This window comes from Staurois parvus, unplaced genomic scaffold (genome assembly GCF_062004578.1).
Source record: "Staurois parvus isolate SC_StPar_1 unplaced genomic scaffold, SC_StPar_1.0 ptg001274c, whole genome shotgun sequence".
Classification (NCBI taxonomy): domain Eukaryota; kingdom Metazoa; phylum Chordata; class Amphibia; order Anura; family Ranidae; genus Staurois; species Staurois parvus.
In genome coordinates this window covers 50,544-185,677 of record NW_028319070.1, presented here as the reverse complement: position 1 = coordinate 185,677, position 135,134 = coordinate 50,544, and the positions used below count along the sequence as shown (strand labels likewise).

Genomic DNA, 135,134 nt, shown 5'->3' with positions numbered 1-135,134 from the left:
CCCTACTCTTTCGAGCTTACAATCTAGGAGGGAGGGGGTAGAGGTACAGGAGGAAATGGCTGTGGGGGATGGAGTGGAAGGAGGAGGGAAGGGCAGCGGCTGTTAGGTGAGGGTGGGGTAGGCTTCCCTGAAGAGGTGGGTTTTCAGGGAGCGCCTGAAGGTGAGGAGGGAAGGTGACAGTCTGATGGGTTGGGGTAGTGAGTTCCAGAGGATGGGGGAGGACCTGGAGAAGTCTTGCAGTCGTGCGTGGGAGGAGGAGACCAGGGAGCAAGATAGAAGGAGGTCCTGTGAAGAGCGAAGGGTACGGGTAGGGTGGTATCTGGGAATCAGGTCGGTGAGGTAGTTAGGGGCAGTGTTGTGAATGGCTTTATAGGTCAGAGTGAGCAGTTTGAATTTAATGCGTTGGGCAATGGGGAGCCAGTGGAGGGAGAGGCAGAGGGGGGTGGCAGAGGTGGAGCGGCTGGTGAGGTGGATGAGTCTGGCAGCTGAGTTCAGGATGGTCTGAAGCGGGGTGAGTTTGCACTGGGGTAGGCCGGTGAGGAGGGAGTTGCAGTAGTCAAGGCGTGAGATAATCAGGGAGTGAACGAGTAGTTTAGTGGTGTCTGGGGTAAGGAAGGAGCGTATCTTGGAGATGTTCCGGAGGTGGAGCCTGCATGAGTTTGTGAGAGATTTGATATGAGGTTGAAAGGAAAGGTTTGAGTCCAGAATGACGCCAAGGACCTTGGCTTGCGGGGCGGGATTGATGGTGGTGTTGTTGGTAGTGATGGAAAGGATGGGGGGGGGGGCACGGGAAGGGGGAAAGACGAGAAGCTCGGTTTTGGAGAGGTTGAGTTTGAGGAAATGGAGCGACATCCAGTCAGAGATGTCGTTTAGGAGGTGAGTGATGCGGGCGGAGAATGTGGGGGTGAGGTGAGGGGTGGATAGGTAGATTTGAGTATCATCAGCATAGAGGTGGTAGTTGAAGCTGTGGGAGTGTATGAGTTTGCCAAGGGAGGAGGTGTAGATGGAGAAGAGAAGGGGTCCAAGGACAGAGCCCTGGGGGACCCCAACAGAGAGGGGGAGGGAAGAGGAGGTGGCGCCGTTGTAGCAAACGCTGAAGGAGCGTTGGGATAGGTAGGAGGAGAACCAGGAGAGAGCGGTGTCTCTGATGCCAAGGGAGAGTAGTTTATTAAGGAGGAGGGGGTGGTCGACTGTGTCAAAGGCCGCAGAGAGGTCTAGGAGAAGGAGGACAGAGTAGTCGCCTTTGGCTTTGGCGGTTAGTAGATCGTTGGTGATTTTGAGGAGGGCAGTTTCGGTGGAGTGTAGGGGACGGAAGCCGGACTGTAGTGGGTCAAGGAGGTTGTTGTCAGTTAGGTGGGCGCTTAGGCGATCGTAGACCAAGCGCTCAAGGAGCTTGGACGTGAGTGGCAGTAGGGAAATTGGTCTGAGGTTGTTGAGGTCAGTGGAGTCCAGGGAGGGCTTTTTGAGTATGGGGGTGATGTGCGCATGTTTTAGGGGGGAGGGGAAGACGCCAGTAGCGAGGGAGAGATTGAAGATGTGGGTAAGGGAGCGGATGAGGGAAGAGGGGGGTGACCGGAGGAGTTGAGAGGGGATAGGGTCCAGGGGGCAGGTAGTGAGGCGGGCTTCTGAGAAGACTCTGGTGACTTCCTCAGTGGTAGTAGGGCTGAAGGAGTGCAGTGATGGGGGGGTTACGGTAGGCAGGGCCTTGGGTGTGGTGGGGGGCAGTGCCGTTGCAAGGTCAGAGGAGGGGAGAGATGAGAGGGTGATGGAAGGGGGGAGGCTAGATGGGGAGGTAGACTGCAAGTTGACTATGTCCTTGCGGATTGCGTCAATCTTGCTATGGAGATGAGTGGCAATCTCGTGGGCGGTAAGTGAGGTACTGAGTGGAGGAGGGGGGGGAGAGAGCAGGGAGTTGAAGGTGGAGAAGAGTCGGCGAGGGCAGTTAGAGAGGGTGTTGATCAGGTCAACGAAGTAGGCCTGCTTGGCGGCGTGGAGGGAGGAGGTGTAGGTGAGAAAGGCAGATTTGTAGAGGGAGAATGCATGAGGGGACCTGGTTTTGCGCCATAGTCTCTCCAGCGCACGACTGCGACGTTTGAGGCATTTAGTGTGGTCGTTCTGCCATGGTTGGAGCGGTCTGGGTTTGATGTTGCGTGTGGTTAGGGGTGCCAGAGAGTCTAGGGTGGCTGATAGTGAGTCGTTGTACGCGGTGGTGGCTAGGTCAGGACATGACAGTGGAAGGATGCTGTCGTGCAAGCGGTCGGCAGCCGAGTGGAGGGGGGCCGGGTGCAGGTTGCGGAGGTTGCGGCTGGTGATGGTTTGGCGCACTGGGGGGGGGGAGTTAGGGGAAGGGGAGATGGAGAACGTGAGGAGGTGGTGGTCGGAGAGAGGGAAGGGGGTGTTAGTGAAGTGGTTAAGGGTACAGAGGTGGGAGAAGACGAGGTCCAGGGTGTTCCCATTGATGTGGGTGGAGGATTGAGTGTGTTGTGTGAGCGCGAAGGAGGTGGTTAAGTGGAGGAGTCGAGAGGTAGCTGGGGTGTTGTCGTTGATGGGGATGTTGAAGTCCCCGAGGATGATGGTCGGTAGCTCAGAGGAGAGGAAGAAGGGAAGCCAGGCGGCGAAGTCATCCAGGAAGCGGGCTATGGATCCGGGGGGCCTGTAGATCACTGCGATCCTTAAGGGGGTGGGTGAGAAGAGCCGGATGCAGTGAGCCTCGAAGGAGGAGAAGGTTAGGGAGGGGGGGTTAGGGAGGACCTGGAAGGTGCTCAGCGGTGATAGGAGCAGGCCGACACCACCACCTTTGTGACCGCTCAGTCTTGGTGAATGGGACCAGATGAGACCTCCATGAGAGAGTGCCGCAGGGGAGGTAGAGTCGGTGGCCTGTACCCAGGTTTCGGTGATGGCTAGGAGGTTGAGGGAGCGGGAGATAAAGAGGTCATGGATGGCAGTTAGTTTGTTGCAAACCGAGCGGGCGTTCAGAAGTGCAACCGAGAGAGGGGGGATGGATGTGGGGAGGAGGTGCACAGGTATGAGGTTGAGGGGGTTGCGGCGGCTGGCGGGAGCAGGGGGGTCCCTGGAGGGGGGGAGAGGTGGTGAGGGGCCAGGGTTCGGGGAGATGTCCCCAGCGGATAGGAGAAGGAGAAGGGTGAGGAGGGTGGCATGGGAATGGGAGGTGCAGGAGCGTGTGGGTCTGGTAGTGGTGGCACGTGGGTCGACCGAGGAGTGGAGTACCAGGAGGAGGTGGTGAGTGCCGTAGTGGGGAGAGGGCAGAAGTGAAGGGGCAATGTAGAGCCGTTTTGGGGGGGTGGGCGGGTAGAGGGAGGCGATTTTTGGGATGGAGGAGAGGAAAACGAGGAGGAGAAGTGCAGGTGGCATGCTGGGGTGAGTGCAGTGCTGTTCGGGTCAGGGGAGGTGAAGGGATACGGGTCAGGGCGAGGTGATGTGGAGAGTCTATATCACCGTGGAGGAGTCCACTAGAGTCCTTCTGTAGGGGGAGAGTGGGAGTAGAGTCCAGCAGCTGGCTGGCTGCAATCTGTGGGTGCAGTATGCTGGCGTCCGAGGGGGCATCAGTGGGTCTGGTGGATCGGCGAGTGGAGGGGACGTAGGGTGCGATGTTGGGGGGCGTTGGCAGGCAAGGCGTCTGGTGATGCTGGCGGCTCGGTGACTGGAGATTCGCTGGGTGGTCCGGGTCCGGGAGATTCGCTGGGCGACGTCTCGATTCGCTGGGCGACGTCTCGATTCGCTGGGCGACGTCTCGATTCGCTGGGTGGTCCGGGTGTTGGGTGACCAGAGGTGGTAGCTGGGTGCCCGGTAGCTGGGTGCTGGGTGTCCAGGGGTGGTAGCTGGGTACCCGGTAGCTGGGTGCTGGGTGTCCAGGGGTGTTAGCTGGGAGCTTAGACTTCGAGTTGCCAAGCAAAGGCCAAGAGATGGGAAGGACGGGAGAATCCTCATCAACAATGCATTGCAATATCTGGAACGGCATTAAAGACCCATGGTTTTTCGGAATCCCCTCGATGCAGGTAGCGGAGGTGCGGCGTTGTCCTGGAAAGGTTCCTGGTCTGGGGCTGGCTGGTGCAGGGTGGCCCGCAGGGTGCTGGGAGGCCTGAAGCAGTTCCCATGCAGGGTCGCCGGGTGCGAGCAGCTGGGTGCCCCGAGGTGGCGGCTGGGTGCCAGGTGGTCTGGGGTGGTCCCAGAGCTAGGGAGGGCTCCAGGGAGACCGTGAGGCCATGCCGGTTCCTGGTGGTCCAGGGTGATCAGCAAGGACCCAGGGCTGATGGGGAGGGCCCTGGGCAGGCAGGCAGGTCGGCGGGACCCGGTGGGCAGAGCGGTGACGGTCCGGGTAGATGTCCGGCAATCCGGTCCGATCGCGGCTCGGCCGCGGCCAAAATCGAGGCCGCGGCTTCGGGTGCGCGGGTAGGCCGCGATTTCCGGGGCTCCAGGAAAAGGTCCAGAAGTGGTCCCTGGTGGTCAGGCTGGGCCGGGAGTGTCTTAGGGCCCCCGCTGGGTTCCGCTGCGGCCCGGATGGCAGCGGATTGGGGCTAGGAGCGCAGGAGCTCCTAAAGCGTGTCTGCTCCCGCCGCCATCTTGTATAAATTTGGATTCTAGTTGCGAAACCGCTCGTTTCTTGTTAAATCCCCTGCAATGAGTTTTTATAATCCCAATGCCCATGAAGATGAGCGAGGTAGGGTCCCTATTATGACAAGTTCTGTAGTGTAAGGATAGGGAATGTTCTTTGAACCCTTTTTTAATATTGTTTACATGTTCCCTTAGTCTGTCCCTGAGTCTTCTCGTAGTTGGACCAACGTATTGCAACTTACAGGGACATTGCAGCAAGTAGACTACGTGTTTACTATTACACGTAATGAAATTGTTAATCTTATATGTGTTTACTTTAGTGGTGGAGTTGAAACAATCTGCTTTTTTGGTATGATTACTGCATCTACAAATAATACATTTACGGCAAGGGAAAAAGCCTTTCATTTCTGAAAAGAAGCTAGTATTGGAAGGGGGATTAATTATATTTGGGGCTATTCGGTTTCTCAAGGGCATGGCTTTTCTGAAACGAATCTCTGGCTTTTCAGGTAAAATGCGATTTAAAATAGGGTCTGATTTTAAGATTTTCCAATTGGTGTTAATAATTTTAATAATGGCTTTATATTGAATTTAAAAATCAGTGACGAACGGGCAAATTTTTTGTTGTCTTTGTCTCACCGTATCACTAACAATCTCTTCCCTGTTGGCGTTGCCAATTTCATCCAATATTTGATTTCATTTCCATTCATTATATCCTTTTTCAATGAACTTGTCCCTTATAATGGAGGCTTGGGCATAATAAACGTCAATATTGGTACAATTTCTCCTAATTTGTGTAAATTGCCCCTTGGGTATGTTTTGTAACCAAACAGGGTGATGACAACTATCCAGCGGTATGTAACTGTTACGATCAGTTTGTTTAAAAAAAGATTCAGTTATTATTCTACCGCTCTGATTAAATAAGGAAAGATCCAGAAAGTTAACGGTGTGTTTACTATAGTTGTAAGTGAGTTTAATATTTAATGAATTATTGTTCAAAGTGCCCAAAAAATTCAATAAAGATTGTTCGTCACCATCCCAAATGAGGAGGACATCATCTATGTATCTTTTGTAGAAAGAGAGTTCGGGCCATTCTCTTCCATAGATGATGTCCTCCTCCCACCTGGCCATGAAGAGATTGGCCAGGCTGGGGGCAAATTTAGCCCCCATTGCAACGCCCTTTGTTTGCAAATAAAACTTCTGGTCGAACCAGAAATAGTTCTTAGTCATTGCAAAGTCCAATAAAATTAATATAAAATCTTTTTGTGAACTGAGCATCCCATTAAAATCATTTAAATAAAATTTCACAGCCTCCATGTCGTCAGCATGATTAATGCTAGTGTACAGCGAGGTTACATCTGCTGTGACTAAAAAAGTATCAGTATTCAAAGTCACTTGTTTAATTTTTTGGAGCACTTGTTTTGTGTCTTTCAAGTAAGCGGGGGTCCTAGTTACCAGCGGTTGTAAAAAATGATCGATATATTGCCCTGCTCTTGAGCAGAGTGACCCAATGCCGCTAATAAATGGTCTCCCGGGGGGGATTCATGGGATCTTTATGTATTTTCGGTAGTATATACATTATTGGTAGTTTTGGGGCTGTGGGGCAAAGAAAGAGTTTCTCTTTTTTAGTGAAAATGTTATCATCATAGGCCTGTTGTATAATTACTTTCAGTTGTTTTTTGAATTGGCCCACAGGATTTCTTTGTAAGGGAAGATATGTGTTATTATCATTCAAGATATTGTAAACCTCTTTCATGTAGTTAGTTTTGCTCAGGATTACTACCCCTCCCCCCTTATCCGCTTGATGAACCACAAGGTCTTTCCTTTTCAACAGAGCATCAATAGCCTGTTGGGATGAGTCATGGTGTTTAATAGGTTTTATTTTTATAGTCTCGAGATCTTTAAAAACCATATCTCTAAAAGTATTAATGTAGGCGTTGACTGTGAGGGTGGGTTAAATAAAGAAGCGTTCCGGAGATTTGAATTGATATTTCCGTTTGCTTCTGCATTATGAATAATGGGATTGTTAGAAAAATATTTCTTGAGTGATAGTTGTCTGATGAATTTTCTAACGTCTATATAAGTCTGGAATTTGTTTAAAGACTTCTTAGGGGCAAAATTAAGTCCTTTGTTTAGCAAGTCTAGTTCTTGCGTGGATAATTCTACATCACTCAGATTGAATATTCCTGTCTTTTTCACATCTTTCTTTTTTTGGGTTTATTGACCCTTTTTCCTCCTCTCTTACCTCTTCCGTGGCACTTCTTTTGCGTGCCTGATTGGCTCCTAAAAAATGGACCGGAGTATAGTCCCTATTTGGTGGCCCATTCTGAGGATGGTTATGATTTCTTGGAAAGTTGGTAGCCCTATTGTCAGGCCTGTTCTGCTGGGGAATAGATCTCTGGTTTGAATTACCCCAATATTGTTGTGGAGCTCTACCTCTGTTTACTCTAGGTGAGGAATAGTTAGGTCTAGAGTTAATATTTTGTTTGTTAGTCCCAGGTCTGTATCCAGAATAATCTCTATTATATACCTTATTATTCTGTTGTCTGGGATGCCAGCTTAAACTGCATGAGCCAACATTTTCATCATAGTTTGGATGTAGCGGATCATATTTATTATTGACTGGTATGTTGTAATTATAACTCGTATTACCCCTTCTTGGTGACATGTATTGGCTATGGGATCTCAATCTATGTCTAGGTGGACCATTGCGAGGTGTTTTTAAAGATTTCGGGAGTAGATAAGGTATAAAAGAAAGATCTGATGTAGTGTTTTCTTCTTTTTTATCCTGCCACGTGAAGACTTGTTGCTCTTGGTAGTCTCTATGATCACGGGCATATTTTTTCCGTTTTTTATTCTTTTATTCCTTCTCCAGATTTTCCATATGTATTTTCAGTTTATTGGACTCTACCATGTATTCACTGTGGTCTTTATATGGGGTTAATTTATCTCTTACTTTATTAATTTCTACATCAAGAGAAGTAATATATCCTCAATATAAGGAATTTCAACAGGTCTACACCCGCTCTATTGAAGTATTGATACCATTCTATCGTCCCATTAATATCTTCAAGGGTTCTGTGGTACCTTTAAGTGTTCAAGCTGCTGTTATTTTATATTGCCCCAAAGAAGTCTTTAAACAAATTCCAGACTTACATAGACGTTAGAAAATTCATCAGACAACTATCACTCAAGAAATATTTTTCTAACAATCCTATTATTCGTAATGCAGAAGCAAATGGACATATCAATTCAAATCTCTGGAACGCTTCTTTATTTAACCCACCCCCACAGTCAAACGCCTACATTAATACCTTTAGAGATATGGTTTTTAAAGATCTCGAGACTATAAAAATAAAACCTATTAAACACCATGACTCATCCCAACAGGCTATTGATGCTCTGTTGAAAAGGAAAGACCTTGTGGTTCATCAAGCGGATAAGGGGGGAGGGGTAGTAATCCTGAGCAAAACTAACTACATGAAAGAGGTCTACAATATCTTGAATGATAATAACACATATCTTCCCTTACAAAGAAATCCTGTGGGCCAATTCAAAAAACAACTGAAAGTAATTATACAACAGGCCTATGATGATAACATTTTCACTAAAAAAGAGAAACTCTTTCTTTGCCCCACAGCCCCAAAACTACCAATAATGTATATACTACCGAAAATACATAAAGATCCCATGAATCCCCCCGGGAGACCATTTATTAGCGGCATTGGGTCACTCTGCTCAAGAGCAGGGCAATATATCGATCATTTTTTACAACCGCTGGTAACTAGGACCCCCGCTTACTTGAAAGACACAAAACAAGTGCTCCAAGAAATTAAACAAGTGACTTTGAATACTGATACTTTTTTAGTCACAGCAGATGTAACCTCGCTGTACACTAGCATTAATCATGCTGACGACATGGAGGCTGTGAAATTTTATTTAAATGATTTTAATGAGATGCTCAGTTCACAAAAAGATTTTATATTAATTTTATTGGACTTTGCAATGACTAGGAACTATTTCTGGTTCGACCAGAAGTTTTATTTGCAAACAAAGGGCGTTGCAATGGGGGCTAAATTTGCCCCCAGCCTGGCCAATCTCTTCATGGCCAGGTGGGAGGAGGACATCATCTATGGAAGAGAATGGCCCGAACTCTCTTTCTACAAAAGATACATAGATGATGTCCTCCTCATATGGGATGGTGACGAACAATCTTTATTGAATTTTTTGGGCACTTTGAACAATAATTCATTAAATATTAAACTCACTTACAACTATAGTAAACACAGCGTTAACTTTCTGGATCTTAACTTATTTAATCAGAGCGGTAGAATAATAACTGAATCTTTTTTCAGAGCCACCAAATTGCTTCCACCTGACAAGCCCTGCTGTCTGCCTACAGTTGGGCTAAATGTAGAGCAAAATTATTATTTTATTTATTAATTACAGCTACTTATATAGTGATGTCAATTTACGCAGCACTTTACACACATATATATATATATATATATATATATATATAGTACATTCACATCAGTCCCTAACTGTCAAGGGGTGTACAATCTAAGATCCCTAACTCACATTCATACATACACATACTAGGGACAATTTAGACAGGAGCCAATTAACCTACCAGCATGTCTTTGGAGTGTGGGAGGAAACCAGAGTAACTGGAGGAAACCCACGCAAGCACAGGGAGAACATGCAAACTCCAGGCAGGTGGTGCCGTGGTTAGGATTTGAACGAATGACTCTAGTACTGCCAGGCGGAAGTGCTAAGCATTTAACCACTGTGCTGCCAGGTGCCTGGAACTGCATGTCCGGGCGTCGGGCATCAGGAATTGTGCATCCCTGGGACCAATATGACCACAATTTCATTTTTTTGTAATGCCATTTTTTAAATTTAAATATTTATTTATTTTTCAGATAAACAAGTTATACAAACATGCTCATTAAAACCTTAGCATATTATCAAAACATTTATTGTTTCATCCCTTCCCTTCCCCTCCCCCCCCTACTTATATACCACCCATCCCCCCCATCCAATCCCTGACCCCTTCTGCTCTGCATTTTCCTGTTCATTTCTGGATCGTAAACCCTATAAAAGAAGAACAAAATATAATTCCATATTATTCTTTGTTAATCCCCCATAACCTCTAAGGCTACCCTTGACTTTTTGAATTCCTCCCATTTGTTCCATCTTGTATGGTGACTCTCCATCTTATCTTCATGCAAACGATAAAGTTCCTCCAATTTACATATTTGATCCACCCTATCCACCCAATCTTTTATTTTTGGCACCTCCTGTCTCCTCCAATACTTTGGTATAAGTCCCTTTGCTGCATTCAAATAGTACAATAAACCATATTCTTTGTATTTTTTAACTGAAAGCTTAGTACTATGAAAAAGGCAAATCTCTGGGTCTACTAGAATATCAACCTCTGTAATTTTCTGAATCAAGCTTACTATTTTCCCCCAATACTCTTGTATTTTAGAACACTCCCACCATACGTGATACATTGTGCCTCTACCTCCACATCCGCGCCAACATAAAGGTCAATTATCTCTACTCAATCTGTGTGCCACACTCGGTGTGATATACCATCTTCCCAAACACTTATAATTCATTTCTACCTCCTGCATATTTATATTTCAGTGGATTATTCTATACATTTTCCTCTGTTTTTCCGCACCTATTGTTACTCCTATTTCTCTTTCCCATTTTTCTATATATGGAGAACTTATATCTGCGTTTATTTCAGTGAGAATCTTATATATTTTAGAGGTTCCGTGTTTCCCATCTCCCCGTGTACCTAATAAGTGCGAAAAAGGATTCCAATCCTCTCTTATTCTTAACCACTTGCACTCCTGAGGATTTACCCCCATTAATGACCAGGCCTCTTTTTGCTACTCGGCGCTGCAGAATTTCAACTGATAATTGCGCGGTCATGCAATGCTGCACCCAAACGAAATTTACGTCCTTTTTTTCATACAAATATATAGTAAACTCAAAGTTAGTTATACATTTAGATTGTAATTTCAAATTAAAATCCAAAATATATAAAAAATTATAAAAATTAAAAACCAAAATGTCCAAAAATATATATATCCAATACCCCAATAAAATAAATAAGTACGTGTTGTCCAAAATTGATTCAAGTGTAAAAGCTCTCCGCTGCTTGCAAAAACTTGATTACCTCAAAAAAACAAAAATATACATAGTGCATTATCCTTTATAAATCAAAAAATGACATGTGAAATCACTCCAATAATGATCACCCAAGTGAAAAACAAGTGTGTATATCAAACCACATACACATGCAGTATACAGTGCCAAACCGTGTATGTGAAACACTCTACTGTGCTCAAAAACGCACAACACAGTGTACACTTCTATCAGGGTAAGGAGTGAATACCCTTACCAATATTCAAAATAATTTTTGCTTTGATCTCGATCCACAAAAATTGCACGATGAGATAAAACCTCCTGCAGGTGTCCTCAGGGTTTACTTTGATCCCATAGCACTGTATGGATCCTTCCACCCTAGCAACTCAGATATGTTTCCACCATATACGCCATTCAGATACCCATATATAAGGAACAAATCATAGTGTAATACTGCCACATAATCAGATCCAAATTTTTAATAGTACTGCTTACATTAAAACCATCTTTCAATCGCATAAAGCATATAGAAACCTTTTTGCCATCCAGGATCCAGGAGAGTCCTAATCGCAAGTCACAGCCGATTTTTGCCCTCTCCAAGATGGCCGACACTCCACTTCCGGTTTCCCGTATGCGTCTGACGTCACTTCCCTTTGACGCGTTTCGTCATTGGACATAATCATAAAGGACTCCTTACCCTGATAGAAGTGTACACTGTGTTGTGAGTTTTTGAGAACAGTAGAGTGTTTCACATACACGGTTTGGCACTGTATACTGCATGTGTATGTGGTTTGATATACACACTTGTTTTTCACTTGGGTGATCATTATTGGAGTGATTTCACATGTCATTTTTTGATTTATAAAGGATAATGCACTATGTATATTTTTGTTTTTTTGAGGTAATCAAGTTTTTGCAAACAGCGGAGAGCTTTTACACTTGAATCAATTTTGGACAACACGTACTTATTTATTTTATTGGGGTATTGGATATATATACTTTTGGACATTTTGGTTTTTAATTTTTATAATTTTTTATATATTTTGTATTTTAATTTGAAATTATTATCTAATGAAGGGTTTCTTTTATTAATTTCTCACTGAGCATATTTATGTTTATATTTGTACACCTCTAAGGGTAGAGGTGAAGTGTGCTTATAAAGAATTGGGGCGAATCAGTGATTTATATTTACTGAGTTATAAATTTAGGCCAAAACAAAATCCCAATAAGTGTTTATTGATTGCTTGTGTGAAAGTTATAGCGTCTACAAACTATGGTATAGATACTGCAAGTTACGCCTTTTTTTGCTATACAGTGCTGCGCTAGTTTAACAGACAATTGCGCGGTCATGCAGTAGGGTACATAAATGAAATTTATGTCCTTTTTTCACACAAATAGAGCTTGCTTTATGTGGTATTTGATCACCTGTGCACTTTTTATTTTTGGCGCTATAAACAAAAACATTTTTGAAGAAAAATGTTTTAAAAAAACATTTTCTCATTTCGGTCATAAAAAATATCCAAAAAAACTAAAATTTTGTCATAAATTTAGGCCAAAATGTATTCTGCTACATGTTTTAGGTTAAAAAAATCCCAGTAAGTGTATATTTATTGCTTTGTGTGAAAGTTACAGCGCCTACAAACTATGGTATAGATAATGGAATTTACACAGCTTTTACTTTCTGACTGCTTATTAGATTTCTTGAGGTGCTAAAATACCAGGATAGTACAAACACCCTCAAATGACCCCTTTTTGGAAAGTAGACACCCTAAGCTATCTGCTGAGATGCATATTGAGTCTATGTAAGATTTATTTTTTTTTCCACAAGTTTCTGGAAAATGACAAAATCATTTTTTTTTTTTTACACAAAGTTGTCATTTAAATGATTTATTTCTCGCACAAGCCATGCGTATATGTGGAATTACACCCCAAAATACATTTTGCTACTTCTACCGAGTATGGGGATACCACATGTGTGAGACTTTTTGGGAGCCTAGCCACATACAGGAGCCTGAAAGCCAATGACCACTTTGAAAGCCTGAAGGTGCGTAACTTCCTCATTTCACTTCCTCAATACCTATCACAGTTTCGAAAGCCCTGACATGCCAGGATAGCACCAACCCCCCTTCCCCCCAAATGACCCCTTTCTGGAAAGTAGACACCCCAAGAAATTTAAAAAGAGGCATGGTTAGTATTTTGCAGATCTAATTTTTTCTCACAAGGTTTTGAAATATAAAAAAAAGAATAGAAAAAATATGTTTTTGTTTTTTTTCTTCATTTTCCAAAAACTTGTGGCAACAAATGAGATCTGCAAAATACTTACCATGCTTCTTATCAAATTCCTTGGGGTGACTATTTTCCAAAAAGGGGTCATTTGGGGGGGGTTAGGTGCTATCCTGGCATTTCAGGGCCTCAAACTGTGATAAGTAGTCTGGAAGTGTAATGAGGAAATAAAGTCCTTTAAAAGCCTGAAGGTGCTTATTGGATTTTGGGGTCCTGGACTTGGCTAGACTGCCAAAACGTCTCTCACATGTGGTACCCCCATACTCGGGAGAAGTAGCAGAATGTATTTTGGGGAATAATTCCACATATAACCATGGCATGTGTGAGCAGTAAATCATTTAAGTGACAATTGTGTGTAAAAAAAAAAAAAATGTCATTTTCCAAAAATTTTTTTGGTAAAAAAATAAATTCTTCTATTTATTCAACATACCTCTCAGCAAATAATTTGGGGTGTCTACTTTCCAAAAAGGGGTCGTTTTGGGGGGTGGGGGGCGTTTTATTCTCAGCATTAGAAGTTTCTGCCACACATCATTCACTCTTCTAACCACCTGAAGATCAAGCCTTTTCTGACACTTTTTGTTCACATGAAAAAATCTTTAAACGCCCAAACATTATATATTTTTTTAAAGCAGACACCCTAGTAAATAAAATGGTGGGTACTACAATCTTTTATGGCACATAGTACTCACGCAGCGATTTTTCAAAAGCAATTTTGTATAAAAATACACTTTTTTTACTTTTAATGCACAAAAACACAATATATTGGCCAATTATTTGGTAAGATATACAAGATGATGGTATGCCGAGTAAATAGATATCAAACATGACATGCTTTAAAACTGTGCATGCCCCGTGCAATGGCGACAAACTGCATACATTTTTAATATCCATGGGCAACACTTTAAAAGCTACCATTTTAGATTTACAGAGGAGGTCTAGTGTTAGAATTGCTGTCCTTGATCTGACGTTCATGGTGATACCTCACATGTATGGTGCAACTGCTGTTTACATACGGGCACAGGGTCAACGCTTGTGCACACAGGTGTGCGTGCATGGGAGGGGCAAGTTTTTTTTTTTTTAAAGTTATTTTGATTTTTTTAAATTATTTTTACCCTGTACCTTTCATTTTTTTTTTGATCACTTTTAATGCTATTACAGGGAATGCAAATATCCCCTATAACTTCAATGGGCATTGTCATATATTCTTTTTTGAGAAATCTGGGGTCTATTAGGCTCTAGATATCTCCTCTACCCTTACATTATCTAATCAAAATCGGTGTGATCAGATGCTTTCCCAATTTACAAATGACGCTGTTTATATCCTGCAAAAGTGAAGTGATGAAATTCTCATAGTTTCCGAATTCTTAGACTATAGAGATGATTGACACCACTCTGGTCTCTAATCAGCTCTATGGTAAGCTGGCAGAAACACTGGCTGCATTCTCAGGTTCCCCCGATGGCACGGGACTGCCCGAGAAGGCCGTGGAAGGCAGCGCTGCTTGTAAAAGCAATCCTGCAGCTAATTAGCCACTAGGATTGCTTTTACATGAAAGCCGATCGCCAGCTGAAAAAAACGATACCAGGATGATGCCTGCAGCTGTAGGCATCATCCTGGTATAACCATTCAAAGTCCCGTGATGTACCAGTACGTCGCTGGTCCTTGTTGGGTGTATATGCTATGTTCTTTTTTTTTTGTATGCATCCTGTGGACTGAATGAAAAAAAGAGAAGAAATCTCTGCCAGAAAAAGTGTGTGGTATGCCCACCATTAGAATATACCGCCCTGCATCCACCCACTTTTAATGGTGGGCACACATTAGGTCACACTTTGCCACATGCACCAGTTCCAAGATTGTACACGTCTAAATAGTGGCACGCTTGAATAAAAATTATCCACGTATAAGTGGTACCCCATATGGAAAAAGGATGACACCAAGTCCCAAACTATCTTGCCACTGCTCCCCATGTAGTCTGGGCATCCGTGGGGTCCACGTGACTATCTATTCCCTCGTAAATCCAAAACATAAGTATAGCCTGTTGCCCTCTCACAGGTCTTCTACATCTTGACCCCATATCTGGCACGATTGCTGGGGAGAAATTGTTTGAATGCAAGGCGGCCAGAAAAAAGAATCAGGGACTCATCAACGCAGATGTTTTGCCGGGGAGTATAGACATCTGCAAATTTTTTGTTATAGTGATTTGCAAGGGGCTGAATTTTGTGGAGCCGGTCAAATTCAGGGTCTCCCCGAGGATGACAGAGTGTATCGTCGTTGAAATGCATAAAACACATTATACTCTCATATCTATATGCCTGGCCATGGCAGCAGAGAACACGGCATATGATGAATCGGGTCTGTGGACCAATGCAACCGCAATTCATTTCTTTTAGTAATGCCCATGGTGAGGGTTAGGCCCCAAAAAAATTTAAATTTGGAAACCGTAATGCGTTTCCATGCGACTGGTCTGGCAAGGTTTGAATTTGGGTTGGCAGCGATAAATTGTTGTGCATATAAATTGCTTTGATGCATAACGCATACAGATATTCCGTGAAAAACAGCTCCAAAAATCAAGGAGGTATGTGAAAGACCAAGGGTACTAGACCGCTGGTACTCGCCAGTTCACCAAAAGGTAGCGCGGCACTTGTTCTGGCACTCTGCCAGAGAGTCATCAAAATTTACGGGCAAGTGCTAACAGAGATCAGGCCTGATTCTGCGAACACTGCGGTTTTGTGTGCAATGTATCAAGTGACAGTGACCTACTGACACTGCACTTGCTGAAGGGGGATAAGCGTCGAAACTAAATGCAGGTGCTGGCAGGTGCCGGGGCTGATCCCGCTAACGCTGCATTTTTGGGGGCGCTATACTAATGTGAACGCTGGTATAGTTCTGATCTGATCAAAGATATTGACCCGTTCAGACACTATACTAGCAATGGAGGTTTATTGTGCATGAGCGTGCTCCCGGCAATCAAGGGGTTAAATGTTATGACTGGTGTACTGATGGGCAATCTGACTCTATCTGGGAGGGGCGTGAAAACCACAGGAGCACAAATCATGTGTGTGTATATATTTTTATATATGTGTGTGTGTGATTTTGCACACCCATGCCGCCCTGCAGCAGTATTTCTGCTATAGGGCGGTCAGGAAGCGGTTACAGAAGCGGTTTGTGTTACGTCGCTGCATTACTTTAACTGACAAATGCGCGGTCGTGCAACACTGCACCCAAATTAAATTTACATCCTTTTTTTTCCCCACGAATTGGGCTTTCATTCGGTGGTATTTGATCGCCTTTGCATTTTTTTTATGTTTTTGCGCTATAAAAAAAAGGCTGACAATTTAGAAAAAAAAAAACAATATTTTGGACTTTTTGCTATAAAACATGTCCAGTAAAAAAATTTTAAAATCAAATTTCATCATAAATTTCGCTCAAAATGTATTCTGCGACATGTCTTTGCTAAGAAAAAAATCCCAATACGTGTAAATTAATTTGTTTACGTGAAAGTTATAGCATCTACAAATGGAGGGAAAGATACTGGGATTTTTTTTTTATACTAATGGCGGCGATCAGCGATTTATGGTGGTGATCAGCAATTTATGACAGTGAAACAAACTGACACTGTACTAATGGCACTGGGGAGGAAGGGGTTAACTTTTTTTAGGCACTCAAAGGGTTAACTGTGTGAAGGGAGTGTTTTACTAGTGGGCGGGGGGTGTGTACTTCACAGGAACACACTGATCCCAAGAGCTAAACTCCTCTCTCAGGAACAGTGTGTTAGGAACTGACAGGGAGCAGAGCTGCTTTGTAAACAATGCAGCTGTGCTCTGTGTCACTGTTTGCAATTGCCGGGACCCGGCGGGTATTGACCGGCCGGGACCCGGTGATTAACACCAGCGGCTGCGATTGGCAGCACGGGTAGGGCGGTCGCGTGCCTTGGGCGCGCCCCCTACCTGTTTTGCAATATCACATTTTAAAACATGATATTGCGCAGCGGTGCCACCATGTGGCCATTTTTCTACAGTGGCTGGACAGCAAGCAGTTAAAGGCTTTGAATGTTTTCCTATAAAGTGTTTCAATTGAAAATAACGCCACTCATCCATTGTCGTAAAAACTTCTTTTTTTTTCCAATTCCTTAAGTGATCCTATTTCCTCTCCCACCATTATATCCCTTAATTGTGTATCTTCCTTCTTAATCCACTTCCCTGTTATACCTTCCTTACCTGGGGGGAAAAACTCTGTGGACCCTAAGGGCATTAACAGTGAATAATATTCCCATCCCATCTGTTTGTGTAAAATATCCCAAACTCCTAAAACATGCTAATCCTCTGCTAATCCTCTGTATTGTGGCGTTAACCATACAATTCCACTTAATTTAGTATTACTTAGTATATTTTCTATTTTAACCCAGCTTTTCCCTTCTGCATTATATGTTCAGTCAAAAATCTCCACCATTATTACTGAGTTATAATATCTTTTTATATCTGGGACTCCCATTCCTCCTCTCTTTATTTCTACATAAAATTTCCTGGCGTATTCTCTGTTTTTTATTCCTCTAAATAAATCTTAATATTTTTTTAATTGATCTAAAGTATACTTCTGGTAGTTTAATTGGTATCATTTGAAGTTTATATAATATTTTTGGAAGAATCACCATTTTTAATCAAATTTATACGACCTATCCATGATGGGGTTCCCCCTCCTAATTTCCTTAGTTCATCCCTGATCTCATTTAATAATGGGATATAATTCAATTTATACAAGTTCTTGGAGGATACAGTTAATTTTATTCCTAGATATTTCAATTCTTTTTCTCTCCAAACAAAGGGAAATTCCTCCTGTAAACTATTTTTCTCTCTATTTCGAAGATTTATGTTTAAAATTTCTGTTTTTGTTGGGTTAATTTTTAAATTTGACATCTCCCCATATTCTTTAAGTGATTTCATTAAATTTGGCAATGTTATCCTTGGGTTTCCCACATAGAACAGCATGTCATCTACATAAGCATAAGCTGCCACCTTGTGCTCCGTATCACCTATCCAAATTCCTTTTATATCTTTATTATTCCTTATTGTAGCCAAAAGAGATCCCAATGATAAAACATAGCAATGGAGACAAAAGGCGTCCCTGTCTAGTTCCGTTGTGCATCCCAAAATACTCTGACAATTCCCCATTAACCATGATTGCTGCAGAGGGTTGACTATATAAGTTCCTTATCCACTCTCTAATTCTAGGTCCCATCCCCAATACTTCCAATGAATTCAACATATATCCCCAATCTACTCTATCAAATGCCTTTTCAGCATCGATAGAGAGTACCACCGCAGGGATTTTCTCTTTCCTACTTTTTTGTATGAGAAACTGAGATCTCAGTCCGTTATCTCTACCCTCTCTCCCTGGGACAAAGCCTACTTGGTCTATGTGTATCCATTCCAACATTAGGTCTTTCAATCTGTTTGCCAGAACTTTTGCATATAGTTTGGTATCTGTGTTTAATAAGGAAATCGGTCTGTAACTTGAACAGTGAGTATCATCTTTACCTTCCTTATGTATGAGAACTACATGGGCTTGTAGGGATTCCCTCCTCATTTCCATCCCCCAATGCATTCATATATATCCTCATTTTAGGTACTAATAATTCTTTATATTTTTTATAATATCTCACTGTGTATCCATCAGGTCCTGGACCTTTCCCAGCTATAGTACTCTTTAATGCTAAGTGTATTTCCTCCTGCATTATTGCTAATGGTAAGGATTTTAATTGCTCCTCACTTAATTTTGGTAATCCTGGCTTTTTTAAGTATGTCTGTCTTTTTTCTATTTTTCCTACTTCACCTTTACTTATGGAGCTGTGGGGGATAATATTATATAGCGTATTATAATATTCTTTAATCACCTTAGCTATATCTTTAGTTGAATACATTAATTCTTCTTTGTGGTTTCTTATTTTCTCTATATAGTTCCTAGATTTTTTTTCTCTTGAGCCCTCATTAAATACTTTCCTGGCCTATCTCCCCATCTGTATCTCTCACATATCATTTTATTGAACACTCTTATCTTCTTCCAGAAATGTATTTAATTCTTTTCTTCTCTTTTATTTATTACCCTCTGCATAATCTCTTTTGTTACTTTATGTTTATGTATCTGCTCTAACTCACAGAGTTCACTAAGAAGCGTGTTTATTTTTTCTCTTCTTTCCCTCTTCTTTTTTGCTCCAATTGCTATCAGGATTCCTCTAATATAAGCCTTATGAGCCTCCCACACTGTTGCTACGGACACTTCCCCATAATCATTTTCCTCAAAAAAAAATTATTTTTTTTAATTCTTTGATCCACCTCTGAATCCTGGAGAAGTGTCTCATTTAACCTCCACAAGTTCCCCCCGATCTGCTCATTTCCCCATAATAATTGCATTGTGACCAGAGACTCGATAAGTCGATGGACCAGCAATATATAATCCAGTCTTGAATACATCTCAAGTGCAAGAGAATAAAACGTATAGTCTCTGCCATTCATGTGCTTAATTTTCCATATATCTACAAGTTGACATTAGTATATCATTTTTTTCAAGGATTTCAGAGACCTACTACCATCTCTCTGCACAGGGGACGTCATATCCATTTTGGGATCCATGCAGAGATTGAAACCACCTGCCACAATTAAATTGCCTTTTTTGAAATCCATTAACTTCCTCAGAGTAATTTTTAGGAATACCTCCGGTTTCTTATTCGGGCAATAAATATTTGCTAATGTACAGTCAATTTCCTGTAATTTTCCCTTAAACAGAAAACTCCCTTCTGGAACTACCAATCTGTCTTCCAGCTTAAACCTTATATTTTTTGCAAAACCTATTGCCACTCCCTTGGCACTTTTAATTGGGGAATCTGCATAAAACCACATTGGATAATATCTGGAATTTAATTTCACATTTGATTCTTGCACCAAACGTGTCTCCTGTAAACAAAACCACTGAAGAAAATCTATGTTGAATTTCTTTAATTTCTTTCTAATTTCCATCGCCCGTTTTTCTAATTTCTGTATAATTTGGGCATGTTTATCTAGTTTTTTTTTTCCGTCTCCTCCACCCTTGATAATATTTGCCCCAGGTCTTTATGTAATTTTGCCAGTTTCTGTTTTAGGGATCTTTCAAGTCCTTTAAACATTTCTGCTTTAGTAGGCATCTGTGAGCTCTCCTCTTGTTCTTCTACTTTATCCATATCCACTTCTTCTTCCATATGTTGACTACTGTTAGCTATTTCTAGGGATAGTCTGGAACATTTCCCCCCCCCCCCGTTTTCCCTTTCACCTCTGACACTTATTCCCTGTTGTCTCTCTGGAGTCTTTCTCCTGTGAGGGTATATATTTTTTAATTGACCCTGTTTGGTAAGCCTTAGGCTCTCCTCCCTTTGATACTTTGTTTTTCATGCTGTCCGGGGTCCGAGTGAGGGACGAGGCGGCTCCATGTACTCTTCTGGGGAACACTGCACTCGACATTTCCCTCACACAATGAGTGGATTGCAGGGGGGGGTTCACCCAGCCCGTTTTCACAGTGTCTCCAGCTGCCACAGTCCTGTGTGCAGGAGGAAGAGAGCCGGCGTCTCCCTTGCTCCAAGAAACGCTGGCCGGCTCCCCTGCTTCCCAGAACTCCCTTGCGGCAGATCACCTGATCGCCCGGTGTCCACTGAGCTGTGGGGAACACACAGTGCTGGGCCGAGAGCACAGGAAGACCCGCCGCGACGGCTGCCACTCCCAGAGGTCCTCGGTCCACGCACCCCACCAGGAAAGCCCCCCTCTCCCCGGCTAGTTTCTCCAGGGCTTCCCGCACATCTCTCCCCTTCTCGGCAGGACACTGGAGGTGCTTGGGAGCCGGGAGCTTTCACATTGAGCTCCCACTCCAAGACATGGTCAGGCTCCTTCCTCCAATCTTGGTGTTTTGAATGTTTTGTTTATAATGCCATTTTTAAGGGTCAGCCCCACAAAAGTTCTAAATGCGGAAACTATGACTGGTTTTCATTCAAATAGCCTGGCAAGGTGTTAATTTGGGTGGGGGCAATTTACATTAGATTAGTTTGGTCCACAATCAAATTGTAGCAATCTTCGGTGAAAATGGGCAAAACATAAATCAAGGGGCATTGTCAAGTTGGCCGTTTCCACCTGAACTCTGGCTTTGGCTGTGAATGGGGGATACCAGGTACTGCTGAATCTGGGGGCTGCCAACCAGGATTTGCAAGCACTTCTGGAAGGCTTCTATGGGCTTTACAGGCTTGTGCCTGAAATCTTGGTGGCTGTGGGACGCTACAAGTGCTACCCACCTCACCAGCTTGTACTGCACTTCTGGCACTCACCTTTTCGCCATGTGACACAGCAGTGCTGTATCAGCTACCTGGGGTCAGGTAAGCCTGATCTTAGCAGGGACCTCTTCCACTTTGTGTGAGCTCCCTGTCAGGTTTCCACTTCTTTCTACAGGTTTGTATCTAAGGGATAATCGCAAGTGCCTTCTTTGTGTTCCCGCATTGTCCTCTGGTCTGCCTCATCTTCTTTCACGTTGACCTCTGGTCTGCTTTCTTCACCTCTTGATGTTCATCACCTTAAAAGAGTATAAAACACAGCAGATTATATGTTCCTTCCAACTATGGCAATATACACAGCTCACTGCTCACAGTTATCAATCTGCCCATTCTGGCTGCAAAATCATTGTAGGGTGCCCACTACTGTCTTGTAATACTCTCAGGCAAATATTTATATCTCCAGTGGAAATAATAAATCTGTGTTTCTCACTATGCTGTCCTGGAAACACTGACCTGTTAACCATCTGATATGACTGGACTGAACTTAACATTCCCAGACACTTGCTTCCACCCATTAAGCAAAGTTGGCCTAACAATCCCATCAGTATCCTCTCTAGGAACCTGCTCCACCTGGAAAAAAATGAAATAAAAGTCAGCAGCTACAAAACTTGTAGCTGCTGACTTTTAAAATACAGACACCTACCTGGCCTTCGGTCCAGCGGGTGCCCACTGCGCATGCGTGAGAAGCGCTGCGCTTTGTGAATGGCCCTGTAGTCTTCTGGGACCTGTCACGTGTCCCACAACACTACGGGGTATTTGGAGCAGAGAGCAGGAGACAGGACAGCTCTAGACAGAGAGCTGGGGACACAGCAGCTTCGAATAGAGGGCGGGAGTGGGAGCTGCCGGAGTTAACTTTTCAGGTGTCCTAGCAGGTGATTGGTTGCTAAGACTGCTGTGTATCCTAGTAACCAATGTCCTACCTCTGCCCTCTTTGATAATGACAGCAGTGGTGGCGGCTGAGGTGAAGAACTGGCTCCTAAATGGCGGAAATATGGTGGTCTGGATGGGACAGTGACTCGGTCTGCATACGGCCCACAGTCCACCATTTAACGAAGGCTGCTCTATAGGCTATCTGTTCATGGATCCTCTACTGAACACAGCAGAGCTGCTATGTGTTAAAATGCCCTAAAATGTTGTAATATCCAGAAGTCCTTTCCAAGAGCTACTTGTTATTCTTCATCTGGCGTCTATTGGCTTTTACCATTGATCCAAAAATACCATTGAAACCAAAAATCCAATGAACAGCCTATACTCCTTAGGTGAAATAGCCTCGTCTACAAGGCTCTCCATTGTTTGCTGACAAAAGAAAAGCCCTTGAATCTCTGCTGATCCTTAGCTGTAATAGCCTCATCGTCGTCTGTGATTTCTTCCAGCTCTATTTCCTTTTTTTTCAATTTTGTAGTGGTCTGAAAAAGCAAAAGAGAGAGTAATTAGATCCACTAATAAAAGAAATGCCTCTATGACCTATGGGGGCCATTTCCACCTGTATGGGTCATCCAAATCCATTATTGCGAGATGTCAGATATCAGCCACCACTGTGCATAAGCATGGATATGGATTTTCACTATTAGATTTGTGCAGACTCAATTCTGAAAGGGTTTATATTTGTCCCCTTATTTCACTTTACTCACTTTTCCTGAGTCTTCAGTTTGAGAGTCAGACTGAGAGCTCACCTGAGGTGTACCAGTTGCTATCCTCTCAAGGTCACATTTTCACACACTGTCTCCCAGCTCCTGAGTGCATAACAGTAGCAAAGCGATCTGCAACTCCTTCCCCCAGACTCTCAATCTGATGAGTCAGACTCCAAGTAAAGCTAAGATATGAAGTAAAAATGCTGCACAATTATAATAAAGATGAAATTTTCAGATTTTTTCATTAATCTGGTCTTGATTGTTTCCCTTTAAGCACAATGATTCGCTGTCTTACTAACACCCTTTATTGTGTGTGTACAGTGCCAGGCTGGGTGGACTGCACACTTACTGCTGAAATTTCTACTTACCTTCTTTTTTTGTGTAGAAAATGGGGGACTTGTCCCGTTCACATCCAGCTCTTCCCAATTTACGCCATTGAAAAATGGGTGCTGGTTGATGTTGTCAACGTCCACTTTGCGACGACTCTGGTCTTTGCACAGGAGCTGTAGAGGAAAAAGAAAATAGAAAAACATAAGATGGTAGCAATGGCATAAAATGCTAAGAGATTTATTTATAAAGACCTGTAGCTTCTTCTCCCCACAGGTCGCAGGAAATACTCCACATGGCGTTGGCAATTTATATCCTATTAATGAAATGCACAGCGCAATGTGGAGTCTGCGGTGTGTTCTCTGCATCATGCTGCAAAGAATACCTTGAAATGTCATGTGACAAATTTCCTCCACCTCCTAGCTCACTTTTTTTTTACAATCATTAGGATGAATGGGGCTCCAGTTTGTTCAGATCCCTATAGCAAGCAAAGAGTAAACTGCATTTGCAGAGCACACTGACTCATTAGATGAGCCTAAACTTTTCTTATCCCACTGGGACTATGTCACTACTTACCTTTTTCAGTAAATCCAGGAGTTCGGGGTCAGCCTCTTCTGGATAACTTGGCTCCTCATGGCATATGGAATGTTTCACCTTCTTCGAGTCGTCGCCGTCGTAGAATGGGTGATATTTAAAGGCGGTCTCAAACAGAATTATTCCCAGTGAGAAATAATCTGCGATTTGGTTATATGCCTTTCCATCATGCACCTGTAAGAAAATCAGAGAGATTAGGATCAGAGTGACAAATCAGACTGGAAAGCAGAAGCATCTCTTAGAAGAAAGCTTCGCCCAGAAATGTTCAATTTGTAATATTGAATTAATGTAGAAGCAGCGGACACAAGCTAGATATTACACGCTGTCCAGTTTTACTGCCTGTGCACTCAGAAATGTAAGTGCAACCCTCTACCCCTGTTAGACACAACAACAAAGAAGAAAAACAAATTGGCAAAGCAATTTTATCCTAACACATTCACCTTAAAGAGGAGCTCCACCAAAAAGGGGAAGTTCCGCTTTAAGCCTTTGTTCCCCGCTCCCCATTAAGGATTGGCACCTTTGTGGAGCAGGGGGGGGGGGGGATTTGACAGGTACCCGCCCCCACTTCTGCTGCGATCGCCTAGGCGATGGGAAGCAGAAGTTGTCGTCCTACCCTCCTTCCCAGTAGTCTTCTGGGACACGTGATAGGTCCCAGAAATCTACGGGGCCATTCACAAAGCACAGCGCTTTTCGCGCATGCGCAGTGGGCACCTGGATGTGAAGCTGCAAACTGTGATAGCCGGGTGCCCACACTGAAGATGCCGGCACCAGGGAGAGAAGACGGCTGGTGAAACCAGCGGTTGAGTACACCGCTGGACCAAGGGACAGTTTTTGTAGCTGCTGACTTTTATTTTTTTTTCCAGGTGGAACTTTGCTTTAAGATGACTGATGTCCTAGATAAAGATTACTTGAGTTCCAAACATTCCTGATCAATGGGACCCCCAGAAGTGGGTGGCTCCTGAGCTAAACTTCCAATCTCACAAAATAACTGAATGTGAGATTTCCGAAGTCTGATCAGGGCAGATAACTGATTTCCTTACATGTCACCCAGTTAGGGGAACCTTAAAGAGAACCTGTCAGCATAGATTATTAAACTTGTCTCAGTTCCAACCTTCTTTCTGTTCTGAAGGCTGCCAGTGTTCAACACCTCCAGGGCACACCAGACCTCCTTAGGGTCACAAAGAGATTTGCCAGCCGTGGAACAAGCACTGCTTCGGGAAGTCATTGGCTGCCTCCAGTGTCAGATGGGACCCTCAGCTGAGACTGGAAAATGCCAGACTGAAAATTTCCCTTTAATCTAGTCAATAATTGACCTATGTGTACAGGTTCTCTTTAATTCACCTCTAATCTGGTTGATAATTGCTCCTTATATACAGGTTCTACTTAAGGCCTAATCTAGTTGATAATTGCCCTGTGTATGGGCACATTGAACCAGCAGATGACTGGTCTTTTACTTACTTCTGGTGCCATATAAGTGTCTGTTCCGGCTCTTTCCTTCACTTTCTTGTTTCTGAACATATTGGTCACGGCTAGACCAAAATCTGCAATTTTCACATGACCAACATCATCTAGAAGGATGTTTTCAGGCTTCAGGTCCCTATGGAGAAAAAGAGCGTTAGCTCTGCAGTTCAGACAATTATCTCCCATATGTCCCAGTGTTACTGATCAATAGAGGGATCAACATTCACAAATCTGCCTTTCCTAGCTGCCCGTAGACAGAATGATTTGATCCAGGAAACAATGGTGTCTTCCGGGACTGATTACACTGCTACTGTATGACCATTAAACAACCATTTTCATCTGAATTAATCAATCAGTCCTGGTGGAAAATTCAATCAAACCTGACCTAATGGGCCCTCTTCTTTACTTTGTAAGTGAAACATTAAAAGTGATCCAACTTGCGCTCAACCATTCTCTTATGTGAACTGCCAGCAGAAGGGCAGCCACAGACATTGGATGGAGAAGGATGAATGGGTAAGTGTGAGCTCGCCATCGATCTTTTCACAAATAGGATTTAGTAACAGTATAGGTGCTGAGGCAGCAGGAGGGGCAGATTGTAAAAATGATTAGTTTATTCAAGGTACTTACCTGTGCACTACACCTTTCAAATGTATGAATTGCAAACCGCAAAGCAGCTCCACTGCCAGACATCTGATGGTGGTGACGTCAAATGGTTGCTTGGTGGTGATCATCTTCTTCCGCAGGTCTCCTCCACCCAGGAATTCCATAGCAAAAAATAAGTAATTCTGGAGAAGCAAATACAGACAGGTCAGTGAATGAATTCAATAAAAAGGTCAAAATAAAAGCAGCAGAATATTTTCTACCAAAATACACTGCATGACATCTATGTCTGTCTATCGCTGCACAACCTTTGGTAACATGTTTCTGGTGTCTTTCCCTACATCTGACTTATCTCATCCAATTATATTTGAACTTCAGTCAGATATAAACCATCCCTTGATTCCAGTGATGTGTTAAGTAGGGATACCGAGTATTTTCATGAGTACTCGTGAAACTACTCCCGTTACCTTAACTGATACTTTGCGGCACGATTTGCGTTTAATGGATGCAAATTGCACCGCAAAGTTTAGCATGCGATTTGAACAGGAATGCGATTCCTGTCCAAATGGCATGCGGTTTCCCCACTGCTCCTGTGCAAACACACAGGAGCAGTGCAGGAAACCTTCCTACAGGCATTCCATGCTGAGTGTCAGTGGTAGGAGAGGAGAGAGCAGCTGACCAGTCAGATGCCGTCTAGCCCAAGCATTGCGGCAATGAGAGGAAATCCCTGCCACTTTCTCTCCTCTTCTACCACTGATACTCAGCACGGGATGCCTGCAGGGAGGTATACCTGCACCACTCTTATGTGAACTCGGGCTATGACAAGCCTGGGTTCACACAAGAGCAGTGGGGAAACCGTATGCGGTTTGGACGGGAATTGTATTCCTTCTAAAACTGCATGCTGTTCTGTGCGGTGCAATTTGCATCCATTAGCGCAAATTGCAGCGCAAAGAATCGGCACTCAGTATCGGCGAGTACTTGACCGAAAGTATCGGTACTCGTACTTGCTGATAAAAAAACCAGTATCGGTGCATCCCTTGTATTAAGTAAATCAGTAAAATTAGCCAAAGTCATTTTTATATTGGCTTCCCTTCCTCACAGCAGGATTCAAAATAGAAGAGGAACAGGTACCAGTGTGAGCCAGTCAGGCCAGATTGCATTACATAGTATTGCACAATGCAGTATGACGGTTGTCAGTGTAGGGGGCAGGGGAGACCACCAACCACGATTGTGTGAATACATACATGTGTCACATCTGCATATTTCCTGCCTGTCTGGAGTTCAGCTTCAAAAGCGGACAGACAGATGTCATAAAGGAATTTTTTTGTTACTGTATATATTTTCCTAAAATACTTACTTTTGTTTGAAATGCGCCATAGAGGTGAGTACAGAAAGGGCTGCTCTCAACCATTTCCAGTACTTGGCGCTCAATAAGGACGGAATCTGGGTCTTCATCAATTAGAAGCTTCTTGCTGACCAACTTCACGGCCACCAGGAGCTTACTGTCACGATGGGTGGCTGCCACGACCTGTAAGAAAGGGACAGTTAGTATATCATCTTTTCCACATACTCTAGCTGTAACATCATTACTAAACATTCCTCAATTTGTGTCTCTAATTACATTTCTTTTCCTCCTCTTTTTCTGTCATTTGTTGACATATTATCAACCTGCATTAGTGTCCTGTAGACATAACAAAGAGCCTCCATCGGTCTTTTTCATTACAGCAGGCTGATTCGTAGGTGTCATACCCCAAAACGACCAATCATAATTCACTCTGCAGAAATCAGACTTGTACATGGTTGATTCTGACTGCTTGCTGCACACCCTACCTAGTCCAAAACTAGGTAAACCCCAACTATTCCACAAATGCTCCCTCTCCCCTCCTCCTACTTATTCTGACTAACCACTGGTAAGGACAGAATTAGCTCTCAAGATTATCCTGTTCACACATATGTGGTTTAGAAACTGTTCCCATAGAAGTCATTAGCCTGTAATCCGCACCTGAACCAGACCACACTGCTCAGAAATCCTACATGACTCTTTTTCAAACCGCACTGAAGCCGTACCACCAGTGCCCCATAGGAAGAAATGTTATTTCACATGTCATGCAGATTGGATGTGGTTCAGACCGCATCCAATCCACATATATGTGAACTGGCACTAATACAGTGATCAATGCTAAACATATACACTATTACTGTATTACTGACACTGGCTGGGAAGGGGTTAAACATATAGGGTGATCAGAGTGTTAACTGTGTGCCTAACCTGTGTTTTTGTGTACAGTGTTGGGTGTTTTTACTAGGCAATCTGCTATATTTAATTCCCTGCTTAGCGGGTAAAGAAAATCTAGCAGAGTGCCTCAGGAAGAACAAAGCTCTGCCTTGTTACATAGGCAAAGCTGTGTTTTGTCAATCTCCTCGGCAATCAACGGGTGACAGCGCTTATCCATTGGTGGCACTTGTTGATCGGCTTCTGCTGTGTCCAATCACAGCAGAAGCGGTGATCTGGCTGTGTGCATGCCCCCTACGGTGGTAGTGCAAAATCATTTATATACGTGATTTTTGCATAGAACATCCGCCCTGTAGCAGTAAATCTGCTATAGGGCGGAGGCCAAGCGATTAAAGCTGAACTCTGGGGAAAAGCTTTACCCATCTGCACTGCAAGGGTTAAAGCTTAACTAAACCCACAAACATGATTTATTATATTGTAGCATACCAAGGAGCAACATAGTCACCCTTGGATAGTAGCATTCCTAATTGGTGGAGAGGGTTGTGCTAGATAGAGTAGTAGATTAAGATGGACTTTACATAAGTGACTAACAAATTAAAGCCAAACTCGGCCAACACTTATTAAGCAACTGCAGACACAGTTTTTATCTGTTTGGGATAGAGGTTTTACACAAATAAATAAAAACTGACCATTGTCAGCACCCCTGTCAGTATTAAATAGTTTGTTCCAACCTCCCAACTGTCACTTTTGCTGGACAGCTTGGTCTGTTAAAAGAAGCTGAAAAACCACAGACTTACTGCCAGGACCAGCAGGTAATACACTATGTTACAGGGGGACTCAGAAAAACAAACACTGCTGTGTTAACACTACTGACAGGCTGTATCATGTATGTCCATTTGAATTTCGGCCATAATTACATCACCCCCTAGGCAAAACAAGTATTTAACCTTTGCAGTGTAGAGGGAGACCCACAACAAGGAGAAGGGTTTCTTCTTCCCTGGAGTTCAGCTTTAAACTGTAAATTGTATACAGAGTATACAGCCCCCTTGCTCAGTATTTCAGTGCCCCCCCCACTCCCATAGTCTGAGCTCAGCATACATGTTTATCTGTATTTGTCAAACCGTCATCCTTGAGAATGTCATGTTGTGCCCTAGCTGTGTCTATAGGTCCTCAGGACTAGCCTTTGATTACTTACCTTCCCATAGTTTCCTTGTCCAAGTTTAGTATGAAATGTGAAGCTCTCTACACAGAGAGTCCCTGCCTCTCTTCCTCTGCACTCTGACATTGTCATTTTTTTTGCTAAATTGCAGAAAAAATTTGAAATTCAGAGAGATGTAAACCTCCTACGTTGTCTCCTTTTTATAGAATATATTATATGATTTCTATATAATACGTTCAAGTAATCTCTAGCACTGGAATGAGAACAATGAAAAACGTGTCCTCACCCTGCTGCTGCTAGTGAGAAATGACTACCTGCCAGTTGCGCTCTGGAATGTAAAAGCTAGCCCCGCCCACCCCACTGTTACTCTGGCCCCGCCCACTCCACTGGTACTCTGGCCCCGCCCACTCCACTGTTACTCTGGGCCCCGCCCACTCCACCGTGACTTTGGCCCCGCCCATTCCACCTATGTTGCATGGCAACCTTGTTTGCCCCAAACAGCTGCCTTTCCTCAAGTAGGATTTGCAGCATATAGAATTCTTCCTGGTGACAATTATTATGCAAATTAGGAAAACTCAAATTCAGATTTTTTTTTTTTTTTTTTTTTTAACAGAAAATCAGATTTCCACTCTAAGCAGACACAGAATTACAAAGTGGCCAGAATCAGATTACCTTCATTTATAGGTCAAGATGTGACCTTGTAATAAATATTTGTAATATATATGACTCATCATGAATATTAGCTTTACTTTGTAATCAGATCCTGACTTCATAACGAAGCCCTTCCAAGTGCCATTCCTGCCAACCTTCTCTGACATATACTGTGGGGTTGTACATTCAAACACTATTCTGCATTATTACAGCTCTGTGACAAAATGTGTCTTGTGTAATGTGTGTTGTTCCATCACACATTATTTCTATACATGAATAAAGCTCTAACATATGCCATAGCATTGTACAATCACACAATATTATGTGGGACATAGATAATGGGATCCGGGGCCCCAACCGGGACATCCGTTTGTGGTACAAGTGTAATATTTTAGTGCTAATAATAATTCTAGAAATGTTTATTCACAGTGAAGTGTAGTAGGTCACCTCCATCACGTACCTACCTGTTCATTGTGAAAAGGCTAAGCCTCAGATAGGTACTCAGTTGAAGAGGCCTAACTTCCTATGTCTGGCAGCATGAAGAGAACTCTGTGCTCTGCAGTGGCAGTGTGTGGCCAGATGGGGGTACAGTAACTTAGAGCTGGGCCTGGTAGGTGACAGGGGCCCCTGGGCTGGAGGTGGACATATCACTGTCCTCTCCGCTCTATCCTTTAGATGGCAGGATGTATCCAGTGTTGGATGCATGGCCCCAGAAACTCAGGAATACACTCTACCCACGCATGCACATTCCGCTTGCTCTTGCAGTTCAGCATTCTGTGAGAGTAAAATAGAGCAGACTGCGCATGCATGGGTAGGGGATGTAGCTAAGTATGTGTTTGGAAGTTTCTGGAGTAGCACATCCAATGCTGGGTACCTCCTGTCATTAGCAGCACAGAGAGGGGAGGACAATCATATGAGCATCTGAAAAGTGATCATTTATTTACAAAACAGTCTCACATAAAAGTGCAGCGCTAAAAATAATAAAATAAATCTTATCAGGCAGATGAACATAAATACTAGATGCCTTATAATCATAAAATGCCTAAAACCACTTGGAAATATAGTCCCCTACATAAAAATGCACAGGCACCTCTGATGTGTTTTTCAAACATAAAATGTCATAACGATCTTAGTATAATCTTCCAGATAACTGTCAGGATAATCGCCAGGTGATTAAGTTAAATCGCAGTATATGGATCCTCAGTTGGGTGTGTGAATAGATATATGAAATGCGCACTCACCAAAAGCACATAAATATAGCGCGTTGTATCGTATACTGTTGGAACAGTCAGGGATCCCTTCATAGGGTGGTCCGGAATGCAGCCTGAGAGTGGATGGCCTTCCTTAGGTTACAGGATATTGGCACGCCAGGGTAAATGGATCAACCTCGCCCAGGCTCTGGGATGTTTACCGGGGATTGCTGGGAAGTTAAAATGCTCAGTGCGGAGCAAAAAAAAAGGGTATTCCCATAGTGTATTTAAATGATGCTTTAATGGTATTAAATAGTATATAATCCAAACACGTACACTTGTACTAGAGGTGAAGCAATAAAATGACAATTTCATGAATATAACACTGACCAGCTGGTAAAATAAGGTGGCCGCTGGACCTCCGTGATCCGGCGGCTTGACGTCACGGCGTGCAGAGCTCCTCCTTGATGCGTTTCGTATTACAAGTACATTGTCAAAAGGGGTATGCCATTTGCAGCCTGATGTCTGTACATTGCTATTTATAGGTTTCAAGATCTAAAAAATCGTGCCTAGATTACCGGGCGCCATCTTGCCGGAGACCGGGGCAAGTGCGCATGCACGAAACCGCGGGCGCCATTTTTCATTGGTCCGCGGCAAGGAAATGCATAGCCTAAGCTCAACGTTGTACCTGGCATACGCGAGCGCCATTTTTGCAAACCAGAGCACAGCCATATTAACCTCTTACTGACCACATAACTCATATGTACGGCAGTAATAAGGGCGGGCCTTAACGACCACACACCGCACAAATACATCCATGGCGGCATACATTTCCGTGCTGTGTGTCACAGACAGTTCCTCGTCTCTTGCTATGATTGGGAGTTGGCAGGATGGACTTGCAATCATGTGACCACTGCAACAGGCAATCACATTTCTTAAGTGGGTTGAGAAGTCTGTTCACCTTAGGGGAAGGGAGTTCATGTTAAAGCGGAACCTTGCTGATTTTTTTCTTTAGGTCTCCTCCCTCCTTCTAACACATTAGCAAAAATAAGTAAATACATTTTTCCTTATTTTTTTTTTACTTCCTAAATCTTGGCCTAGGCCAGGATGATGTCATGTTCCCCCCACATGTACAGTACAGACATGCTACATGTCTCTATCAGTACTCGGACAAAGACCCCCGTGGCATGTCTGAGCATGCATGACATCTCACAAACTGCCTTCTGGGATGTGTGATGTAGCATCGCACCGAGGGGGTCTTTGGCAGAGTACTGGCAGAGATCACCGGCGTGTCGGCACATGTCAAATCTCCAGTGAAGATGGCGGCTCTGGAGAAGAGTGGCTAAGAGAGAATTTCTTTTTCAACCAAGACAAGGCTGGACTCCATGGTTGTAGGATGTGTATTCTGAGATGATTTTTAGGGATTTTTTGGGGGAAGGGGTTAGGCAGAATGAAGTTACTCTTTAAAAACCACTTGCCGACCGCAGATAGCAGAATGACAGCTTCACTGTGGCCGGTCAGTTCTGGGAGGGCGTCATATGACGTTCTCCCAGAACGCGCTCTCCTGCGTGCCCCCAGGGGCGTGCATCCGGCGATCTCCATGGTCACTGTGTCCTACAGACACAGCTGATAACTTGATGTGGTAAAAGGCCAATCATAGCTGCCTTTTATCAGCTGATCAGCCGTGTCCAATGACACACTGATCACTGGGAAATGCAATTGCCGGTTATCGGCTGCACTTTCAGCAGTTCAGCTTTGTCTTGGTTGAAGCAGAACTTCCCCATTAGCTGCTCTTCTCCAGATCCGCCATCCTCACTGGAGACCCGTTACATGCTCAGACACACTGCAATTCTCTGCCAGGTCTAGGGGACAGAGATCTCCATGGCTTGTCTGTGTATACATCAGATCTGTGGCACATGCACACACCCCACGGGTCTATGTCTCTGACTCACGCAGCCTGTGTGCTCCTGTGTGAGATCAACTGCATCCTGGGGTGTCTACATCACACATCCCAGAAGGCAGTTGGCAAGATCTCGTGCATGAAGGCTGCAGGGGTGTCTGCTAGAGACCTTTGGCATGTGTGTGCATGAGCGAGGCCTGGGTGTCACCCTTGCCTAGGCCAAGATTTAGAAAGTAATCAAATATTTTTTTAAATTTGTAATTTTTTTAAATGTGTAAAGATGGCCACATCAGGCAGGCCCTTGTTGATGGTACCTAGTTGATGGTAGATCTACGGAAGATTGTACAATCAGATTGCGTAGTGTATGGTCACCTTAAGAGGGAAGGGGGAGAAGAGAGGATCTGAATGCCCTTTGTGGATAGGGAGGTGTTTGGGAGAACTAAGTAAAGGTGAACCGACTCTTTATTATAGATAAATCTGATATCACTGCCCCAGATCACACACCACCCCGTTCACTGGATACACAGGATACCAGAGATCAAAGGGCGCGTGAGTGAGGGGATACGAGATTTCACCAGATACCGGAGATCACAGGACATATTAAATCTCTGTAACAAAATGGCCTCTGAAATCTCCTATCTGCTCAGTAGTACAGGGCTGTTAAATGTGTTCTTTCCTCCTTCATATGAATTGTTCAGTACAGTCTCCCCCCATTTATGTACACGGCACCCCAACGCACAATTCCAGCACAGCGCAACAATACAGTGAGGTGCGTTGCTGTGTGTGGAAGAACGGTCCATGTTCTATTGCTTGGCAGCGCACCCCAGTACACTTTACTGCATTGTCACACATTACACTTCAATGTATGTCTGCTGGAAGGTACATTGGGGGCCAATAAGAATGCCACCACGTCACTTCGACCAGGTTAGGCCCCATTCACACCTGAGTACACTACTACGCCATGTTTTTTGCATGTTCTTGGAGCTGCACCATTTATCCGAATGGGCCTCCCTTCGCTCTAAAGATGCACAAAAAGAAGCTCAAACTTGAAGCTCTACAGCTGGCAACTACATGGTGGCTGCAAGATTGAAGACTGCCTGAGCCACATGACCAGCGTGGGCTGAGTGAGCTGAGCTCTGCCCAATGTTGAACTCTCTCCATCTCCTTCCCTTCTCCCCCCTCCCCCATCTCCTTCCCCCCCCCCCTCATCTCCTTCCCTTCTCTCCCCCATCTCCTTCCCCTCTAACCTCCCCCATTTCGTTCCTTCTCTCCCCCTCATCTCCTTCCCTTCCCCCCCCCCCATCTCCTTCCCTTCTCTCCCCATCTCCTTCCCCATCTCCTTCCCTTCTCTGCCCCTCCCCCCTTCATGTCCAGTTAACACTTCAGGACACCTTTGTACTATTGGATATAGCTGGCAATCTGCTAGTTGGCTAAACTTCTGGGGTTTTCACTCACACCTTTATGATGCTTCTGTTTTAATACCTTTCTGTCCATCCCCAGCATGGCTTTAGGGGCCTGTTTACATGAGCATTGGTCTCTGAAGAGTGATCTGCATTCAGAGAGCATTTGGCAGGCAGTGAGTAGGTGTTGTTTCACCTCCTCACCATCTGCTTTAGCCTCTTCTCATCCGCCCTGTAGCAGAAATACTGCTACAGGGCGGCACTGCTCTGCAAAATCACGTAAATATACGTGATTTTGCATTTCTGGGTAGCAGGCGCGCGCCGTACCCGTGCCGCCATTCACGGCCGTGGCTGTTGATCACCGAGCTCCAGCCGATAATTACTCGCCTGCACCGGTGATTTCCGAGGATCACCAGAGCAGTGCGATTACAGTGAAGCACACAGACACCGCCAACTACTAAAACACTCCCAGCACACAGTTAACCCTTTGATCGCACCTCATGTTAACTCCTTCCTGCCCAGTGCCATTAGTACAGTGTCAATATTTTTTTTTTTTTTAATTTAGCACTGATCACTGTATTGGTGTCGCTGACATGTCAGTGACACCAAGCCAGGTCCCCCCAGTGTCAGAATGTCCGTCGCAGTCCTGCTATAAGTCGCTGATCGCCGCCATTACTAGTTAAAATGGAAAAAAAAAATCCCAGTACATATACCACCATTTGTAGACGCTATAACTTTCACATAAATCAATTAATTTACACGTATTGGGATTTTTTTTCAGCAAAGGCATGTAGCAGAATACATTTTGGCGTAAATGTATGACGCAATTTAAATTTTTTTATTGGACATGTTTTATAGCAAAAAGTAAAAAAATATTGTTTTTTTTCTCCAAATTGTCGGACTTTTTTTTTATAGTGCAAAAAATTAAAACTGCAGAGGCGATCAAATACAACTGAAAGAAAGCTCAATTTGTGGGAAAAAAGGACATAAACTTAATTTGGGTGCGCAATTCATGACCGCGCAATTGTCAGTCAAAGTAACGCAGCGCCGTAACGTGAAAAATGGCCTGGCCAGGAAAGGGGGGTAAATCCTCTGGAGGGCAAGTGGTTAACCCCTAGAACCCCACACTAGTGCACTGGAACCACATACATTGCACACAGTTGTGGGGTGCTTGCAGAGGTGCTCCATTCACTCGAATGGGTCATGTTCAGCAGGCACTGAGCCCACAAAATGCAACAGAGTATATCATTCCTGCCACAGCCACCAAGCAAAACATCATAGTGGCAGCATGTGTACACCCCCAGCCCTGTGTTGCCAACCATCCATACATTTACAGACACTTTGTATAAAACAGGCGCTTTTCTCTTGTCCATAAATGTTCACAGACAGGAGAAAAGTGCCCATAAAACCCCCCTTGCCATGGGCTCTGAACTGTGCATGCTCGGTACCGCAGCCAGCCAATTAGAGAACTGGGTGTGCACCTGTGCAGTGACATCATGGCACTTTTTAGGCATGGCTTATATTCACACACCCCACCACACAAGTTGAGGCTGAACCCAGCAGTTCATTGATTGGCTCGCTTTGGCACTCTGCATGCACAGTACAGAGCCGACAACATTTTTTTGTAAGCCTTTTCTTGCCAGCTGCCTACCAGTAGTTAAAGTATGTTTAATGGGGTCAATCTGCCAAACTCTGATGTAAGAAGGGGACTCTACCAGACTCTGATGTAAGGGGACACTCTGCCAGACTCTGATGTAAGAAGGAGACTCTACCAGACTCTGATGTAAGAAGGGGACACTACCAGACTCAGATGTAAGAAGGGGACTCTACCAGAATCTGATGTAAGGGGACACTCTGCCAGACTCTGATGTAAGAAGGAGACTCTACCAGAATGTGATGTAAGAAAGGGACTCTACCAGAATGTGATGTAAGAAAGGGACTCTACCAGAATCTGATGTAAGGGGACACTCTGCCAGACTCTGACCGACTCTGGAGTAAGGTGGTGGCACTTTGGGGACACTGATGTGAATGTGGCACTCATCCTGACTGTTGCACTCCATATGTTGTTTTGTATATTACTTACACCTAACCCCTGTACTCTGTACATTATGCATTGATATACAGTAAATAAACCTGCCCAAGGTGTTCATTGTGTCAACAGTTTGCTGGTTTTAATGAAATTCTTCCTTATGGTAGGCTCAGTAAGGCAGTCTATACATTAGTCATTTTTGTTCAACATGGGGGTTCCCACGTGGATGCGGAAATCACTCCCCTGAGGTATTGTGTTCTGACAGCGGAGAGACGTATCTCTTATCACTGATAAGTGCTGCCAGCTATAACTGGCTGTGCTGGTCGTATGGACATTTTCCTAGAGGCTGGTTGTACAGAAGTCAATCGGTACACTGCCCTACAAACTGCTGATTCCTGCCCTCTGCTCTGCTAAACCCCATCCTCTGATCTGTTGACCCCCAGTACACTCCGCTACTGATTCCTGTTTTTATACACTGCCCTGCAGATCTTATACCCTGTGCCCCCCTGACATTTATTACTGCACCCCCATATCATACTGGCTAGATCCGGCCATGCGCCCAAGTGTGAACGGGGCCTTATAGTGCATTGTGTAAACATCGCTGTAAGATGAATGTTAATGCATCAATATAGAGTGAATGGGCCCTTTCAGGAGGATCCACCTGATAATCAACACAAATCACCACTAAGGGCTCGTTCACACTTGACTGTTTTACCAACGCTTGCCAAACGCCCCTATAGCGTTTGGCAAGCGTTGGTCCGGCGTTTGCGGAGCGTTTTTTGACTCTCTGCAAACACCGCATGTGCGGTTTAGCGGCAGTTGCTGAGCGTTAAAAATGCCCCACAAATGCCTAGAATGAAGTTTGAATGGTGTTACCGCTCCGCAAACGCCGGCTGGGCATTTGCGGAGCGGCACCATAGACAAGAATAGGAGGCTTCAATGCCTCCTGACTCGTCCAGAGGCGTCCGTTTTGCCGCGCCGCTACCGCTCCCGTTAGAACAGCACCATGTGCTGCAATGTGCAGAATTGCCAGAGGCGTTTGGGAACTGGTAAAAACGCTTCCCAAACGCCTCTCTGCCGCCTGCACACAACGCTAGTGTGAACGTAGCCTAACTCTGAGATAAATAAACACCGAGATTGTAAAATACTTTTATTGAAATATATTAGGAACACTAAGGAGTGGGGAACCCACCTCCCCCCACCCCATCTACTCAAGGCAGCCCCACCCAACTCCAATCTACCCCGGACTTACCGCCACCCACCCTAGACTGACCCCTCCACTCTCATCTACCCCAGACAGATCCCCCCCACCCCGATGTACCCTAGATTGTCCACCCAATCTACCCTTAGACTGACTACTCCACTGCCGTGTACCCCAGACTGACCACCCACTGCCGTGTACCCCAGACTGACCCTCCCCACAACATCTGCTCCAGAATGACCCCCCCACCCCCATCCACTCTAGACTGACCCACCCTACCCCCATCTTCCCCAGACTGACCACCCGAAAAGTAGATCAAAATTTCACTTGATTTTAAAATTCAATTTTGGAACAAAATCAACTTTCTGATTGAAAACCACATTCACTGTTAGAAATTCATCCTTCTCCTTTAAATTTTCTTTTCACTGCTATTGAAAACGAATGTCGATTTCTTTCCAATAATGATTAAAAGAATTGAACGAATGTTAATAAAACTTAAAATGATGAACAAAATTCTACTAGTGTATTGCCAGTTTTAGCTCAACTTTTCACAGAAAAATGAAAACATGAAATAACTCACAACATCCTCCCCACCTGGCAAACGCTGCTGAATCTTCGCTCCTTCCATGATTATCCTGCCTACTCATACCAGCCGGTGTAGTGGCATCGTCGTGCTTGCAAAGGTGAGCAATCATTGACATAATCAATTATGAAAATAGTTGACAGGCCGATTAGTTGGCCTGAATACGTTATGCATTATTTGTTTACGTGGTGGGAAATACAGTGCAGCACACATACAGCTCAGTACACCATCCATACATGTCAGTAAGTGCCTGAGAACTTGTGAATGTGTGAGGAGCTATGCCATGGGACATGTAGTCCGGGGCAGAAGAAGGAAGTGAATGAATCTAAAGGTAGAAGTTTTTTTTCATCTTGCTATAAGGACACTCTATACCAGGGGTCTTTAAACTTTCTAAACAAAACACCAGTTTTCTTTCCTTCAGGCTTTAGGGAAGCCGGACTGTGCCCACTGGGAGTAAAAAATGCCCCAGTGTCAGTGGGAGTACAGAATTCCCCCATCCTTGGTTTTAGTGTGAGAAATAATGCCCCATTGTTGGTATTCAAGGAAGGAATAGTGCCCCATCACTGGTGTCTCTTGGGGGATGGTGCCCCATCATTGGTGTCTGTGGGAGCAATGGTGCCCATCATCTGTGTTTGTGAGAGCAATGGTGCCCCGTCATAGGTGTCTGTGGGAGCAATGGTCCCACATTATTGGTGTCATTGGATGGAATGGTTCCCCGGGGGCCAGATAAAAGCAGGCAAAGGACCACATCCGGCCCGCAGGCTGCAGTTTGGAGACCACTGCTCTATCCTATACTCTTCAGCTTGCTATAAGGGCACTCTGAAGGCAGGAGGAGTCAGAAGGGCCAGTGGGGGACCCCAGAAGAGCAGAATCAGGGCTGCTCTGTGCAAATCCATTACACAGAGTAGGTATGACATGTTTGTTGTTTAACAAAAAATCCAATCACTTTAAGGACTCTGTGCGGGGAAGATCAGCATCTGAACCCAGAGAAGCTGGAGGCTGATAGACTGGAGGTAATATAAGGCCTTACAATTAAATTTCAAGTAAAAGTTTACCAGTATTATGCATTATATTTAAAATGATACTACATATGTGTGTGTTAGTTTTTGTTTGTACCCATAGTACGGTCCAGAAAATTATTTTAAAAAAATCCTGACAAAATAAAAAAATTACTGACCCTTGACATTTGACCCTGACCTTGACCCAAACACTAACCCTGGCACTGACGTAGACTAAACCTCAATCTAGGTATTTTTATTAATTATTTTATTTTCCAATTACAGGCTTTGACATCGATCATGTGACCCGGATTTGGGAGTTCCAGGTCCTGATCGTTAGAACGTGGCCCGGGGCTCTCACTGACATCACAGTCTTTGAGACAAGACGGGTATGCAAATTAGGGGCCCCACAGAAAAAAGCTCAGTCCAGTGGGGTCGCTAATTTGTGTACGCTTAGCTCCAAGGGGCTAATATAAAATATTTTTTTCCCTCCCTCCACCCTTAATATAGCTTCATGTCTGACTCCCAGTTAAAATTCTCAGTATATCCTACTTTTGGGTATAGAGATATATTTTTATATATGATTAGTGATTATCTGCTGTTTTTGTACTATAAAGAGCTAATTTGGGTTTTTTAACTCCATTATGACAGGTGATAAAAAACGCATGCTGCTGCTACTAGACGCCTTATGCTGGCCATACACGTATATCTATTTTTGGACGAGAATATTCGTACAAACATTCTTTGTACATTCGATGTGTGGACAAATGCCATTCAAAAATTTTACTTGCTTTTAGCAATCAACTTATTTTTAAATGAATGTCATTTCTGAATAAAAACCACATACACTGTCCAAAACTGTGTTCAATTGAGATATTTTCTAATCTTTATTTTAATAAAGTAAAAATGTGTTCATGTACGGCCAGCATAAGTGATAGCAGGTGCGGGGAGCTTGTATCAAGGTGCCTGCCTAGGACAAGGGAGTCTGTCATTTATAATAATATATTACCGTCTTGTCTGAAAATCTGCAAAATAGCGTTTTAGGGTTTTTTTTACATTTTTTTGTTTCTTTAAATAAACTTTTTGATCTCGGAGTCAAAATGATATGTACCAGATTCAACCTCTAATAGTGTATATGTCTCTTCTGTCTTATTCTCAGAGTGGATTAGATATTGTGTTCCCTAACCATATAGCTGGCTATTTATATTTAACACTGCATACAGATATTCACAAATAAATTGTCTTTTTTTCAACTTTGCATATTAACTAATTATTACACCAAACTTTGAGGTTTTTGTCTGTTTAATCGAAACCATGATCAGCCAACTATTCGATTATAAAAATAATCGTTAGTTGCAGCCCTAAAAATAACTAGACGTTGTAAAAACTACTACTACGTGCATCTCTATGGTCTGTTCTACCCCCAGTTGTGCCTGTGATGTCTGCTCCTGATCTCACACACACATTATACAAGATCTGGCACAGTTTGTTATTGAAGAATAAGGGTTCGTGTACACGGGGCGTTTGGAAAACTCTTCTGAACGATGGAAACTGACTGCTGAAAAACGTAGGTTAAAAAAACATCAGTTTAGCCGCGTTTGCATACCGTGTTTAGCCGCATTTATGCACATTTGCGTTTAGAAGCGTTTTTAAAAGATAACCTCAGGAGACCCTCCGAAATACCCAGAATGCACTAAAAAATAGTAAATTCACTTAAAAAAAGGCTACTAAAATACTGCATGAGTTATTTGATCAAGTCATGCTGTATTTTAGTAGTGAAAAGCATGCATCATGTTTCAGCTGTCAGTGGGGTTCCCACTGACAGCTGAATGTAAAAGAAAAAATTGCCAGCAATTAAAAAACAATTTTAAAAAACGGCGTGGGGTCCCCCCTCCCATCCAACTTTGGGTCTGGTATGGATTATGAGGGGAAGCCCCAAACCAAAATGAAAAAAAAAAAATGGTGTGGGGTTAACCCCCAAAATCCATAACTTTTTTTTGCCTTCCTGGCTGGATTTGCCTTTCTGTCTGGATCAACTGTGGGTATGGGATTATAATTTTTTTTTTGCTATGCAATTCTGCCCGCAATCTCAAAATGCACTACAATCGCAAAATGCACTACAATCGCAAAATGCAGGTTCAGGTGCCATTATTTTCTATGGCACCTAAAACGTGGTACGGTTTTGCCGTGAATTTCACGTGGCAAATCGCATCGCATGAAGCTTTTCTCCCAAAAGAAGCTCCTGCTTCTTTTTGGGCGACAAGTTTTACAAGATTTGCCGAGACTGCCACACAGTAAATCGCAGGAACGCCGTGGTAAAACCACATCGCGTTTTAGGTGCCATTGAAAATCATGACACCTGAACCTGTGTTTTGCAATTGTAGTGCATTTTGAGATTGCGGGCAGAACTGCAGATTGTGCCACAATACCAAAACACCCAAGTGTGGACAGTTTTATTCATTGGGGTCGGTGCCTTATTTACTCACTCAGCAGATGCGATTCTGCTGACCATTAAAAGAACCCCACACTCCCCTTTCCTAACGAGCACTGAACCGTTGTTCGTCACACTGCAAGGTCTCTCTCCTTCCTGCTAGTTCCCTGGTGCGGTGCTGGTGACAGGCAGGGAGGAGTAGGAGGTAAACAGCGCAATGTGAAAAATAAACGTATAAAGAGTAACTCCAATTTTGTTGGGAAAAAACTACCCCTCTGAGTGATCTATGTACATTTGCAAGGATTATAACAAACTTTGTTGCAGATTCCTATTTATTTCAGGTACTTTTATAGCGCTGTCAATTTACGCAGCGCTTTTACATATAAATATTGTACATTCACATCAATCCCTAACCCTCAAGGGGCGTACAATCTAAGGTATCTTTTGTTATTCTGAAGAAAGAGCTGTCTGTCTGTGTCCATTTGCAGAGAGGATCTGTATGGGAGTTTTTTTAGTACTATCAATCAGCTGCTGCACCTGCAGGGCTCTAATGAGGAAAATTGCAGGGTCTGCATCCCTTAAGACATCATTTCCTATTGGGAGTATCTCACCAAAAGACATTTTTGTTGCAAGAGATGGCTGAATTCTGACTCGTATCTTAGTGCAGACTTCTGGGAAAGTCAGTGAGCCAATCACACAAGCAGGAAATGAAGTTGCTGGTGGTTGTTCTGTGTACAGAACACCATCAGATATCCATATTGCATTTTACAGAAAATTACTGCGGTGTAGATTGAAAAGGAAAGGTAATTTTTAATAACATTCAGTCACAAAATGACTGTCGCAATATATACACTATACAGTTAGGTCCATATGTCTTTGGACACAGGCAATTTTAATTATTTCAGGTTTTTACCAAAACATATTCAAGCTATAGATATATAATGGATATGGGCTGACTGTGCACACTCTCTGGTTTAATTTGAGGGTATGTACATCCACATTGGAGGAAAGGTTTAGGAATTACAGCTCTTAAGAGTAACCACACACCCTTTTTCAAAGGACCAAAAGTAATTGGACAATTCAATCAAAAGCTGTTTTATGGCCAGGTGTGGGCTACTTGTTCGTTATTTCTTCATCAATTAGGCAGGTGAAAGGTCTGGAGTTGATTCTAAGTGTGGTATTTGCATTTGGAATCTATTGCTGTGAACCTACATCATGCGTTCAAAGGGGCTGTCCATGCAAGTGAAACAGGCTATTGTAAGGCTTCAAAAATTAAACATACGAGAGATAGCAGCAACATTAGGAGTGGCCAAATCAACAGTTCGGTACATTCTGAGGAAAGAAAAATGCACTGGTGACCTCAGCAACATAAAAAGACGTCCACGGTAGAAAACAGTGGTGGATGATTGCAGGATCCTCTCTATGGTAAAGAAAAACCCATTCATAACATCCAGCCAAATGCAGCAAAGTTGTTTGGACGGTGGTGCACAGTACAGATGGACAATGATCCAAAACACACTGCAAAAGCAACCCAAGAGCTTTTTAAGGAAAAGAAGTGGAATATTCTGCAATGGCCGAGTCAATCACCTGATCTCAACCCAATTGAGCATGCATTTCACTTACTGAAGGCAAAACTAAAGGCAGAAGACCCACAAAGAATAACTGAAGGCTGCTGCAGTTAGAGCCTGGCAAAGCATAAGAAAGGAGGAAACCCAGTCTTTGGTAATGTCCATGGGTTCCAGACTTCAGGCAGTCATTGCCAGTAAAGGATTCCCAACAAAATATTAAAAATGAATATTTTATTTATGATTATATTCATTTGTTCAATTACATTTGAGCCCTTGAAGATGGAAGGACTGTGTATACAAATGGCTGCAGTTCCTAAAATGTTTACTTGATATTTATGTTCAACCCCTTGAATTAAAGCTGAAAGTCTGCACTTCAGATTCATTTGGATTGTTTCTCTTTAATTTATTCTGGTGGCATACAGAGCCAAAAATATGAAAATTGTGCCTGTGTCTAAATATATACGGACCTAACTGTTTATATACTGTATATTCTTTTATTATTTGCTTTTTTCCTCCCATGAAAGTAGAGTTGCCTTCTAAGTCACCATAAAGCCCCTTTCATTTTTAAAAGCCCCAGACATTCCAAAAGCAGCTCAGATTCAAATGTTTTTTTTTTTTAATCAAGACAAGTAGATTGTCATGAGGGACAAAAAGATTGGGACCTCGATTTAGTCCCTTGGACAAGTAGTTTTTTATAAACTTTCCACAATCCTAACAAAGTCTCTCATCCTCTCCATATCACAGAGTCCCCTCATATCTGTGGCTGAACCACCAGGGATGCAAAGATCGTACTTGCGACCCAACCCTGGTGTTCCGCCACTATGGGGGGGGGGGGGGGGGCAAGCAGTGCAGCCAATAAAACAAGGAAAGTTATCTGCTGTCTTTAAACAGCAGAAAAGTGCCCATTAAAACTACACCTGTCCCCGGGCCTCCTCTACCACCACTCCCCCCCCCGTGCACTTGATTAACGGACCAATCGCCCACCCCAGCCGAGCTCAACCACTACTAATCGGCCGGCTGCGGAAAGGAAGTTTCAGAGCCCGCTGATTAGTAATGGATTGAGCTCTGTTCGGACTCGGCTTGAGTGGGGGGAAGAGGGGCGGGTCGCTGGTCACGTGTGCAGTGATGTGGTGACATATTTGAAAGTGATTGCAAGGAAGGGGCGCGGGGGAGGAGGACCAAAGGCTGCAGGCAATTACAGGAGGTCAGTGTGTGACAGCTCTGTGTGGCAGTCAGTCACTCTATGGGGGGATCACTGATGTAAGGGGCGAGTGCAGACCGTAAAGTAAGGGGGGACACTGATATAACGGTCTCCCTTATATCTGTGTCCTCACTCCCCTCTTATGTCAGTGAACCCCTTTACCTTAGTGTATTCACTCTGCAGACTCCGGGGTAAAGGGGAACTCTGATGTAAGAGGTTCTCTGATCATTAGAACCCCCCTTACATCAGAGTTCCCAGCATTACCCCTTACATCAGAGTCAGAAGTGTTCACCCTTACAGTGCAAAGGGAAACTTTGCAGACTCTGAGGTAAGGAGAAACTCAGCAAACTCTAATGTAACAGTTCTTACACCAGAGATCCCCTTTACACCAGAGTCCACAACATTCCCGCTTACATCAGAGTCTGCAGAGTTTCCCTTCACATAAGGGAACAGAGTTCCTCTTCATATCAGGGTCCACGGAGATCCCCCCTGCACTGTAAAGCAAATCTTGCGGAGTTTGATGTACTTTAAAGAAGAACTCTGATGTAAAGTGGAATGCTGCGGATCATGTTGTAAGGGGGAATACTGCAGACTTTGATGTAAAGGGCAACTCTGAAATGAGGTGGTCTCTGGTCATCAAACCCCCTTACATTACAGTCCACAGCATTCCCCTTTACATCAGAGTTCCCACTTACATCAGGGTCTGCAGCATTGCCCTTTACATCAGGGTCCACTCAGTCCCCCCCCCTCCGCAATGTAACGGGAATCCTGCAGACTCTGATGTCCATATCCATATCACAGAATCCCCTCATATCATCCCCTCCATATCACAGAATCCCCTCATATCATCCCCTCCATATCACAGAATCCCCTCATATCATCCCCTCCATATCACAGAATCCCTGCATATCATCCCCTCCATATCACAGAATCCCCGCATATCATCCCCTCCATATCACAGAATCCCCGCATATCATCCCCTCCATATCACAGAATCCCCTCATATCATCCCCTCCATATCACAGAATCCCCTCATATCATCCCCTCCATATCACAGAATCCCCTCATATCATCCCCTCCATATCACAGAATCCCTGCATATCACATATCATTACCAAAGGATCCACTTGTGACCGGACCCTGGTGTTCTGCCACTGTAGAGGGGGCCCTGACCAGCGGACCGTTCACCCGTCCGAGCCAAGCTCACCCAGTTACTAATTGGCCGGCTGTAGAAATGCAAAGTTTCGGAGCCGACCAATTACTACTTGGCTGAGCTTGGCTCTAGCTTGCCTTCAGCGGGATGGAAGGGGGGGGGGCACTGGTCATGAGCGTGATGACGTTATGACACTTGGTGCCTTTCCAGCAAATTTGAAAGCGACTGCAATGAGGGGGCACTGGGGAGAGGAGGACCACAAGCTGCAGGAAATTACAGATCAGTGTGTGACAGCTCCAGGCCACAGTCTGTGGAGCAGTCAGTCAGTCTGTCTAGCAGTCAGTCAGTCTGTCTATGGGGGGATCACTGATGTAAGGGGTGAGTGGAGATCCTAAGGAGGGGGGGGGGCACTGATATCAAAGTTCCCTCCTTATATCAGTGTCCTCACTCCCCTCTTACATCAGTGAACCCCTTTACCTTAGTGTATTCACTCTGCAGATTCTGGGTAAAGGGGAACTCTGGTGTAGGAGGTTCTTTGGTCACCAGAGCCCCCCTTACATCAGGGAAGGCAGAGCTCCCCTGTAATAAAGGGCCACACAACAGGAGTAAAGGGCCCTAGATCGGGTCAGGGAGGTCCTTCATGGTTTTTGTACTGGGGCCCTGAAGGTTCCAGTTTCTCCTCTGCCTCCTATCACAGAACGTCTCATATCTCCCTCATCACAGACTCCCCCCCATATCACAGAGACCCTCATATTACCGCCCACCTTCACGCCATACCACACAGTGCCCGTGCGGAGTTGTAGTCCGCCTGCGATTGGCTGTCGATCTTTGACCACCGGAAGGGGTGTTTCCGGATGTGGTGCGATCCTGGCGCGGATCAGAGTGAGTATCGCGGAGTGTAGGTGTGTACCGCAACACTCACTCCGCTCCGCGCTGCTCAATCTCTCCGCTCCAGGATCGCACCACAGCCGGAAACGCCCCTTCCGGTGGTCAAGGACCGTCAGCCAATCACAGGCGGACTACAACTCCCGCAGACCACCGTTGCCGCCCCTTTGAAGCGTCAACTTTATGGGATCGAAACGCTGGTGAAGGACGTCTCCGGGCATTCTCCGCACGGGCACTGTGTGGTATGGCGGGCGGTAATATGAGGGGGGTCTGTGATATGGGATGGGGGGGGGGGGGGAGTCTGTGATATGAGGAAGAGAAGAAACGAACCTTCAGGCCCCAGTACAAAAATCCACGAAGAACCTCTCAGACCCGAGCCCAGGGCCCTCTACTCCAGTTGCGGTGCTAGAGTTGTCACCTCATCAATCGAACACATATTAATATACCCAGGATCTGAGGATAATTTAATACAGATAAGGACTAGGTGAGTTTAATTACCTCCTTAATCCGCCACAGAACCAGTGTAAATAATATGCTTTTGGGTTTAAAAGGATGAGGTATCAACACTATGCGGGGCCTTTATTACAGGGGAGCTGTGCGCGGCCCGGTGTCTGGGGGGGTGCTGCGCGCGGCCCGGTGTCTGGGGGGGAGCTGCGCGCGGCCCGGTGTCTGGGGGGGGGAGCTGCGCGCGGCCCGGTGTCTGGGGGGGGGAGCTGCGCGCGGCCCGGTGTCTGGGGGGGGGGGAGCTGCGCGCGGCCCGGTGTCTGGGGGGGGGAGCTGCGCGCGGCCCGGTGTCTGGGGGGGGGAGCTGCGCGCGGCCCGGTGTCTGGGGGGGGGGGGAGCTGCGCGCGGCCCGGTGTCTGGGGGGGGGAGCTGCCCGGTGTCTGGGGGGGGAGCTGCGCGCGGCCCGGTGTCTGGGGGGGGGGGGGGGTGACTGACTGCCACACAGAGCTGTCACACACTGACCTCCTGCAGCCTTTGGTCCTCCTCCCCCGCGCCCCTTCCTTGCAATCACTTTCAAATATGTCACCACATCACTGCACACGTGACCAGCGACCCGCCCCTCTTCCCCCCACTCAAGCCGAGTCCGAACAGAGCTCAATCCATTACTAATCAGCGGGCTCTGAAACTTCCTTTCCGCAGCCGGCCGATTAGTAGTGGTTGAGCTCAGCTTGGGCAGGCGATTGGTCCGTTAATCAAGTGCACAGGGGGGGGCGTGGTGGTAGAGGAGGCCCGGGGACAAGTGTCGTTTTAATGGGCACTTTTCTGCTGTTTAAAGACAGTAGATAACTGTCCTTTTTTATTGGCTACACTGAAGTCTTGAAGCTATGGACATTACCAAAGACTGGGTTTCCTCCTTTCTGATGTTTTGCCAGGCTCTAACTGCAGCGGCCTTCAGTTGTTCCTTGTGGGTCTTTCTGCCTTTTAGTTTTGCATTCATCAAGTAAAATGCATGCTCAATTTGGCCGAAATCAGGTGATTGACTCGGCCATTGCAGAATATTCCACTTTTTTTCCTTAAAAAGCTCTTGGGCTGCATTGGCAATGTGTTTTAGATCATTATCCATCTGTACTGTGAAGCGCCGTCCAGCTTTGCTGAATCTGGGCTGACAGTATATCTGTAAACACTGCAGAATTCATCCGGCTGCTTCTGTCTTCTGTCACGTCATCAATAAACACCAATGGCCCAGTGCCACTGGAAGCCACGCATGCCCATGCCATCACACTGCCTCCACCATTTTTTACAGATGACATTGTGTGCTTTAGATCATGAGCTGTTGCAAGCCTTCCCCACACATTTTTCTTCCTGTCATTCTGGTACAGTTTAGTGTTCGTTTCATCCGTCCAAAGAATGCTTTTCCAGAACTTGTCTGGCTTTTTTTGATGTTTTTTGGCAAGGTCTAATCTGGCTTTTCTATTGTTCAGGCTTATGAACAGTTTGTACCTTGTGGTGAACCCTCTGTATTTGCTCTCGTGAAGTCTTCTCTTGATTGTAGACTTTGACAATGATACGCCGACCTCCTGGAGAGTGTCCTTCACTTGTCTGGATGTTGTGAATGGGTTGTTGTTTACCATAAAGAGGATCCTGCGATCATCCACCACTGTTGTCTTCCGTGGACGTCCATGCCCTTTTATGTTGCTGCGCTCACCAGTGCATTTTTCTTTCCTCAAAATGTACCAAACTGTTGATTTGTCCACTCTTAATGTTGCTGCCATCTCTCTGATGGATTTGTTTCATTTTTGAAGCCTTACAATGGCCTGTTTCACTTGCATGGACAGCCCCTTTGAACGCATGATGCAGGTTCACAGCAATAGATTCCAAATGCAAATACCACACTTAGAATCACCTCCAGACCTTTTACCTGCTTAATTGATGACGAAATAATGGAGTAGCCCACACCTGGCCATAAAACAGCTTTTGATTCAATTGTCCAATTACTTTTGGTCACTTGAAAAAGGGGGGTGGCTACTCTTAAGAGCTGTAATTCCTAAACCTTTCCTCTGATGTGGATGTACATACCCTCAAATTAAACCTGAGAGTGTGCACAGTCAGCCCATATCCATTATATAAATATAGCTTGAATATGTTTTGGTAAATACCTGAAATAATTAAAATTGCCTGTGTCCAAAGACATATGGACCTAACTGTATAGTGTATATATTGCGACAGCAGTCATTTTGTGACTGAATGTTATTAAAAATTACCTTTCCTTCTACACCGCTGTAATTTTCTGTAAAATGCAATATGGATATCTGATGGTGTTCTGTACACAGAACAACCACCAGCAACCTCATTTCCTGCTTGTGTGATTGGCTCACTGACTTTCCCAGAAGTCTGCACTAAGATACGAGTCAGAATTCAGCCATCTCTTGCAACAAAAATGTCTTTTGGTGAGATACTCCCAATAGGAAATGATGTCTTAAGGGATGCAGACCCTGCAATTTCCTCATTAGAGCCCTGCAGGTGCAGCAGCTGATTGATAGTAATAAAACGTAAATTGACAGCGCTATACAAGTACCTGAAATAAATAGGAATCTGCAACAAAGTTTGTTATCCTTGCAATGTACATAGATCACTCCGAGGGGTAGTTTTTTCCCAACAAAAGTGGAGTTACTCTTTAAACGTTTATTTTTCACATTGCGCTGTTTACCTCCTACTCCTCCCTGCCTGTCACCAGCACCGCACCAGGGAACTAGCAGGAAGGAGAGAGACCTTGCAGTGTGACGAGCAACGGTTCAGTGCTCGTTAGGAAGGGGTGTGATTTGCTGCGTGAAAATCACGACAAAACCGTACCACGTTTTAGGTGCCATTGAAAATAATGGCACCTGAACCTGCATTTTGCGATTGCGAGCAAAATTGCAGCCATTCTGCTGTGATCCCAAAACGCCCAGGTGGATGGAACCACTCTGTTTCACACATATGTGATTCTGGATGCGTTTTCAAACTCACATTCGCATGACAGGCCAGATATGTGTTTTTGTTGAGGTGGTTCACACAGATGAGATCCACACGCATTTGATTTTGAGTACTATTACGAAAAAAAGGGTCTTGTGCGAGTTTGTAGCGGTACGTTCCAGACTCATAAGAGTAGAAACAAGTGTTCACTTAGGATTGCTATTGACAGGAGTTTTTGCATTGAAGTGGGAGCCGGTTTTGCATTGAAGTCAATGGGAAGTCAATAACTTAATTTTTTTTACCTGGTTTTTGGTTACAGTCCCAGGACACACAATCTAAAACCAGAAACAGAAAGCAGAAGGGCGCAGAGAGAGTGATGTGTGCAATCTGGATTTACCTGGATCCACTTAAAAGAGAAGTATGGAATTTTTGTATATTTTTTTTTTTTAAAATCCTACTTGCCTAAGTGGATGTAGCATCAGGCCTCAGTGGGAGCAAGTACCTGTCAAAACCAGTTAACCCTCACCCATTAAAAAGTGTCAAATATGGCAGTGGAGGGGGGATGCAGACAAGCGGACATTCCCCTTTTGGGTGGAGCTCCGCTTTAAGGTGCAGCGGAATAGTTGAATATTGCTTTCTACAAGGATCATTGGAGCTTTCCATGTTAACCCTTTAAATCCCTGGAGCTGGACTTCTTTAAGAGCAGCAGGACTTTTTATTTTGCTTTCCATGTTAACACCTGATAACCCCGAAGCTGGACTTCTCCTATAGGAGCAGGACTATATTTTTAAGAACATAAGAGCAGAATTTTTATTGTATAAGAGATTTATAGTTGATCTTGTAATAATATGGGATGGAACTCAGGGAGCATTGGAGGAATATATTCAGGATGTGGGGAGGAATTCATTTAATATCTCTTTCACCGATAATATTAGTTCTACGGCTATACATTTTTTGGATTTAATCATCTTTAAATATGAGGATAGATTCTGTACCCGTACTCGCTTTAAAGAGGTAGATAGAAATGGGTACATCCCCAATCACAGCTGTTATCATAGGAGGTGGTTGAGTGCAATTCCAAAAAGCCAACTAATTAGAATTAAACGTAATTGTGATGATAATAGGGATTTTGAAATACAGTCTGATATGTTGCTACAGAGGTTTGAAGAAAAAGGTTACAAGATGGAGAACTTAATTGATACAAAAGAACAAGTCAAAAAGATGAACAGAGATGATTTATTATGCACAAAAAGCAGGAAAAATGATAATTGTGATCTAGCCTTTATCACTGGGTTCTCTAAACAATATAAATTATTAGAGAAAAATATTGGTAATCACTGGCCTATTTTAATGAGAAACGATGTATTAATCGATTTATTGCCTAAGAAGCCAGATTTATTTATAGGAAACCAGCAACCCTTAGGAGTAGGCTGGTAAAAAATGTCCTTGATGCACCCTTGACGAAGCTTACTTTTTTAGATAGAGTGGGCTTCTTTAAATGGGAGGTGCTTAGCATGGCTATGGGAGGTGCTTAGCATGTAGGACTATGAAGGGGGATAAGAATAGAAAGAAATATACGCATTTTCAGTCCCGGTCTAATGGGATGTCCCATAAGATTGGAGTTTTTCATGTGGAAGTACACACGTAACGTATCTGTTAGAATGTCCATGTCACCTCCAGTATATAGGGAGAACCACCTCATCATTATAGGTTATTTCACAATAGAGATCCATGTTCGTTGCTGTTCTGTGGCATAGACAAAATCACAGCCCCTTGGCGTGGTGGTGATTTGGTCAAGTCTGTTTCACAGAATGAAACAAAATGGATTTATCAGTTAGTCACATTGGCCCCTAAAGGGTTAAATGTGGACATTGATATAAATTGTTTTCTTTCCAATTGGTAGAGTTCCATCTGGTTTTGTAAAGATTTATGGTGTTTGGGCATTAAGATTTTCAATACATTTTTATTTTATTTTTAATATTATTTTTTTTTTTTTAAATTTTTTATTTTTAGAATTATATTTTTTTTATTTTTTATTTTTATTTATAATTTTTCTTAATTTTTATTTTTTTTATGTGTTAACCGCTTGCCGCTCTGCCACTGTATATATACGTGTGCAGGGCAGCAGTGGAGCGCAAAAGCACGTTTTAAAACGGGCTCTGCGCTCCCGACACTTTCGCAGGTAGGGGGTGCGCGCGTCCCGCCGACCCGCGGGTGACACGATTCGATCCAGGAGGGATCAATCATTAGATTTCAGCCAGTGATTTCTGGCTGAAATCAGATGATCGGTCCCTGTCCTATCCTGTGTTGACATTTACACAGGGCAGGATATGATGTCATTCTTCTCTGCCTGGACACATTCCGTTCAAGACAGAGAAGAAGACACAGTAAAAGTGAGTACAAAGCGCTACACTAACAGTTAGAACACACCTAGGACACATTTAACCCCCTGATCCCCCCCCCCCCCCAGTTAACCCCTTCACTGCCCTGTCACCAGTGTCACTGATCAGTGAACCAATTTTTACTGATCACTGTATCAGTGTCGCTGGCAACTTCCGATAGTTTTAGCGCCCCTCCCAGATAGCGCCAGATTGCCCGCCAGTACACCAGTAATCCCGTTTAACCCCTTGATCGCCCCCCAGTTAACCCCTTCACTGCCCTGTCACCAGTGTCACTGATCAGTGAACCAATTTTTACTGATCACTGTATCAGTGTCGCTGGCGACTTCCGATAGTGTTAGCGCCCCTCCCAGATAGTGCCAGATTGCCCGCTAGTACACCAGTAATCCCATTTAACCCCTTGATCGCCCCCCCCCGTTAACCCCTTTACTGCCCTGTCACCAGTGTCATTGATTACAGTGAACAGATTTTTACTGATCACTGTATTAGTGTCACTGGTGACTTCCGATAGTGTTAGCGCCCCTCCTAGATAGCGCCAGTTTGCCCTCTAATGCACAGGATTTTTTTTTACCAAAAACATGTAGCAGAATACATTTTGGCTTAAATTTATGACTAACTTTGAGTTTACGATATATTTTTTATAGCTGAAAGTAGAAAATATTGTTTTTTTTCAAAAATTTTGTGGTTTTTTTGTTTATAGCGCAAAAAATGAAAAGCGCACAGGTGATCAAATACCACCAAAAGAAAGCTCTATTTGTGTGAAAAAAAGGATGTAAATTTTGTTTGGGTACAGCATTGCATGACTGCGCAATTATCATTTGAATTAGTGCAGCGCCAAACAGCAAAAAAAGGCCTGGTCATTAAGGGGGGTAAATCCTCAGGTGCTCAAGTGGTTAATATGCATATAATATTTTTTCTTTATAAATTCCTTTTTTTTTAAATATATTTTTGTCTTTTTAATATAATTAAAGATTTTTAGAATGTGGATATTTATATCTGTAAGAGGCATTGTTATAATTGAGCGGTGCTTTAATTCTCCATGGGACTATTTTGAAATATTGGAATACCGTTTAATTAGTGATTGTTCGTTGTAATGTTATCCTGCAACTGGAATGTTGTATTGTCATCTAGTCGGTTTTTGTGATGTGATCTATATTGTAAAGGGATCCCGCATGAGAAATGGCGGACAGCTGAATCTTCCTGGTTAATAGTAGTTGACCAATCCGGAATAGGGGGGGGGTCGCAAACATAGTATATTAACGGCTGAAGGCCGGAGTATTGTCTGTGAAAACGCCCTGGAGAAGGGGCGAAACGTGTTGAAGCACTTTCGGCTTTGCCGTCCAAAGTACCACGTCACTTCTGGTGAGTGGAGCGCCAGCCGGTGTCCGGTGCCGTCAGGTGCTATCTTGCTAGAGGGAGAAATCAACCATGTCATTACATGCTGTCATCGATTGCTGACTGTGAGATCTTTACCCTGGCTATGTGGCAGTTTGGCTTCAGACACATTAAACAAATGCTGATTACATTCTTTTAAGATAGTGATCTTTGGTCGCCCTGGAGGTTGGAGGCTGATTTAAATTCCAGTTTGGATCTCTGAGGCATTGAGAGAAAGACGTTAGTCTTACCTACAATTTGGGATTTCTACTTGCAGCTTGAGATTGGAGGCTGATCCGAAGGGATCTTGGATTCCGAGTCCAAAATGTAAGGCGTTTCATTCACCTATATCTGGTGAGTGCGGTGTGTGATTATAACAAACGGGTGTGACTACTGGTCAAGGGTCTCGGAATAAGGACTTTATCCTATCTAATATATTTGGAGTGGGACGATCTCAAGAAAATATTAATAATTTTTCTGCATTAATTGAGTCTTGGGATGTATATTTAATATCGGTTTGCGCTGTTTTTTCTGTCAATGAGTGCCTACAAGTCCCGGCAGCCTTAGCGGCTTTGGGCTTGTAGTTGTCAATGAACTACCTCGATGCTGTGGAGCACCGTGATAGGTCATTGAAGCTTCCTGTCGGTATATCTGCTTGACCGTACATCCTGTATGGCAAACCGATATTCTGACAGGTCTACAGGAGACCTGCATGGCATCAGCGATCTTCTGATCTCTGGTGCAATGCTTTCCAGGCTCCTTTGGACAAAAATAATAAATGCACATTTGTTTACCTGCAAAAAAATGTGCATTTATTATTTTTGCCCAAAAGGTGAACTTGTTTTTTAACCACTTCAGGTCCAGACACTTTTACCCCCTTCCTGTCCAGGCCAATTTTCAGCTATCAGTGCTATCACACTTTGAATGACAATTGCGCGGTCATGCAACACTGTACCCATATGAATTTTTTTGAGACAGATAAAACTTTATTTTGGTGGTATTTATTCACCACTGAGATTTTTATTTTTTTTGTTCTATAAATGAAAAAGTCCCAAAATGTAAAAAAAAAAAGTGACTTCACACGGACAGTAACGTGTGGGTCTGTTAGCGGAGCGTGGTGATGGTCGCCGCCGTTTTGGTACACCCTGGAAGTATAAACCCATATCAATACATGTGTTTGAGGCCTGATTTCAACTGATGTGATATAAGTGTTCATTTGGCATTTCTTTGTTAAAGTTTGTGCTCTCTCTTTCTCCTCTAGAGTACGTCTGAGCTGGCTGATTTTCCTGTGAAAAGGATTACCAGTTTCAACACTACTGAAATCATTTCGGTTATAAGGTAGGAAGGCCATATTCCTGTGATTGGTGTGATTCCATCATCTTGGATATCTATTAAGGGCCCTGGGAGTGTGAGGCCTGAAAGCTGTGTGGCCCCTTGGTGTCTTGCCGTGGAGGTGAGGAGGCATTTTAGCCGGTGACGGATATATCATTCATTTCACCCAGTTGCTTTGTTCGTTTGGAGTTGGTGGTCTATTTACATGGACTTTATGTCGATTTGATGATCGCTTATATTTATTTTGATGGTCACTCATTTGTTATATGTCACAATGCTTTAAATTTTTATTTTGTGCTTATTGACGCACGTTTATTTCCACTGCGTTTTTCACTGGCATCAATCCTGATTATAAGGTGCATTTTTAATTTCATGCACCTTGTATGGTTAGTTTTGCACATATATTTTTTTGCTTTTTGATTGTCACAGTTTTCTTTGCACTGCGCTTTCTGTGCCATTTTTATTTAGGACGTGTTAGTCCAATTATATTGAATACATCATTTATGTTCACTTGTTGATTATTGTGCATGTTGTTTTCATCACAATCTATATTGCACTTAGTTTGTTCTGGTTTCAGGCCTTTACATTTTTATGTATTATTTATGATGCATTTATAGTTTCATGCACCTTGTATGATTAGTTTTGCACATACAGTCCGGTCCATAAATATTGGGACATCGACACAATTCTAACATTTTTGGCTCTATACACCAGCAAAATGGATTTGAAATGAAACGAACAAGATGTGCTTTAACTGCAGACTGTCAGCTTTAATTTGAGGGTATTTACATCCAAATCAGGTGAACGGTGTAGGAATTACAACAGTGTGCATATGTGCCTCCCACTTGTTAAGAGACCAAAAGTAATAGGACAGAATAATAATCATAAATCAAACTTTCACTATTTAATACTTGGTTGCAAATCCTTTGCAGTCAATTACAGCCTGAAGTGTGGAACGCATAGACATCACCAGACGCTGGGTGTCATCCCTGGTGATGCTCTGCCAGGCCTCTACTGCAACTGTCTTCAGTTCCTGCTTGTTCTTGGGGCATTTTCCCTTCAGTTTTGTCTTCAGCAAGTGAAATGCATGCTCAATCGGATTCAGGTCAGGTGATTGACTTGGCCATTGCCTAACATTCCACTTCTTTCCCTTAAAAAAACTCTTTGGTTGCTTTTGCAGTATGCTTTGGGTCATTGTCCATCTGCACTGTGAAGCGGCGTCCAATGAGTTGTGAAGCATTTGGCTGAATGTGAGCAGATAATATTGCCCGAAACACTTCAGAATTCATCCTGCTGCTTTTGTCAGCAGTCACATCATCAATAAATACAAGAGAAGCAGTTCCATTGGCAGCCATACATGCCCACGCCATGACACTACCACCACCATGCTTCACTGATGAGGTGGTATGCTTAGGATCATGAGCAGTTCCTTTCCTTCTCCATTCTCTTCTCTTCCCATCACTCTGGTACAAGTTGATGTCGGTCTCAACTGTCCATAGGATGTTGTTCCAGAACTGTGAAGGCTTTTTAGATGTCGTTTGGCAACCTCTAATCTGGCCTTCCTGTTTTTGAGGCTCACCAATGGTTTACATCTTGTGGTGAACCCTCTGTATTCACTCTGGTGAAGTCTTCTCTCGATTGTTGACTTTGACACACATACACCTACCTCCTGGAGAGTGTTCTTGATCTGGCCAACTGTTGTGAAGGGTGTTTTCTTCACCAGGGAAAGAATTCTTCGGTCATCCACCACAGTTGTTTTCCATGGTCTTCTGGGTCTTTTGGTGTTGCTGAGCTCACCAGTGCGTTCCTTCTTTTTAAGAATGTTCCAAACAGTTGTTTTGGCCACGCCTAATGTTTTTGCTATCTCTCTGATGGGTTTGTTTTGTTTTTTCAGCCTAATGATGGCTTGCTTCACTGATAGTGACAGCTCTTTGGATCTCATCTTGAGAGTTGACAGCAACAGATTCCAAATGCAAATAGCACACTTGAACTCTGGACCTTTTATCTGCTCATTGTAATTGGGATAATGAGGGAATAACACACACCTGGCCATGGAACAGCTGAGAAGCCAATTGTCCCATTACTTTTGGTCCTTTAACAAGTGGGAGGCACATATGCAAACTGTTGTAATTCCTACACCGTTCACCTGATTTGGATGTAAATACCCTCAAATTAAAGCTGACAGTCTGCAGTTAAAGCACATCTTGTTTGTTTCATTTCAAATCCATTGTGGTGGTGTATAGAGCCAAAAATGTTAGAATTGTGTCGATGTCCCAATATTTATAGACCTGACTGTATCTTGTGCCATTTGATTTTGGCACAGTTTTCTTTGTTTTTTTTGCTCTTTTATTTAGGATGTGTTAGTCCTATTTTATGTTGAATACATTATTTATGTTCACTTGGTGACTATTGTTCACGTTGTATTTCATCGCAATCTATATTGCACTTAGTTTGGTCTGGGTTCAGTTCTTAACATTTTTATGTATTATTTATGTGCACTTGCTGATTATTACTCACGTTGTCTTTGTGACAGTTCATATTGCACCTAATTAGGTCTGGATTCAGGCCTTTATACTTACCACCTTTTTTGGGGGGGTTATTTTTTCTGTCTCCCCACTCTTCGCATTATTGTGTCCTTAGTACTAGTATTTCATTTTTATTTAGATTTTGTGCTGCCCCCCCCATGTGAGAGCAAGAGAGTTCAATGAGTGTATGTATATATGATTCTCTCTTTCCCTTTCTTTCTGTTCTCTCTCTTCCCTTTCTCTTTCTGTCTTTCTCTCCCTCTCTCTTCCCCCCCCCCTCTCCTTCTCTCCCTCTCTCTCCCCCCCCCCTCTCTCTCCCTCTGTCTCTCGCCCTTTTTCTCCCTCTTTCTTTCTCTCTCTCTCTCCTCCCCCATCTCTCTTTCTCCCTCTCCTCCCCCATCTCTCTCCCTCTTCCTCCCCCTCTCCCTCTCCCTTCTTTCTGTCCTCTTCCCTTTCTCTCTCCTTCCCCCCTCTGTTCCCCTTTCTCCCTCTTCTTCTTTCTCTCTCGCTCTTGCCTCTCTTTCGCGCTCTTGCCTCTCTTTCGCGCTCTTGCCTCTCTTTCGCGCTCTTGCCTCTCTTTCGCGCTCTTGCCTCTCTCTCTTCCCTCTTTCTTTCTCTCTCCCCTACTCCCTCTCTCTCCCCTTCTCCTTCTCTCTCCCCTTCTCCCCCCTCCCCCCCCTCTCCCCCCCTCTCTCTCCCCCCTCCCCCTCCCCCCCTCTCTCTCCCCCCCTCTCTCTCCCCCTCCCCCCTCTCTCTCTCCCCTCCCCCCTCTCTCTTCCCCCCCCTCTCTCTTCCCCCCTCTCTCCCTCCCCTCCCCCCTCTCTCTTCCCCCCCCCTCTCTCTTCCCCCCTCTCTCCCTCCCCTCCCCCCTCTCTCTTCCCCCCCCTCTCTCTTCCCCCCTCTCTCCCTCCCCTCCCCCCTCTCTCTTCCCCCCCCCCTCTCTCTTCCCCCCTCTCTCCCTCCTTCTCTCTCTCTCTCTCCCTCTCCTCCCCCATCTCTCTCCCTCTTCCTCCCCCTCTCCCTCTCCCTTCTTTCTGTCCTCTTCCCTTTCTCTCTCTCTCCTTCCCCCCTCTGTTCCCTTTTCTCCCTCTTCTTCTTTCTCTCTCGCTCTCGCCTGTCTCTCTCGCTCTCGCCTCTTTTTCGCGCTCTCGCCTCTTTTTCGCGCTCTCGCCTCTCTTTCGCGCTCTCGCCTCTCTTTCGCGCTCTCTCTCTTCCCTCTTTCTTTCTCTCTCCTTCTCTCCCCCCTCTCTCTCTCCTTCTCTCTCCTTCTCTCTCTCTCCCCTCTCCCCCTCTCTCTCCCTCTCCCCCCTCTCTCTCCCTCTCTCTCCCTCTCCCCTCTCTCCCTCTCCCCTCTCCCCCCCTCTCTCTCTCCCCCCTCTCCCCCCTCTCCCCCCTCTCCCCCCTCTCTCCCCCCTCTCTCTCTCCCCTCCCCCCTCTCTCTCTCCCCTCTCTCTCTCCCCTCCCCCCTCTCTCTCTCTCCCCCCCCCTCTCTCTCCCCCCCCCCTCTCTCTCCCCTCCCCCCCCTCTCTCTCCCCCCTTCTCTCTCCCCCCTTCTCTCTCCCCCCCCTCCTTCTCTCCCCCCCCCTTCTCTCTCTCTCCCTCTCCCCCCCTCTCTCTCCTTCTCTCTCTCTCTCTTCTCTCCTCTCTCTCTCTCTCTATTCTCTCTTCTTCTCTATCCTTCTCCCTCTCTATCCTTCTCCCTCTCTATCCTTCTCCCTCTCTATCCTTCTCCCTCTCTATCCTTCTCCCTCCCTCCCTCTCTACTTCTCCCTCTCTCTCTCTCCTTCTCTCTCTCTCTTTCTCTACAACCTGGTGTGTATGGCTTCATTTCATCTTCATCATGGCTCGCCATTCGTCACTGATAAAAGAAAAGCCATTAAAAAGTTTCTGTTCTTTGTAACTTATGTGTCATTGATAGCCCCTGCGTGGGCGTACCTTTTGCCCTGTTGGCGTTAGAGCACTGTTTTTCCTTTTTTTTTTTTTTTGCATTTTGTTTATCTGTGAAATTGATAGCCCCTGCGTGGGCGTGTTTTATTGCCTCTGTTTTATACTGTTTAAAAAATTAATAAAAACCATTGAAATAGAAAAAGTTTCTGTTCCTCATCTGAAATAGGTGCATAACATTCTCCATTCTTGTCCATGTCATTCATCTGGTCTTCCAGCTTTATCTTCTGTCTTGTCATGTCTCTGAAACCCTGTAAAAGAGAAAACAATGAAACCCACTGTTGGCAGAAATGCCTCCTGACTTCTGGGAACAATTTCCCCCTGTATGTATCCAAGTCCCTAGGACTGTGAGATATTCTCAGTCACCACTATGCATAAGCAAGGATATGGATTTTCCACTATTAGAATTGTGCAAACTCGCTTCTAAAAGTTTTATATGCGTCCCCTTATTTCACTTTCTGCCTGTTGCTATCCTCTTCTTTTTTTTTTTTTTTTTTCTTCACCATCTGCTTCCCTTTTCAGAGAGTTCACTTCCCATCCCATAGCCAAACAGGAAGTTAGAGGAAATCCCTGCAAGTGAAGGGAATCCTTTGGGGATCCCCAGGTCACCAGAACCAGGGTCCCCTTGGAAGATTCCCCTATATTACTTTTCTGGGGATCACCCATAATTTTGGGTTCTCTTTACTTTCACTTTCAATGTTAATAGTAAGCAGGACAGACATTGTGAATCTCTTTAACGGGTGCAGACAGCAATAAAAACTGGCAAGGGTTCTAACGCTCTCCACTTTATCCAAAACTAAAAAAAAGTTTGCCTTTAGTCTTACTAAGGTGTAATTCCAGGCTATATATGCTATATATAGGATATGTATATATATATTTTTTTCAAGCCATTTGCTTAATCTGGCTCCCCCGTGTCAGCCAGCGGCAGCTGCAAGGGAGAGGAGTGAGCACTAACAAAGGTTGGGCCATATGAACCTATGGTTGATGTTACCAGTCCCAGGCATTCCAGCCATTGCCGGAGCTCTTTCCTCTCCTTTTCAGCCGCTGCTGGCTGACACAAGAAAGACGGGTCACCTGACCTTACTGGAGCAGCTTGGAAATAGGTAAGTATGTACATCGTCCTTTTTTTTTTTTTTACTTACCTTCCGACGCATGAAAACAGGAGGGCGTGCCTCCCCCGCTTCCACTTCCTACCAGTTTTTTATAACATTGAAAAATGGGTGATCTTGTATGTTGGAAACATGTTCTTTGCGCTTTTGTGGATCTTTGCACAGGAGCTGTAGGGGAACAAAATAGAAAAACATAAGATGACAGTTATGGCACAAAACTGCTAAAGTCTATTTATAGAGACCTGCGGCTTCCATTCTCCACACATCACAAGAAATACTCCCCACGGTGCTGGCAATTTATATCTTGGCAATAAAAAGCAAAGCATAGTCTGGAGTCTGCGATGTGTTCTCTGCATAATGCTGCAAAGAATGCTTGGTCATAGGTGGAGTGATGTCACATGACTTGTTTAAAGGTCATGTGACAGGTTTCTACCACCACCTTGCACACTCTTTGTTACAATTATTAGAATGAATGGGGCTTTGCTTTTTTCAGAGTCCCAAAGCAAATGAAGTTTAAACCGCATTTATAAAGCACACTGGCTCCTTGGATGAGCCTAAATGTCTACTTTCCCTGTCCCGCTGGGACTGTGTCATTACGTACCTTTTCCACAAAATCCTTGAAGTCGGGGTCAGTGGGGGCCCGGAAGAATGGCACACCATGTATTATACTCAGATCGCCGAAACGGCCACGGAAGGGATAAGCATTAAAGGCAGCCTCAAATAGTAAAATCCCCAACGCAAAGTAATCCGCAGCTCCAAAATATGGCAATTTGGAAAGCCTCTGTGGGGAAAATCAGAGCGATTAGGATGTTGAAATTTACGTCCTTTTTTTTCACACAAATAGAGCTTTCTTTTGGTGGTATTTGATCACCTGCGCGCTTTTTATTTTTCACGCTATAAACAAAAAAAGGCCAAAACGTTTGAAGAAAAACAATATTTTTTACATTCAGCTATAAAAAATATATAGTAAACTCAAAGTTGGTTATAAATTTAGGCCAAAATGTATTCTGCTACATGTTTTTGGTAAAAAAAAAAAAAAACCCCAATAAGTGTATATTGATTGCTTTGTGTGAAAGTTATAGCGTCTACAAACTATGGTATAGATACTGCAATTTACGCCATTTTTTTGCTATACAGCGCTGTGCTAGTTTAACGGACAATTGTGCTGATCAGGAGAGAGAAGCTCTTCTGTCCCAATCAGCGTGTCCTGGAGCTGTCAGGGAACTAACAGAAAGCATAGCTACTGCAGCTGTGCTCTCTGTCAGCGATTGCCGTCGATCACCGGGACATAGCCGGTAACAACCATCTGTGACCCGGCGACTGACATCCGCGGCTGTGATCGGCGGGATAGGTAGGGCGGCGGCGCACCTCACGCGCGCCCCCTACCTGCTTAAAAACACACGTTTTAAAACGTGCTTTTGCCCAGCCGTGCCACCCTGCCGCCGTATTTCTACAGTGGCTGGGCGGCATGTGGTTAATAGTTGATAACATGAGAATTATGCTGACTGTTATTTACATCAATTATTTAGGTAAATGAGAAAATAATAATTTGGAACGGTGTAGAGCTGCAATCACTGTGAATGTTTGTTTGTGTTTTGGGTAGTGGTGCACCGAACCTGAAAGTTCAGGATGCATTTGGCATAACACCGAAACCAAAATGGACAGTTTAACCGCTTTCCCGCCGCCCTATAGTAGAACTATTACTACAGGGCGGCAGGGTTGCACAAATTTGCGTGTGTGCGTGTGCGTGTGTGTGATTTCCATTTCTGGGTAGGAGGCGCAGGTCTCTCCTGCCAGCAAGGACATGCTTGAGAAACACACAGCAGTATGTCTCCCTAGTAAAATAATCACAGCGCATGATGTAAAACAGCACACTGTTAACCCTTTTATCGCCCCATATGTTAACCCCCTTCCTGCCCAGTGTCAGTACAGTGTCAGTGCTTTTTATTACCACTGATCACTGTATTAGTGTCATTGGGATGTCAGTGGCAGTTAGTTCCCCCCCCCCAGTGTCAGAATGCCCGCCGCAGTCCTTCTATAAGTCGCTGATTCTTGCCATTACTAGTAAAAAAAAAAAAAAATCCAGTATATATACCGCCATTTGTGGACACTACAACTTTCATGCAAACCAATTAATTTACAATGTATTAAGATTTATTTTTTACTAGATATGTTTTATAGCAAAATGCCACCAAAAGAAAGCTCTATTTGTGGGGAAAAAAAGGACATAAATTTCATTTATGTACAGTGTTGCATGACCTCGCAATTGTCAGTTAAAGCAACGCAGCGCCATATCGCAACAAATGGCCTGGTCAAGAAGGAGGGTAAATCCTCTGGAGGGCAAGTGGTTTAAATATAGAAAATATACATATAGTAATATTATATTCGGCTTTTTAATTACTATCATGAATTTGAATACATTTATTTTAAGCACCTTTTCGTCTAATAGGCTGCTTTCACACTGAGCAGTTTTTGAAGTGCTTTCGTGTTTTTTAAAAGAAAAATAAAAAAGGCACAAGAAAAGCTTAAGAAAAATGCATCCTTTTAAATTCAGTGTATGATTTCACATCGGTCCATTGCGCTTCCCTTGCAGTGTTAAAATTCCTGCTTGCCACATTTTTGGTGCATATTTGCCGAGTAAAAAAAAAGCACCTGGCCTGGTTCGCGCCAATGCGTTTTTTTTGCAGAAACGCACTACAATCCATTTAATATGGTTTCCTAGGGGACACGTTCACATCTATGCATTTTTAAGCTGCTGCAATTTTGGAAAGTGTCAGGACTTTTTAAAACACAAAACGTCATGTTTTTGGTTCAATAGACTTCAATAAAGAAACCGCATGCAGTGCATTTTTTTACACCTTTTTCACGTGGTTTTGATTCATTTTTCATGTGTTTGACTCATTTTTTGATGCATGCTTAGCCAGACCAGCAACAAGTTGGCCAAAAAAAAAAATTTGCAAACCAAATAAAAATGTCAAAAACGTGCATGCAAAAATACAAAAAGCACTGCAAAAAGGACAGAACTCTAACTGCATTGGTGTGACCCAGGCCTGAAATGCATCAAAAACATACCACAAATGCTCACATGCTGCATTGTTGTGTTATGCATCTTTAATCTGCCCAGCAGCAGGTCTTTCCCCCCAAAACATTTAAAAAAAAAAAAACGCGAAACGTATAAAAAATGCAAAACTGTACTGCAAAAAGTACTAGACAAAATGCAAACTGCACTGATGTGAACCAGGCCTGAAATGCATTGAAAACGCAGCAAAAACACACACATTTTGTGTTTTTGATGTGTTTTTAAACAGCCGAACAAGTTAGCCCAAAAAATAAAGCATTCAAAAAACACTAAACATATAAAAAAAAGTTTCAAAAACTTCCGAGCAGAAACGCAAAACGCACTGCAAAACAGACAAAATGCAAAAAACTACAATGGTGTGAACCAGGCCTGAAAAGAGATATCCACTTACCTAACTCCCTATAGCAGATATACTGTTAGAGGGTGGCCACTGTGCAAAATCACGTAAATGTATGTGATTTTGCATTTCCGTGTAGGGGGTGCGCTTTGCCCTACCTGCGTTGCCATTGGTTGCAACGGATGTCAATCACCAGGTCTCGGCCGGTGATTGATTGCCGCTAAAGCTGAGAGGGGAAAGATCTGTGTGTGAACAATACAGATCTCTCTCCTGTCAGCATGAGAAAGCAGCATGTCTCCTTAGTAAAACAGCACACAGTGTAAGCACAACACACAGTTAACCCTTTAATCGCCCCATATGTTAACCCCTTCCTGCCCAGTGTCATTACCTTTTTATTAGCACTGATCACTGTATTAATGTCACAGGGGATGTCAATGGCTGTTTGTCAGTTCCCACTTAGTGCTAGAATGCAGTCCTGCTATAAGTCGTTGATCGCCGCCATTACTAGTATAAAAAATAAATAAAAATTCCAGTGTGTATACCACCATTTGTAGACGCTTTACCTTTCACATAAATCAGTTAATTTACGGGTTTTGGGATTTTTTTTTTTTAGCAAAGACATGTAGCAGAATACATTTTGGCCTAAATTTATGAAGAAATTTTATTTTTTTATTGGATATGTTTTAAAGCAAAAAGCCAAAAAATATTGTTTGTTTTTTTAATTGACGGTCTTTGTGTTTTTTGATACATTTTTTGAGTCACATGACCTATGACCCGCACCCTAAATGTGATAAAATCGCAGCAAATTTACTTTTTCCGGTGGCCATTACCGGCACCTTTTTTCCTATCAGCAAAATGCCAATAAAACTATTTTCAACCATTATATTTTGTCTGCTGATGATTTATCGGTGCATCCCTAGTTGGGGGGGGGGGGGGTCAAGTTTCCCTTTAACTTCTGGCGGGGCACTAATTTATAGGCATTGCCATTGCTTCCACGGTTGCTGGCTCTTATCTGCCCCCTCCGGCACCTCACTAGTGACCATTTCCTGTTTTTATTATCCAGGTGATGCTGTAGTGCACCACAGAAATTCCAGTCTATCCCAGTCCCTTTTGATGATGAACTGAGAACACATGCTTGTCATACAAGAGAACAATTCCCAAATGTAACCACTGTAGTCTCCTTGTTATCTCTCACATACAGACCTCCTAATGTAAAAACAAAAATGTGTCATTTCTGAAATGAGAGGTTTCTTAAGGCCAACAATCCAATTCAAGCTTGTTTAGGAATTTTGTATATGATGAGTGATGGAGAAAGCTGTTGGTGAGAGGATATAAAGCACCACTGGGCTTCAGGAACTCTGGGAGCAGAGAATTACATAGAACTCTGGTTAAGGAAAACTGAGCGTCCTTTCTCATTTTAGCTCAGTTGCAGAGTTTTGCGGAGGAACATTAGGGACTCTTTGACTGGTTGAACTTGTTGTCTGGAATTTTCCTTCTAGGAAAGAAATTCCTCAATCCTCAGTTTTTGAGCTATTAGGGCTTTTTTGTCTCATCCTTGAGTACAGAAATTTGTATTTTTGTATATCTTTGAGACGACTGCTTACATGGCCTAGTTTAAAATACTACATCACTCGACCGTTCCAAGTAGTTAGATTATTTAGCACTTGGTGTGAAAGAGCCCTTATACCTTTTTATGTGTTTTTGATCCTAACAATAATAAATACAGGGCTCAAAATTCAAAGTCCTGAACTACTAGCCAGGCCTTAAGAGTTACTCGCCACTAGTTGCCCCACCCCTAAACACGGCCTTGTAATTATCTCATGAAATGACACTGTTAAATGATTTATGCAGAGTAAAGTTACAAAAATAAATATATAATAACAACTTTACCATTAGCTCACAGTCCCTTTTTATATTTAGGCCTTGTAGTAACATTTGTAAGGATAATACTCAGATTACCAATAAACATTGATGTCACATTTTTTGGTGCAGCATACAAAGGAATGTTCATTGTTTCGGGGTGGAGCATACTGCAAACCCAACAACTCTCGAAATCTGAGAGTTTGGCATACCTATACTTACATTTAAAAAAACGACATCTTTTCGGTCATTGATCTTTTCTGCTCCTTTTTTATTAGTCCACTGTCACTTACAGTCCTATTGTTGTGACCATAGATTAGTGGCCATTCTTCTGGATGATAGTAGCAGTGACTAGCCCAGTAAGCCACTGAAAAAGTTATCACTGAGAGACAACCAATCAAAAGAATGTTCTTCCAAGCTGTCTCTGGATGAAGCAGCATTCTAAAGATTGGAGGACGCTGGTAGGTCTGTCCCCTTTCCTTGTTCCGTCTGTTTCTCCTGGTTCCTTGAAGGTTCCGGGATCCTCTTTACTCTAGAAGCATGTATCCAGACGTTGGAATCAGCAGTCACAGCTGTCGCTATGGTAGGTTCTCTGTACGGCAGATCTGTGGTCTTGTTTTTGTGAAGTTCCTTAACCTCTACCCGATCTCCTGGCTTGTATGGGTGGGTTGGACAATCTGTGGGAAGAGGAAATGAGAGCGACATCACCGTATACACCATTCAGCACCCTAATCAATTCCTGGAAATATCTTTCCTGGATTTATTGTAAATCACCTGACGTAACTACCAAAGGACCTCTTGTCCAGGGAGTGGGGAATGACCCGCCCATAAGAATTTCAAAGTGGGAAAGCTTGGTGACTTTATTTGGTATCATCCTCATCTCAGCCAGAACAGCTGGCTAGTACACTTCCCATCCCTTAAATGCCCCACCTGATGCCTTCCTTAGTTTTTCCTTCAGGGTTCTATTTGCCCGTTCTGCCTGACCAGAACTCTGTGGATGGTAGGGTATGTGGAACTTCCAGTCAATGCTCATCAGTTTGCCTACTTGTTGTGTAACCTTTGATGAAAATGCTGTTTTTTCGTGTGAGTCTATACTTACTGGACATCCCCATCGAGGGAAGATTTCTTTGCAATGGATTTTAGCAATGGTGGGTATCCTCTTTGTTACAAATGCTTCGGGCCAGCAACTAAAGCGATCCACTATCGCCTGCAGAAGCTTGCATCATACACTATTAGGCATGAGTGTGAAATCAATTTGAATTTCCTCAAATGGTCCACTAGGTGATCATGTCTAACCTGATTGGGGGTTCCAGCATTGTTTCTGATGCATGTAACTCACAGTGCTATTTGTTCTTGTGTCTGTTTAGTAAGATTTGGAACACAATCTTTTCTTTATTTCATCTTTCACTACCTGCCATCCCCCGATGTCCTATGCCATGGAATTGCGCTGTAATAAGAGGAGCGCTGTGCGGTACACGGGGAGGAGCCTGAACATGGCGGCCGAGGAGAGCGCGAGGCAGTAGCTTCCCGCTAGGCTCCGCTTCCCGACCTCCCCAGGGGCCCTCTAGATGTATGTTAAGGAGGGGCAGACTCACCGGAGTGCGGAAGGCATTGGTGGAGCAGCCGGAGAATCGGTGATGTGAGGAGCAGTGAGGTGGAGAAGGAGATCGATCCCCCCGAGCTTCACGTGACGACGAGCCGGGTTGCTGGGAGACGAGGTGACGAGGCGGGACCACGTGGTAAACCGCGGAGGATCACTGGGAGGAAAAGAAGCCGGCCGGCGTCCCGAGGAGAGCAGGAGGTGCTGGTTCGCTCCTGGCTTCGTTCCCCGGCTTGCTGTATGGGCTTAGACCCAGGAGACCCAGCTTGCTATTTAAGGATGGACCCCAAATAGAAGTGGGCTATAAAAGAAAGACCCAGGAGACCCGGAGGAATCCCCCTGAGGACTGAGCGTCTGAGGAAAGCCCTCCACCCGAAGAACGTAGAAAGAGAAGGGTGAGTGAGAACGGGTGGGGCTTACTGTGTGCTGTTATCCTTTGTGGCATAGAGGAGCAAGGGGTGAAGGAGAGGAGGGGGGGATTCCCAAGGGTCATGAAGTGGTGAAGAGAAGAGGACCAAGGAGACTTAGAAAAATAAAGTAAAAGGATAAATAGTAAGGCAAGGCTGGGTCACAAAATATAGACATTTGGGATCTTCCTGTCTTGAGCATATAGAAGAAAATAAGACCCATAGAGGACATGAAGAATAAAGGAAGTGGGCTCAAAGGGTCTCAAACGGGTACGATTAAGAAATATACATCCCAAGGAAAGGTCCCAAGGCGCAAGCGAAAAGGGTGAAATGGAAACTAGTCTGGGAAATAGCCCTAGATTATCATTGGGCATGAATAGTAGCTGTAGTCAACAAATAGCGGATATTATGAAGAAGAGAGAATCTGACAGTGAATTACAAGTACCAAATAAGAAAGAGATGACAGAAATGTTTCAAAGTTTAGAGAAAATGATAAAGCATGACAAAATAATTAATTAAAATAAATGACAAACATTTTTTTTTTTTTTTTTACACAAAGTTGTCATTTTAAATTATTTATTTCTCGCACAAGTCATGCATATATGTGGAATTACACCCCAAAATACATTTTGTTACTTCTACCGAGTATGGGGATAGCACGTGTGTGAGACTTTTTGGAAGCCTAGCCACATACAGGAGCCTGAAAGCCAATGACCACTTTGAAAGCCTGAAGGTGCGCAACTTCCTCATTTCACTTCCTCAATACCTATTACAGTTTCGAAGGCCCTGACATGCCAGGATAGCACCAACCCCCCCCCCCCCCCCCAAATGACCCGTTTCTGGAAAGTAGACACCCCAAGGAATTTAAAAAGAGGCATGGTGAGTATTTTGCATATCTCATTTTTTCTCACAAGGTTTTGAAATATAAAAAAAGAATAGAAAAAATGTTTTGTTTTTTTTCTTCATTTTCCAAAAACTTGTGGCAACAAATGAGATCTGCAAAATACTTACCATGCTTCTTATCAAATTCCTTGGGGTGGCTACTTTCCAAAAAGGGGTCATTTGGGGGGGTTAGGTGCTATCTTGGCATTTCAGGGCCTCCGAAACTGTGAAAGGTAGTCTGGAAGTGTAATGAGGAAATAAAGTCCTTTAAAAGCCTGAAGGTGCTTATTGGATTTTGGGGTCCTGTACTTGGCTAGACTGCCAAAACGTCTCTCACATGTGGTACCCCCATACTCGGGAGAAGTAGCAGAATGTATTTTGGGAAATATTTCCACATGTACCCATGGCATGTGAGCAGTAAATCATTTAAGTGACAATTTTGTGTATAAAAAAAAAAACATGTAATTTTCCAAAAACTTGTGGTAAAAAATAAATTCTTCTATTGATTCAACATTCCTCTCAGCAAATAGTTTGGGGTGTCTACTTTCCAAAAAGGGGTCGTTTTGGGGGGTGGGGGGCGTTTTATGCCCAGCATTAGAAGTTTATGCCACACATCACTCACTCTTCTAACCACCTGAAGATCAAGCCTTTTCTGACACTTTGGGGTTCATTTACTAAAGCTGGAGAGTCCAAAATCAGACTCCCTTCTGCATAGAAACCAATTAGCTTCCAGGTTTCATTGCCAAAGCTTCATTGAACAAGCTGAGGTTAGAAGCTGATTGGTTTCTATGCAGAAGGGAGTCTGATTTTGGACTCTCCAGCTTTAGTAAATAAACCCCTTTTTGTTCACATGAAAAAAATCAGTATTTTTTGCTAGGAAATTAATTTAAACTCCCAAACATTATGTGTTTTTTTTTAAAGCAAACACCTTAGTAAATAAAATGGTGGGTACTACAATCTTTTATGGCACATAGTACTCGCGCAGCGATTTTTCAAAAGCAATTTTGTTTTAAAAATACACTTTTTTTACTTTTAATGCACAAAAACACAATATATTGGCCAATTATTTGGCACGATATAAAAGATGATGGTATGCCGAGTAAATGGATATCAAACATGGCATTCTTTAAAACTGTGCATGCCCCGTGCAATGGTGACAAACTGCATACATTTTTAATATCCATAGGCAACATTTTAAAAGCCTTTAAAAGCTACCATTTTAGATTTACAGAGGAGGTCTAGTGTTAGAATTACTACCCTTGATCTGACGTTCATGGCGATACCTCACATGTATGGTGCAACCGCTGTTTACATACCGGCACAGGGTCAACGCTTGTGCACAAAGGTGTGCGTGCATGGGAAGAGGCGAGTTTTTTTTGTTTTTTTGTTTTTTTAAGGTTTTTTGATTTTTTTAATTATTTTTATACTATACTTTTCATTTTTTTTTTTTTTTTATCACTTTTAATGCTATCACATATATTCTTTTTTGAGAAATCTGGGGTCTATTAAGCTCTAGATATCTCCTCTGCCCTTACATTATCTAATCAAACCAAAATCGGTGTGATCAGACGCTTTCCCAATTTACAAATGGCGCTGTTTATATCCTACAGAACTGAAGTGATGAAATTCTCATAGTTTCCGAATTCTTAGACTATAGAGATAATTGACACCACTCTGGTCTCCAATCAGCTCTATGGTCAGCTGGCAGAAACACTGGCTGCATTCTCAGGTTCCCCCGATGGCACGGGACTGCCCGAGAAGGCCGTGGAAGGCAGCGGGGCATCATATCCCGCTGCTTGTAAAAGCAATCCTTCAGCTAATTAGCCACTAGGATTGCTTTTACATGAAAGCCGATCGCTGGCTGAAAAAAACGATACCAGGATGATGCCTGCAGCTGTAGGCATCATCCTGGTATAACCATTCAAAGTCCAGTGATGTACCAGTACGTCGCTGGTCCTTGTTGGGTGTGTATGCTATGTTCTTTTTTTTTTTTTTTTTTTTTTTTTTTTTGTATGCATCCTGTGGACTGAATGAAAAAAAGAGAAGAAATCTCTGCCAGAAAGTGTGTGGTATGCTCACCATTAGAATATACCGCCCTGCATCCACCCACTTTTAATGGTGGGCACACATTAGGTCACACTTTGCCACATGCGCCAGTTCCAAGATTGTACACGTCTAAATAGTGGCACGCTTGAATAAAAATTATCCACGTATAAGTGGTACCCCATATGGAAAAAGGATGACACCAAGTCCCAAACTATCTTGCCACTGCTCCCCATGTAGTCTGGGCATCCGTGGGGTCTGAAGGGGGGTAAGCTTAGAGGCTAAATGCAGGTGCTGGCAGTTGCCGGGGCTGATCCCGCTAACGCTGCATTTTTGGGGACGCTATACTAATGTGAACGCTGGTATAGTGCTGATCAAAGATATTGACCCGTTCAGACACTATACTAGCAATGGAGGTTTATTGTGCGTGCTCCCGGCAATCAAGGGGTTAAATGTTATGACTGGTGTACTGATGGGCAATCTGAAGCTATCTGGGAGGGGCGTGAAAACCACAGGAGCACAAATCACGTGTGTTTATATATTTTTATATATGTGTGTGTGTGATTTTGCACACCCATGCCGCCCTGTAGCCCTATTTCTGCTATAGGGCGGTCAGGAAGCGGTTACAGAAGCGGTTTGTGTTACGTCGCTGCATTACTTTAACTGACAAATGCGCGGTCGTGCAACACTGCACCCAAATTAAATTTACATCCTTTTTTTTCCCCCACGAATTGAGCTTTCATTTGGTGGTATTTGATTGCCTTTGTGTTTTTTTTTATGTTTTTGCGCTATAAAAAAAAGGCTGACAATTTTGAAAAAAAACCAATATTTTTGACTTTTTGCTATAAAACATGTCCAGTAAAAAAATTTTAAAATCAAATTTCATCATAAATTTCGCTCAAAATGTATTCTGCGACATGTCTTTGCTAAGAAAAAAATCCCAATACGTGTAAATTAATTGGTTTACGTGAAAGTTATAGCGCCTACAAATGGAGGGAAAGATACTGGGATTTTTTTTTTATACTAATGGCGGCGTTCAGCGATTTATGGCGGTGATCAGCAATTTATGACAGTGAAACAAACTGACACTGTACTAATGGCACTGGGGAGGAAGGGGTTAACTATTTTTTAGGCACTCGAAGGGTTAACTGTGTGAAGGGAGTGTTTTACTAGTGGGCGGGGGGTGTGTACTTCACAGGAACACACTGATCCCAAGAGCTAAACTCCTCTCTCAGGAACAGTGTGTTAGGAACTGACAGGGAGCAGAGCTGCTTTGTAAACAATGCAGCTGTGCTCTGTGTCACTGTTTGCAATTGCCGGGACCCGGCGGGTATTGACCGGCCGGGACCCGGTGATTAACACCAGCGGCTGCGATTGGCAGCACGGGTAGGGCGGTCGCGTGCCTTTGGCGCGCCCCCTACCTGTTTTGCAATATCACATTTTAAAACATGATATTGCGCAGCGGTGCCACCATGTGGCCATTTTTCTACAGTGGCTGGACAGCAAGCAGTTAAAGGCTTTGAATGTTTTCCTATAAAGTGTTTCAATTGAAAATAACGCCACTCATCCATTGTCGTAAAAACTTCTTTTTTTTTCCAATTCCTTAAGTGATCCTATTTCCTCTCCCACCATTATATCCCTTAATTGTGTATCTTCCTTCTTAATCCACTTCCCTGTTATACCTTCCTTACCTGGGGGGAAAAACTCTGTGGACCCTAAGGGCATTAACAGTGAATAATATTCCCATCCCATCTGTTTGTGTAAAATATCCCAAACTCCTAAAACATGCTAATCCTCTGTATTGTGGCGTTAACCATACAATTCCACTTAATTTAGTATTACTTAGTATATTTTCTATTTTAACCCAGCTTTTCCCTTCTGCATTATATGTTCAGTCAAAAATCTCCGCCATTATTACTGAGTTATAATATCTTTTTATATCTGGGACTCCCATTCCTCCTCTCTTTATTTCTACATAAAATTTCCTGGCGTATTCTCTGTTTTTTATTCCTCTAAATAAATCTTAATATTTTTTTAATTGATCTAAAGTATACTTCTGGTAGTTTAATTGGTATCATTTGAAGTTTATATAATATTTTTGGAAGAATCACCATTTTTAATCAAATTTATACGACCTATCCATGATGGGGTTCCCCCTCCTAATTTCCTTAGTTCATCCCTGATCTCATTTAATAATGGGATATAATTCAATTTATACAAGTTCTTGGAGGATACAGTTAATTTTATTCCTAGATATTTCAATTCTTTTTCTCTCCAAACAAAGGGAAATTTCTCCTGTAAACTATTTTTCTCTCTATTTCGAAGATTTATGTTTAAAATTTCTGTTTTTGTTGGGTTAATTTTTAAATTTGACATCTCCCCATATTCTTTAAGTGATTTCATTAAATTTGGCAATGTTATCCTTGGGTTTCCCACATAGAACAGCATGTCATCTACATAAGCATAAGCTGCCACCTTGTGCTCCGTATCACCTATCCAAATTCCTTTTATATCTTTATTATTCCTTATTGTAGCCAAAAGAGATCCCAATGATAAAACATAGCAATGGAGACAAAAGGCGTCCCTGTCTAGTTCCGTTGTGCATCCCAAAATACTCTGACAATTCCCCATTAACCATGATTGCTGCAGAGGGTTGACTATATAAGTTCCTTATCCACTCTCTAATTCTAGGTCCCATCCCCAATACTTCCAATGAATTCAACATATATCCCCAATCTACTCTATCAAATGCCTTTTCAGCATCGATAGAGAGTACCACCGCAGGGATTTTCTCTTTCCTACTTTTTTGTATGAGAAACTGAGATCTCAGTCCGTTATCTCTACCCTCTCTCCCTGGGACAAAGCCTACTTGGTCTATGTGTATCCATTCCAACATTAGGTCTTTCAATCTGTTTGCCAGAACTTTTGCATATAGTTTGGTATCTGTGTTTAATAAGGAAATCGGTCTGTAACTTGAACAGTGAGTATCATCTTTACCTTCCTTATGTATGAGAACTACATGGGCTTGTAGGGATTCCCTCCTCATTTCCATCCCCCAATGCATTCATATATATCCTCATTTTAGGTACTAATAATTCTTTATATTTTTTATAATATCTCACTGTGTATCCATCAGGTCCTGGACCTTTCCCAGCTATAGTACTCTTTAATGCTAAGTGTATTTCCTCCTGCATTATTGCTAATGGTAAGGATTTTAATTGCTCCTCACTTAATTTTGGTAATCCTGGCTTTTTTAAGTATGTCTGTCTTTTTTCTATTTTTCCTACTTCACCTTTACTTATGGAGCTGTGGGGGATAATATTATATAGCATATTATAATATTCTTTAATCACCTTAGCTATATCTTTAGTTGAATACATTAATTCTTCTTTGTGGTCTCTTATTTTCTCTATATAGTTCCTAGATTTTTTTTCTCTTGAGCCCTCATTAAATACTTTCCTGGCCTATCTCCCCATCTGTATCTCTCACATATCATTTTATTGAACACTCTTATCTTCTTCCAGAAATGTATTTAATTCTTTTCTTCTCTTTTATTTATTACCCTCTGCATAATCTCTTTTGTTACTTTATGTTTATGTATCTGCTCTAACTCACAGAGTTCACTAAGAAGCGTGTTTATTTTTTCTCTTCTTTCCCTCTTCTTTTTTGCTCCAATTGCTATCAGGATTCCTCTAATATAAGCCTTATGAGCCTCCCACACTGTTGCTACGGACACTTCCCCATAATCATTTTCCTCAAAAAAAAATTTTTTTTTTTAATTCTTTGATCCACCTCTGAATCCTGGAGAAGTGTCTCATTTAACCTCCACAAGTTCCCCCCGATCTGCTCATTTCCCCATAATAATTGCATTGTGACCAGAGACTCGATAAGTCGATGGACCAGCAATATATAATCCAGTCTTGAATACATCTCAAGTGCAAGAGAATAAAACGTATAGTCTCTGCCATTCATGTGCTTAATTTTCCATATATCTACAAGTTGACATTAGTATATCATTTTTTTCAAGGATTTCAGAGACCTACTACCATCTCTCTGCACAGGGGACGTCATATCCATCTTGGGATCCATGCAGAGATTGAAACCACCTGCCACAATTAAATTGCCTTTTTTGAAATCCATTAACTTCCTCAGAGTAATTTTTAGGAATACCTCCGGTTTCTTATTCGGGCAATAAATATTTGCTAATGTACAGTCAATTTCCTGTAATTTTCCCTTAAACAGAAAACTCCCTTCTGGAACTACCAATCTGTCTTCCAGCTTAAACCTTATATTTTTTGCAAAACCTATTGCCACTCCCTTGGCACTTTTAATTGGGGAATCTGCATAAAACCACATTGGATAATATCTGGAATTTAATTTCACATTTGATTCTTGCACCAAACGTGTCTCCTGTAAACAAAACCACTGAAGAAAATCTATGTTGAATTTCTTTAATTTCTTTCTAATTTCCATCGCCCGTTTTTCTAATTTCTGTATAATTTGGGCATGTTTATCTAGTTTTTTTTTTCCGTCTCCTCCACCCTTGATAATATTTGCCCCAGGTCTTTATGTAATTTTGCCAGTTTCTGTTTTAGGGATCTTTCAAGTCCTTTAAACATTTCTGCTTTAGTAGGCATCTGTGAGCTCTCCTCTTGTTCTTCTACTTTATCCATATCCACTTCTTCTTCCATATGTTGACTACTGTTAGCTATTTCTAGGGATAGTCTGGAACATTTCCCCCCCCCCCCGTTTTCCCTTTCACCTCTGACACTTATTCCCTGTTGTCTCTCTGGAGTCTTTCTCCTGTGAGGGTATATATTTTTTAATTGACCCTGTTTGGTAAGCCTTAGGCTCTCCTCCCTTTGATACTTTGTTTTTCATGCTGTCCGGGGTCCGAGTGAGGGACGAGGCGGCTCCATGTACTCTTCTGGGGAACACTGCACTCGACATTTCCCTCACACAATGAGTGGATTGCAGGGGGGGGTTCACCCAGCCCGTTTTCACAGTGTCTCCAGCTGCCACAGTCCTGTGTGCAGGAGGAAGAGAGCCGGCGTCTCCCTTGCTCCAAGAAACGCTGGCCGGCTCCCCTGCTTCCCAGAACTCCCTTGCGGCAGATCACCTGATCGCCCGGTGTCCACTGAGCTGTGGGGAACACACAGTGCTGGGCCGAGAGCACAGGAAGACCCGCCGCGACGGCTGCCACTCCCAGAGGTCCTCGGTCCACGCACCCCACCAGGAAAGCCCCCCTCTCCCCGGCTAGTTTCTCCAGGGCTTCCCGCACATCTCTCCCCTTCTCGGCAGGACACTGGAGGTGCTTGGGAGCCGGGAGCTTTCACATTGAGCTCCCACTCCAAGACATGGTCAGGCTCCTTCCTCCAATCTTGGTGTTTTGAATGTTTTGTTTATAATGCCATTTTTAAGGGTCAGCCCCACAAAAGTTCTAAATGCGGAAACTATGACTGGTTTTCATTCAAATAGCCTGGCAAGGTGTTAATTTGGGTGGGGGCAATTTACATTAGATTAGTTTGGTCCACAATCAAATTGTAGCAATCTTCGGTGAAAATGGGCAAAACATAAATCAAGGGGCATTGTCAAGTTGGCCGTTTCCACCTGAACTCTGGCTTTGGCTGTGAATGGGGGATACCAGGTACTGCTGAATCTGGGGGCTGCCAACCAGGATTTGCAAGCACTTCTGGAAGGCTTCTATGGGCTTTACAGGCTTGTGCCTGAAATCTTGGTGGCTGTGGGACGCTACAAGTGCTACCCACCTCACCAGCTTGTACTGCACTTCTGGCACTCACCTTTTCGCCATGTGACACAGCAGTGCTGTATCAGCTACCTGGGGTCAGGTAAGCCTGATCTTAGCAGGGACCTCTTCCACTTTGTGTGAGCTCCCTGTCAGGTTTCCACTTCTTTCTACAGGTTTGTATCTAAGGGATAATCGCAAGTGCCTTCTTTGTGTTCCCGCATTGTCCTCTGGTCTGCCTCATCTTCTTTCACGTTGACCTCTGGTCTGCTTTCTTCACCTCTTGATGTTCATCACCTTAAAAGAGTATAAAACACAGCAGATTATATGTTCCTTCCAACTATGGCAATATACACAGCTCACTGCTCACAGTTATCAATCTGCCCATTCTGGCTGCAAAATCATTGTAGGGTGCCCACTACTGTCTTGTAATACTCTCAGGCAAATATTTATATCTCCAGTGGAAATAATAAATCTGTGTTTCTCACTATGCTGTCCTGGAAACACTGACCTGTTAACCATCTGATATGACTGGACTGAACTTAACATTCCCAGACACTTGCTTCCACCCATTAAGCAAAGTTGGCCTAACAATCCCATCAGTATCCTCTCTAGGAACCTGCTCCACCTGGAAAAAAATTAAATAAAAGTCAGCAGCTACAAAACTTGTAGCTGCTGACTTTTAAAATACAGACACCTACCTGGCCTTCGGTCCAGCGGGTGCCCACTGCGCATGCGTGAGAAGCGCTGCGCTTTGTGAATGGCCCTGTAGTCTTCTGGGACCTGTCACGTGTCCCACAACACTACGGGGTATTTGGAGCAGAGAGCAGGAGACAGGACAGCTCTAGACAGAGAGCTGGGGACACAGCAGCTTCGAATAGAGGGCGGGAGTGGGAGCTGCCGGAGTTAACTTTTCAGGTGTCCTAGCAGGTGATTGGTTGCTAAGACTGCTGTGTATCCTAGTAACCAATGTCCTACCTCTGCCCTCTTTGATAATGACAGCAGTGGTGGCGGCTGAGGTGAAGAACTGGCTCCTAAATGGCGGAAATATGGTGGTCTGGATGGGACAGTGACTCGGTCTGCATACGGCCCACAGTCCACCATTTAACGAAGGCTGCTCTATAGGCTATCTGTTCATGGATCCTCTACTGAACACAGCAGAGCTGCTATGTGTTAAAATGCCCTAAAATGTTGTAATATCCAGAAGTCCTTTCCAAGAGCTACTTGTTATTCTTCATCTGGCGTCTATTGGCTTTTACCATTGATCCAAAAATACCATTGAAACCAAAAATCCAATGAACAGCCTATACTCCTTAGGTGAAATAGCCTCGTCTACAAGGCTCTCCATTGTTTGCTGACAAAAGAAAAGCCCTTGAATCTCTGCTGATCCTTAGCTGTAATAGCCTCATCGTCGTCTGTGATTTCTTCCAGCTCTATTTCCTTTTTTTTCAATTTTGTAGTGGTCTGAAAAAGCAAAAGAGAGAGTAATTAGATCCACTAATAAAAGAAATGCCTCTATGACCTATGGGGGCCATTTCCACCTGTATGGGTCATCCAAATCCATTATTGCGAGATGTCAGATATCAGCCACCACTGTGCATAAGCATGGATATGGATTTTCACTATTAGATTTGTGCAGACTCAATTCTGAAAGGGTTTATATTTGTCCCCTTATTTCACTTTACTCACTTTTCCTGAGTCTTCGGTTTGAGAGTCAGACTGAGAGCTCACCTGAGGTGTACCAGTTGCTATCCTCTCAAGGTCACATTTTCACACACTGTCTCCCAGCTCCTGAGTGCATAACAGTAGCAAAGCGATCTGCAACTCCTTCCCCCAGACTCTCAATCTGATGAGTCAGACTCCAAGTAAAGCTAAGATATGAAGTAAAAATGCTGCACAATTATAATAAAGATGAAATTTTCAGATTTTTTCATTAATCTGGTCTTGATTGTTTCCCTTTAAGCACAATGATTCGCTGTCTTACTAACACCCTTTATTGTGTGTGTACAGTGCCAGGCTGGGTGGACTGCACACTTACTGCTGAAATTTCTACTTACCTTCTTTTTTTGTGTAGAAAATGGGGGACTTGTCCCGTTCACATCCAGCTCTTCCCAATTTACGCCATTGAAAAATGGGTGCTGGTTGATGTTGTCAACGTCCACTTTGCGACGACTCTGGTCTTTGCACAGGAGCTGTAGAGGAAAAAGAAAATAGAAAAACATAAGATGGTAGCAATGGCATAAAATGCTAAGAGATTTATTTATAAAGACCTGTAGGTTCTTCTCCCCACAGGTCGCAGGAAATACTCCACATGGCGTTGGCAATTTATATCCTATTAATGAAATGCACAGCGCAATGTGGAGTCTGCGGTGTGTTCTCTGCATCATGCTGCAAAGAATACCTTGAAATGTCATGTGACAAATTTCCTCCACCTCCTAGCTCACTTTTTTTTTTACAATCATTAGGATGAATGGGGCTCCAGTTTGTTCAGATCCCTATAGCAAGCAAAGAGTAAACTGCATTTGCAGAGCACACTGACTCATTAGATGAGCCTAAACTTTTCTTATCCCACTGGGACTATGTCACTACTTACCTTTTTCAGTAAATCCAGGAGTTCGGGGTCAGCCTCTTCTGGATAACTTGGCTCCTCATGGCATATGGAATGTTTTACCTTCTTCGAGTCGTCGCCGTCGTAGAATGGGTGATATTTAAAGGCGGTCTCAAACAGAATTATTCCCAGTGAGAAATAATCTGCGATTTGGTTATATGCCTTTCCATCATGCACCTGTAAGAAAATCAGAGAGATTAGGATCAGAGTGACAAATCAGACTGGAAAGCAGAAGCATCTCTTAGAAGAAAGCTTCGCCCAGAAATGTTCAATTTGTAATATTGAATTAATGTAGAAGCAGCGGACACAAGCTAGATATTACACGCTGTCCAGTTTTACTGCCTGTGCACTCAGAAATGTAAGTGCAACCCTCTACCCCTGTTAGACACAACAACAAAGAAGAAAAACAAATTGGCAAAGCAATTTTATCCTAACACGTTCACCTTAAAGAGGAGCTCCACCAAAAAGGGGAAGTTCCGCTTTAAGCCTTTGTTCCCCGCTCCCCATTAAGGATTGGCACCTTTGTGGAGCAGGGGGGGGGGATTTGACAGGTACCCGCCCCCACTTCTGCTGCGATCGCCTAGGCGATGGGAAGCAGAAGTTGTCGTCCTACCCTCCTTCCCAGTAGTCTTCTGGGACACGTGATAGGTCCCAGAAATCTACGGGGCCGTTCACAAAGCACAGCGCTTTTCGCGCATGCGCAGTGGGCACCCGGATGTGAAGCTGCAAACTGTGATAGCCGGGTGCCCACACTGAAGGCACCAGGGAGAGAAGACGGCTGGTGAAACCAGCGGTTGAGTACACCGCTGGACCAAGGGACAGTTTTTGTAGCTGCTGACTTTTATTTTTTTTTCCAGGTGGAACTTTGCTTTAAGATGACTGATGTCCTAGATAAAGATTACTTGAGTTCCAAACATTCCTGATCAATGGGACCCCCAGAAGTGGGTGGCTCCTGAGCTAAACTTCCAATCTCACAAAATAACTGAATGTGAGATTTCCGAAGTCTGATCAGGGCAGATAACTGATTTCCTTACATGTCACCCAGTTAGGGGAACCTTAAAGAGAACCTGTCAGCATAGATTATTAAACTTGTCTCAGTTCCAACCTTCTTTCTGTTCTGAAGGCTGCCAGTGTTCAACACCTCCAGGGCACACCAGACCTCCTTAGGGTCACAAAGAGATTTGCCAGCCGTGGAACAAGCACTGCTTCGGGAAGTCATTGGCTGCCTCCAGTGTCAGATGGGACCCTCAGCTGAGACTGGAAAATGCCAGACTGAAAATTTCCCTTTAATCTAGTCAATAATTGACCTATGTGTACAGGTTCTCTTTAATTCACCTCTAATCTGGTTGATAATTGCTCCTTATATACAGGTTCTACTTAAGGCCTAATCTAGTTGATAATTGCCCTGTGTATGGGCACATTGAACCAGCAGATGACTGGTCTTTTACTTACTTCTGGTGCCATATAAGTGTCTGTTCCGGCTCTTTCCTTCACTTTCTTGTTTCTGAACATATTGGTCACGGCTAGACCAAAATCTGCAATTTTCACATGACCAACATCATCTAGAAGGATGTTTTCAGGCTTCAGGTCCCTATGGAGAAAAAGAGCGTTAGCTCTGCAGTTCAGACAATTATCTCCCATATGTCCCAGTGTTACTGATCAATAGAGGGATCAACATTCACAAATCTGCCTTTCCTAGCTGCCCGTAGACAGAATGATTTGATCCAGGAAACAATGGTGTCTTCCCGGGACTGATTACACTGCTACTGTATGACCATTAAACAACCATTTTCATCTGAATTAATCAATCAGTCCTGGTGGAAAATTCAATCAAACCTGACCTAATGGGCCCTCTTCTTTACTTTGTAAGTGAAACATTAAAAGTGATCCAACTTGCGCTCAACCATTCTCTTATGTGAACTGCCAGCAGAAGGGCAGCCACAGACATTGGATGGAGAAGGATGAATGGGTAAGTGTGAGCTCGCCATCGATCTTTTCACAAATAGGATTTAGTAACAGTATAGGTGCTGAGGCAGCAGGAGGGGCAGATTGTAAAAATGATTAGTTTATTCAAGGTACTTACCTGTGCACTACACCTTTCAAATGTATGAATTGCAAACCGCAAAGCAGCTCCACTGCCAGACATCTGATGGTGGCGACGTCAAATGGTTGCTTGGTGGTGATCATCTTCTTCCGCAGGTCTCCTCCACCCAGGAATTCCATAGCAAAAAATAAGTAATTCTGGAGAAGCAAATACAGACAGGTCAGTGAATGAATTCAATAAAAAGGTTAAAATAAAAGCAGCAGAATATTTTCTACCAAAATACACTGCATGACATCTATGTCTGTCTATCGCTGCACAACCTTTGGTAACATGTTTCTGGTGTCTTTCCCTACATCTGACTTCTCTCATCCAATTATATTTGAACTTCAGTCAGATATAAACCATCCCTTGATTCCAGTGATGTGTTAAGTAGGGATACCGAGTATTTTCATGAGTACTCGTGAAACTACTCCCGTTACCTTAACTGATACTTTGCGGCACGATTTGCGTTTAATGGATGCAAATTGCACCGCAAAGTTTAGCATGCGATTTGAACAGGAATGCGATTCCTGTCCAAATGGCATGCGGTTTCCCCACTGCTCCTGTGCAAACACACAGGAGCAGTGCAGGAAACCTTCCTACAGGCATTCCATGCTCAGTGTCAGTGGTAGGAGAGGAGAGAGCAGCTGACCAGTCAGATGCCGTCTAGCCCAAGCATTGCGGCAATGAGAGGAAATCCCTGCCACTTTCTCTCCTCTTCTACCACTGATACTCAGCACGGGATGCCTGCAGGGAGGTATACCTGCACCACTCTTATGTGAACTCGGGCTATGACAAGCCTGGGTTCACACAAGAGCAGTGGGGAAACCGTATGCGGTTTGGACGGGAATTGTATTCCTTCTAAAACTGCATGCTGTTCTGTGCGGTGCAATTTGCATCCATTAGCGCAAATTGCAGCGCAAAGAATCGGCACTCAGTATCGGCGAGTACTTGACCGAAAGTATCGGTACTCGTACTTGCTGATAAAAAAACCAGTATCGGTGCATCCCTTGTATTAAGTAAATCAGTAAAATTAGCCAAAGTCATTTTTATATTGGCTTCCCTTCCTCACAGCAGGATTCAAAATAGAAGAGGAACAGGTACCAGTGTGAGCCAGTCAGGCCAGATTGCATTACATAGTATTGCACAATGCAGTATGACGGTTGTCAGTGTAGGGGGCAGGGGAGACCACCAACCACGATTGTGTGAATACATACATGTGTCACATCTGCATATTTCCTGCCTGTCTGGAGTTCAGCTTCAAAAGCGGACAGACAGATGTCATAAAGGAATTTTTTTGTTACTGTATATATTTTCCTAAAATACTTACTTTTGTTTGAAATGCGCCATAGAGGTGAGTACAGAAAGGGCTGCTCTCAACCATTTCCAGTACTTGGCGCTCAATAAGGACGGAATCTGGGTCTTCATCAATTAGAAGCTTCTTGCTGACCAACTTCACGGCCACCAGGAGCTTACTGTCACGATGGGTGGCTGCCACGACCTGTAAGAAAGGGACAGTTAGTATATCATCTTTTCCACATACTCTAGCTGTAACATCATTACTAAACATTCCTCAATTTGTGTCTCTAATTACATTTCTTTTCCTCCTCTTTTTCTGTCATTTGTTGACATATTATCAACCTGCATTAGTGTCCTGTAGACATAACAAAGAGCCTCCATCGGTCTTTTTCATTACAGCAGGCTGATTCGTAGGTGTCATACCCCAAAACGACCAATCATAATTCACTCTGCAGAAATCAGACTTGTACATGGTTGATTCTGACTGCTTGCTGCACACCCTACCTAGTCCAAACTAGGTAAACCCCAACTATTCCACAAATGCTCCCTCTCCCCTCCTCCTACTTATTCTGACTAACCACTGGTAAGGACAGAATTAGCTCTCAAGATTATCCTGTTCACACATATGTGGTTTAGAAACTGTTCCCATAGAAGTCATTAGCCTGTAATCCGCACCTGAACCAGACCACACTGCTCAGAAATCCTACATGACTCTTTTTCAAACCGCACTGAAGCCGTACCACCAGTGCCCCATAGGAAGAAATGTTATTTCACATGTCATGCAGATTGGATGTGGTTCAGACCGCATCCAATCCACATATATGTGAACTGGCACTAATACAGTGATCAATGCTAAACATATACACTATTACTGTATTACTGACACTGGCTGGGAAGGGGTTAAACATATAGGGTGATCAGAGTGTTAACTGTGTGCCTAACCTGTGTTTTTGTGTACAGTGTTGGGTGTTTTTACTAGGCAATCTGCTATATTTAATTCCCTTCTTAGCGGGTAAAGAAAATCTAGCAGAGTGCCTCAGGAAGAATAAAGCTCTGCCTTGTTACATTGGCAAGGCTGTGTTCTGTTAATCTCCTCGGCAATCAACGGGTGACAGCGCTTATCCATTGGTGGCACTTGTTGATCGGCTTCTGCTGTGTCCAATCACAGCAGAAGCGGTGATCTGGCTGTGTGCATGCCCCCTACGGTGGTAGTGCAAAATAATTTATATACGTGATTTTTGCATAGAACATCCGCCCTGTAGCAGTAAATCTGCTATAGGGCGGAGGTCAAGCGATTAAAGCTGAACTCTCGGTAAAAAGCTTTACCCATCTGCACTGCAAGGGTTAAAGCTTAACTAAACCCACAAACATGATTTATTATATTGTAGCATACCAAGGAGCAACATAGTCACCCTTGGATAGTAGCATTCCTAATTGGTGGAGAGGGTTGTGCTAGATAGAGTAGTAGATTAAGATGGACTTTACATAAGTGACTAACAAATTAAAGCCAAACTCGGCCAACACTTATTAAGCAACTGCAGACACAGTTTTTATCTGTTTGGGATAGAGGTTTTACACAAATAAATAAAAACTGACCATTGTCAGCACCCCTGTCAGTATTAAATAGTTTGTTCCAACCTCCCAACTGTCACTTTTGCTGGACAGCTTAGTCTGTTAAAAGAAGCTGAAAAACCACAGACTTACTGCCAGGACCAGCAGGTAATACACTATGTTACAGGGGGACTCAGAAAAACAAACACTGCTGTGTTAACACTACTGACAGGCTGTATCATGTATGTCCATTTGAATTTCGGCCATAATTACATCACCCCCTAGGCAAAACAAGTATTTAACCTTTGCAGTGTAGAGGGAGACCCACAACAAGGAGAAGGGTTTCTTCTTCCCTGGAGTTCAGCTTTAAACTGTAAATTGTATACAGAGTATACAGCCCCCTTGCTCAGTATTTCAGTGCCCCCCCCACTCCCATAGTCTGAGCTCAGCATACATGTTTATCTGTATTTGTCAAACCGTCATCCTTGAGAATGTCATGTTGTGCCCTAGCTGTGTCTATAGGTCCTCAGGACTAGCCTTTGATTACTTACCTTCCCATAGTTTCCTTGTCCAAGTTTAGTATGAAATGTGAAGCTCTCTACACAGAGAGTCCCTGCCTCTCTTCCTCTGCACTCTGACATTGTCATTTTTTTTGCTAAATTGCAGAAAAAATTAGAAATTCAGAGAGATGTAAACCTCCTACGTTGTCTCCTTTTTATAGAATATATTATATGATATCTATATAATACGTTCAAGTAATCTCTAGCACTGGAATGAGAACAATGAAAAACGTGTCCTCACCCTGCTGCTGCTAGTGAGAAATGACTACCTGTGCTCTGGAATGTAAAAGCTAGCCTCACTGTGCCACTGGCCCCGCCCACTCCACTGTTACTCTGGCCCCGCCCACTCCACTGTTACTCTGGCCCCGCCCACTCCACAGTGACTTTGGCCCCGCCCATTCCACCTATGTTGCATGGCAACCTTGTTTGCCCCAAACAGCTGCCTTTCCTCAAGTAGGATTTGCAGCATATAGGAGAATTCTTCCTGGTAACAATTATTATGCAAATTAGCAAAACTCAAATTCAGATTTTTTTTTTTTTTTTTTTTTACAGAAAATCAGATTTCCACTCTAAGCAGACACAGAATTACGAAGTGGCCAGAATCAGATTACCTTCATTTATAGGTCAAGATGTGACCTTGTAATAAATATTTGTAATATACAGTCAGGTCCATAAATATTGGGACGTCGACACAATTCTAACATTTTTGGCTCTATACACCACCACAATGGATTTGAAATGAAACAAACAAGATGTGCTTTAACTGCAGACTGTCAGCTTTAATTTGAGAGTATTTACATCCAAATCAGGTGAACAGTGTAGGAATTACAACAGTTTGCATATGTGCCTCCCACTTGTTAAGGGACCAAAAGTAATGGGACAATTGGCTTCTCAGCTGTTCCATGGCCAGGTGTGTGTTATTCCCTCCTTATCCCAATTAGAATGAGCAGATAAAAGGTCCAGAGTTCATTTCAAGTGTGCTGTTTGCATTTGGAATCTGTTGCTGTCAACTCTCAAGATGAGATCCAAAGAGCTGTCACTATCAGTGAAGCAAGCCATCATTAGGTTGAAAAAACAAAACAAACCCATCAGAGAGATAGCAGAAACATTAGGCGTGGCCAAAACAACTGTTTGGAACATTCTTAAAAAGAAGGAACGCACTGGTGAGCTCAGCAACACCAAAAAACCCAGAAGACCATGAAAAACAACTGTGGTGGATCACCGAAGAATTCTTTCCCTGGTGAAGAAAACACCCTTCACAACAGTTGGCCAGATCAAGAACACTCTCCAGGAGGTAGGTGTATGTGTGTCAAAGTCAACAATCAAGAGAAGACTTCACCAGAGTGAATACAGAGGGTTCACCACAAGATGTAAACCATTGGTGAGCCTCAAAAACAGGAAGGCCAGATTAGAGGTTGCCAAACGACATCTAAAAAAGCCTTCACCGTTCTGGAACAACATCCTATGGACAGATGGGACCAAGATCAACTTGTACCAGAGTGATGGGAAGAGAAGAGTATGGAGAAGGAAAGGAACTGCTCATGATCCTAAGCATACCACCTCATCAGTGAAGCATGGTGGTGGTAGTGTCATGGCGTGGGCATGTATGGCTGTCAATGGAACTGCTTCTCTTGTATGTATTGATGATGTGCCTGCTGACAAAAGCAGCAGGATGAATTCTGAAGTCTTTCGGGCAATATTATCTGCTCATATTCAGCCAAATGCTTCACAACTCATTGGACGCCGCTTCACAGGGCGATGGACAATGACCCAAAGCATACTGCAAAAGCAACCAAAGAGTTTTTTATGGGAAAGAAGTGGAATGTTATGCAATGACCAAGTCAATCACCTGACCTGAATCCGATTGAGCATGCATTTCACTTGCTGAAGACAAAACTGAAGGGAAAATGCCCCAAGAACAAGCAGGAACTGAAGACAGTTGCAGTAGAGGCCTGGCAGAGCATCACCAGAGATGAAACCCAGCGTCTGGTGATGTCTATGCGTTCCACACTTCAGGCTGTAATTGACTGCAAAGGATTTGCAACCAAGTATTAAATAGTGAAAGTTTGATTTATGATTATTCTGTCCCATTACTTCAATGACATCAATGATGGGGCACTATTCCTCCCACTGATACCAATGATGGGGCACTATTCCTCCCACTGATACCAATGATGGGGCACTATTCCTTCCACTGATACCAATGATGGGGCACTATTCCTCCCACTGACACCAATGATGGGGCACTATTCCTCCCACTGACATCAATGATGGGGCACTATTCCTCCCACTGGTGTGCATTGGAAGAGGGGTAATCTTATACGGCGAGTATAGCCCAAACACTACATTTTAGCAGGAAAAGTAGGGGGGTCGTCTTATACGCCCAGTCGTCTTATACCCCGGCAAATACGGTACTATATGGGGGATGAATTACTATGGGGGATGAATTACTATGGGGGATGAATTACTAATGAATTTCAAATGTTGCAATGGTGTTGCGGCTCCCAGTCTTTTTTTTCCCTTCGGAAACGGGTCCAAGTGGCTCTTTATGTCTTAAAGGTTGCAGACCCCTGCCATAGTGTATTTAAATGATTCTTTAATGGTATTAAATAGTATATAATCCAAACACGTACACTTGTACAAGAGGTGAAGCAATAAAATGACAATTTCATGAATATAACACCGACCAGCTGGTAAAATAAGGTGGCCGCTGGACCTCCGTGATCCGGCGGCTTGACGTCATGGCGTGCAGGGCTCCTCCTTGACGTTATTTGTATTACAAGTACATTGTCAAAAGGGGTATGCCATTTGCAGCCTAATGTCTGTACATTGCTATTTATAGGTTTCAAGATTTCAAAAATCGCGCCTAGATTACCGGGCGCCATCTTGCCGGAGACCGGCGCAAGTACGAAACCGCGGGCGCCATTTTTCATTGGTGCGGGACAAGGAAATGCATAGCCTAAGCTCAACGTTGTACCTGGCATACGCGAGCGCTATTTTTGCAAACCAGAGCACAGCCATATTAACCTCTTACTGACCACATAACTCATATGCACGGCAGTAATAAGGGCGGGCCTTAACGACCACACACCGCACACATACATCCATGGCGGCATACATTTCCATGCTGTGTGTCACAGACAGTTCCTCGTCTCTTGCTATGATTGGGAGTTGGCAGGATGGACTCGCCATCATGAGACCACTGCAACAGCCAATCATATTGGTTAAGTGGGTTGAGAAGTCTGTTCACCTTAGGGGAAGGGAGTTCATGTTAAAGCGGAACCTTGCTGCATGTCTCTATCAGTACTCGGACAAAGACCCCCGTGGCATGTCTGAGCATGCATGACATCTCACAAACTGCCTTCTGGGATGTGTGATGTAGCATCGCACCGAGGGGGTCTTTGGCAGAGTACTGGCAGAGATCACCGGCGTGTCGGCACATGTCAAATCTCCAGTGAAGATGGCGGCTCTGGAGAAGAGTGGCTAAGAGAGAATTTCTGTTTCAACCAAGACAAGGCTGGACTCCATGGTTGTAGGATGTGTATTCTGAGATGATTTTTAGGGATTTTTTGGGGGAAGGGGTTAGGCAGAATGAAGTTACTCTTTAAAAACCACTTGCCGACCGCAGATAGCAGAATGACAGCTTCACTGTGGCCGGTCAGTTCTGGGAGGGCGTCATATGACGTTCTCCCAGAACGCGCTCTCCTGCGTGCCCCCAGGGGCGTGCATCCGGCGATCTCCATGGTCACAGTGTCCTACAGACACAGCTGATAACGTGATGTGGTAAAAGGTCAATCATAGCTGCCTTTTATCAGCTGATCAGCCGTGTCCAATGACACACTGATCACTGGGAAATGCAATTGCCGGTTATCGGCTGCACTTTCAGCAGTTCAGCTTTGTCTTGGTTGAAGCAGAACTTCCCCATTAGCTGCTCTTCTCCAGATCCGCCATCCTCACTGGAGACCCGTTACATGCTCAGACACACTGCAATTCTCTGCCAGGTCTAGGGGACAGAGATCTCCATGGCTTGTCTGTGTATACATCAGATCTGTGGCACATGCACACACCCCACGGGTCTATGTCTCTGACTCACGCAGCCTGTGTGCTCCTGTGTGAGATCAACTGCATCCTGGGGTGTCTACATCACACATCCCAGAAGGCAGTTGGCAAGATCTCGTGCATGAAGGCTGCAGGGGTGTCTGCTAGAGACCTTTGGCATGTGTGTGCATGAGCGAGGCCTGGGTGTCACCCTTGCCTAGGCCAAGATTTAGAAAGTAATCCAAATATTTTTTTAAATTTGTAATTTTTTTAAATGTGTAAAGATGGCCACATCAGGCAGGCCCTTGTTGATGGTACCTAGTTGATGGTAGATCTACGGAAGATTGTACAATCAGATTGCGTAGTGTATGGTCACCTTAAGAGGGAAGGGGGAGAAGAGAGGATCTGAATGCCCTTTGTGGATAGGGAGGTGTTTGGGAGAACTAAGTAAAGGTGAACCGACTCTTTATTATAGATAAATCTGATATCACTGCCCCAGATCACACACCACCCCGTTCACTGGATACACAGGATACCAGAGATCAAAGGGCGCGTGAGTGAGGGGATACGAGATTTCACCGGATACCGGAGATCACAGGATATATTAAATCTCTGTAACAAAATGGCCTCTGAAATCTCCTATCTGCTCAGTAGTACAGGGCTGTTAAATGTGTTCTCTCCTCCTTCATATGAATTGTTCAGTACAGTCTCCCCCCATTTATGTACACGGCACCCCAACGCACAATTCCAGCACAGCGCAACAATACAGTGAGGTGCGTTGCTGTGTGTGGAAGAACGGTCCATGTTCTATTGCTTGGCAGCGCACCCCAGTACACTTTACTGCATTGTCACACATTACACTTCAATGTATGTCTGCTGGAAGGTACATTGGGGGCCAATAAGAATGCCACCACGTCACTTCGACCAGGTTAGGCCCCATTCACACCTGAGTACACTACTACGCCATGTTTTTTGCATGTTCTTGGAGCTGCACCATTTATCCGAATGGGCCTCCCTTCGCTCTAAAGATGCACAAAAAGAAGCTCAAACTTGAAGCTCTACAGCTGGCAACTACATGGTGGCTGCAAGATTGAAGACTGCCTGAGCCACATGACCAGCGTGGGCTGAGTGAGCTGAGCTCTGCCCAATGTTGAACTCTCTCCATCTCCTTCCCTTCTCCCCCCTCCCCCATCTCCTTCCCCCCCCCCCTCATCTCCTTCCCTTCTCCCCCCCCCCCCATCTCCTTCTCTTCTCTCCCCCTCCCCCATCTCCTTCCCTTCTCCCCCCCCCCCCATCTCCTTCTCTTCTCTCCCTCTCCCCCATCTCCTTCCCTTCTCCCCCCCTCCCCCATCTCCTTCCCTTCTCCCCCCCCCATCTCCTTCCCTTCTCTCCCTCTCCCCCATCTCCGTTCCCTTCCCCCCCAATCTCCTTCCTTTCTCTCCCCCCCCCCTCATCTCCTTCCCTTCTCCTTCCCCCCCACCTCCTTCTCTTCTCCCCCCCACCTCCTTCCCTTTTCCCCCCCCATCTCCTTCACTTTTCCCATGGCCTTCCCTTCTCTCCCCCATCTCCTTCCCCTCCCCCCGCCCATCTCCTTCCCTTCTCTGCCCCTCCCCCCTTCATGTCCAGTTAACACTCCGGGACACCTTTGTACTATTGGATATAGCTGGCAATCTGCTAGTTGGCTAAACTTCTGGGGTTTTCACTCACACCTTTATGATGCTTCTGTTTTAACACCTTTCTGCCCATCCCCAGCATGGCTTTAGGGGTCTGTTTACACGAGCATTGGTCTCTGAAGAGTGATCTGCATTCAGATCGCTCTTCAGAGAGCATTTGGCAGGCAGTGAGTAGGTGTTGTTTCACCTCCTCACCATCTGCTTTAGCCTCTTCTCATCCGCCCTGTAGCAGAAATACTGCTACAGGGTGGCACGGCTGTGCAAAATCACGTAAATATATACGTGATTTTGCATTTCTGGGTAGGAGGCGCGCGCCGTACCCGTGCCGCCATTCGCAGCCGTGGCTGTTGATCACCGAGCTCCAGCCGATAAATACTCGCTTGCACTTGGTGATTTCCGAGGATCTCCAGAGCAGTGTGATTACAGTGAAGCACACAGACACTGCCAACTACTAAAACACTCCCAGCACACAGTTAACCCTTTGATCGCACCTCATGTTAACCCCTTCCTGCCCAGTGCCATTAGTACAGTGTCAATATATATATATATTTTTTTTTTTTAGCACTGATCACTGTATTGGTGTCGCTGACATGTCAGTGACACCAAGTCAGATCCCCCCAGTGTCAGAATGTCCGTCGCAGTCCTGCTATAAGTTGCTGATCGCTGCCATTACTAGTAAAAATGGAAAAAAGAAATCCCAGTACATATACCACCATTTGTAGACGCTATAACTTTCACATAAACCAATTAATTTACACGTATTGGGATTTTTTATTAGCAAAGGCATGTAGCAGAATACATTTTGGCGTAAATGTATGACGCAATTTAAATTTTTTTATTGGACATGTTTTATAGCAAAAAGTAAAAAATGTTTTTTTTTTCTCCAAATTGTCGGACTTTTTTTTTATAGCGCAAAAAATTAAAACCGCAGAGGCGATCAAATACAACTGAAAGAAAGCTCAATTTGTGGGAAAAAAAGGACATAAACTTAATTTGGGTGCGCAATTCATGACCGCGCAATTGTCAGTCAAAGTAACGCAGCGCCGTAACGTGAAAAATTGCCTGGTCAGGAAAGGGGGGTAAATCCTCTGGAGGGCAAGTGGTTAACCCCTAGAACCCCACACTAGTGCACTGGAACCACATACATTGCACACAGTTGTGGGGTGCTTGCAGAGGTGCTCCATTCACTCGAATGGGTCATGTTCAGCAGGCACTGCGCCCACAAAATGCAACAGAGTATATCATTCCTGCCACAGCCACCAAGCAAAACATCATAGTGGCAGCATGTGTACACCCCCAGCCCTGTGTTGCCAACCATCCATACATTTACAGACACTTTGTATGAAACAGGCGCTTTTCTCTTGTCCATAAATGTTCACAGACAGGAGAAAAGTGCCCATAAAACCCCCCTTGCCATGGGCTCTGAACTGTGCATGCTCGGTACCGCAGCCAGCCAATTAGAGAACTGGGTGTGCACCTGTGCAGTGACATCATGGCACTTTTTTTAGGCATGGCTTATATTCACACACCCCACCACACAAGTTGAGGCTGAACGCAGCAGTTCATTGATTGGCTCGCTTTGGCACTCTGCATGCACAGTACAGAGCCGACAACATTTTTTTGTAAGCCTTTTCTTGCCAGCTGCCTACCAGTAGTTAAAGTATGTTTAATGGGGTCAATCTGCCAAACTCTGATGTAAGAAGGGGACTCTACCAGACTCTGATGTAAGGGGACACTCTGCCAGACTCTGATGTAAGAAAGGGACTCTACCAGACTCTGATGTAAGAAGGAGACTCTACCAGACTCTGATGTAAGAAGGAGACTCTACCAGACTCTGATGTAAGAAGGAGACTCTACCAGACTCTGATGTAAGAAGGAGACTCTACCAGACTCTGATGTAAGAAGGAGACTCTACCAGACTCTGATGTAAGAAGGAGACTCTACCAGACTCTGATGTAAGAAGGAGACTCTGCCAGACTCTGATGTAAGAAGGGGACTCTACCAGACTCTGATGTAAGAAGGAGACTCTACCAGACTCTGATTTAAGAAGGAGACTCTACCAGAATCTGATGTAAGGGAACACTATGCCAGACTCTGATGTAAAAAAAGGGACTCTGCCATACTCTGATGTAAGAAGGGGACGCTACCAGAATCTGATGTAAAGGGACACTCTGCTAGACTCTGATGTAAGAAAGGGACTCTGCCAGACTCTGATGTAAAAAGGGGACGCTACCACAATCTGATGTAAAGGGACACTCTGCCAGACTCTGACCGACTCTGGAGTAAGGTGGTGGTACCTTGGGGACACTGATGTGAATGTGGCACTCATCCTGACTGTTGCACTCCATATGTTGTTTTGTATATTACTTACACCTAACCCCTGTACTCTGTACATTATGCATTGATATACAGTAAATAAACCTGCCCAAGGTGTTCATTGTGTCAACAGTTTGCTGGTTTTAATGAAATTCTTCCTTATGGTAGGCTCAGTAAGGCAGTCTATACATTAGTCATTTTTGTTCAACATGGGGGTTCCCACGTGGATGCGGAAATCACTCCCCTGAGGTATTGTGTTCTGACAGCGGAGAGACGTATCTCTTATCACTGATAAGTGCTGCCAGCTATAACTGGCTGTGCTGGTCGTATGGACATTTTCCTAGAGGCTGGTTGTACAGAAGTCAATCGGTACACTGCCCTACAAACTGCTGATTCCTGCCCTCTGCTCTGCTAAACCCCATCCTCTGATCTGTTGACCCCCAGTACACTACACTACTGATTCCTGTTTTTATACACTGCCCTGCAGACTTCATACCCTTTACCCCCCTGACATTTATTACTGCACCCCCATATCATACTGGCTAGATCCACTGGCTAACTCTCCGCAAACGCCGCATGTGCGGTTTAGCGGCGGTTGCTAGGCATTTGCCAAACGTTAAAAATGCCCCACAAACGCCTAGAATGAAGTTTGAATGGTGTTACCGCTCCGCAAACGCCCCGCAACCGCGTCACAAACGCCGGCCGGACGTTTGCGGAGCAGCACCATAGACAAGAATAGGAGGCTTCAACGCCTCCTGACTCGTCCAGAGGCGTCCGTTTTGCCGCGCCGCTACCGCTCCCTTTAGAACAGCACCATGTGCTGCAATGTGCAGAATTGCCAGAGGCGTTTGGGAACCGGTAAAAACGCTTCCCAAACGCCTCTCTGCCGCCTGCACACAACGCTAGTGTGAACGTAGCCTAACTCTGAGATAAATAAACACCGAGATTGTAAAATACTTTTATTGAAATATATTAGGAACACTAAGGGGTGGGGAACCCACCTCTACCCCACCCCATCTACTCAAGGCAGCCCCACCCAACTCCAATCTACCCCGGACTTACCCCCACCCACCCTAGACTGACCCCTCCACTCTCATCTACCCCAGGCAGATCCCCCCCACCCCGATGTACCCTAGATTGTCCACCCCATCTACCCTTAGACTGACTACTCCACCGCCGTGTACCCCAGACTGACCACCCACTGCCGTGTACCCCAGACATACCCTCCCCACAACATCTGCTCCAGAATGACCCCCCCACCCCCATCTACCCCAGACTGACCACCCCACCTCCATCTACCCTAGACTGACCATCCCACTGCCGTGTACCCCAGACTGACCTTCCCCACAACATCTTCTCCAGAATGACCTCCCCACCCCCATCCACCCTAGACTGACCCACCCTACCCCCATCTTTCCCAGACTGACCACCCGAAAAGTAGATCAAAATTTCACTTGATTTTAAAATTCAATTTTGGAACAAAATCAACTTTCTGATTGAAAACCACATTCACTGTTAGAAATTCATCAAAAATGAAAACATGAAATAACTCACAACATCCTCCCCACCTGGCAAACGCTGCTGAATCTTCTCTCCTTCCATGATTATCCTGGCTACTCATACCAGCCGGTGAAGTGGCATCGTCGTGCTTGCAAAGGTGAGCAATCATTGGTCAGCAGCAGCATGTGACCACACTGACCAATGATAATCTTTTGGAGCCCTTTTTGTTCTGGAAAGATGCACAAGAGCGTGATCTTTACATGCCTGAACCACTACAATGGCTAGTGTGGGAGGTGGAAGTTAATCATGGAAGGAGCTAAGCCCAATGAGGGGTGGGGAGGGTGTCGTGAAACTACTCACTTTTCCCTTTTTTGTGGAAAGGCGAACTAACCTTTAAAATATTTAGGGCTGAAACAACTAATTGACATAATCAATTATGAAAATAGTTGACAGGCCGATTAGTTGGCCTGAATACGTTATGCATTATTTGTTTACGTGGTGGGAAATACAGTGCAGCACACATACAGCTCAGTACACCATCCATACATGTCAGTAAGTGCCTGAGAACTTGTGAATGTGTGAGGAGCTATGCCATGGGACATGTAGTCCGGGGCAGAAGAAGGAAGTGAATGAATCTAAAGGCAGTAGTTTTTTTCATCTTGCTATAAGGACACTTTATACCAGGGGTCTACTTTTGGGTATAGAGATATATTTTTATATATGATTAGTGATTATCTGCTGTTTTTGTACTATAAAGAGCTAATTTGGGTTTTTTAACTCCATTATGACAGGTGATAAAAAACGCATGCTGCTGCTACTAGACACCCTATGCTGGCCATACACGCATATCTATTTTTGGACGAGAATATTCGTACAAACATTCTTTGTACATTCGATGTGTGGAGAAATGTCATTCAAAAATTTTACTTGCTTTTAGCAGTCAACTCATTTTTAAATGAATGTCATTTCTGAATGAAAACCACATACACTGTCCAAAAATGTGTTTGACTGAGAAGTTTTCTAATCTTTAATTTAATAAAGTAAAAATGTGTTCATGTACGGCCAGCATAAGTGATAGCAGGTGTGGGGAGCTTGTATCAAGGTGCCTGCCTAGGACAAGGGAGTCTGTCATTTATAATAATATATTACCGTCTTGTCTGAAAATCTGCAAAAGAGCGTTTTAGGGGTTTTTTTACATTTTTTTGTTTCTTTAAATAAAATTTTTGATCTCGGAGTCAAATGATATGTACCAGATTCAACCTCTAATAGTGTATATGTCTCTTCTGTCTTATTCTCAGAGTGGATTAGATATTGTGTTCCCTAACCATATAGCTGGCTATTTATATTTAACACTGCATACAGATATTCAAAAATATATTCTTTTTTTCAACTTTACATATTAACTAATTATTACACCAAACTTTGAGGTTTTTGTCTGTTTAATCGAAACCATGATCAGCCAACTATTCGATTATAAAAATAATCGTTAGTTGCAGCCCTAAAAATAACTAGACGTTGTAAAAACTACTACTACTTGCATCTCTATGGTCTGTTCTACCCCCAGTTGTGCCTGTGATGTCTGCTCCTGATCTCACACACACATTATACAAGATCTGGCACAGTTTGTTATTGAAGAATAAGGGTTCGTGTACACGGGGCGTTTGGAAAACTCTTCTGAACGATGGAAACTGACTGCTGAAAAACGTAGGTTAAAAAAAGTCAGTTTAGCCGCATTTGCATACCGTGTTTAGCCGCATTTATGCACATTTGCGTTTAGAAGTGTTTTTAAAAGATAACCTCAGGAGACCCTCCGAAATACCCAGAATGCACTAAAAATTTGTAAATTCACTAAAAAAGGCTACTAAAATACTGCATGAGTTATTTGATCAAGTCATGCTGTATTTTAGTAGTAAAAAGCATGCATCATGTTTCAGCTGTCAGTGGGGTTCCCACTGGCAGCTGAGTGTTAAAGAAAAAATTGCCGGCAATTAAAAAATAATTTTAAAAAACGCCGTGGGGTCCCCCCTCCCATTCAACTTTGGGTCTGGTAAGGATTTTGAGGGGAAGCCCCACCCCAAAATTGAAAAAAAAATGGTGTGGGGTTCCCCCCCAAAATCCATACCTTTTTTTTTGCCTTCCTCTGGATCAACTGTGGGTATAGGATTATAACTTTTTTTTTTTCTGTGGTTCAACTGAATGAACTTTTGTCTTTTTTCAGCCAGACTAACTATGTAACCTAGGAGAGAAAATGCAAAAGTGCTGTTTTCTGGGGGGGATGGAGGAGCCAAGGCAAAATGAGACCCTAACTAGCTATGTCTCTCACTAACGTGAGGCCACTGGATGTGCTGTAACTGAGGCTATATACAGTATCCAGCAACGTGTTCCAGTCCTAGCCAAGACCTTCCTGTCTCAGACCTGGAGCACAATAAAATCTGTCTGAGCGGCACTCAGCCACTCATAGAAAGTGATGTATTCTATCAATGACTAAAAAGCTTCCTCTGATACAAAGGTTGAGTTTGATTTTGTGAAATCATCAGCCTGCCTCTTTGACTCAGCCAATCAGAGGAAGCTTTGCATTCATTGATAGAATACATTGCTCTCCATGAGTGGCTGAGCGCTCACTCTATTGTGTTCCAGGTCCCTTCTGTTGCTCTCGGCCTTCCCCATATTTGCAAATTCCTTTTGCTTTTGCTGACGTGATCTGACTTCCTGGTAGAGGATCCTCATGATCCCACTGTATGTATGTGTATATATATATATATATATATATATATATATATATATATATATATATACACACACATACACATACACACACACATACACACACAGTTAGGTCCATATAAATTTGGGTGCAGGCACAATTTTAGTTTTTTTCAGGTATTTTCCAAAACATATTCAAGCTATAGTTATATAATGGATATGGGCTGAAAGTGCACACTCTCAGGTTTAATTTGAGGGTATGTACATTCAGGAAGGGTTTAGGAATTACAGCTCTTAAGAGTAGCCATCCCCCCTTTTTCAAGGTACCAAAAGTAATTGGACAAATTAATATAATCATAAATAAAATGTTCATTTTTAATTTTTTGTTGAGAATCCTTTACTGGCAATGACTCCCTGAAGTCTGGAACCCATGGACATTACCAAAGACTGGGTTTCCTCCTTTCTGGTGATTTGTCAGGCTCTAACTGTAGCTGTCTTCAGTTCTTTGTTTGTGGGTCTTTCTGCCTTTAGTTTTGCCTTCAGCAAGTGAAATGCATGCTCAATTGGGTTGAGATCAGGTGATTGACTCAACCATTTCAAAATGTTCCACTTCTTTTCCTTCAAAAGCATCTGGGTTGCTTTTTGCAGTGTGTTTTGGGTCATTGTCCTTCTGTACTGTGATGCGCCGTCCAATCAACTTTGCTGCATTTGGCTGAACAGTATATCTCTAAACACTGCAGAATTGGACCATGAGCTGTTCCAAGCCTTCTCCACACTTTTTTCTTCCCATCATTCTGGTACAGATTAATCTTAGTTTCATCCGTCTAAAGAATGCTTTTCCAGAACTGGTCTGGCTTTTTTAGATGTTTTTTGGCGGTGAACCCTCTGTATTTGCTTTCATGAAGTCTTCTCTTGATTGTAGACTTTGACAATGATACGCCCACCTGTTGAAGAGTGTCTTTCACTTGTCTGGATGTTGCGAATGGGTTGTTCTTTACCATAGAGAGGATCCTGCAACCATCCACCACTGTTGTCTTTCGTGGACGTCCGTGCCTTTTTATGTTGCTGAGCTCACCAGTGTGTTCTTCTTTTCTCAATGTACAGAACTGTTGATTTGGCCACTCCTAAAGTTGCTGCTATCGCTCTGATGGATTTGTTTCTTTTTGAAGCCTTACAATGGCCTGTTTCACTTACATGGACAGCTCTTTTGAACGCATGATGTAGGTTCACAGCAATAGATTCCAAATGCAAATACCACACTTAGAATCACCTCCAGACCTTTTACCTGCTTAATTGATCGAGAAATAATGAAGGAGTAGCCCACACCTGGCCATGAACAGCTTTTGATTCAATTGTCCCAATTACTTTTGGTCCCTTGAAAAAGGGGAGATGGCTACTCTTAAGAGCTGTAATTCCTAAACCCTTACTCCAATTTGGATGTACATACCCTAAAATTAAACCTGAGAGTGTACACTTTCAACCCATATCCATTATATAACTATAGCTGGAACATGTCCTGGTCAATACCTGAAAAATCTAAAACTGTGCCTCTGTCCAAATATATATGGACCTAACTATATATATATATATATATATATATATATATAAAAAAGCACAGCTCACTCCCAAGATGAACTATAGGATGTGTAATGTGGATAGAACAACTATTGTGCAATGCTCGATACAAACAAATGGAAGTGATGGGGTATAGAGCTTATAGAGGATGTTACAAGGAGGCAGAAATACAGAGGAAATTATTGACAAAACATAAATTGCAGGGTCATTAAGTAGTGGATGTGTATGCGTTTTTTTGGCGAATAAGAATATTGTTTTTTTTTTTTTAACTAAAAAGGAGAGCTTTATTGTAGTCAGTTGCATATTACAGCTTAGATCAGGGGTGTCCAAACTTTTTTCAAAGAGGGCCAGATTGGATGAAGTGAACATGGTGGAGGGCCGAACATTTTTCCAAACATTCTTTGAACCATTACAATTAAATGCAAATAAATTATTTTATGCCAAGTTACCGTATTTTTCGCCGTATAAGACGCACCTGACCATAAGACGCACCTAGGTTTTAGAGGCAGAAAACAGGAAAAAAAAAATTCTGAACTAATGGACTGCAGACACAGTACAGGAGATGACCAGAGACTGCGGACAGCACAGGGATGACCAGAGACTGCGGACAGCACAGGGATGACCAGAGACTGCGGACAGCACAGGGATGACCAGAGACTGCGGACAGCACAGGGATGACCAGAGACTGCGGACAGCACAGGGATGACCAGAGACTGCGGACAGCACAGGGATGACCAGAGACTGCGGACAGCACAGGGATGGCCAGAGACTGCGGACAGCACAGGGATGACCAGAGACTGCGGACAGCACAGGGATGACCAGAGACTGCGGACAGCACAGGGATGACCAGAGACTGCGGACAGTACAGGGATGACCAGAGACTGCGGACAGCACAGGGATGACCAGAGACTGCGGACAGCACAGGGATGACCAGAGACTGCGGACAGCACAGGGATGGCCAGAGACTGCGGACAGCACAGGGATGACCAGAGACTGCGGACAGTACAGATGACTGCTGACCTTTGGGGAGGTGGGGAGCGGGTACCTGAATTTGACAGGTACCCGCTCTTACTTCCGCAGTTGTTCTTTGATCTTACCTGTTCCTCGATCCAGCCGCGCGCTGTCTTCCCGGCTTCTGTAATGGCGCTCGGCATGACAGCCGGGTGCCCAGTGCGCATGAGCGAGAAGCACTTGCGCTTTGTGATTGGTCCGGCGGCTTCTGGGATCTGTCATGTGTCCCAGGTACCGCCTTACCATTCACAAAAAGCACCGCTTCTTGCGCATGCGCACTTGGCACCCGGCTGTCATGCCCAGCGCCCACACTACAGAAGCCGGGAAGACAGCGCGCCGCTGGATAGAGGAACAGGTAAGGTCCCGCTGCAGAGCTGAGCGGCCGGCCCGGTATTCTGACACGGCCGAGGTGGAAATACCGGACCGGCCGCTCCATATGACACACTGACACACTGACATGGAGGGCCGTATTAAACCGACCCTCGGGCCGTAAATGGCCGCGGGCCGGACTTTGGACATGCCTGGCTTAGATGAAGGATATTGTTTAGTGTCACTTTAAAGCTGTCCATTCACTGTACAGATTGAACGTACAATTACCTTTACATTTAACAAATGATGCAATATTAAGGCAGATGTAAACAAACCTGTCCATTTCTATCAAATTAGGCAGACCCTTGCACTACATAGCTGATGGTAGAGGAGATTGTATAGTCAGCCCCAGCCTGGAGTTCAACCATCAGCATGGCACATTATACACACGCACGTACAGACATGCCTCCTGGGCACTAGAGGCCGCCCAGGCACTCTCTCCGGTCTCTGAGTGTCCTGTCTCTTTAAACAAAGGGTTCAGAGATCTTGAAAAATGGAGAACTGTCAATAGGGAAATGCAGAGGAACCTGGGCACAGCATCCTTTGCATACCATCATGCCATGGAGCGATTTGCACATTTCATATGGCCATGTATTAGATTGTACGGGGAAATCAGAGATATGACTGATAACTTCCAATCATCTACTCTATCAGTCCAAATCCTCTTCCCTGTGTGTGGCCCATCGATCGAATGGATTGTCAGTTCTAGATCAATTATTCCAATCAGGATTAAATTGATTGCAAAAATACAAATTAAAAAAAATAATTTATTGCGGTGTATGGCCACCATTAAGACCTCGTTCGAATGGTGCGTACTAAAGCATACACCTGCAGATGGGTTGTGTTTACCCAAAAGGATGTAAGATTGGGAGCAGCGTCTGTGTCCATATTGACATGAAAGGGACTGAGTGCACACGGATGCATGGCATACCTGTTTGTCCCCTGTGAGGGTAACCACGGTGCTCCATTCACATAGCCTTTAGTACGCCCCATGTGAACGAGGCCTAAGGATCCTTACACACAGTACTGACGCATGCATACCAGATCTTCCTGGAAGAAAAAACTATGTGAGTAGGATCTGTATAGTGCATGTGTGTACTATGTATAGAAGTGCGTCAAATTCCTCCACCTCCCAGGATGCTCTTATACATGAAACTAGTAGTCTCTTCCACAATCTTGCTGACTTTTTTTTTCAAGTGGGGTGTGATTTATGTGTGTACACATGTATGAGTATTCAGGAGTACACACATAATATAATGACCAGGAATTAAGTTTTTCTTTTTAACTGCTTCGCGCCGGCACCTCCTGGCCCTTTAAGGGGTTTCTGGCTGGGAGACGGGGTTTAGGGTCATGTGACTGCCGTGATTGGCTGTCACAGGATCGGAAAGGTCCCGATCGCAAGGAGAACACAGCACTAGTTTTTGGACATTTACACGGCTGTGTGTACAGACCCATAGATAACAATGAGCTGCATTCACATCAGTCACAAGTACAGTTCACAAAGTTGTGTTTTTGGCTGCCATGTGCGAGAACCCCAACACTGACCAATAGTTGAGATTGCTGCTTCAGTGTGTTCACAAATCATTGTACATTGATCATGATGACTAGAACACACATCACAGACTGGAGAAGAATTATGTTGTGTCCCACCATTGTACAATCTATGGGTTTTTATGGCTCATTCACACTTATGGCAATATTATCTCCCCTTTACAGAGATCTGCAGTGGATCACTTTTCAGAGGGAGGTTGACAGGCAGAGGGGAGGAGATTATGTCACCTCCTCACCACCCGTTTTAATTCTGAGGCCTCATTCACACCGGCATCCAGGGAATGGTAAACACAGGAGGTTCAGCCACAGTTTTACTGCCACCTAAAGGAGAATATGGAGCCGCTCAGGACTGTACACATTCTGTAATTGCAACAAATGCTCCCCCCTGCCAAGTGAATGGGACCAAACTACAACTGTGTGTAATGAATGTGGATGTGACACGATGGTGCAGAATGTTCAGGAATAAAACAGGCTGTGAGGAGGAGACGTATTACCTCCCCTCCCCCCATCAACCACAAGGGTTGCTGCATGTGTCAATGAGCCCTATGAAGCCTGCGCTGCGACTGTGCGCACTCCATGTAGTGGAGGAATGATCCCATTCACATCAATGTCACATTTGGAGGTAATATTGTCTGGTAAACACAACATGGGGATAATGGGAGCGTACCGCAATCACCTGTAATGTACGCTGTGGTAGTGCGGGGGTCTCAGGGTGATAACAGGCGGTGAGGAGGAGGATGGTGATGATGAGGTGACATATTCCTCCCAGCCGCCTGTCACCTGCCAGAGCCCTGAGAAGCCCCAACCACAACCACCTACATTATACCCCACCGTGGCCCCATCCCATTCACCTACCAGCGCTGTGTCTGGTGTCTGACGGTCCGCCGCTGACAGAACACTGAGAAGCTGCAGACTTCTGGAGAGGCACGAGCCCCGCCCCCTGTGTGCGACTGGCTAAGTCAAAAGCCCCGCCCCCTGTGTCTAATCACACAAGCAGTGATTGGTTGGAGGGGTATAGCGCCAAGCTGGATCCCAAGGAGGAGCTTGAACCGGTTAACCCCTTATGTATGGGCAGCATTACAGGCAATGGGGATATGTGATGGGCAGGAGCAAAACAAGTCTCTCAAATTAATTAGTCTTCAGTGTGGAGTATCAGCAGTTGATTGCAGGAGGTGTCAGTGTCTTGGGGGTGTGGGGCAGTCCAGTGATAAATGGGGGTGGGGGGTCAGTCTGGGGTAAAGGGGGGTCAATTTTGCGTATATGGGGGCGGGGGTATGGAAGGCTGGGGTAAATGGGGGCAGGGAGGACATTTTGGGGTAAATGGGGCAGGGAGGACATTTTGGGGTAAATGGGGCAGAGAGGACATTTTGGGGTAAATGGGGGCAGGGAGGACATTTTGGGGTAAATGGGGTCAGGGAGGACATTTTGAGGTAAATGGGGCCAGGGAGGACATTTTGGGGTAAATGGGGCAGGGATGACATTTTGGGGTAAATGGGGCAGGGAGGACATTTTGAGGTAAATGAGGGCAGGGAGGACATTTTGGGGTAAATGGAGGCAGGGAGGACATTTTTGGGTAAATGAGGGCAGGGATGACATTTTGGGGTAAATGGGGCAGGGAGGACATTTGGGGTAAATGGAGGCAGGGAGGACATTTTGGGGTAAATGGAGGCAGGGAGGACATTTTGGGGTAAATGAGGGCAGGGAGGACATTTTGGGGTAAATGGGGTCAGAGAGGACATTTTGGGGTAAATGAGGGCAGGGAGGACATTTTGGGGTAAATGGGGTCATGGAGGACATTTTGAGATAAATGGGGGCTGGGATGACATTTTGGGGTAAATGGGGGCAGGGAGCACATTTTGGGGCAAATGGGGTCTGGGATGACATTTTGGGGTAAATGAGGGCAGGGAGGACATTTTGAGGTAAATGGGGGCTGGGATGACATTTTGGGGTAAATGGGGGCAGGGAGGACATATTGGGGTAAGGGGGATAGTCTGTGGTAGTTGAGGGGGTGGGGGGGGGTCACTCTGGGGTAAATAGGGGCAGGGGGATCCATCTGGGGTAGTTGACGGGGTGGGTGGTCAATCCCAGGTATTTGAAGGGGCGGGGGAGGGTATTAGTGATGGGGGAGGGGTATCAATGGTGGGGGTTGGTTTCCTCACTCCTCAGTGTGTTTTGTATATTTCAATAAAATGATTTTACAATCTCTGTGTGTTTATTTCTTTATCTCAGAGTTAGTGGTGATTTCTGTTGACTATCAGGTGGATCCTCCTGTAAGGGCCCAATCACTCTATATTGATGAATGACCATTCATCGTACAGCGATGTTTAGCACAATGCACATCAATGTAGCACAGGGCCCCGTTCACACTTTGGTGTAGAAGAAATGCGGACAGACACGTAAAGAGATCCCAAACACAGGTAGCTGCCATCATTTTTCTGTGTGATAAATGTGCAATGCAAAACGCTCTTGGCTCATGTCCAAAATCTGGTCCATGAGCTTCTTTGGACTGAAGGGAGGCCTATTCAAATAAATGGTGCTGCTCCAAAAAAAGAACAACAAACATGACGCAGTAGTGTACTCAGCTGTGAATGAGGTCTAAGGTGTTTGATGTGAAGTGTTGGGAGTTCTTAGTGGCCCTCAATGTACCTTCCAGCAGACATACACTGCAGTATAATGTATGACAATGCAGTAAAGTGTGTTGTGGTGCGCTGCCAAGAAATCGTACGTGGACCGTTCTTCCACACACAGCAACACACCTCACTGTATTGTTCTGCTGGTTGGAATTCTGCATTGGGGGGCCGTGTACATAAACGGGCGATACCGTATTCAACAACATGTGTGAGGGAGGAGAGAGCACCTTTACCAGCCCGTACTACTGAGGAGATACGAGATTTCAGAGGCCATTTTATTATAGAGATTTAACATGTCCTGTGATCTCCGGTATCCGGTGAAATCTCGTATTCCCTCATTAACACGTCCTGTAATCTCTGCTATCCCATACAATTCAGTGAACGGGGTGGTGTGTGATCTGTGACAGTGATAACAGATTTCCCTATAATAAAGAGTCGGTTCACCATTGCTCAGTTCTCCCAATCACCTCCCTATCCACAACGTGCACTCAGATCCTCTCTTCTCCCCCCTTCCTCTTAAGGTGACCATACACTACACAATCTGATTGTACAATCTTCCTTAGATCTACCATCAACTGTAGTTCAAGGGCCAGCCTGATGTGATACAAACGAATGGCTTATTTAGATGTGTCCCTCTATTACATTGTTTTGGTAAATCTAAAGGAGATTGTACAATCAAATTGTATAGTGTATGGGCAAGATTTAAACATTTAAAAAAAAAAAAAACTTTAAAAATGTTTATTACTTGCTAAATCTTGGCCTAGGCATGGATGATATCGCAGGCCAACACACATGCACATACGGCAAAGGTCTCTGGCAGAAGCCCCAGCAGCCTGCATGCACATGCACAGGACATCACCAACAGACTCCTTGGATATGTGATGTAGACACCCCGGGATGCAGCTGATCTCACACATTCACATACAGGCTGGGGGGGGGGTCTCTGAAAGAGGATTGGCAGAGACCTGCAGGATGTGTGCATGTGCCGGAGATCTGACTTATACACACACCTGCCATGGAGCTCTCTGGGGGTCCCTAAAACCTGGCAGAGAATTGGTGTGTCTGCGCATACAGAGGGTCTTGTGGGGGGGTTACGGTGATGTTTTTCTTTAATCAGGAACTTCATTCTGTCTAACCCCTCCCCCAAAAATCCATCTCAGAAAACATCCTACCCCATGGAGTCCAGCCTTGTCTTGGTTAAACCAGAAGTTCTCCCTTAGCCGCTCTTCTCCAGATCCGCCATCTTCACTGGAGGTTGGACATGTGCCGACACACTGCCAATCTCTGTCAGTACTCTACCAAATGACCCCCCTAGCCCCCCCTTTCCGATGTCAGTGCACATGTGTCACAACGTGTAACAAACGGCTCCTGCCATGCTACATCACACACCCCAGGAGGCACTTTGTGAGATGCCACACATGCAGACATACCAAGGGGCTTTTCCCCAGAGTACTGATGAGTCCATCCTGCCAACTCCCAATCATAACTAGAGACCAGGGGCTGTCTGACACAGAGCACAGAAATGTCAGCCGTCGTGGATGTGTATGAGCATTGTGTGTGGTCACGAAGGCCCGCCCTTATTACTGAATACTATATATGAGTTATGTGGTCAGTAAGAGGCTAACATTGCTGTGCTCTGTTTTGTATATTAATGATCACTTTTCAGATGCTCATATGATTGTCCCCCCACACTTAGCTACGTCCCCTACCCATGAATGCGCAGTCTGCCATCTATCACTTTCACAGAATGCTGAGCTGCAAGAGAGAGCTGAATGTGCAAGCGTGGGTAGAGAACAATGCTGAGTGTGTGTCCATGAGTTTCTGGGGCCGTGCATCCAACACTGGATACATCTTACCATCTGCAGGATAGACAGGACAGTAATATGTCCCCCTCCAGCCCAGGGGCCCGTCACCTACCAGGCACTGTACCCCAGTCTGGCCACACACTGCCACTGCAGAGCACAGAGTTCTCTTCATGCTGCCAGACATAGGAAGTAGGCTTCCCTAACTGAGTACCTATCCGAGTCTTGGCCTTTTCACAATGAACAGGTAGGTACGTGATGGAGGTGACCTACTACACTTCACTGTGAATAAACATTTCTAGAATGCCTATTAGCACTGAAATGCTGCACCTGCACCAGAGATGAATGCTGTGGTTGGGGCCTTGGGTCCCGTTAACTATGCCCCAGATTATAGTGTGTGGTTGTACAATGCTATGGCATATATCAGAGCTATATGCATTTATATTAGTTATAATATGTGACTGTACAATGCTATGGAATGTGTCAGAGCCATATACATGTATTGACTGAAAAACACGCATTATTATTATACAAAAGGAAGGCAGACATTACACTTACAATACAATCTGGTACAAGAGGAATCAGAGGGCCCTGATCCTGAGAGCTTACAATCTAAGAGGGAGGACACACATTACAAAACACATTCTGCCACAGAACAGGTCACAGCTGTAATAATGCAGAATAGTGTTTGAATGTACAACCCCACAGTATATGTCAGAGAAGGTTGGCAGGAATGGCACATGGAAGGGTTTAGTTATGAATTCAGGATCTGATAACAAAGTAAATCTAATATTTGGTGACACACATGATGAGACATATTTATTACAAGGTTATATCCTGATCTATAAATGAAGGAAACCTGATTCTGCCACTTCCTAATTCTGGGTCTGCTTAGAGTGGACATCGGTCTGATTTTCTGTAATAAATCAGAATTTGAGTTTTGCTAATTTGCATAATAGCTGTCACCAGGGAGAATTCTCCTAAGTGCTGCAAATCCTACTTGAGGAAATGCAGCTGTTTGTGGCAAACAAGGTTGCCGTGGCAACACAGGCACAGTGGGCGGGGCCAAAGTCACAGCGGAGTCTAGCTCCACATGAAGTGGGCGGGGCCAAAGGCACAGTGGAGTGGGTGGGGCCAATGTCACAGTGGAGTGGGCGGGACCAACATCACAGTGGAGTGGGAGGGGCCAGTGTCACAGTGGAGTGGGCGGGGCCAACATCACAGTGGAGTGGGTGGGACCAAAGTCACAGTGGAGTGGGCGGGGCCTGTGACACAGTAAGGCTAGCATTACATTCCAGAGCGTAGGCAGTCATTTCTCACTAGCCGCAGCAGAGTGTAGACACGTTTTTATCGTCTCATTCCACAGCTAGAGAGTATTTCATTCTGTTGTATATACAACAAAAAAAATGGCAAGATTCATGCGTTGGTGGAAGACTCTTCTTTTTCCAACCACCCGGACACGACCTAGGCAAGATGACAACCGAGATGAGATCAGCAGTTGTTCAACATTTAAATATTCAGATGTGAACACCAGAAAGCGGAGCAGGGAGGAGGAAGTACTTGATGTGACCAGAGAGGTAGTACAGACCTGTGTGGAGGACTATGGTGAGACTCCATGGAACCACAGCAATAATGACAACGCTACAGAGATAGTACAGAGCTCCGCACAACAGAAAGGCAGGAAAAGGAAATCTGATGAAGAGCCTGACTGTGAGAGTCCTGTGACCAAGAAAAGAAGGACGCCTTGCAGCTCTTCAGAGGAGGATGACAAGGATCAGAGAAAGCAGAGCAAATATGACCGCGCTACAGAGACAGGACAGAGCTCTGTAGAACAGAGAGGAAAGAAGAGGAAATCTGATGAAGAGCCTGACGGTGACAGTCCTGTGACCAAGAAAAGGGCAGTACAGAGCTCTTCAGAGGAAGATGGCGAGACGGCGAGGGACCACAGCAGATATTATACTGCTAGAGAGACATTACAGAGCTCTTCAGAGGAAGATGCTCAGAATCAGGATAAGCCGAGCAGATATTATACTGCTAGAGAGACACTACACGGCTCTTCAGAGGAAGATGGCGAGACGGCGAGGAACCAGCGCAGATATGACAGCGCTACAGAAACAGGACAGAGAGGCAAGAAGAGGAAATCTGATGAAGAGCCTGAATGTGAGTGTCCTGTGACCAAGAAAGGAAGAACAGATGAAGGAGGTAAATATTATGGATTTTCATATAGTATATAGGGGGGAGGGGAAGGTATTTCTGCATCAACTCCAACATTAGAGTAGAACTGAATTCAAACAGCAGAGATTTACTTTGTTATAGGGAGGATTTAGAAATGTTAAAGTGTAACTCTGGCCAAAATAAAACTTGACATACATGATACAGGCTGTCAGTAGCATTAACACCTGTATACAGTTGTTTTATACTGCGGCCTAAAGATGGATAGGACACTGTCAAACGGCAAACTGTAGGCCGGCCCAGGTTAACCCCTCCCACTCCCAGCATGCCTCTGTTGTAAAGCAGTATCGAGAGCATGATGATAAATACAGAAAGGGAACCTTCAGGTGAAAGGATTCCTGTCACCGTTAATGGACAAAAAAGGTTTTTTTTCATGCTTTTTTTGGAGAGAGCAGACAGGGGTTAGAACCCATCTGTATTGTATTGCTCTCCGTGTTCCAATGAGGAGCTTTCCCCTTGCTTCCTGTCCTTATGACACCAGGATAAAAAATTAGGGGAGTTGGTGTCACTGGGAAAGGGACGTTTGTGTTATAACCCCTCCCTTGCTCTTGACAGGTATAATAGCTTCCTGCTCTGTACAGTATTTCTACCCGCCCTGGCAGTAACTCTCTGAATAAGAGTGTTTTATTTATTTATAATCATGGCATGAAGAGTGGTGAGATGGCAGTCAAATGCCAAGTATACCAGGGACGGGCGCTGTTTGAATAGGCTTTGGATTCCCTTGTTGGCAGCAGAATTAGTTATTGATTTGATATCTGTTTAACTGATTAAATGCAAAACAGAATTATCAGTTATAGCCGGAGTAAGCGATTTTTGTCTGTTGTACTCCTTGTTAGCAGTTATTTCTGTTTTGGAGCCTTCAATTACCAATAGGCATAAGTACAGCAACATGATTTGCATGGTGACGGGGTAATAAATTAAATGTCTTTCTTTCTCTAGGAGTTACCGGACCGACGACGATCCACAGCACAGAGAGTGAACAACGTGAAAAGACTTTCCTGGGTCCAGAGGACTTCATCTTTCACAAGATACTTGGAGAGGGAGGCTATGGGAAGGTAAGTGATTAAAGATAACTGCTAAGGGGACACTGAACACTGGGGGACACAAGATGACCATCCTCACTGAAGACTGTACACCATGTGCAGAATAACCCCACCCCCACTGCAAGGGAAAATTTTAATGTGGAGTGTCAGATTATGCCTGCCAGTGCAGCAACCAGTCAGAATGCACCTTGTCTGACTTCTGCAGAGTGAATTCTGATTGGTTGCTCTGGGTTACAACGCTTAAGAATCAGCCTGGTGGGTTGAATAAGGAGGACGGAGGCTGTCTGTGTATACAGGACACAAATGGCAGTTGGTCATATTTCTGCAGATGGCAAAACCAACAGGTCAGAAGAAGGGGGAAAAGAAAGATAATTAAGCATTGAACATGAGGAAGGTCCAGCAATGATGTTATATATAGAGCACATGGAAAAAATGATGTACTAACTGTTTCTCTCCTACAGGTGGTGCTGGCAACACACCGTGACAGCGGAAGACTGGTGGCCGTGAAGATGGTCCACAAGAGGAATCCAATTGATGACAACCCAGACACAGTCCTCAATGAACGCCAAGCCCTGGAGATGGCAGAGGGCAGTCCTTTCTGCAGCCATGCCTATGCTGCCTTTCAGACAGAGGTAAGTCTAATTTTGGAAAAGTTAAAAAGACAGAATTATCGTATGAATAGCGTATATATATAAATGTAACATATAGGAGCACAAACATTGCTTGATGATAATAATAGATTAAGCTGATAATGATGAGATTAAGCAGATGTAGAAGACACCAGAAACAAGCTACCAAGAAATGTACAATGCTTATAAGTTTAGTACATGTATGCTTTATTCAGGGAACCATCCAGTAGTTACAGCAACTGCCTGAAAGCGAGATGCTATAACAAATTATATAATGGTGTCACCTACAGCTGTACATGGAGTGAAGATAGCCTACATGGGATGGATAGATGTCATGCAGTGTGTTTTGGTAGAAAAATATAACATGTTATTTTCATTTGGACCTTTTAACTAAAATTAATTCACTAACCTGTCTATATTCCTTTCCCCAGGATTACCTATTCTATGTTATGGACTATCTGAGAGGAGGAGATGTGTATGACGCATTTGAAACCTTGGGCATAGCAAACAACTTGAAGCCAGCTGACCTCTCCATGATCAGAATTCTGTCCGCGGAGCTCCTGTGTGGTCTGAAGCACCTGCATTCCAGAGGAGTAGTGCACAGGTAATTACTTTAATACATTCTTAAATCATTTTACAATTCGCTGCTCCCCTCCCTCCACCTCAACAACAAAACTGCTATCAAAGCCAGTTTGTGGAAAGGACAATGGTGAGCGTACACTTACCCGTTCATCTTCCAGTACAGCTCATTTACTGCAGTTAGGTCATCAAACAAACTAATGGATTCCTGGATCGGATCGTAATGTGTATGGGCAGTGCTAGAAAATGGAGCTTTGTGATTGTTGATCCTTCTATGGATCAGTAATATTGGGATATATGGGTTAAAGGGGGAAAATTGTCTGAAATGCAAATCTGACTTTTTTTTTTTTTTTCTTTTTTCTCTACAGAGACCTGAAGATTGATAACATTCTTGTAGATGGCACCGGTCATGTAAAAATTGCCGACTACGGTGTGTCAGCAACCAACGTGTTTGGATCCAACATGGTGACAGAAGACCGTGGACACTCGCTTCATGCATCCCCAGAGGTGAGTAAAAGAACATTAATTGACATTTCCAATGTGCCCAGGGCAATTGTCTAGCATAATAATCCTGTAGAAGCCTGTATACACATGGCAATAAAAGACCAGACTGGGCCTGTCCAACTTTAAAGAAAATCTGTATACACAGAGACATTGTAGACCAAATTAAGCCTGAATTAAATAGAACATAATGAGCAAATATCCACCAGATTAGGCCTAGATGATAGAGAACCTATATACATATACATATACACAATTATTGACTAGAACAAAGATAATCTATCAGCTTGGTCTTTACCAGTCTCAGCTGAGGGTCTCATCTGGCACTAAAGAAAGCCACTGACTCCCAGCAGCAGTGCTAGTTCCATAGCTGGCAAGTCCCTATATGTGGCCTGCCCTGATGTTGTGGCCTGCCCAGGAGCTAGCATCACTTTTGGAGGTTGAACAATCACAGCCTTCAGCACTGAAAAGAAGTTTCAGCTAGGACAGGTTTATTCCATGGTGACAGATTCTCTTTAATGCGATTCTCATTCAGTCTTCTTAATAAGAATCTGTCAGGATAAAAATCACTCTTGTCAATTTGGCAAGGGGCAGCGAATATTCCTTGTAGCTCTGTGTGTACAGACAGTGAAACTGGATGGTGTGCAAAGGCTAGTTTGTCTGTGTTATACATAGAGGTCGGATGCTGCTAAAATAACGAAGTTATACATTTAAAAATGAAATGTCTGGGTGGAGCCTTGTTCAAAATGATGCTTCTGCTTTCCAGTCTGCTTTGTCAATATGATCCTAATTTCTCTCTCTCTCCGATTTTCCCACAGATGCTTTCCGAAAAGCCATATGATGGAGCTGCGGATTACTTTGCGTTGGGGGTTTTACTATTTAGAGCTGCCCTTAAAGATTATCCCTTCCGTGGCATTGCCTGTGATCCGAGAACAATAATAGATGGTGTGCCATTCTTCCGGCACCCCACTGACCCCAACTTCAAGGATTTTCTGGAAAAGGTACGTAGTGACACAGTCCCAGCGGGACAGGGAAAGTACACTTATAGGCTCAGCCAAGGAGCCAGTGTGCTTTATGAATGTGATTTGAACTTGATTTGCTTTGGGACTCTGAAAAAAGTGAAGCACATTCATGCTGATTGTAAAAAAAAAAGTGTGCAAGGTGGTGGCAAAAACCTGTCACATGACCTTGAAACATCATGTGACATCACTCTCCATCTATGAGACCAAGCATTCTTTGCAGCATTATGCAGAGAACCCATCACAGACTCCTCATTACGTTCTGCTTTTTATTGCTAGGACATAAATTGCCAGCACCGTGGGGAGTATTTCTTGTGATGTGTGGAGAGTGGAAGTCTCAGGTCTTTATAAATAGACTTTTTAGCAATTCTGTGCCATAACAATCATCTTATGTTTTTCTGTTTTTTCGCCTACAGCTCATGTGCAAAGATCCACAACAGCGCAAAGAACATGTTGCCAACATACAAGATCACCCATTTTTTAATGGCATAAACTGGAAGGAACTGGAAGCGGGGGAGGCACGCCCTCCTTTTTTCATACGTCGGAAGGTAAGTAAAGACTTTGAGGTGTCTGTGTGTGTGTGTGTGTGTGTTCAGAAAAAATGAAGTTTGTGAGACAAAGTATCATTGTGCTTCAAGTAGACTTCCAGGCTAAAAACCTAACTAATCATAAAAATGTCTACTCCCCCTAATATCTATGTTGACTAACCTATGTAAAAAAAAAAGATGTACATACTTGCCTATTTTCAGGCTTTTCCAGTCAGGTCAGGTGATCCGACTTCTTTGTGTCAGCCAGCAGTGGATACAAAGGAGAGGAAAGAGCTCTGACAATGGCTGGAATGCCTGGAAGTGGTGACATCACACATAGGCTTATATGACACAACCTTTGTTGTGCTCACTCCTCTCCCCTGCAGCCACCGCTGGCTGACACAGGGGAGCCAGATTATGTGAATGGCCTGAAAACAAAAAGTATATATATAGCCTGGAATTACACCTTAGTAAAACTAAAAGGCAAACCTTTTTTTTTAGTTTTGGATAGAGTGGAAGTGAGTTTGCACAATTCTAATATTGGAAAATCCATATCCTTTCTTATGCATAGTGGTGACTGATATCTAATATCTCACAGCCCTATGAACTTGGTTACATACAGGGGGAAATTGTTCCCATAAGTCATAGAGGCATTTCATTGAATAGTGGGTCTCATTGCTTTCTCTTTTACAGGGCTTCAGAGACATGACAAGACAGACGATAAAGCTGGAAGACCTAATGAATGACATGGACGAAGAAGAAGAACCTTATGAACCTATTACAGCTGAGGAACAAAAGCTTTTTAATGGCTTTTCCTTTGTCAGTGACGAATGGCGAGCCATGATGAAGATGAAATAAAGCCATACACACCAGGTTGTAGCTTATGGAAAACATAAGTCACTGCAAGGCATTTCAGACCGAGACAGTGCTAGAAGGTTGTGGGTGGTAAGTCTGCGGTACATGGCGGTCTGGGGGGTAGGTCTGCCTGGGGTAGATGGGGGTCTGGGAGGGGGTTAGCCTCGGGTAAATGGGGGTGGGTCAGTCTGGGGATGAGATGGGTGGGGTAAGTTTAGGGTAGGTGAGTCATTCTGGGTAAAATGGGGATGGGGATAGATGTCTGGGATAAATGGGGGTGGGGGTTAGTGGTATCACACTGTGGAAGGGGGGTCTGTCAGGGGTAGATAAGGATGGGGGTACAAGTCTGAGGTAGATGGGGGTGGGGGGGTCAGTATGAGGTAGATGGGGGTGGGGGGGTTAATCTGGGGTAGATTGGGGTGGGGGGGTAAGTCTAGGGTAAATAGGGGTGGAGAGATCCGTTTGGGGTAGAGAGAGGTGAAGGAATCAGTCTAGGGTATAGTGACGGTGGAGAGGGTCAGTCTGGGTAAATGGGGGTAGAGGGGGACAATCTGGGGTAGGTGGGGGATGAGTCTGGGTTAGATTTGTGTGGGTGGGGTAGATAGGGGGGAGGGTTCCAGTCTGTGGTGGGTAGGGGAGGGTCAGTCTGGGGTAGAGGGTGGTTAAGAGTTCTGTCTGAGATAGGTGGGGGGTCAGTCTGGAGTAAAGTGGGGGTTGAGGGGGTCAGGCTGGGGTAGATTGGGTGGAGGGAGTCAGTCTGGGTTAGACAGAGGTGGAGGGAGTTAGTCTGGGGTAGAGAGGGTCAGTCTGGGGTAGAGGGTGGTTAAGAGTTCTGTCTGAGATAGGTGGGGGGTCAGTCTGGAGTAAAGTGGGGGTTGAGGGGGTCATTCTGGGGTAGGTGGGGCAGAGAGGGTCAGTCTGGGTAAATGGGGGTGGAGGGGATCAGTCTGGGTTAGGAGGGGGATGAGTCTGGGTTAGATTTGTGTGGGTGGGGTAAGTCAGGGGTAGGTGGGGGGTAGGGGTCCAGTCTGCGGTAGATGGGGGTGGGGGAGGGTCAGTCAGGGGTAAAGGGTGCTTAAGAGTTCTGTGGGGGTGGAGGGGGGTCAGTCTGGGGTAGATGAGGGTAGGGGCTCAGTGGGATCACACTGTGATAGAGGGTGGTGGGGGGGTCTGTCAGGGGTAGATAAGGAGGGTGTAAGTCTGAGGTAAATGGGGTTGGGGGTTCAGTCTGCGATAGTTTGGGGTGGGGGTCAGTCTGGGGTAGATGGGGGGGGGGTGGAGGGATCAGTCTGGGGTAGAGGGAGGTCAAGGAATAAGTCTGGGGTATAGTGGCAGTGGAGGGGTCAGTCTGGGGTAAATAGGAGTGGGGAAGTCAATCTAGGGTAGACTCAGCCAAGCCCAGCTATTTTATATAATGTGTCTTGATCCTGGATCTGGCAAGTCATATTGATTGTAGAGTTTCAGGAAAGGGCACAAAATACAAAATGCCTTGCAGTGTTTTATCAGTTTTCCAACAGAAGTTGGTTTTTATTGTGTACCTGGTGTGTGCCGACAACTATTACTAGATGTCAGGGTAAGTATCGTGACTCTAGTGTACCTCACAGGAAGAGTACAGGCTGATTCTTTCTGTGCTTTGTATCATACTAAGTTGGCATTTGGCTTCAATCAATTCTATGCCGCCTCTGACCGGAAGGTTAAAGTGGTAGTAAAGTCCAGAATCATAAAACCCGCTGACAGAGAGGGATTGTATAACAGAAGATTCTCTTGTGTCATAAATGTCCCCCCCCCCTCCTGTCAGCAGGTAATGTGATATAAACCACATATGCACGGCTCAGACCAAGTTTACAGTCCGCTATCTGTGATGTGACTCCTGTCCGCATGCATGGGAGTGACGTCACTTCAGCTCGGCCGTTCAAACAGCCGAAGATACAAAACTCGGAAGACCAAGAGAAGACGAAAGTCCTGGAGACCGGGGAGAGCTATGAAAGTGCAGCGCTGGAGAGCTCCATTAAGGGTAGGTTTGTAATAATGTAAAAGCATGCAGTGCATACAAGTACATTATGACTTAAAGCTACACGGAGCACTTTTTTTTTCTTAAACAATCAGGAAGACTTTATTACACTTTAAAAAGGGCAAGGCAACATATCTGGTAAAGTGGGATATGGTTGCTTTCAAAATCCTTTAACTTCTTCAGCCCCAGCCACTGCATTAGTACATTTGCAGGTCGGCACAGCTGCGCAAAACCACGTTTTAAAACGTGGTTTTGCAAAACAGGTAGGGGGCGCGCGCCCGCCCTACCTGTCCCGCAGGTGTCAGCAGCGGGTCTCCGCTGGTCATTACCGGCCGTTTCCCCGCGATTAGCGGTGATCGCTGACAGTTGCCTGTCAGCCCCTGACAAGCTGAAGAGGGAGAGAAGAGTTTCTCTCTCGATCAGCCTGTCCCCATCCAGCACCCCCCCCCCCCCCCCGCCCCCTGGTAAAACACTCCCCTCACACAGTTAACACTAAAAATGTTAACCCCTTCCTCCCCAGTGACATTAGTACAGTGTCAGTGGGTTTTTTTTCACTGATCACTGTATTGGTGTCACTAGGGATGTCAGTGACCCCAAGTCAGTTCCCCCCCCAGTATCAAAATGTCCGCCGCAGTCCTGCCATAAATCGCTCATCGCCGCCATATGTCGCTGATTGCCGCCATTATTAGGATAAAAAAAATTTAAAAAACCCAGTATCTTTCCTGCTATTTGTAAACGCTATAACTTTCATGTAAACCAATTAATTTACACGTATTGGGATTTTTTTTTAGCAGAGACATGTCGCAGAATGCATTTTGGATGAAATTTGTGACAAAATTAGATTTTTTAATTTTTTTTACTGGACATGTTTTATAGCAAAAAGTCCAAAATATGTTTTTTTTTTCTCAAAATTGTCAGCCTTTTTTTTTATAGCGCAAAAAATTAAAAACGCACAGGCGATCAAATACCACCGAAAGAAAGCTAAATTTGTGGGAAAAAAAGGATGTAAATTTAATTTGGGTGCAGTGTTGCATGACCGCGCAATTGTCAGTTAAAGTAACGCAGCGCCGTAACACAAACCTCTTCTGTAACCGCTTCCTGACCACCCTACAGCAGAAATACTGCTACAGGGCGGCATGGGTACGCAAAATCACACATATATATATATATATATACGTGATTTGTGCTCCCAGATAGCGTCAGATTGCCCGTCAGTACACCAGTCATCACATTTAACCCCTTGATTGCCAGGAGCACGCTCATGCACAATAAACCTCCATTGCTAGTATAGTGTCTGAACGGGTCAATATCTTTGATCAGGTCAGCACTATACCAGCGTTCACATTAGTATAGCATCCCCAAAAACGCAGCGTTAGCGGGATCAGCCCCCGGCACCTGCCAACACCTGCATTTAGCCCCTACGCTTACCCCCCCCTTCTCCCCCAGCAAGTGCAGTGTCAGTAGGTCACTGACACTTGATACATTGCACACAAAACCGCAGTGTTCGCAGAATCAGGCCTGATCTCTGTTAGCACTTGCCGGTAAATTTTGATGACTCTCATATGCAGCAGAGTGCCAGTACTAGTGGCGCGCTACCTTTTGGTGAACTGGCGAGTACCAGTATCGCCGCCAACCCAAATTCAAACCTTGCCAGACCATTCGCATGGAAACTCATTATGGTTTTCAAATTTACATTTTTTTGGGGCCTAACCCTCAACATGGGCATTACTAAAAGAAATGAATTGTGGTTTTATTGGTCCGCAGACCCGATTCATCATATGCCTGTGTTCTCTGCTGCCATGGCCAGGCTTAGATATGAGAGTATAATGTGTTTTATGCATTTCAGCAACAATACACTCTGTCATCCTCGGGGTAACCCTGAATTTGACCGGCTCCACAAAATTCCGCCCCTCGCAAATCACCTTAACCTAAAATTTGCAGATATCTATACTCCCCAGCAAAACATCTGCGTTGAGGAGTCCCTTATTAATTTTTCTGGCCGCCTTGCATTCAAACAATTTCTCCCCAGCAAGCGTGCCAGATATGGGGTCAAGATGTAGAAGACCTGTGAGAGGACAACAGGCTATACTTATAAGTTTCGGATTTACGAGGGAAAAGATAGTCACGTGGAGCCCGCCCGGATGCCCAGACTACATGGGGAGCAGTGGCAAGATAGTTTGGGACTTGGTGTCATCATTTCTCCATATGGGGTACCACTTATACTTGGACACTTTTTATTCAAGCGTGCCACTATTTAGACATTTATTCAATCTTGGAACTGGCACTTGTGGCAAAGTGTGACCTAGTGTGTGCCCACCATTAGAAGTGGGTGGATGCAGGGCGGTATATTCTAATGGTGGGCATACCACACACTTTTTCTGGCAGAGATTTCTTCTCATTTTTTCATTCAGTCCACTGGCTGCATACAAAAAAAAAAAGGAACATAGCATATACACCCAACAAGGACCAGCGATGTACTGGTACATCACTGGATTTGAATGGTTATACCAGGATGATGCCTACAGCTGCAGGCATCATCCTGGTATCGTTTTTTTCAGCCGGTGATTGGCTTTCATGTAAAAGCAATCTTAGTGGCTAATTAGCTGCAAGATTGCTTTTACAAGCAGTGGGAGATGATGTCCCCCCTCCCCCGCGGCCTTCTCGGGCAGTCTGTGCCATCAGGGGAACCTGAGAATGCAGCCGGTGTTTCTCCCAGCTGACCATAGAGCTGATTGGAGACCAGAATGGTGCCAATCATCTCTTTAGTCTAAGAATTTGGAAGCTACAAGCATTTCATCACTTCAGTTTCGCAGGATATAAACAGCGTCATTTGTAAATTGGGAAAGCATCTGATCACACAGATTTTGGTTTGATTAGATAATGTAAGGGCAGAGGAGATATCTAGAGTCTGATAGACCCCAGAGTTCTCAAAAAAGAATATGACAATGCCCATTGAAGTTATAGGGGTTATTTGCATCCCCTGTAATAGCACTAAAAGTGATAAAAAAAATGAAAGGTACAATGTAAAAATAATTTTAAAAAAATCAAAATAACTAAAAAAAAAAAAAAAAATTGCCCCTCCCATGCGCGCACACCTGTGTGCACAAGCCTTGACCCTGTGCCGTTATGTAAACAGCGGTTGCACCATGCATGTGAGGTATTGCCGTGAACGTCAGATCAAGGGCAGTAATTCTAACACTAGACCTCCTCTGTAAATCTAAAATGGTGGCTTTTAAAGCGCTGCCCATGGATATTAAAAATGTTTGCAGTTTGTCGCCATTGAACGGGGCATGCGCAGTTTTAAAGCATGTCATGTTTGGTATCTATTTACTCGGCATACCATTATCCTTTATATTTTACCAAATAATTGGCCAATATATTGTGTTTTTGTACATTAAAAGTAAAAAAAGTATTTTTTTTAAAAAAAATTGCTTTTGAAAAATCGCTGCGCGAGTACTATGTGCCATAAAAAATTTTAGTACCCACCATTTTATTCACTAGGGTGTCTGCTTTAAAAAAAAATATATAATGTTTGGGGGTTTAAATTAATTTCCTAGCAAAAAATACAGATTTTTTTCATGTGAACAAAAAGGCTTGGTCTTCAGGTGCCAAATTAAAAAAGAAAAAAGCGCCACTTACAAAAAACATCAAAATGTCAGCAGCATATCCCACCCAAAATAAATTTTGGCAACAATAATCCTAAATAAAAAGGTATGCGCTAATAACAAACTTATACAAAAGTGTATATCATAATTCAAAAAACAGTGTTTTAAATAAATAATTATAGTGTCCAAACATAAATTAGTGTCCAAAAAATATATATATATCTTCAGTGACTTGAATCAATTGTGAAAAATCCACCACCAAAGGAGATTAAATGAACTCACCAGAGCTAATGGCTGGTCAGATTATAAACCAGCAACAGCGCTTGTGTTCTGGGAGCAATGAACCCGATGTCCAAATAGATATGGTGATGTTTCAGATACTTCCAGATAATAATAATCACAGACAAACAACTTTGCAGCCCAAGCTCTTATGATGAACTTCTCCACTCTTTCTCATACCTCCATGAGAGCATGCAGTACACTCAGGGACAAAAAAGAGAACATAATGGTGCAATACGTTTTTTTCATTTATCTCTTTAATAAAAACGGTATAAGGAAACTAACAAACAAGGTGTCCAACAGACACCAGCTTCAATCGCAAAAAAGGGTTGAGATACAGTTACCGCTCACCGCGGATCTCTCCCATACAGCACAGAACAGCAAGGCTCTCTAACGTCCACATCAAGTAGGCTACGCCCAACCGGTTTCGTCACACCGACGTCATCAAGGGGCGGTATTTATGTTTGGACACTATAATTATTTATTTAAAACACTGTTTTTTGAATTATGATATACACTTTTGTATAAGTTTGTTATTAGCGCATACCTTTTTATTTAGGATTATTGGTCTTCAGGTGGTTAGAAGAGTGAATGATGTGTGGCATAAACTTCTAATGCTGGGCAAAAAATGCCCCCACCCCCCAAAAAGACCCCTTTTTGGAAAGTAGTCACCCCAAACTATCTCCACAAAATACAGTTTGCTACTTCTGAGTATGGGGTACCACATGTGAGAGACTTTTTGGCAGTCTAGCCAAGTACAGCACCCCAAAATCCAATAAGCAACTTCAGGCTTTTAAAGGGCTTTATTTCCTCATTACACTTCCAGACTACCTATCACAGTTTCGGAGGCCCTGAAGTGACAAGATAGCACCTAACCCCCCCAAATTAGCCCTTTTTGAAAAGTAGACGCCCCAAGGAATTTGATAAAAAGCACGGTAAGTACTTTGCAGATCTCATTTGTTGCCACAAGGTTTTGGAAGATGAAGAAAAAAAACAAAAACTTATTTTTTCTATTTTTTTTATATTTCAAAACCTTGTGAGAAAAAATGAGATCTGCAAAATACTCACTATGCCTCTTTTTAAATTCCTTGGGGTGTCTACTTTCCAGAAAGGGGTCATTTGGGGGGGTTTGGGGCTATCCTGGCATGTCAGGGCCTTTGAAACTGTGATAGGTATTGAGGAAGTGAAATGAGGAAGTTACGCACCTTTCAGGCTTTCAAAGTGGTCATTGGATTTCAGGCTCCTGTATGTGGTTAGGCTCCCAAAAAGTCTCACACATGTGGTATCCCCATACTCAGTAGAAGTAGCAGAATGTATTTTGGGGTGTAATTCCACATATACCCATGGCTTGTGCGAGAAATAAATCATTTAAATGACAACTTTGTGTAAAAAAAAAAAAAAGTTTTTGTCATTTTCCAGAAACTTGTGGAAAAAAATAAATCTTCCATGGACTCAATATGCCTCTCAGCAGATAGCTTAGGGTGTCTAATTTCCGAAAAGGGGTCATTTGAGGGTGTTTGTACTATCCTGGTATTTTAGCACCTCAAGAAATCTGATAAGCAGTCAGAAAGTGAAAGCTGTGTAAATTCCATTATCTATACCATAGTTTGTAGACGCTGTAACTTTCACAAAAAGCAATTAATATACACTTATTGGGATTTTTTTAACCAAAAACATGTAGCAGAATACATTTTGGCCTAAATTTATGACGAAATTTTAGTTTTTTTAGATATTTTTTATGACCAAAATGAGAAAATATTTTTTTTCAAAAATACATTTTTTTCTTCAATACTTTTTTGGTTATAGCGCCAAAAATAAAAAGTGCACATGTGATCAAATACTACCAAAAGAATGCTCTATTTGTGTTAAAAAAAGGACATAAATTTCATTTATGTACCGTATTGCGTGATCGCGCAATTGTCCGTTAAACTAGCGCAGCGCTGTATAGCAAAAAATGTCATAAATTGCAGTATCTATACCATAGTTTGTAGACGCTATAACTTTCACAAAAAGCAATCAATATACACTTATTGGGATTTTTTTTACCAAAAACATGTAGCAGAATACATTTTGGCCTAAATTTATAACTAACTTTGAGTTTAAAAAATATGCTTTAAGTATTTTTGTGTTTCTGGAGCCTGTAGAGCATGTTCACATTGAAATTTGCTTTCACAAATATCGGGACTTCACAATATCTTACATTTTAAAAAAAATTTTAAATGTGTAAAAAATAGTTTTTCAAAGGAATTTATGACAGTCAAGAACTAGACGCTTTTCCAGCGTCTGTGCATGGATATAAATGCGCATCTGTGTAAGGGTGTGAGGCATGGATAAATACTGATGTGCAATGTTAAACTGTAATATGCCTGCAATATGCTCTTTGGTCAGTAGATGGCAGCAAAGTACAAGAATCGATTTTGCATTGAAGTTTACTAAGACAAGACTAATGCTTTTTTACCTTAGAAAGTTTAATTAATGCTAATTTAGGGGCTGAGTAGAACCCTTAGAAGGATCATAGTGAACTGTAAATGCAGGAAGAGCAGGAAGTGACAGGGAGTCTGTGTCTGGCTGGTGTATGCTGAGGATGTCTGGAGAATCTGTGTGGCGCCTGGAAGAGGATTTATGGCTCACAGTGGAGTCTGGCGACGGCACCTAGGGAAGATTCACCGCGACGAGACCGGGAAACAAGTGACTGTATTGTCCGCTTCTGGAGTGGACCAGTGGATCAGGAGAAAGCACCAGGAGCCTGCCAAGGAACTGTAAGTGTGGCTTGGCCGCAGCACATCGCACCACACGTGTTCAGTGACATTTTGGATATACCAGAAAGCTACAAGAGACATTCTCCACTTTCCTTTGGATTACAAATAGTATTGCGCAATACATAGGGTGCACCCCAACGTTATATCTTGCTCAGGAACATTCAGGCGCAGCCAGGCTGCTTTCTGGACATTGGGGAAAAGTCCGCAAGTACGGGGTTAGTGTTAGACAGTATAATTCTTACTGTATGGATATACGCTGTTATCATTCTGTTTATGTATGCTCAACTACTTGTTCACTATAACTGTTCAGTAAACGTAATTGTTGTAAAAGAACCGATGTCTGTGTGTGTGTGGCATTGTGTACCCTCTGAATCTGTGGGCCCAGCCCTCGGTCCTCCTTCATTTGCAGAACACATTTTAGCCGTCTGCCGTGGGCGCTTTCTTTTTAGACGTTAGATTGTTTAATAGTAAATCTCTGTGTGGAGTCCTCTGACAGACGGCACTCGATCGCGTCTACTGTGTTTAACAAACAGCACTATTTGTAGCTAGGCATATCTTTATGTATTCTAATTTGATTTCCTTAGTTCTATTGATTCTGTTTTTGTTTCTTATCCTTTATAATTATTTCTGTAATGGTTTTACATATTTCGAAGGTCTAGGTAATATATATTTTGACAGCTGACTCTAAAAATAAAGGTCTGCAATTAAAAAAAATATAAAAAACGGTGTGGGATACCCCTCCCATCCATACCAAGCCCTTCAGGTCTGGTATGGATCTTAAGGGGTAACCCCACGCCAGAATAAAAAAAGAAAAAATGGCTTGGGGTCCCCCCCAAAATCCATACCAGATCCTGATCCGAGCATGCAGCCCGGCAGGTCAGGAAAGGGGGGGCGAGCGAGTGCCCCCCCCCCCTCCTAAACCATACCAGGCCACATGCTCTCAACATGGGGGGGTGATTTGGGGCAAGGGGGGCTCCCCCCCAAAGCACCTTGTCGCCATGTTGATGGGGAGAAGAACATCTTCCTCACAACCCTGACCGGTGGTTGTGGGGGTCTGCGGGCAGGGGACTTAGAATCTGGAAGCCCCCTTTAACAAGAGGGCCCCCAGATCCTGGCACCCCCCCACGTGAATGAGTATGGGGTACATGATACCGCTACACATTCAAAAAAACAAAAAACAAAAAGTGTAGTGTAAAAAAAGACAGGACACGGACAAGTCCTTTAATAAAAGAAAAATCTAAAAGAATGCCCCTGTTATGGACCTGCCGGCGGTAGCCTCTAGCGTTCCACAGACCGGAATTCCCCAAGTCGCGGAATCTAAGCCCCGACCTGCTTGTTCACCAGGGCCTCTGATGGTGGGGATGGACTTGGAGCAGGCCCCTGGGTGCACTCAGCTGTGGTAGAAGCACTTGCCATAGGTGTATAGCAGGCGAGAGCCTGATGTAAGGAGGTAGAGAGAGCAGAGTCGGGCAGGCCGGGTCGGTAGCGGTGGAGGCAGAAAGGTACAACACAGTAGACAGAAGAATAAACTGGTCACAAGCCGGGTTCGGTAACAGGAGATCAAAACGTGCAGGATTAGACAGGAGAATGGTCAGACAAGCCAAGGATCAGAGCAGGAGACAGTCAGCGAATCAAGGTCAGGCAGGGTCGGCAACAAGGCAATCAACTTCAGGAAACACAGGATACAGGTAAGACCATACGGCAACTAGTGCACAGACCTGACCTGTTTAAATAGGGCGCCCTGCGCCCTCATTGGTGCCAGGTACATGTCCAGATCGCGAGTGCGCATGCGCGAGCGCTGCTGCCATTGCGGGTGCCCAGGTCCTAATGCTCGCATGCTAGTGCGGCCTGGCATACCGCACATGCGCAGACCCGTGCGCAACGGAAAGATCTGGGATCCCTGACAGCACCCCCAAGTAGATCAAACGTCAATAACGAAGACCGCTGCCCGCGACCCGAAAAAGGAAAAAAAAATATTCCGTTCCCAACGATGGCTGCCCAGCCCTCTGCTGTGAGCTTGGTTGACAGCTCTTAAATATGTAAGGGGTGGGGCCACCCGGGAACATCATCTGAGTGACCCCGCCCCATGTGACATCAATGATGTCACATGGGGTGAGGTCACATGTGTGATGTCCCTGGGTGGCCCCGCCCCTTACATATTTAAGAGCTGTCACCCTACCAACATCAGAGGGCTGGGCAGCCATCGTCGGGAACAGAACCTTTTTTTTTTTTCTTTTATCGGGTCGGCGGCGCTTTACACCGTGATTCATGTTGGATCTACTTCGGGGGACATTCTTTTAGATTTTGCTTTTATTAAAGGACTTGTCAAAGACCATGTCCTGTCTTTTTTTACACTACAGTTTTTGTTTTTTTGTGAATGAGTAGCGGTACCATGTACCCCATACTCATTCACGTAGGGGGGGCGGGATCTGGGGGCCCTCTTGTTAAAGGGGGCTTCCATATTCCGATAAGCCCCCTGCCCACAGACCCCCACAACCACCAGCCAGGGTTGTGGGGAAGAGGCCCTTGTCCCCATCAACATGGGGACAAGGTGCTTTGGGGGGAGCCCCCCTGCCCCAAAGCACCCCCCCCATGTTGAGGGCATGGGGCCTGGTATGGTTCAGGAGGGGGGGGCGCTCGCTCATCCCCCCCTTTCCTGACCTGCCGGGCCATTTTTTTTAATTTTGGCATGGAAGTTCCCCTCTAAATCCATACCAGACCCGAAGGGCTTGGTGTAGATAGGAGGGGGGACCCCACGCCTTTTTTTAGTTATTGTGGTGCCGGTTTTTATTTTAAATGTAAGTGTCACGTTTTTTTTTTTCACTATAGCTCAGAAATTCAGCTGTCACTTCCCCCAGCTAAAAGAGAAAGTTTTCTTTGCGTTTATATCCCTAAAGGAATATTAAAAGATACAACGTTTTCTGTAAATTCGGGGAAAGTGATAGATAAGCTTGTGAACTATAGTGAAGAAAAAAAAAGGCTGGCATTTGCATTTAAAAAATCAGCGCCGACGTACACTTTGCATTGCGAAAAAAATTATTAACAATTGTGTAAACCGAGGCATTATTTTCAATGGATTTTCATTCGTAAACCGAAAATTACATTAACTGAGGTGTTGGTAAACCGAGGTATGCCTGTATTAGTATTGCAATCCTTTGTATTGGGATACATAGAACCAACATACATCTGAATTGTATATAGAGAATAGTGCAGCGCTGTGTATAAAAAAGTAATAATGTGAATACCAAAATGTTCTGAATAAAAATAATATAAATAAAAAATATGAGTACAGACAATAGTATGTTACCACATGTGAGTGGTTAAAGTCACTGAATTACAGATTGTAAACTCTGAGTTCTAATAAGTCACAATTCAAGGATTGTAGTTCCTTCCATTTGGTGGTATGGAAAGATCGTAAAAATATATGAATGAATTGCGCACTCACCAGAAGTGCGTTATCAAAACGCATTTGAGATCATACTCCTCTCATCAGGTCAGTCAGGATAATCACTTCCAGGCGTAGTCAGGTTCCCACGCTTGTGTCTTTGAGAACCCCTCTAATGGTATCACGGTCTCAGGACACCTCTAAACTGGTCTCTGCAAGTGGTGAAACTGGCAGGCAACCAAAGAATAATGCCACATAGCGTGATACTGCATTCAATGGGGTAATTTTATTCCAACAAAGATAAAATTCATACAAAGAATAAATCAAGAAACTGACCATGTGAATAAATATGGCCGCCAAACGGCGGCGGGGACATCAGGATGCTGTAGGCCCTTACCTTGATGCGTTTCGTGCGAAGCACATAATCATAGGGTGCAGGCTTACAGCACCAGACGTCAGTACAGCTCTATTTATAGGCAAAAAATGGCATAAACTGCATTTAGCAGCCGCCATTTTGCCGGCGCATGCACAGTGCGTCGGCACCCTTTTGTTGTAGTCTAATGCATCTATACTGCCCATAATAAAATTACCATACACCTTTCCATATGCATCGGTGTATGGATGTTGCCCAGACTTAGGGGATGTGAGAGTGGGCAGAAACGAGTGCCCCTCTTAGCGCTAAAGCTGGCAGAAGAATGGCACACACGATCACTCGTTGCCGCCATCTTGTCTGCATCCGGCACATGCGCAGATCGCGGGCGCCATATTGTTGTGGACCATGATTTCACAGTCGGTCCCAAAAATTGTCTGCATGCACAGCGTCGCCATTTTATTGGTAGTAAAAGACACAAACACCACATGTTCACCAGGACATAGTGTAAAAACTATGAAAACAGGCTGCGATGTGCTGCAATGGAACAATTAATGCCATATCTATATTCAGGGGGTCTGTGGGACTCTTATAAAAGATTAAAACAGATGTATCTATAGTCATCTGTTGGTGGACAAGAGAGGATATTTATAACAGAGGATATAAATAATGGGTGAAATGTTCCGACCCATCATATATGTAAATTTATGTTAAACTAATTATAAGTCAATTCGTCAATGTTTATAAATAATATACTTCCAGAATATAAAAAATGAAGTTTATGTTCCCAATTAAAGACATCAATTATGAATATTCGGCAAGTATATGCACTGGTGAGCAAATGTGTGTATAAAACAATATAAAAAGACTAAAATCACATGGGCAGTCAAAAATAGCGATAAAAGCTAAAACATACATAAGCATCATGTTAAAATCATGGAATGTAATAAAAAGCATAAGCCATCTTTAGATAACACAAATAAAAATTGTGTATATTTGTATATATATCAAATCCAGTAAGAGAAAATATATATAATAAAACAGGTATTTGCTCGTAAATAAGCAATATAAAGGGCTAAGAACCATAAAAAAAGCCATCAGAAAATTTGTATAATAACACTAAAACATCTTAAATATGAATCATAAAAACTAATAAGATAATAGTAATCGACAATTTCCCAAAAAAATGTTTTATAAATATATTAAAATATATATGTTAAAAAGATCATCAGGAGATGCATCATGGTTACAAAATATGTATTGTAGTATTCAGAAATTCAGTAGCTATTATCAATGAAGCAATTCATGTCATAATCTATATTCAGCCCCTTAGGATGTAAAGAATCCAGTTCAAAGATCTATTTATTATTTATTTATTTATTTATTTATCGAGTTTATATAGCGCCAAAGGGTTTGCTCAGCGCTGTACAATAGAGGGGGGACAATACATGAAACAGTACAGTAACATCAAACAGCACACAAGGGGTAAGAGGGCCCTACTCTTTCGAGCTTACAATCTAGGAGGGAGGGGGTAGAGGTACAGGAGGAAATGGCTGTGGGGGATGGAGTGGAAGGAGGAGGGAAGGGCAGCGGCTGTTAGGTGAGGGTGGGGTAGGCTTCCCTGAAGAGGTGGGTTTTCAGGGAGCGCCTGAAGGTGAGGAGGGAAGGTGACAGTCTGATGGGTTGGGGTAGTGAGTTCCAGAGGATGGGGGAGGACCTGGAGAAGTCTTGCAGTCGTGCGTGGGAGGAGGAGACCAGGGAGCAAGATAGAAGGAGGTCCTGTGAAGAGCGAAGGGTACGGGTAGGGTGGTATCTGGGAATCAGGTCGGTGAGGTAGTTAGGGGCAGTGTTGTGAATGGCTTTATAGGTCAGAGTGAGCAGTTTGAATTTAATGCGTTGGGCAATGGGGAGCCAGTGGAGGGAGAGGCAGAGGGGGGTGGCAGAGGTGGAGCGGCTGGTGAGGTGGATGAGTCTGGCAGCTGAGTTCAGGATGGTCTGAAGCGGGGTGAGTTTGCACTGGGGTAGGCCGGTGAGGAGGGAGTTGCAGTAGTCAAGGCGTGAGATAATCAGGGAGTGAACGAGTAGTTTAGTGGTGTCTGGGGTAAGGAAGGAGCGTATCTTGGAGATGTTCCGGAGGTGGAGCCTGCATGAGTTTGTGAGAGATTTGATATGAGGTTGAAAGGAAAGGTTTGAGTCCAGAATGACGCCAAGGACCTTGGCTTGCGGGGCGGGATTGATGGTGGTGTTGTTGGTAGTGATGGAAAGGATGGGGGGGGGGGGCACGGGAAGGGGGAAAGACGAGAAGCTCGGTTTTGGAGAGGTTGAGTTTGAGGAAATGGAGCGACATCCAGTCAGAGATGTCGTTTAGGAGGTGAGTGATGCGGGCGGAGAATGTGGGGGTGAGGTGAGGGGTGGATAGGTAGATTTGAGTATCATCAGCATAGAGGTGGTAGTTGAAGCTGTGGGAGTGTATGAGTTTGCCAAGGGAGGAGGTGTAGATGGAGAAGAGAAGGGGTCCAAGGACAGAGCCCTGGGGGACCCCAACAGAGAGGGGGAGGGAAGAGGAGGTGGCGCCGTTGTAGCAAACGCTGAAGGAGCGTTGGGATAGGTAGGAGGAGAACCAGGAGAGAGCGGTGTCTCTGATGCCAAGGGAGAGTAGTTTATTAAGGAGGAGGGGGTGGTCGACTGTGTCAAAGGCCGCAGAGAGGTCTAGGAGAAGGAGGACAGAGTAGTCGCCTTTGGCTTTGGCGGTTAGTAGATCGTTGGTGATTTTGAGGAGGGCAGTTTCGGTGGAGTGTAGGGGACGGAAGCCGGACTGTAGTGGGTCAAGGAGGTTGTTGTCAGTTAGGTGGGCGCTTAGGCGATCGTAGACCAAGCGCTCAAGGAGCTTGGACGTGAGTGGCAGTAGGGAAATTGGTCTGAGGTTGTTGAGGTCAGTGGAGTCCAGGGAGGGCTTTTTGAGTATGGGGGTGATGTGCGCATGTTTTAGGGGGGAGGGGAAGACGCCAGTAGCGAGGGAGAGATTGAAGATGTGGGTAAGGGAGCGGATGAGGGAAGAGGGGGGTGACCGGAGGAGTTGAGAGGGGATAGGGTCCAGGGGGCAGGTAGTGAGGCGGGCTTCTGAGAAGACTCTGGTGACTTCCTCAGTGGTAGTAGGGCTGAAGGAGTGCAGTGATGGGGGGGTTACGGTAGGCAGGGCCTTGGGTGTGGTGGGGGGCAGTGCCGTTGCAAGGTCAGAGGAGGGGAGAGATGAGAGGGTGATGGAAGGGGGGAGGCTAGATGGGGAGGTAGACTGCAAGTTGACTATGTCCTTGCGGATTGCGTCAATCTTGCTATGGAGATGAGTGGCAATCTCGTGGGCGGTAAGTGAGGTACTGAGTGGAGGAGGGGGGGGAGAGAGCAGGGAGTTGAAGGTGGAGAAGAGTCGGCGAGGGCAGTTAGAGAGGGTGTTGATCAGGTCAACGAAGTAGGCCTGCTTGGCGGCGTGGAGGGAGGAGGTGTAGGTGAGAAAGGCAGATTTGTAGAGGGAGAATGCATGAGGGGACCTGGTTTTGCGCCATAGTCTCTCCAGCGCACGACTGCGACGTTTGAGGCATTTAGTGTGGTCGTTCTGCCATGGTTGGAGCGGTCTGGGTTTGATGTTGCGTGTGGTTAGGGGTGCCAGAGAGTCTAGGGTGGCTGATAGTGAGTCGTTGTACGCGGTGGTGGCTAGGTCAGGACATGACAGTGGAAGGATGCTGTCGTGCAAGCGGTCGGCAGCCGAGTGGAGGGGGGCCGGGTGCAGGTTGCGGAGGTTGCGGCTGGTGATGGTTTGGCGCACTGGGGGGGGGGGAGTTAGGGGAAGGGGAGATGGAGAACGTGAGGAGGTGGTGGTCGGAGAGAGGGAAGGGGGTGTTAGTGAAGTGGTTAAGGGTACAGAGGTGGGAGAAGACGAGGTCCAGGGTGTTCCCATTGATGTGGGTGGAGGATTGAGTGTGTTGTGTGAGCGCGAAGGAGGTGGTTAAGTGGAGGAGTCGAGAGGTAGCTGGGGTGTTGTCGTTGATGGGGATGTTGAAGTCCCCGAGGATGATGGTCGGTAGCTCAGAGGAGAGGAAGAAGGGAAGCCAGGCGGCGAAGTCATCCAGGAAGCGGGCTATGGATCCGGGGGGCCTGTAGATCACTGCGATCCTTAAGGGGGTGGGTGAGAAGAGCCGGATGCAGTGAGCCTCGAAGGAGGAGAAGGTTAGGGAGGGGGGGTTAGGGAGGACCTGGAAGGTGCTCAGCGGTGATAGGAGCAGGCCGACACCACCACCTTTGTGACCGCTCAGTCTTGGTGAATGGGACCAGATGAGACCTCCATGAGAGAGTGCCGCAGGGGAGGTAGAGTCGGTGGCCTGTACCCAGGTTTCGGTGATGGCTAGGAGGTTGAGGGAGCGGGAGATAAAGAGGTCATGGATGGCAGTTAGTTTGTTGCAAACCGAGCGGGCGTTCAGAAGTGCAACCGAGAGAGGGGGGATGGATGTGGGGAGGAGGTGCACAGGTATGAGGTTGAGGGGGTTGCGGCGGCTGGCGGGAGCAGGGGGGTCCCTGGAGGGGGGGAGAGGTGGTGAGGGGCCAGGGTTCGGGGAGATGTCCCCAGCGGATAGGAGAAGGAGAAGGGTGAGGAGGGTGGCATGGGAATGGGAGGTGCAGGAGCGTGTGGGTCTGGTAGTGGTGGCACGTGGGTCGACCGAGGAGTGGAGTACCAGGAGGAGGTGGTGAGTGCCGTAGTGGGGAGAGGGCAGAAGTGAAGGGGCAATGTAGAGCCGTTTTGGGGGGGTGGGCGGGTAGAGGGAGGCGATTTTTGGGATGGAGGAGAGGAAAACGAGGAGGAGAAGTGCAGGTGGCATGCTGGGGTGAGTGCAGTGCTGTTCGGGTCAGGGGAGGTGAAGGGATACGGGTCAGGGCGAGGTGATGTGGAGAGTCTATATCACCGTGGAGGAGTCCACTAGAGTCCTTCTGTAGGGGGAGAGTGGGAGTAGAGTCCAGCAGCTGGCTGGCTGCAATCTGTGGGTGCAGTATGCTGGCGTCCGAGGGGGCATCAGTGGGTCTGGTGGATCGGCGAGTGGAGGGGACGTAGGGTGCGATGTTGGGGGGCGTTGGCAGGCAAGGCGTCTGGTGATGCTGGCGGCTCGGTGACTGGAGATTCGCTGGGTGGTCCGGGTCCGGGAGATTCGCTGGGCGACGTCTCGATTCGCTGGGCGACGTCTCGATTCGCTGGGCGACGTCTCGATTCGCTGGGTGGTCCGGGTGTTGGGTGACCAGAGGTGGTAGCTGGGTGCCCGGTAGCTGGGTGCTGGGTGTCCAGGGGTGGTAGCTGGGTACCCGGTAGCTGGGTGCTGGGTGTCCAGGGGTGTTAGCTGGGAGCTTAGACTTCGAGTTGCCAAGCAAAGGCCAAGAGATGGGAAGGACGGGAGAATCCTCATCAACAATGCATTGCAATATCTGGAACGGCATTAAAGACCCATGGTTTTTCGGAATCCCCTTGATGCAGGTAGCGGAGGTGCGGCGTTGTCCTGGAAAGGTTCCTGGTCTGGGGCTGGCTGGTGCAGGGTGGCCCGCAGGGTGCTGGGAGGCCTGAAGCAGTTCCCATGCAGGGTCGCCGGGTGCGAGCAGCTGGGTGCCCCGAGGTGGCGGCTGGGTGCCAGGTGGTCTGGGGTGGTCCCAGAGCTAGGGAGGGCTCCAGGGAGACCGTGAGGCCATGCCGGTTCCTGGTGGTCCAGGGTGATCAGCAAGGACCCAGGGCTGATGGGGAGGGCCCTGGGCAGGCAGGCAGGTCGGCGGGACCCGGTGGGCAGAGCGGTGACGGTCCGGGTAGATGTCCGGCAATCCGGTCCGATCGCGGCTCGGCCGCGGCCAAAATCGAGGCCGCGGCTTCGGGTGCGCGGGTAGGCCGCGATTTCCGGGGCTCCAGGAAAAGGTCCAGAAGTGGTCCCTGGTGGTCAGGCTGGGCCGGGAGTGTCTTAGGGCCCCCGCTGGGTTCCGCTGCGGCCCGGATGGCAGCGGATTGGGGCTAGGAGCGCAGGAGCTCCTAAAGCGTGTCTGCTCCCGCCGCCATCTTGTATAAATTTGGATTCTAGTTGCGAAACCGCTCGTTTCTTGTTAAATCCCCTGCAATGAGTTTTTATAATCCCAATGCCCATGAAGATGAGCGAGGTAGGGTCCCTATTATGACAAGTTCTGTAGTGTAAGGATAGGGAATGTTCTTTGAACCCTTTTTTAATATTGTTTACATGTTCCCTTAGTCTGTCCCTGAGTCTTCTCGTAGTTGGACCAACGTATTGCAACTTACAGGGACATTGCAGCAAGTAGACTACGTGTTTACTATTACACGTAATGAAATTGTTAATCTTATATGTGTTTACTTTAGTGGTGGAGTTGAAACAATCTGCTTTTTTGGTATGATTACTGCATCTACAAATAATACATTTACGGCAAGGGAAAAAGCCTTTCATTTCTGAAAAGAAGCTAGTATTGGAAGGGGGATTAATTATATTTGGGGCTATTCGGTTTCTCAAGGGCATGGCTTTTCTGAAACGAATCTCTGGCTTTTCAGGTAAAATGCGATTTAAAATAGGGTCTGATTTTAAGATTTTCCAATTGGTGTTAATAATTTTAATAATGGCTTTATATTGAATGGAAAAATCAGTGACGAACGGGCAAATTTTTTGTTGTCTTTGTCTCACCGTATCACTAACAATCTCTTCCCTGTTGGCGTTGCCAATTTCATCCAATATTTGATTTCATTTCCATTCATTATATCCTTTTTCAATGAACTTGTCCCTTATAATGGAGGCTTGGGCATAATAAACGTCAATATTGGTACAATTTCTCCTAATTTGTGTAAATTGCCCCTTGGGTATGTTTTGTAACCAAACAGGGTGATGACAACTATCCAGCGGTATGTAACTGTTACGATCAGTTTGTTTAAAAAAAGATTCAGTTATTATTCTACCGCTCTGATTAAATAAGGAAAGATCCAGAAAGTTAACGGTGTGTTTACTATAGTTGTAAGTGAGTTTAATATTTAATGAATTATTGTTCAAAGTGCCCAAAAAATTCAATAAAGATTGTTCGTCACCATCCCAAATGAGGAGGACATCATCTATGTATCTTTTGTAGAAAGAGAGTTCGGGCCATTCTCTTCCATAGATGATGTCCTCCTCCCACCTGGCCATGAAGAGATTGGCCAGGCTGGGGGCAAATTTAGCCCCCATTGCAACGCCCTTTGTTTGCAAATAAAACTTCTGGTCGAACCAGAAATAGTTCTTAGTCATTGCAAAGTCCAATAAAATTAATATAAAATCTTTTTGTGAACTGAGCATCCCATTAAAATCATTTAAATAAAATTTCACAGCCTCCATGTCGTCAGCATGATTAATGCTAGTGTACAGCGAGGTTACATCTGCTGTGACTAAAAAAGTATCAGTATTCAAAGTCACTTGTTTAATTTTTTGGAGCACTTGTTTTGTGTCTTTCAAGTAAGCGGGGGTCCTAGTTACCAGCGGTTGTAAAAAATGATCGATATATTGCCCTGCTCTTGAGCAGAGTGACCCAATGCCGCTAATAAATGGTCTCCCGGGGGGGATTCATGGGATCTTTATGTATTTTCGGTAGTATATACATTATTGGTAGTTTTGGGGCTGTGGGGCAAAGAAAGAGTTTCTCTTTTTTAGTGAAAATGTTATCATCATAGGCCTGTTGTATAATTACTTTCAGTTGTTTTTTGAATTGGCCCACAGGATTTCTTTGTAAGGGAAGATATGTGTTATTATCATTCAAGATATTGTAAACCTCTTTCATGTAGTTAGTTTTGCTCAGGATTACTACCCCTCCCCCCTTATCCGCTTGATGAACCACAAGGTCTTTCCTTTTCAACAGAGCATCAATAGCCTGTTGGGATGAGTCATGGTGTTTAATAGGTTTTATTTTTATAGTCTCGAGATCTTTAAAAACCATATCTCTAAAAGTATTAATGTAGGCGTTGACTGTGAGGGTGGGTTAAATAAAGAAGCGTTCCGGAGATTTGAATTGATATTTCCGTTTGCTTCTGCATTATGAATAATGGGATTGTTAGAAAAATATTTCTTGAGTGATAGTTGTCTGATGAATTTTCTAACGTCTATATAAGTCTGGAATTTGTTTAAAGACTTCTTAGGGGCAAAATTAAGTCCTTTGTTTAGCAAGTCTAGTTCTTGCGTGGATAATTCTACATCACTCAGATTGAATATTCCTGTCTTTTTCACATCTTTCTTTTTTTGGGTTTATTGACCCTTTTTCCTCCTCTCTTACCTCTTCCGTGGCACTTCTTTTGCGTGCCTGATTGGCTCCTAAAAAATGGACCGGAGTATAGTCCCTATTTGGTGGCCCATTCTGAGGATGGTTATGATTTCTTGGAAAGTTGGTAGCCCTATTGTCAGGCCTGTTCTGCTGGGGAATAGATCTCTGGTTTGAATTACCCCAATATTGTTGTGGAGCTCTACCTCTGTTTACTCTAGGTGAGGAATAGTTAGGTCTAGAGTTAATATTTTGTTTGTTAGTCCCAGGTCTGTATCCAGAATAATCTCTATTATATACCTTATTATTCTGTTGTCTGGGATGCCAGCTTAAACTGCATGAGCCAACATTTTCATCATAGTTTGGATGTAGCGGATCATATTTATTATTGACTGGTATGTTGTAATTATAACTCGTATTACCCCTTCTTGGTGACATGTATTGGCTATGGGATCTCAATCTATGTCTAGGTGGACCATTGCGAGGTGTTTTTAAAGATTTCGGGAGTAGATAAGGTATAAAAGAAAGATCTGATGTAGTGTTTTCTTCTTTTTTATCCTGCCACGTGAAGACTTGTTGCTCTTGGTAGTCTCTATGATCACGGGCATATTTTTTCCGTTTTTTATTCTTTTATTCCTTCTCCAGATTTTCCATATGTATTTTCAGTTTATTGGACTCTACCATGTATTCACTGTGGTCTTTATATGGGGTTAATTTATCTCTTACTTTATTAATTTCTACATCAAGAGAAGTAATATATCCTCAATATAAGGAATTTCAACAGGTCTACACCCGCTCTATTGAAGTATTGATACCATTCTATCGTCCCATTAATATCTTCAAGGGTTCTGTGGTACCTTTAAGTGTTCAAGCTGCTGTTATTTTATATTGCCCCAAAGAAGTCTTTAAACAAATTCCAGACTTACATAGACGTTAGAAAATTCATCAGACAACTATCACTCAAGAAATATTTTTCTAACAATCCTATTATTCGTAATGCAGAAGCAAATGGACATATCAATTCAAATCTCTGGAACGCTTCTTTATTTAACCCACCCCCACAGTCAAACGCCTACATTAATACCTTTAGAGATATGGTTTTTAAAGATCTCGAGACTATAAAAATAAAACCTATTAAACACCATGACTCATCCCAACAGGCTATTGATGCTCTGTTGAAAAGGAAAGACCT

At 44.3% G+C, this 135,134-nt stretch overlaps 2 protein-coding genes across 2 annotated transcripts; one reads left to right on the top strand and one right to left on the bottom strand.

Moving 5' to 3' along the window:
* Positions 1-21,073: 21,073 nt before the first annotated feature.
* Positions 21,074-82,896, bottom strand: LOC149437659 (uncharacterized). Its single transcript, XM_089660793.1, has 16 exons — positions 82,606-82,896; positions 81,276-81,433; positions 80,645-80,783; positions 79,178-79,369; positions 78,642-78,776; positions 77,921-78,048; positions 61,232-61,409; positions 59,651-59,772; positions 53,608-53,755; positions 46,431-46,646; positions 27,327-27,497; positions 25,997-26,154; positions 25,367-25,505; positions 23,891-24,082; positions 23,356-23,490; positions 21,074-22,762 (listed from the first exon to the last, which is right to left on the bottom strand). Exons 1-16 carry the CDS (start codon positions 82,843-82,845, stop codon positions 22,631-22,633), a joined length of 2,583 nt encoding a protein of 860 aa, XP_089516919.1. The 5' UTR covers positions 82,846-82,896; the 3' UTR covers positions 21,074-22,630.
* LOC149437658 (protein kinase C delta type-like) lies at positions 46,851-113,355 on the top strand. The gene is made up of 9 exons (XM_089660791.1): positions 46,851-47,035; positions 54,982-55,058; positions 109,025-109,140; positions 109,590-109,760; positions 110,189-110,361; positions 110,705-110,843; positions 111,656-111,838; positions 112,273-112,404; positions 113,077-113,355. The coding sequence occupies exons 4-9, from the start codon at positions 109,638-109,640 to the stop codon at positions 113,239-113,241; spliced, it is 915 nt and encodes a 304-aa protein (XP_089516917.1). The 5' UTR covers positions 46,851-47,035; positions 54,982-55,058; positions 109,025-109,140; positions 109,590-109,637; the 3' UTR covers positions 113,242-113,355.
* The last annotated feature ends 21,779 nt before the right edge of the window (positions 113,356-135,134 follow it).

What these genes read in the sequence shown, in the direction of transcription:
- LOC149437659 (XM_089660793.1), bottom strand. Translation starts at nt 82,845, where the DNA reads ATGTTTAGTAATGATGTTACAGCTAGAGTATGTGGAAAAGATGATATA. An exon ending in CTGTGTGGTATGGCGTGAAG is followed by an intron (nt 27,498 to 46,430) that starts GTGGGCGGTAAT and finishes CCTTTCTTACAG; the next exon opens with GTCGTGGCAGCCACCCATCG. An exon ending in TTGAAAGGTGTAGTGCACAG is followed by an intron (nt 25,506 to 25,996) that starts GTAAGTACCTTG and finishes TTTTCTCCATAG; the next exon opens with GGACCTGAAGCCTGAAAACA.
- LOC149437658 (XM_089660791.1), top strand. Translation starts at nt 109,638, where the DNA reads ATGGTCCACAAGAGGAATCCAATTGATGACAACCCAGACACAGTCCTC. An exon ending in ATGCTGCCTTTCAGACAGAG is followed by an intron (nt 109,761 to 110,188) that starts GTAAGTCTAATT and finishes TCCTTTCCCCAG; the next exon opens with GATTACCTATTCTATGTTAT. An exon ending in TCAAGGATTTTCTGGAAAAG is followed by an intron (nt 111,839 to 112,272) that starts GTACGTAGTGAC and finishes TTTCGCCTACAG; the next exon opens with CTCATGTGCAAAGATCCACA.